At 45.5% G+C, this 144,179-nt stretch overlaps 1 protein-coding gene across 3 annotated transcripts; it reads left to right on the plus strand.

Moving 5' to 3' along the window:
• Positions 1–30,379: 30,379 nt before the first annotated feature.
• RAB9B (RAB9B, member RAS oncogene family) lies at positions 30,380–81,973 on the plus strand. 3 transcript variants are annotated; one of them, XR_013610637.1, is made up of 4 exons: positions 30,380–30,617; positions 43,682–43,750; positions 74,945–75,764; positions 81,582–81,973. XR_013610637.1 is itself a non-coding variant. In XM_078688395.1 (3 exons), the coding sequence occupies exon 3, from the start codon at positions 74,971–74,973 to the stop codon at positions 75,574–75,576; it is 606 nt and encodes a 201-aa protein (XP_078544521.1). In that variant the 5' UTR covers positions 30,380–30,617; positions 43,682–43,750; positions 74,945–74,970; the 3' UTR covers positions 75,577–77,347. The 3 variants fall into 3 exon arrangements, 2 of the variants coding, with proteins under 2 accessions (XP_078544521.1, XP_078544522.1); XM_078688395.1 differs by lacking the exon at positions 81,582–81,973 and having other exon boundaries at positions 74,945–77,347; XM_078688396.1 differs by lacking the exons at positions 43,682–43,750; positions 81,582–81,973 and having other exon boundaries at positions 74,945–77,347.
• Positions 81,974–144,179: the final 62,206 nt, after the last annotated feature.

Here is a 144,179-nt window from a genome sequence, read left to right on the forward strand (position 1 = left end):
CTCACTCTGTCTATCTATCTATCGCCGTCACTATGTCTATCTATTTATCGCCGTCCCTCTGTCTATCTATCTCCGTCCCTCAGTCTATCTATCTATCGCCGTCACTCTGTCTATCTATCTATCACCGTCACTCTGTCTATCTATCTATCGCCGTCCCTCTGTCTATCTATCGCCGTCCCTCTGTCTATCTACCTATCGCCATCACTCTGTCTATCCATCTATCGCCGTCACTCTGTTTATTTATCTATCGCCCTCACTCTATCTTTCGCCCTCCTTCTAGCTATCTGTCGCCCTCACTCTACCTATCTATCGCACCACCACAGCATCACTCCGGGGCACCAAAGCATCACTCAGGGGCACCACAACATCACTATGCACTACCACAGCATCACTGAACGCCACAGCATCACTCGTCAACATCTCTCCGCGTCACCACAGCATCAATCTGTGCAACCATTCAACAACAACTGGTTCAAATATGTTCTCTCAATGTTTCAAGCTTAATTACAAATGTCACAAAAAGATGTTAATATTTCACTTCTGTTCTTGGATTTTCGTCACAATAAAATACACTGAACATAATCTTCACAAAAGGTATTTACAAAAATTTAAGCTATTGCCATTATAAATTACAATAACTTTTATTTAAGTATTAATTATTTAAAAAAATTAAAAGCCATTGGTATTTGTAATATCAATAAATCTAAGTCACGTAAATACAAAACATGTTGCATTACAAATGCCATAAGTGTCACATATGCAAACGTTAAAAGTATTGGCATTGTAAATGGCAAAGGGCCAGATGTAGGTAGCCAAATACCGGTCGGTAACGGCCGATTTCGGCCGTTACCGACCGGTATTTGGCTTTGGACATGCAGGTGGGTCAGAATTTACAGAATCGGTATATTTACCGATTCGGTAAATTTACCACTTCGGTATTTTTCCGAATCGGTAAATATACCGATTCTGTAAATCCATATGTAGGTGGCACAGTTTGCAGTGCCACAGGCCCTTAGGAATTCTTATTTTACCACCCAATCCCATTGGGTGGTAAAATACCGAATTCCAGTGTACATGCACATCTGTGCATGTACACCTATGCCATGTGACACACAGACATGCCCCTAGGGCATGTATGTGTGCCACATGGCACACACACCTGAAATTGGGGTGCTACCGGGTGTCAAAGTGACAGCCCGTTCCCCCTGCCAGGACATGGTATTTACCGATTCTGTAAATACCGAATCGGTATTTCTCATTGATTCCTATGGGCTTCAAGGCCCATAGGAATCAATGTGAAATACCGATTCGGTATTTACCGAATCGGTAAATACCGAATCTTACCGAATCAGTAATTGAAAAATTAGAATTACCTACATATGCCTCCTTCCTGTTTACCTACTCTTAAATACCGAATCGGAATGATTCGGTATTTAAGAGTCGGTAAATAGGAATTACCTACATCTGGCCCAAAGCTATTAATTTCGCTATTTTCAAAACCAGCACATAAATATAAAATGTGTCATTTACAAGACTAATAGCTCAAACTTTCCTAATGCAAGACCTATTGCATTGCAAATGCTTGTTATCGAGGTATTCATATTTCACACTTTCCCACTGTCTGATTCAATATCTGATTCAGGGCCATAGTCACAGTGAGGCGTTTAAGGGTCAGACCAACCCATATTAACCTTCCCTCCTCCCCCAAATAACCTCAGCAACTGGCATAGCTTTTGCCGAAAAAACAGTTGAACTAAAACTGCATTCACATTTGAATGCATACAATGTAAATCGAATCAAACCCATAAGTGCTGGAAGTAGAGGTGCGGGGTCGGGGTTCTGAAGTACCCCTAATACAACCATGCTGGAGTTCAGAAGGTGAATGAGCAAAAAAAGTGCCTGTACATATTGTCTTTATCTTATCACATTTAGTATGTGTTCAAAGGTCAAATGTCAAGCTATGTCTGTTGAAAAATTGCTGTTTATGCTTGTAACATGGAGATTAGTGTTTTCCTTCCTTTCTCTCACTACAAAGTGAGAGAAATGTGTAAAGTGAACTATCTGACAATCTAAGTGGAGTACAGGGAGTAAAGAAATGACTGTAGCATGTCAATGCTTATCTAATACCCAACAAAATGTAAATACCTGTATAGTAACTGTACAAATATTTCAAAGTATATCCTCTTCGATGCGTCGGACGGCCGTCACAGTGGGCGTGTGCGGAAGACAGCCCGGGGCAGTCCAAACCGCGCACGAGTCATTTATTCAGCACCGCAGCGGAATGTCCGCCGCGGCAAAGTGGATATTAGCAGCTATGAAAATGCAAATGAAGCCCATTTTGTTTTGTAAATCTGAAGTGTGATGGAAACAATGAATTTAATTGGATCAAAACTTATGTTGGTGATGCACAAATAATAAATGTTGTATTGCATAATTTGTATAGCACTTACTACCTTTAAGTAGGGCACTGAAGTGCTTACCTACATGGGCAGCAAGCTACACCATATAGGGTGTGTGGTTGGAAGTGTGTTGAATTTGTTTTGTGATCCTCTGTCATGAATGTTTCCATATAATGTGTGAAGACTACAGTGGTGCAGTTATCGTGTTATGGAAAACACAAAATAACGATTTCCCTTGTGGCTTTCATGTTTTAACCTTGTATCTTAGTTCACAGTGAATATGACATGACCTTCAACATATGCTAACAACAAGTGTTCTTATATTTATCAAATGTTATTTTCTTTTTTTCATAGAAGGTGCATATATATCACAAAAACTTTTTTACTCTTTTTTCTTTCTTATATACTATCATTTCTTTGTTCACAAATACATAGTACTTATTTTAGACAGTTAGGACAAGTATAAAAACATATATTTCATCATCATAATACATTTTTTCACTATTTTATACTATACAAAAATTTAATAAAAAACCTTGATATCCACACCTAAATCACATTCACCAGTCACTCATCCATACACTTGCATACAATACATTTAACAACCAGCTACTCCTTCTGTGCATAAGGTTTGACAGAGAACAACTCTGACTGAGTAACCACAGAATATTATATGGGATCACACGCCAGGTCGACGCGCGTTTCGGTGGGCTTGTACCATCTTCCTCAGGACCTTCACAGAATCCCTTTCTGCTTATTGGGTGGATACAGGATATTCCTCAGTTAATGTGACTGAAGGTCACGTGGTCTATCCCAGGGAGCTTTATGTTACGTTAGGCTCCACATAACATGGACATAATCTTTAATCAAGGCTATTTTCGAAGCGACCCCACTTTTCCAGCTTTTAAGCAGATCTCCTCTTCCAACCGTATTTCCCGTAATCTTCGTAATGGGTTGTATATTTCAATCCGCTCGAAAACCGCCAGTACTATTGTGTTATGGGACACAGCTCATAGCAGTGTGGTGGATGATGAGGTGTGAGAGACAGACACACAGTATACGGTTTTTCAGACCACTGGGAGATTTGAACAGCTCTGCAGGTACCTTCATGGTATTGCTTATAATTATAGCCTGCCTAGCTGATTACTGTACTGGGTTGTCCAATTAGAAATTGTGTGTACAGTTGTTAGTCTGAGCTGGAATGGTTGGAGGTAGAGAGAAGTGGAAAGACCTGCTGGGATGGACATTGTTATTATCATCCCATATCTGAGTGTCACTGTGAGATGAAAAGGAGCAGCAACGTGTATAGATATTTGGGATCCAGAGTAGTGGACTCGAATAATGTCCACCGATTGACCGGCAGTGAGAGTTAGTTCTCGTCAATTAGTCCATGCCTGATCATTTGGTGGTTGCTGGATTTTTGACTGCATCGAATTGGTGATGGAGAACCCTTGTAGCAGATTTGTTTTATGTGAATGTAAGATGTGTAAGCTACAGCTGGCTGCAGTGTGTTATGGTATTAGTTATGGGCCAGAATTGTTATATATTAAATATATGAAATTACGGAACTATATAATACTACTGGGAACCAAATGCAGCTCTTCTTAACTTAGATGCCTATCAAGAGTAGTTGCTGGGTGGGGTGTTTCCAATGTGCACATTGTAAGCTGAAGATTCGGTCTAAGGGCATGACTATCTTTCCAGCTGCTGTTGTTGGGATGTGGGGTTGTGTAGATGTCTAGGAAATTATAATGTTTTCAACTGTGTTCTGAAGTGTATATGCTGCTGAATGCTTCAAATGCTGTCTGGAAATTTTAAGTGTAATTTATAGTTTATCATTTTTTGCCAATACAGCTGGCCCAATGTGATTATAGTGAACACATTTTCACTTATTTCCTGAACAAGGATCTTAGTGTAAGATTAAAAAATTACCTTGCACTGTGGTCCTGTTAAGGTCTAACCATTGCTACATGATCCAGTGTTTTTTAAAAATTGCTTAATATTGGCACTGCTTTATTATTTGTAACTAAATGTTCTTGGTGAGAAGTGCTAACGCCTTTCCTTTTAATGCAGATCAGCCTTTTCTACATTTGCTGGTATAGTTGTTGGAAAGTACAACATAGTTGCTGAGCAGTCAACGTTCTATTATGGGGGTGATTTGACTTTCTAGTGCACATATAAATATGGCAGTCACTTAACTGTTTCATAACATGGAGCTTGACTTTTTTCCGCACAGTGAGGGTTTGAGCATTCGCTCCTCTTTAAATACTAAAAGTGATTTCGAACATGCAGAAGGTTCCCTTTTTTAATTCTGATTTTTTTGGAGAAAAGCAAATGTTGTGTTTTGTCTTTAAAGAGTTCTTTATTAGTTACATCCTTTTTATTCCAAAAGAGATTTTTTATTGTGCTCTGGAGATGCAACAGCCAACACGTGTTTCGCCCTAGGTGATCAATGAGACCAGGGCTTTCTCAAGGCTGTAAAAGATGTAATGTGGAAATATAAATAGAATGAAATTCAAGACCCCATTCATAAAACATCAACAGGTGCATGGTGTGTGAATTTGAAATAAGTGCCTATATTAAAGTGAATGGAATATTTAATTAAAAAGTGAATGAATCCTGAGACCATCCTATGTCAATCAAGTGATAATGTGCTCACTAGGTTGGTGATCCATACAACAGTGGACTAAGACAGACAAGACATAATTAACTAATGAGGTGCTGGCCACAGAATATTAGAGGTAATAGTAGTTATCGTGTATGCAACATCTAGGTGCACAATTGAAAATATCTTTCCCAAGTAACTTTACATAAGCATAAATCTAAAACTGAGACTGTCAAACAAGTAAAAGAGTTCAAGAGAATTAGAAATGTATACAATTTTTTAAAATAAAAATTCATTATCATAAATCAAAAACACATTTCAATATTAAAAACATTTCATTTTCGTTCAGAATTACATAGGTGGCAATGAGTAAATCAACACACGTTTCGACACACAACGGTGTCTTCTTCAGGAAAAGCCAACAGATTTCCTAAAAATTCAAATTACAAAACATTAAAAACAATTGAGCTCATACTTGAAATCTTTTTACAGTCTCACATGAATAAAATACCTATTACATATGCAGAGGCTTCGTTATCGCTTAGTTATAAACCATTGCACAGTCAGATCCTAATTAATCGATCAATTTTAGACCAAAGCAACAAACAATCATGATAAAACAGTTTGTGTCATATTATATTTAGACTAATCAAAACATTGAAAGTGCCAAATGTATTCTAGTAAAATACACATTCGTTCATTCCTTCATTTGAAGGAATGGATATGATTTATTCTAAGAAAAATACAATCTAAAAGAATAATAGTAAACCTGGGAAGAATAAGCTCTCTCTTTGAAAAAAATCCATTTTTTCTTCTCCTTCTTTGCTTTGAACGAATGTGTTTTTTACTAGAATACATTTCGCACTTTCAAGATTTATGCTTCTGTAAAGTTACTTGGGAAAGATATTTTCAACTGTGTTTATTATCCCTGTCCCAAGAACTAATTCAGTTTTCAGGAGTCCTTGTTGTTAACATGAGAACATCTAGGTGCACAATACATGATTGTACTAGGAGTCATGCAGAGACATGAGTGGTTTGTGTCCAATTATATAGACAGAAATACTAATAGTCGTTTGTAGCCCGCAAGAGATGATCATGCATTTGAATATTTTTTGATAGTGCTTGATCAGGTGATAACATAGTATGTCATTGCCATATTATACATTTCCATTGTACCATAGTGATTATTTTGAAGAGCAGAGAACAATTCTCTTCCAGGACAAAACAAAGGTCCTCAAAGCAGAATACAATAAACACTAATATCTGCGAGAAAGAGGGAAGGGATAGAAAAAAAACAACGGACTGTCAACAGGAGAGGAAAAACTTGCCACTGCTTAAGTAACATCATTTACAAAAACAGAAGGGCAGAACCATAGGTATTTGAGGGAAAAAATGGCCCTTCTATTCAGAAAGTATACTGTTAATGCAACAAGTGAGAGGCATATTTCCCGTGCAGCAAAGCTATGGCGAGGGTCCTATTTTAACTCATGGGCTTACTTATTTTAGTTGAAATGTGGGCGGCAATATCAGAGTGGTTAGAAAAAAATTAATATTTATAGTTGTATGCCTCAGCCTCATAATGGGCATTCAAGGGATCTGATATGTTGTTTTGCAATCTCTTGTTTGCAGTATGCTAGAAAAGTAAGTAGTTCTATTTGATTACGTATTTTTCTTTTTTAAAATTTTTGTATAATATGGAAGATTAGACATCGCTGAGTCGAGGATTCATATTTGTCTCGAAGTGCAAACTGGCAACAGATTATGAAAAGGCATGCGAGTACAGCAGGTCTTCATGTATACACAATCAACCAATATTCGTAACTACGGGAGTAGAAGAATCCAATATCGAGTAGTTCCAATAAGTCTTAGACCGGAATCTAAAAGACAAACCGGTCTCTGAGAGCAGCTACCATAACATCCCTAAGGGTAACGCACACCAGCCAGTCTCATATATTTAACAAGCATTTACAATGCAATGGTCTCGTCTTTGTTAAAGTTAGAGCTATTGGCATTGCTCATGACATTATTTTTGTTTTTAAAACATATAAATAAATGGCATTGTCATTTACAATGTCAATAGCTTAATCTCTCGCAAATGCGAGACCTATTGCATTTGCACCCACACACACACACACACAAAGCCACACACAGAGCCACACACACACACAGAGCCACACACACAGAGCCACACACACAGATAGAGCCACACACGCACACAGAGCCACCTATTGCATTTTTACCCACACACACCCACAGAGCCACACACAGAGCCACACGCACCCACACACACAGAGCCACACGCACACACACACACACACAGCCACACACACACATACACAGAGCCACACACACACAGAGCCACACACACACACAGAGCCACACACACACAGAGCCACACACACAGAGCTACAAACACAGACAGAGCCACACACACACAGAGATCCACACACACACACAGAGCCACACACACAGAGCCACACACAGAGCCACACACAGCCACACAAAGCCACAGACACACACACACCCTCACCCCGGGGACTCTCCTTCTTTACAAATGGGTTATTCGAGGCCCCCACCAACTCCCAGAGCTCACCCGTTGCGTCCAGGTCAGCCACACGCACATCTCTGCCCAGTAACACCCCAAGGAACAGAGGCAAGAAAAGCGATCACAACCAGGGAACAGAGGCAAGAAAAAACGATCACAACCAGGGAACAGAGGCAATAAAAACGATCACAAGCAGGGAACAGAGGCAATAAAAACTATCACAACCAGGGAACAGAGGCAAGAAAAGCGAGCACAACCAGGGAACAGAGGCAAGAAAAGCGAGCACAACCAGGGTCAGAGGCACAAAAAGCGATCACAACCAGGGAACAGATGCAAGAAAAGCAAGCTCAACCAGGGAACAGAGGCAAGAAAAGCGAGCACAACCAGGGAACAGAGGCAAGAAAAAATAAGCACAACCAGGGAACAGAGGCAAGAAAAAACGTTCAGAACCAGGGAACAGAGGCAAGAAAAGCGATCACAAACAGGGAACAGAGACAAGAAAAGCGAGCACAACCAGGGAACAGAGGCAAGAAAAGCGATCACAACCAGGGAACAGAGGCACTAAAAACGATCACAAGCAGGGAACAAAGGCAAGGAAATGATCACAAGCAGGGAACAGAGGCACTAAAAACGATCACAAGCAGGGAACAGAGGCACTAAAGACGACCGTAAGCAGGGAAAAGAGGCACTAAAAACGATCACAACCAGGGAACAGAGGCACTAAAAACTGCTTAAGTCTAGAAGCATCTTTGAAAGTGTAAGCTAGCATTTAAGTTCAACCACATGGAAGAGCTCCCATTCAGTATCTATGTCCTGGCATGGCAATTGTGTGTATGGCATGTGTTTGCCTCCCCTGCTACATGCTAATTTATAGTCATTAGCAAATAACTTTCTCAACTTGTGTTTTTAAGGAGGTATTTCGGCGCACAGTTTTTGGTACTCAAATGCGCATTTAGTGGTATTTTTTAGATTCATTTTTACAGCATGTACATTTTACCGGATTTTACATGCCATCTCACGTGATCTCTACGTCAGTAGCAGAAGGCTTCCAGGCTGGGGGCAACTTGCTATTATGCCCAAACTAGTTGTGCTTCATGCGTGTACCTCATTAACAAGCATAACACGAATACAAGAGACCAGAACACGGCTTCAGATGCGCAGTGTGTGTGGATGAGAGGTTATGCATAGCTTAGAAGTGTGCACAGAGTATCACTGAGGAGTGTGCACAGAGTAACACAGAGGACTGCGCACAGCAAAGCTCAGTGTGTACAGATCAAGGTTTAAATGTAGAGAATTAGGAGGGGTGCTCTGCAGTGCATAGCTGAAGTTGTAAGGCAAGTGGAGGGCATGACTGTGGCCAGCACACCCCCAAGTGTGGCTAGCATGGCTCAGGGACTGCATAGCAGGGACTATGTAAGGAGAAGGGAGTGCAGAATGAGTGTGTGGCAAAGTATGCAGAGCGTGTCAAAATCCAGGGGGCGATTTCAGTTTTTTTTAGTTAGTAGCAATATTATAGACCATTTTTGATAGAGGCAAACACGTACCAATGTAGGGACCCGCCTACTGGACCCAACTACAAACACACACACACACGTGCACTGAGGACGCACCTTGGAGATCTGGTCCAGGGCGAACTCCACGTTGCAGTATCTCGCCGCTGCAGGTACTCCAGGGGCGGCCGGACAACGGCGGTGGCGGCTCCTCTCTGGCGGCCGCCCCGGTTCCTCTGGTGGCTGCTCAGCCCCAGAGGCGGACCTTCTGCTCTCCCACTCGAGAAGCACCACCATAGTGGGAGCGCGGGACTGCTCTTTAGAGCCTGGGCGGCGTGCAGGCGGCTCAGGCTGGGCTGGCGGCAGTGGCTGGGCTGGCGCTGCTGGTCCTCATGCTGCTTTCGGCCAGGGAAGTGGGGAGGAGGAGCCGGCGGAAGGCGGGCGCATGCAGCGGGGGAAGCCTTCTCTGTCTCGGCCGGGGAAGGGAGGAGGAGCCGGCGGAAGACGGGAGCCTGCAGCGCGGGATGCCTTCCCTGTCTCGGCCGGGGAAGGGGGGAGGAGGAGCCGGCAGAAGTCGGGCGCATGCAGCGGGGGAAGCCTTACGACCGTCTCGATCTAACCAGCGCAGAGGCAGTACAAACAAGCGCTAAGCCCTGTCCTTTTCAGTCTGGGGGGGGGGGGGGGGGTTCCTGAAGACACCACAGAGAGAAAGGACAGGAAAAAACACGCCCCTCAATCCGAAACGGACGGGGTTTAAAGTGACAGACAAAGCTCTTCTCCATTGGCTAGCCGCCATTTAGGAAGCCAGCCAGTGGAGAAGAGCTGGCTTGTTTAAGCCCCATACTAGAAAACATACAATCTCGCCAGCGAGACTGCGCAAGCACAGCCTACGCTAGCCGAGACCTAAAAAGCGGGCTATTGTTAATTGACTAGAATAGAGTGTTTGCTGCTGCGTAAAGGGGACACAAGTGTCAAAGTAAAGATTGCCTCTAGAAGCAAGTACATATTATCCTTTATAGAGCAACGTCCATTGGAGGACATGTCAAATACTATAACAGCAGAATGGTTGTCCCAGGTCAATCCCTTATAATGGTCTTCATGGCGAGCTATCAGCTTCATCGATAGCTGCCATCTTTAAATAGGTATGACTTTCGATAATACTTGGGAGTTCGGTAGATAAGCGATAGTCGCCATTACTAAGTGGTAAAAAAGTAAGGGGGGAAGTTTGTTCTACATAGAGTGTGTTAACGATGCCTAGAGATAATGACTATTCAAAACATGTACATATTACTTAATACCTTTTCAGACAAAGGCGGGCATTTCACATACTGTAACAGCAGGATGTCTGTCCCCGGACAGACCCGCGTAACAATTGTTAAGGCGTTCTATCGGCATTCTCTGTAACCGCCATCCTTGAATGGGTATTGTTGGACTTTTTGGCTAAAGTTTCCTCAACTTTTTGCCGTCCCCCTAGACCTTTATTCTGACACGTTGTTGCAAACTTAGATGCTTTGGGCACTTTGCCACTGCTGATCAGTAACAAAGTGCAAGTTCTCCCTGTATAAAGTGTAATGGTAATTGGTTGTCCATGATTGGTATATTTGCCTTACTAAAAAAGTCCCTAGTTAAGTGCACTATGTGTGCCAGGCTGGTAATGCAAATGCTATTGGGGGCCTGCAGCACTAATTGTGCCACCCACACCAGTAGCCTTAAAGAGGAAACTCAGGCCTGCCACTGCAGTGCCTGCGCACAGTTTGCTAACAGCCATATTGTCCTGACAAGTGCACCCACTTGCCAGACCTTACCCTTCCATTTCTATGCACATAAGATACCTCTATGGTAGATCCAAGGAATCCCCCTGGGCAGGGTGCAGCGTATCTGAAAGGTAGGACATGTACTCAGGTGTGTACCATGTCCCGATAGTGAAATACTCTCCATTTTGTTTTTCACTGTTGAAAAGCCATCTTGCCCATAGGAAAGAATGGGGAGGCAATGTAATATGTTTTCAGCCTAACTTTTAATCACATAAAGTACTCCCCTGATTCCTCAATCGTATTCCACGAATATTGTTTTAGATGGATCCTGATCAAACAGTGATGGGAAGTCCCTATGTGAAGCTATGAATAGTATGTCACTAGGAAGCCGGGAAGGAAGCACATCCTTTTGTTTTATATACCCTCACACACCCTAGTGGTGTGATGCTTCATCATTGGGACACCCTGATGCCTAGAAGTCAGGGTGGGCTAGACCATATTTCAGGGAGCTCTTAGAGAAGTATTTGGCCAGGGGGAATAAAGATTAAAAATCCACAGGCAGATCCCGGTTTCCTTTTTATTTTTAGATCTGCCAGGGATATTAAAATAGAGAAAAATAGGGTTGTTTGGGATATTATGGTCCTAGGACCCTAGTGCCAACATATATTCTCATAGGCTTAAGATGGAGAGGTGAAGTTTAGTGTGCCTGAACTCACAATTTAATAACACATCTTTTCGTAAAGGTGGTTTTTGCATTGTGTGTTTAGAAAACACACTTTTAGTGGCTGGGTTTTTGTGTTTTAACATTTCAGTGTGTCTCTGCCTGGTTGTGGATTGACTGTCTGGATTTGAATGTGATAGGCTCTGGGGAATGTCTTGACCCAGGAGATCTATTGACCACTCCAAATGGGTCATTAACAGGTGAGGGCAATGAGCCATTATGAGATTGTCGTCCATATCAATTTTCAGACGAACACCACGGGCCCTCAGATATTCTACGGCAGGCCGCAGGAGTTTCGTGAAGCACCAAGGTGCTGACGAGAGGCCGAAAAGGAGAACCACACTCCCTGCCACTGGAACTGCAGAAACCGACTGTTGGACCTGGCCCTTTTGGCAGGTTCACCCCGAAACGTTTTGCTTTTTCCTAGCCTGTTTCTGTAACCTGGTGTTGGTGATTTTGGGTCTCTGCGCACTATTTCACTGTGGTCCTGTGTAAAGTGCGTGCGCTCTCTGTGTAGGTGTGGTGAGATTGACCTGCCCTCCCATAGGAATGCATGGGGAATCTGTGTGACCATGGTAGTTCCTGATGTGTGGGGAGTGCAGGGTCGAATTCGGTACGTGGGAACTCGTGAGATTGAAGGCTGTGCGATGATGTGTGTGGCTTTAATGTGTCCAGTGTGGAAGTGCCACTTCTAGAAGTTGGTGTGTCTGTGCAGTGAATGTGCTGGCTTGTGATTGGCTGGAGCTGGATGGTGTGCCTGGCTCCAGAAGTCAGGATGAGTCTGCCCCGGTGGTGAACGGGAGCTATACATGTTGATGGCTGGGGAGGAGTGCACCTGGGACCTGAATAGGGCTGGGCTTTCCCTCCACAATGCTGGCTCCGCCCCCTGTGGTGCGACTGCTGACCCTAGCCTGGCAAGTGAGTAGTGAGAGGGGCTGAGCATAGCAGAGTGCTCCAAAACCAGCTCCGTCTGGTTTTTCCCCCGCCCTACACCCTAGAGACAAAGGGATTTTTGTGTATAAAATGAGGCTGTGACCTCATGTTCAATGTTCTTGTTTCCTGAATCTACCAGGGGTGTGCTGCTGCTGGGGCCCAGGGGAAGGCTTGCCTCCCTGGGCCCTGCCCAGCTCCTGGGTGCCTGGAGTATTTTCCTTGCTGGGAGCTGTGTTGCTCCATCCTTTGATCTCCAGGATTTCTGGGACCTTACTGGCTGCTTTTGTCCTTGCAAGGACCTTCAGCAGCCTTCATGTGCCTTATTTTTGGACTGGGCGCACTTTTTATGTACTTTCCCTAGAGAAGGGAGAGCTGGGGGCTGAGCAGCGCGGTGCTGCAGCCCATATCAAGGGAATCCCCCTTGTAGGGATTCCCCCTGTGGCCCCTTCATCGAAGGAGCCCACCATGCATTATGCCCGATTCTTGTTAATGTTAAATTAAGGGTGCCACCCCTTTTTATAGGCGCCTTAACGGGTCCCCACCCCGTTTCTACATTTTTCTTGTACTTCGAGTGTGCCCACCCCTTGTTATGGCTCCCGAGTATCACCGCCGCGGCCCTCGCGCCGCAAAGAGGAAGTCAGGAACCGGGGTGCCTGACGATGGGCGGGACTTCCTGTTTGCGAAGGAATTCCCGCCCGCTGCCACGCTGTAATTGGTTGCCTGGCCGGGAGAAGAGACATGCTGCCTGAGGAGCCACGAAGGCTCCACATGAAGTCCCGGTGCTGAGATGGGGGACCGGGTGAAGAGCAGGGCGAAGCGGCGCACTTTGAAGGCGGGGCTCCCATGAGGAGAGAGAGCCCTGCCGAGCGCTACCGCCGCACAGGAGAGAGGAGTCCCCCACGAGCAGCCCGGTGAGTACAAAAGGGCTGGGGGGCTCCGTGGGGACTATCGGTGCTGCCAGATCCAGGCACAGCACCATGGGAGGCAGTATTCGAGCGGCCCTGTTTGGCAGCGGGTCGCTCCTCCGTTTTGCTCCTTGTCTAGCTTAGAGCCACGAAGGCTTAAACGATGGCCCATATTTGTTTTAAAAGTCCCTGTGAGGGGCTGGGGGGCCATGTTTGTCTGAAAGGCCCCCCAGTGGGGCCTGTGCTGAGCCCCGTGGTTCCTACCTTTTCATGTTTGGAGAGCCAGATGGCTCTCTGGAGCAAATCAGTTCTCTCAGAGCCAGAGGGCTCCAACGTTTTTGCGCAACATGTATTCCTAGAGCCTAGAAGGCTCCCGTGTTTGGCGCAGTTCTGTTCTGGAGGGCTAGCGAGAGCCCCTGTCGCAGTTTTGTCCTACAGCTGCCCAGCAAGTAGTGGGCAGCTGCACCGTTTAGGCACAACTTGGAGTGAGAGTCCCTGAGAGGGACAGAAGTGGCACAGAGGTGCCAGGCCTTCTACAGCTGCGCAGCACTTAGTGCCAGCTGCAACGTTTAGGCCCTGTTGTTGTTCCCAGCTGCCCAGCAATTAGTGGGCAGCTGCAACGTTTAGGTTTGTGCCGGTGGCGCACCCCAGACTGGTGCTGCGATGGCATTGCGCCCTGACATTCTGGACACAGGGCATTTGAGCCCTCCTTGAGATGGCCAGTTGGCCAGGGGGGGCTGGTATATGGATAGGGTGCAAGGCCCTAATGTGATTTTTGCGCAATGTAATTTTACTTACTATGTTTGTGATGATAATTGCCTAATGTGATTTATGGGCTAGAGTGATGTGGTGCTAGGAAATGTAATGCATTTAGTATGTTTTACGCACCCTGGGTTGATACCTCTAGAGATGGTTTTACCTGTGGAGGTTGATGCTATTGCGATGTTTTCACTCTGTGAGTTACGCCCCTAAATGTGATTTATTCTTAGGAGGCAGAGTCTAATGTGTTTAGACTAGTGAGGAGATTGCCTACTGTATTTATACTGTTTAGGCCTAAATGTGATTGCTGCGTAATGTGCTTTGCCTTTATGCTTGTGTTATACTTCTAAAGGTGCTCATGCTTAGAAGTTTGCTTTGCCTAGTATGTTATACTAGTGAGTTTGTGTCCCTGCGTGATCTAGGCCTATGGTTATTAGTATTGGGTAGTGTGTACCTACCTTTAACAGTGGTTACTGGTGGTGTTCTACAATTGTCAGTTTGTACTACAACTGTTCTAAGTACTAGTTCTAACAAGTGCTTGTTCCTGACAGTGGCCCACGTGGCACTGTCCTATGTAAATAATCCCGTGTGAATATGGCCCGTGCCAGTTGGCACAATGCATATTGTGTGATACTATCTGATGTGTTTTTGATAATACAAAAGTTATTTTTATATAACCTTGTGTGGAGTTCCTTTTGTAGTGTGCCTGGGATGTTGTTGCTGTGTGCGTGCGCAAATGCTTTACACATCGCCTCCGGGATAAGCCTGTCTGCTCGTGCCAAGCTACCAAGGAGGTGAGCAGGGGTTATCTTGGCGTGTGACTCCCTTGCCCTGACTAGAATGGTGGTTTCTGCCTGGCTTTGGCACAAGCCTTAGCCAACCAGAAATCCCAGTTGTAACATTGGTGATCAGCGGTGAGGATTAGGACTTGTGTTTGCGCAGTACCACAGCTACAACTGGCTACATTACAAAACTCTGCATGTTAGATAGTCGCATGTTGGGGATTATTGTTTGTGATTTTGTTTTTTCTCAAGAGTGTCATTTTTCAAATGGTGTTCCTGCGCTTTATGTTTAGTGGCAGAAGAGAGAAAATAACAGGGCGGGACGCCGGTAGATAGAGAGTTCCTTCCTGGGTCCAGTGTCCAATCCCCGTTCCTGTCCCCAGAGGTGTGGATAGAGGGGAGAGAGGGGGTGTGGAGGAGAAATGGCTAGCTCAGGAGGGCGGTTATCCCTGAGTGTATTATGTGTGTCAGGATTCCCCAGTAAGGGTGGGATCTAGTGGTGGCAGCTAAAAAAATATATATATACGTCCAGTGCATGTGTTCCCCGCCCCGTTCCCGGAGTAATGGTACCTGTGTCACGTGGTGGTCAGGTTGAGAGATCAGGGGCGGTAAAAACTGTCTTACCAGCCTGGAGGGGGAGTGTGTGGATGAGTGGTGTGTTACACTGTAGGAGTTGGTGTGAGTACGTTTTCTGAAAAGGAGCTTGCACGGGAGGTGAACCTCCAGTGTGGTGTGGTAGGTCGTGCAGAGGCCTTGGAGGAGTAGGTGTGAGCTGGTTGCTTGACAATAGGCTTGCACGGGAGGTGTACCTCTGGCGTGCTCGAGGTCCAGCAGAGGCACTGGACAAGAGGGTGGGCTTCTGGCGGTGTGCTAGAGGTCTTGCAGAGGCATTGGAAAGTGATTCCAACAGGAGTGGCTTGTGTATCTTCTAGTCCTGATGGGAGGAAGAGGTTCATGTGTATCCAGCTAGTTCCCAGTAGAATGGGAAGAGTTGTAGGGGCCCACGTCCTATCTCTGAAGGAGAAGGAGTGGGAGGGACTGCGTGTCTCCCTGAGCGCCGAAACCCTGTCGCAGGGCCTGGAGGGTTCCCTAAGGGAGCGCCAGGTCGGGGGCCTAGGTTGTACTAGCAGATCATTTGAGGAGGATCTTCCTGTGTCTAGAGGATGGGGAGTTTCTGTAACCAGCCTAGTATTGGGCAGTACCGCTCCTAAGTGGAGGGTGCATAAGGCCTGGTTGAGGTCAGGGAGGGGGAAAAAAGCCCCAGTGGAAAAGCAAGTGGGTCAGGGGCCAGCCAGAAGTGCTGAGCCATCCGTGAGTGACCATGGTGACGCCATTTCTGTTCTGAGTCAGGCAGACTTTCGCCGACGCATTTGTGATGTGTCACACTCAGGGGGGGGGGGCATGCGTGCTCCCTGTGAAGTCCTGGTTCGCTGGGCCTTCCCCGAGGAGGGGAAGACCAGGTTCTGGTTGTAGCCTGACCTGGAAGGCAGGGCATCTGTAACCAGTGTCCTGGCTGGGTTGCCTTCAAAGGGTACCCCTGTGAACACAGGTGGGGCTCATCTTAAGTGAAGAGACCCTGTGTTGCCCAGAAGTGGTGGTGCAGGCCTCGCTGGGATCCTTAGGGTCCCTGGCTGACTAGGGTAGTACTGCCCTGAGAGCAGGGAGGGCCCATCTTAAAGGAAAGGGACCCTGCTCTACAGTGGGAGGGTGCAGAACTCTGGAAGGGGGTGCAGAGGGAGGGAGTCCTCGCCTCTGACCGCGGTGCATCCGATGAATGTGGATCCCAGGTGGTAGACCAGTTGATGGAGAGAGGTCCTGATCTGGTGGGAGAGTTGTGTTCTGGTGGGTGCTTCCCTGGGAGGGTGCGGAACCCCAGAAGTAGAGGTAGGATAGGGCATGCTGGCCCGTGACCTCTGGTCAGCCTGAGGGTGCGGACCCTAGGTTGAAGTATCAGTGGTAGTTTGGAGCTATACTGAGAGGGAGAGTGGAGAATGGCTATTGTGTGCCAGGGGTTACTGCCCCCCACTCTGTGGATTGGTCAGGACCTGTGACATCTGGATGGCCTAGGGCCTGGTCCTGGCCATGGACGACTAGAGAGTGCCAGTGGGGTATCCTAGTTGGCCCAGAGAGCTCTTGTTGAGAGGAAATTATGTGGGTTCAGAATGGCGTAGAACCGGAGGGTGTTCCTGCCGTGCAGGCCCGCGTCCGTGTTCTATCGCCCAAAGCAGGGAAGCCCATCAAGGGAGTGAATGGTCTACCCTGCGTTTTGGCTGGAAGGGGGTTGTGTTGGACCTGGCCTTTTTGGCAGGTTCACCCCGAAACTTTTTGCTTTTTCCTAGCCTGTTTCTGTAACCTGGTGTTGGTGATTTTGGGTCTCTGCGCACTTTTTCACTGTGGTTCAGTGTAAAGTGCGTGCGCTCTCTGTGTAGGTGTGGTGAGAGTGACCTGCCCTCCCATAGGAATGCATGGGGAATATGTGTGACCATGGTAGTTCCTGATGTGTGGGGAGTGCATGGTCGAGTTTGGTATGTGCGAACTCGTGAGATTGAAGGCTGGGCGATTATGTGTGTGGCTTTAATGTGTCCAGTGTGGAAGTGCCACTTCTAGAAGTTGGTGTGTCTGTGCAGTGAATGTGCTGGCTTGTGATTGGCTGGAGCTGGCTGGTGTGCCTGGCTCCAGAAGTCAGGATGAGTCTGCCCCGGTGGTGAATGGGAGCTATGCATGTTGATGGCTGGGGAGGAGTGCACCTGGGACCTGAATAGGGCAGGGCTTTCCCTCCACAATGCTGGCTCCGCCCCCTGAGGTGTGACTGATGACCCTAGCCGGCCAGTAAATAGTGAGAGGGGCTGAGCATAGCAGGGTGCTCCAAAACCAGCTGTGTCTGATTTTTCCCCCACCCTGCACCCTAGAGACAAAGGGATTTTTGTGTATAAAATGAGGCTGTGACCTCATGTTCAATGTTCTTGTTTCCTGACTTGTCAATGTCAATGTCAATGTCAATGTCAAAAGTTCTTATATAGTGCAGCTTATCACCGTGAGGTCTCAAGGCGCTTGATTCTACCAGGGGTTGCGGCTGCTGGGGCCCAGGGGAAGGCTTGCCTCCCTGGGCCCTGCCCAGCCCCTGGGTGCCTGGAGGATTTTCCTTGCTGGGAGCTGTGTTGCTCCATCCTTTGATCTCCAGGATTTCTGGGACCTTACTGGCTGCTTTTGCCCTTGCAAGGACCTTCAGCAGCCTTCCTGCGCCTTATTTTTGGACTGGGCGTGCTTTTTATGTACTTTCCCTGGAGAAGGGAGAGCCTGGGGGCTGAGCAGCGCGGCGCTGCAGCCCATATCGAGGGAATCCCCCTCGTAGGGATTCCCCCTGTGGCCCCTTCATCGCAGGAGCCCACCCTGCATTATGCCCGATTCTTGTTAATGGTAAATTAAGGGTGCCACCCCTTTTTATAGGCGCCTTAACGGGTGCCCACCCCGTTTTTACATTTTTCTTGTACTTCGAGGGTGCCCACCCCTCGTTATGGCTCCCGATTATCACCGCTGCGGCCCTCGCGCCCCAAAAAGAAAGTCAGGCACCGGGGTGCCTGACGATGGGCGGAACTTCCTGTTTGCGAAGGAAGTCCCGCCCGCTGCCGCGCTGTAATTGGTTGCCCGGCCGGGAGAAGAGACATGCTGCCTGAGGAGCCACGAAGGCTCCACATGAAGCCCCGGTCCCAAGATGGGGGACCGGGTGAAGAGCAGAGCGAAGCGGCGCACTTTGAAGGCGGGCTCCCATAAGGAGAGAGAGCCCAGCCGAGCGCTACTGCCGCACAGGAGAGAGGAGTCCCCTGCGAGCAGCCCGGTGAGTACAAAAGGGCTGGGGGGCTCCGTGGGGACTAACGGTGCTGCCAGATCCAGGCACAAAACACAGTTGATGGACAGAATGTAGAACAATGTCATACATTCACCCCAGTACAAGGATCTGGGCCTAACTCCATCGTTTTTTTGCACTCCACACCACCCTGGGTTAGACACTGGCTATATGCAAATCAGCTCTGACCCTGTGCCTCATGGGAACAGTCCAGTCCGAACTACCAAGCCATGTCTTTCCCAGACCGGAATCAAGCATCCAAGGACCGGTTTCTGGCTATCAGCCTTCATCAGCCTGGATAGCTTGACTCCAGTGGTGTGGAGAGCCTGGGACTCACGTCTGAGCATCCCCAGCACACTCGGGGTGAAAATTGCAAAAAACACAGTTGATGGACAGAATGTAGAACAATGTCATACATTCACCCCAGTACAAGGATCTGGGCCTAAATTCATCCTTTTTTTGCACTCCACACCACCCTGGGTTAGACACTGGCTATATGCAAATCAGCTCTGACCCTGTGCCTCATGGGAACAGTCCAGTCCGAACTACCAAGCCATGTCTTTCCCAGACCGGAATCAAGCATCCAAGGACCGGTTTCTGGCTATCAGCCTTCATCAGCCTGGATAGCTTGACTCCAGTGGTGTGGAGAGCCTGGGACTCACGTCTGAGCATCCCCAGCACACTCGGGGTGAAAATTGCAAAAAACATAGTTGATGGACAGAATGTAGAACAATGTCATACATTCACCCCAGTACAAGGATCTGGGCCTAAATCCATCGTTTTTTGCACTCCACACCACCCTGGGTTAGACACTGGCTATATGCAAATCAGCTCTGACCCTGAGCCTCATGGGAACAGTCCAGTCCGAACTACCAAGCCATGTCTTTCCCAGACCTAATCAAGCATCCAAGGACCGGTTTCTGGCTATCAGCCTTCATCAGCCTGGATAGCTTGACTCCAGTGGTGTGGAGAGCCTGGGACTCACGTCTGAGCATCCCCAGCACACTCGGGGTAAAAATTGCAAAAAACACAGTTGATGGACAGAATGTAGAACAATGTCATACATTCACCCCAGTACAAGGATCTGGGCCTAAATCCTGGCACAGCACCATGGGAGGCAGTTTTCGAGCGGCCCCGTTTGGCAGCGGGCTGCTCCTCCGTTTTGCTCCTTGTCTAGCCTAGAGCCACGAAGGCTCCAACGATGGCCCGTATTTGTTTTAAAAGTCCCTGTGAGGGGCTTGGAGGGCCATGTTTGTTTGAAAGGCCCTCCAGAGGGGCCTGTGCTGAACCCCGTGGCTCCTACCTTTTCATGTTTGGAGAGCCAGATGGCTCTCTGGGGCAAATCAGTTCTCTCAGAGCCAGAGGGCTCCAATATTTTTGCGCAACATGTATTCCTAGAGCCTAGAAGGCTCCAGTGTTTGGCGCAGTTCTGTTCTGGAGGGCTAGCGAGAGCCCCTGTCGCAGTTTTGTCCTACAGCTGCCCAGCAAGTAGTGGGCAGCTGCACCGTTTAGGCACAACTTGGAGTGAGAGTCCCTGAGAGGGACAGAAGTGGCACAGAGGTGCCAGGCCTTCTACAGCTGCGCAGCACTTAGTGCCAGCTGCAACGTTTAGGCCCTGTTGTTGTTCCCAGCTGCCCAGCAATTAGTGGGCAGCTGCAACGTTTAGGTTTGTGCCGGTGGCGCACCACTGACTGGCGCTGCGATGGCATCGCGCCCTGACATTCTGGACACAGGGCATTTGAGCCCTCCTTGAGATGGCCAGTTGGCCAGGGGGGGCTGGTATATGGATAGGGTGCAAGGCCCTGATGTGATTTTTGTGCAATGGTGCTTAGTGACTCAGAACAGTTGGGTCTCACATACAGTAAAAGGTTACAAAATAGAATTTTTAGGCATCCCCTTTCAAAACACGATGCCCTCGCGAGATCACATTCTCACTCAAAGACAGGGATCTGGTCTCCAAAGAAGTACAGGAATTATTAAAAAATGGGGCAATAGTCGAGGTGGAAACAATGGGATTCCACAGCAATGTTTTTCTAGTGGAAAAGAAGAACAAAGAACAGAGACCCATAATAAACCTGAAAGACTTAAACCGTTGGGTAATCTACCAACACTTGAAGATGGAGGGTATACGCCTCCTACGAGACATTTTGAGGAAAGGGGACTGGCTCACGAGACTAGACTTGAAAGACGTTTACCTAACAATACCCATCTGGGAACCCCATCAAAAATTCCTCCAGTTCACTTGGCTAGGAAAACTCTACCAATTTTGCAGTCTCCCCTTCGGACTATCGTCCGCCCCTTGGTGCTTCACCAAGGTATTACGCCCTGTAACCGCTTGGCTCAGGGAAAGAGGGGTAAGATTGATCATATACCTCGACGATATTCTTATAATGGCCCAATCGAAAAAGACTGCATCTCTTCACACAAACCTTGCAATCCGACTCCTAGAACATCTAGGTTTCATCATAAATACAAAGAAATCTTGTACAATACCCAGCCAACAATCACAGTTTCCGGGCTTTACGGTAGATACTCTGAAAGCAGAATTGAAATTACCTGCGGAAAAGGTCAGGAAAGTGAGGAAAGAATTGAGGAAGGCTCTCGCGTAGAGGACCTTCCCTCTAAGAATACTAGCAAGAATAGTGGGCCTCTTACCGTCAATGATCCAAGCAATCTTCCCGGGACCCCTCCATTATCGAGCACTCCAAAGACTAAAGGCGAGTGCTCTGAGATCAAATCATTCATATTCTCAAATGATATCCCTAGACCAAGAGTCGAGGACATAACTCCTCGCGTGGCTAAAGAACGCAGAGGCATGGAATGGCAGAGCCATTTTCGGGGAGAAACCAGATCTGGTAATAGAATCCGATGTGAGCTTGGAAGGATGGGGGGCGAGATGTGGGAACTACTCAACAGGTGGACGTTGGACCACCCAAGAGAAGTTGTTGCATATCAACTGCTTGGAATTACTAGCAGGTTCCTTTGCAATTCGCTCTTTTACTCCCAAAGCAGCGAAATGCTGCGTGACATTACGGATGGACAATGTGTCAGCAGTCCGTTATGAGAACAAACAGGGCGGACCACACTCCATTTTGGGAATATTGCTTGAACAGAGGGATTTCAGTTACAGCAGAACATATTCCAGGGTTAAGCAATGGTTTAGCAGACTGGTTCTCGAGGAATTTCAGGGACTCGAGCAATTGGAGACTAGACAGACAAACTTTTTTAGCCATCCAATCAATATGGGGTCCTTTCAAGACAGACCTCTTTGCAGACCGCCTGAACACCCAATTAAAGGAATTCTTCAGTTAGAGGCCGGACCCTCAAGCTCGGGGAGTGGATGCCTTCCACCAAGATTGGAAGGGCTTGAGGCCGTATGCCTTCCCGCCCTTTGCATTGCTTCCCCAACTTCTTCTTCACGCTTGGCGATACAACGAGAGCATAACTGTAGTAACCCCCCTTTGCAGATCACAAGCATGGTTCCCGGTCATTCTAGAAATTAGAATAGACTTTCCAATCCTAATACCCTCGTTCAGGGAAATACTCCTCGGTCCGGAAGGAGACACCCATCCCCTCGTAGATCATGGTCTTATAATTCTGACGGCATGGAGGATTTCCGGAGACAATGGCGAATCCCAGGACTTTCGTCAAATGCTTTCAGACTCATCTCTGAATCATGGGCCCCAGGTACTAGGAAGGCATATCGAGTGGCATGGAACAAATGGGTTCACTGGTGTTTTCAACGAGGTTATGATCCCGTTTCAGCTGATTTAGTCCATGCTATTAATTTTCTATCTGAACTTTTTACTTCAGGTCTCTCTTTTAGGACCGTTAATGTCTACAGATCTGCAATTTCTGCAGGACACTGTCTTATTGATGGTCTTTCCATTGGACAGAGCCTACTAACTAAAAAAATGATGAGAAGCATGAGAGTTCTTAACCCTCCAACCTCTAAATATTCCGCACTTTGGGATGTTACACTGGTACTCCAAACCTTATCTTCGTGGGGGAAGAATTCTTCTCTTTCCTTGCAACGTAGCTCTTTTAAACTCACCGTTTTATTATGTCTGGTCTCTATCAGAAGAACCTCTGATGTCAAAGCTTTAGATATCTCTAACAGATCCATTCAACCAGAGGGTGTATGTTTCTATCTTAAGAAAAGAACCCAAACCATGTACTCTTCTATCTTTTACCCCTTCTTTCCACAGAATGAAAGACTCTGCGTGGTTAAATGTCTGAAACAATATGAAAAGAGATCTGTTAATCTGAGAATGAGAGAGACTCAATTATTGATTTCCTATAGATTTCCACATAAGGGAGTTTCATCCCCAACCCTGGCAAGGTGGGTGAAGGGAGTTATGTGTGAAAGCGGTGTGGATACCTCTATCTTTGGAGCTCATTCTATGAGAGGCACTTCAGCTTCTAAAGCCAATTCCTTGGTGGAGGATTACAAGAAATTCTTAAGGCTGCAGATTGGTCTAGTAATAGTATGTTTAAGACTTGTTATTTTAAGCCAATCTCTAATGTGATTAATAATGTTCTTAATGCACTTTGAACATGCATAATATGGCCTCCGTGTAGTGCCATAAAATTTTGATTTTTCACAGCCTGCTGGGCAGAAAATCTGGATTTTATTAAGGACACGGAGGCGAATATTATCCCACCACTGTTTATCTTTTAAAAAAAAAAAAAAAAAAAACACCCTTTTATTTGAACGAATGTTTCGGAAATGTATTCTTCTTCTTCGTTCAGAATAAGAATTTACTTCCCTCTGGACTAGGAGTTGAAAAAATTGTTAGTTGGATTACTGACTTCTACATGTTGAACCTATTTCTTCGCAGCCTGACAAAGAAGGAATATATCTGGTCAGAGAGGGACTAGTCATCTCTTCAGAATGTTCACTAAGTTCTATTCTATTGTTGCTGCTGAGCTGTGGCAATAAAGGAGATTTGCATAATATTAGCCTCCGTGTCCTTAATAAAATCCAGATTTTCTGCCCAGCAGGCTGTGAAAAATCTAAATTTTACTTACTATGTTTGTGATGATAATTGCCTAATGTGATTTATGGGCTAGAGTGATGTGGTGCTAGGAAATGTAATGCATTTAGTATGTTTCACGCACCCTGGGTTGATACCTCTAGAGATGGTTTTACCTGTGGATGTTGATGCTATTGAGATGTTTTCACTCTGTGAGTTACGCCCCTAAATGTGATTTATTCTTAGGAGACAGAGACTAATGTGTTTAGACTAGTGAGGAGATTGCCTACTGTATTTATACTGTTTAGGCCTAAATATGATTGCTGCGTAATGTGCTTTGCCTTTATGCTTGTGTTATACTTCTAAAGGTGCTCATGCTTAGAAGTTTGCTTTGCCTACTATGTTATACTAGTGAGTTTGTGTCCCTGCGTGATCTAGGCCTATGGTTATTAGTATTGCGTAGTGTGTACCTACCTTTAACAGTGGTTACTGGTGGTGTTCTTCAATTGTCAGTTTGTACTACAACTGTTCTAAGTACTAGTACTAACAAGTGCTTGTTCCTGACAGTGGCCCATGTGGCACTGTCCTATGTAAATAATCCCGTGTGAATATGGCCCGTGCCAGTTGGCACAATGTATATTGTGTGATACTATCTGATGTGTTTTTGATAATACAAAAGTTATTTTTATATAACCTTGTGTGGAGTTCCGTTTTTAGTGTGCCTGGGATGTTGTTGCTGTGTGCGTGCGCAAATGCTTTACACATCACCTCCGGGATAAGCCTGTCTGCTTGTGCCAAGCTACCAAGGGGGTGAGCAGGGGTTATCTTGGCGAGTGACTCCCTTGCCCTGACTAGAATGGTGGTTTCTGCCTGGCTTTGGCGCAAGCCTTAGCCAACCAGAAATCCCAGTTCTAACACCGACGATGAGGACCGTAAATGGGAATTGACAGATACGCATCCTTCAGATCTAAACAGACCATCCAGTCCCCTTCCTGAATAAGATCCTGAAGAAGATGGATGCCCTCCATCTTGAAGTGTCGATAAATGACCCAGCCATTAAAGTCCTTGAGGTTGAGCACTAGACTGGAACCACCCCCTTTCTTTTGAACCAGAAAGATGTTTCTGGAGAATCCCTGAGGATGACGGGTGGTCCGCACTATGGCCCCTTTTTCAGAAGAGAGTCTATTTCTGTGGAAATGACAACTTGATATTAAAGGGAAAAGACTAGGGGCAAGGGAGGAAGAGCCTGAATGGGAAAACTGAAGAACTCTATCTTGTAACCCTTCACCGTGTCCAACACCCATGCATCGCTTGAGATCCGCTGCCAATTGGGGAGAAAAAAATTAATTCTGCCCCCTCAACAGAACTTCTGAAGCTGTGATCAAGCTCATCTGCAGCTGAGGAATCGTGATGTTGTCCTTGATTTCCATCATAACGTCCCTTCCTGAACTTGTTGCGGGCTCTGCGAGTGGGATGGAAGGAGGAATTGTTCTTATAACCGGAGTCTTGATAACCTCCATGATGGAACTGAGAACCACGCTGGGTGCCCTGGTTATGTCCGCGGCTGAACGATCGCCCCCTATATCGTCCGGCCCGTCCAAAAAACGGGCGAAAAGCACGTCGAAGGGAGGACTGAGCCTTAACTTGACCGCTGAAAGTGGCAACAAATTTGGTGAATTCTTTGACAAAAGGTTCCCCAAATAATAAACCCTGAGCCAACGGCCAAGACTCAGTAGAGGACAATTCTGCAATTTCGGATCCAATTTCAAAAGAATAGAACGTCTGTTTTCGCAGGACATGGCACAATTGGCGCTACCCAGATGACAGATGGCTCTCTGAGCCCAACCAATCAACTCATCTGTATCAATGGCGGAAGCAGACTCCTTAGCCCGAAAACCCAGCTCCAACATTTTTGTGAGGGGACCAAGCAAGTGTAACAACTTGTCTTGACAAGAACGCCATGCTCTATCAATTCCCTTTTTTGGGATCTTTAGCGTACTTCTTGAGATAAGTCATCATGGAGGGGTCTACCTCAGGAGTGTCCGTCAATTTATTAGCCAATCAGGCCGAGGACATTCAGAACCCAGACGCGACCGCACATCCTTTTAAAAAGGTTGGCTAATAATATTAGCCTAATATGGGATTGGACATAATCCGCTACCTCTGCAGATGAGAGTCAAGAAGACGAATTAGGATGCACAATGTCATTAGGGTCAAAAGTAAGGAGTTGTGGGTGAGTAGGTGCATCACCAAAATGCTCTTTACAAGCAATTTTAGCAGGAGGAGGAGAAACGTCATGGTCTGAAGACGTGTCAGAAGAAGTGTCCCCACCGTCTCGCTGGCGAGAATGTGAAACCGGAATATCTTTGGAGGAATGAACATAGGAATGATCATTAGATAGAGCCTTGGTCAACTTAGCAAAATCTGATTTATGAGGATTCGCAGCCTTTGTAGAGGACGAGGAAGAACGACCAGAAGAAGAAGGTAGTCAGCCCTGTTGTAAAGCATACAAACATTGATGGCGCTTTAAAGGCTCAATAGCGCAGACCAGCGCTGTATTAACTGAATGTTGGACACCCACATCAAGTGCCTCAAACAATTCCTGCTCCATGGACACAGAGGCCCCTTCATCATAGAAATATTCTTTCTCATCATAATATTCATCCATGGTAACACTGAAAGTGTAAATATTGGCCACTGGAGGAAGAGAAACCCGGAAAAAAATGGATTACCACAGGCAGAAATAAGGGGGAGTGGATAAACCCCAGGCAAGCCAACAACACAGACACAAAGGAACTGTGAATATACAAATTAAACGTGGAGGAAGGGCTTGCCAACAACCACTCTAGGCAATGCCTATGCACTATTATACAGCCCAAAGCCATAATTTAGGTCCTTTGGACGTAGGGTAGGGCTGAGACAGGCTTGTGGGCGATAGAGCAAATCCAGTGCTTCTCCTGTGCCTTTGAAATGTGCAATACCGGCAAATACGCCGGAAAAACAAAGAAAATGGCCGCCTGCTCGCAATAGAAAGAGGGCAGCGGGTTAATAGTACGCGTGTCCTCTAGCCCCGCACTCCCGCTCCAAAATCAGAAAACAACGCCGACGCAAAGCGCCCGAGCCAGGGAGGTGAACACACGCCCCCAAAACGAAACCACAAGCGGAGACGACGGAGCGCCGAATCAAAGAAGCACAAAGAGCTACAGATGTCACGCGGCGACAAGAGCAACAAGGCATACAAAGCAATCAAGAATGCAATGGTTAGAAAACACAATAATGTAAGTAATAATGGGAAAGGACTTAACTGGCTAGGCCAGCAGCAAAGAAAGAGGATATGGTATTCTCTTATGGACCTTTTATAGGGGCTTCTCTATGGTTGTTAGGTGATACACAATGTGCTCATGGGTATTGTATGTTTATTTTTCTTTCACTGTAATCTGATTGGCTGCTGAGTTTTTTCTTTGTAAAGAAATAAGAAGCATAATTGGAGCCTCTGGTCCTGACATAGAATTTAAGACCAGCGGCTGCTTTTAATGGAAGTCGAAATGGAAGTGTGTGAAGATTACTGAGACACTGTCGTTCATGTTGTTTTCTTTTTTTGTCATTAAGATGGAATTTCTCTCCAAAATGAGCTGATTAACAAGTATCTCGGAGTAGTTATTTCTCAGATACATTTTATCTCTTCCACCCATAGGTATTCATGGTTATCTGAAAACTGCATTTTCGCGTGAGCACACCACCACAGTGCATCTGCTTATTACTATAACGACTTCCTGTTGCCATTATTCATCATACAGCTTTTTTTTCTAAAACCTTTATGTGTTCATAGTGTGTCAGTGTTTTACAAATATGATTGCACATTGAAAAATGTATTAAAAAGCATTACATCTTTTTTAAACAGACGGCCATCCTGAACTGGCACTGCGCGGGGTGCAGGGTAGTCCGTTATCACCTAGTATGACACCCTTTAATGAAATCTGATATCGATAAATTAATAAGAAAGCAAGGGATGAAAACATTAAGCATGAACCCAATAACAAACTAAGAGGTGGACCCATGATTGAAGGATGGCTCAACTAGACAGGCTTTGTTTTAAGTGTTGCGCCCCGCAGCAGGTCCTGCGAGCAGCAGTCACTGGAACGGAACTACATCTTGTGATTAGAGGGCGGAGCTACGATGGAGTGAGCAGCAAGCTCACGAGCTCCTGTCGGTCGGCCACCATCCGAGGTCATCCGGACGCCCTGAGCAAATCGGGGATCCTACAGTGCAACCTCGCAGCTGCACAAGGTAGTGCTGTACCACGCAGACTTAGAAATCCCGGATGAGAGGCTGAAATCGGCAAAGTTCGGGGAGCCGATCGCAGCCGCGAGGCGAGCAAAGATGGCGGCGCCCAGGGTGGAGCAACACGGCTGGGATGATGGCCAGGACGGAGCTGGGACGGATCAAAGCGGTGGGTGTCCCCCCTTCCTTTGCCAACCGCAAGCCCTGAAATAAGCCCAGAGACACCCCCCCAGCAATCACACCGGAGGGGCAGAGCGGGAGCTGGTGCGGGCTGCACTGCAATCCCGCGCGGCAAGCGCTTCGGAGACAGAGCACCATGAACAGCCAGCTGCAGGAGAGGCAATGCCCCCCCCACGGATGCGCTCGTGGAGAGTGAGCACATCAGAAACGGATGCAGAGGTGACGGCTCCTACCGCGCTCAGTATGGAGGCAACATTGAGGAGATCACCATGCAGCCCCTGCCGAGAAAGGTGAGCCCTGGCTGCGCTGTAGAAAAATGCCATTCTACCCCGGTGATCACCAGGCCCGTCTGATATTACAAAACAAGGGAAGATGCTGAAAAACAAGAGTGAGCCCGGGGTCGTCCCCCTTGTTTAACTATCTTTTTCTGACTTAGTTGCCTCCCGTTCTGCGAACAGCTGCCTTGGCACCTGAGGTCTTCCTTCCCTGATCCCTGGTCTCCAGATCGAACTCCTCAGCCCCAGCTCCTCATGGACGATGAGGCTGTGACTTTGCTGCGGACTGCCTTTCTCCCCCCGGACTTCCTGGCTTTGGCAGCCCTCTTCCTGGACTTTCGGACTTGGACCTTTGCACTCCCCACCATTTTCTTTTCTTTTTATGACTCGCTTCTTCTGCTACCTCTCTCCTCTGCCATTTTAGCGTTCTCTGACCTCTCCCCTCTCTGTCCTAGAGACCTTTCTATTGTCTCTCCTGTTGCCTCTGACACACTCCTCACTGTCTTAATCGTTACTATCTGCTGCCCTCTCTCGTTTGTCTCACTTTCCTGCCCTTCTCTGTCCCTCCCCATGTGCTGTGACTGCATCCCCCCTCCGACTGCATTCCCCCTCCAACCACACTTAATGGAACTCTTAAGAGATAACTCTAATCACTAGTATATGCAGTAGACCGTTGTGCTCTCTACCATTCCTATGTGACTCGAGTATATCCAGTCATATCCCTTCCCTATGTATATAGAGATAACTCTAATCACTAGTATATGCAGTAGTCCGCTGTGCTCTCTACCATTCCTATGTGACTCTTAGAGTATATCCATGTGTATCCCTTCCCTATGTATATAGAGATAACTCTAACCACTAGTATATGCAGTTGTCCGCTGTGCTCTCTAACATTCCTATGTGACTCTTAGAGTATATCCATGTGTATCCCTTCCCTAAGTATATAGAGATAACTCTAATCACTAGTATATGCTGTGCTCTCCACCATTCCTATGTGACTCTTAGAGTATATCCAGTCATATCCCCTCCCTATGTATATAGAGATAACTCTAATCACTAGTATATGCAGTAGTCTGCTGTGCTCTCTACCATTCCTATGTGACTCTTAGAGTATATCCAGTCATATCCCTTCCCTGTGTATATAGAGATAACTCTAATCACTAGTATATGCAGTAGACCATTGTGCTCTCTACCATTCCTATGTGACCCTTAGAGTATATCCAGTCATATCCCTTCCCTATGTATATAGAGATAACTCTAATCACTAGTATATGCAGTAGTCCGCTGTGCTCTCTACCATTCCTATGTGACTCTTAGAGTATATCCATGTGTATCCCTTCCCTATGTATATAGAGATAACTCTAACCACTAGTGTATGCAGTAGTCCGCTGTGCTCTCTAACATAGTTACTCTTAGATTATATCCATGTGTATCCCTTCCCTATGTATATAGAGATAACTCTAACCACTAGTATATGCAGTAGTCCGCTGTGCTCTCTAACATTCCTATGTTACTCTTAGATTATATCCATGTGTATCCCTTCCCTATGTATATAGAGATAACTCTAATCACTAGTATATGCAGTAGACCTTTGTACTATCTACCATGCCTATGGGACTCTTAGAGTATATCCATTTGTATCTCCTCCTTGTTTGACTTTACATCTTGTACATTTGCAATTTCTTTCTGTTTGTATCCTTTATGTAACGCATGTAATCCTAAATTCTTATGTTTTTCAACTGGTTCTTATGTAAAGCGCTCTTACACCTTCGGGTAAAGTTCGCGCTATATAAAATCGCATAAATAAAATGAAAAAAAATAAAATAAAAAAAAATAATAAATCTTTCAGCACTGTGGAAAGGCATCTGGGCAGGGTCTTTCCACCCTTTTCCCTACCCCCGCCTTTTCTCGTCTCGCCCGTTCTCCAGCGCGCAGGCGCACGCCGAAGAGTGCAAATCCGGGAGCGCGCGAGCGTCCCTTCTGTCTACCGCTGGTGCGCGCGCTGCTGAAGTCTTCACGTTTGTCCCGGCTGCTGCTAGTGATGTAATCGTGCCACCTGCACCTTTAACGCTCAGAACAGAGGAGCCGGGGGTGGCGCGTGGTACCCGAGCGTGCAGTCAGAAGGCCGGTTCCGAGATTTTCACGGGGCCGGAGAGAAGCCCTCGCAGGTAAGTGAGGCTGCGACGCCTGCGGTGGGAGCACTGAATGAGACGCCCAGAATCGTGCTGAGTAATGGAATAGCCGGTGGTGTGAGGCTGCACACCGGCGTCCCAGCTCAGTGCGCCTGCGTGCTCGTCTCTACAGGGTTGCTGGCTCAGTACTTGGGAGGTGGGCGTGAGAGGAGAATCAATGCTCTGCATCTCCGATGGAAGAGAGGCACACTGACAGCATCGCCTAACAAGGAAAATCCCCCATACCACACATAACTAGCCATAAAATCCAGATACTAAATCAAACACGCATTCTGCACAGCTGAACCAGCTAGTGGGGATTTTAGAATTAATCATGCCACTCCTTACGTACAACGTATACAACGAGGTTGATTTTTGTCAGATTAAGAGATATAATTATTTTAAGTGAAAATAATTCTTGTATCTAGTAAGGTCTTTCTATTTTAATGCAGTTCTATAGAGTATAAAAAGAGGAACAGGTGCTGCTTCGTTAAGAGATTGTTGCGAAATGGAGTGGTCTAAAGCCTGAGTCATTATTTTCAAGGACAGATGACGTCCAAATTCTGATAAGTTGTGTCTGCTGCAAATGCATTTTGGGAACAAAGCTACCAAACCTTTCCAGACATGTTGACGCAGCATAGCTGAATCTATTTTAGGATTCATTGGACAGAATCACTCCTTTTTTCCAATGAAAATATTTTTACCAAGTGCTGAAAGTCCCATTTTCACATCGATCTCGTGAAAACTAGTCACTGTTCTCAGGCAGGACATTTATCTAACCACAAAAAAAACCATTCAATCAGTGATCGATGTAGAAACTCCAATGCTACCACTATCAGACGTGAATTTAAAGAATAAATATGGAGGCTACTTGAAAATGCTACCACCCACCTAAGACATGCTAGTCTAAAACAAATGACATCTGAGAACAGCAGACGTTAATAGAGTGCTTGAAACAACATATTAAGTCCCTCTGTTTCTGAAGTGTCAGGTGTCATTTTGACCTTGAAGTAAGTGATAAAACCAGATTACTTTATTATTTTTTCCTCAACATTTTTATACTTGTGCCTGTTGTAAAATATAAATTAATTCTTACTATTCCTCAACTGCCATAAAAAACACGTAAATCAACCTTTTAGAACTGTTTTAAAGACAGCGGTGATCGCTAAGAGCGATAATTGTATCATTGCAGAGCATTACAACTGCATTACGTCTACAACAGAAACACATAGAATAACTTTGTGTAGGAAAGTTACTACTGTAACTTTTGATTCACTTTTAACACATATTCTTTTGGTGCTAATTCGTGGCAGAATGAGTCAAAAGAAAGATGATAAGACTCGATAGAGAAAAGATAGTTAATTGCATAACAGTAGATCACTAGACGCGATTTTTTTATTTTTATTTATTTATTTATTTCTTTATTTCGGCCAACGGCCATAAAAGACACACATATATACATTCATTAGCTCATATATTAGAATTAAATACGTGCATCAAATCATTTAAGACAATAATTTCAATAATACATCGCAAAATTAATTTTCACCAGTTAAATCAAGAACATCATTTCATTCAGCGAGGGAGTACAATTTTTAGCAGCAAGGTTCACTGTTTAAAATCAATCATCTTCAAAGCACCTGTCCCAATTTCTTTCGGACAATAAAAACTGAGTGAAGAAACCTACTGATACTAAATACAATGAACTGTGCAGTATTTGTTTTTAGGATCCTGTATGCTGTAGAACATGATCTGGTTCCTAAAAGAACACACATAGGTTTGAGCCATCTTTTTCGAGCTTTCAGGTATGCTTTGCATATAAACAACATATGGACCTCATTCTCCTTACATAAATCTGAACACATAGGGCATCTCTCATTTGTACTCTTAGGACAATCCAGTTTTTTATTTTTCAGAATAGTCAGTAGTTCCTGACAAAATATTTATATGGACAATACACAATAAAGAATATTCACTCAGTGAAAACATATATGATGGTAACCTGAACTTCTATTTTGCATTCTACTCTGAAAATTAGAGAAAGGCTGTCAACTGATTTCACGGACCAAATGACGCACAAGTTCCTTCTTCAGTCTTATGCTCTTGCCTACAGAACACTTTGCAGAAAATGAACAGGGCAAACTGATTTAACTTCAATGTAGCCCCATTACTCACATTTGAAAAGTTGGCAAGAATCTGTTTATTTATTGCATCATCAGGAAACGATTATGTAAAATGTATATCCTACAGTTTTTTGCCTTTTTACATATGTACACATATACACTAATCTGAGTTAAGTGATGTGTATGAACCAATGCATGAAATCTGCTAGCCAACCACATTGATTTTACACAAGGAAGCGCTGTTCCTGAGTGCTGCTGCCCGACCTTTCTGCCACGCCTCGCGGCCCCCGCTTCGCGGGAGCCGCTCGTAGGCAAGGACTTCTCTTGGAGAAATAATTTTCTGCTTCCCTACACGTGCATTGTGCACCAACGCGTCCTTTGGAGTTTGTCAGCTTGCTAACAAGGGTAGAGGCGGGACTGCGAGGACCAGCGTTCCGAGCGGCGCGGATCGGCCGCAGCTGGTCCTCTTCCCGCCCCCTCCTCCTCCTCTTAAAATCTCCGTGGAGTGAGTGAGCCCTGTGAGCCTTTACACAAGGAAGCGCTGTTCCTGAGTGCTGCTGCCCGACCTTTCTGCCACGCCTCGCGGCCCCCGCTTCGCGGGAGCCGCTCGTAGGCAAGGACTTCTCTTGGAGAAATAATTTTCTGCTTCCCTACACGTGCATTGTGCACCAACGCGTCCTTTGGAGTTTGTCAGCTTGCTAACAAGGGTAGAGGCGGGACTGCGAGGACCAGCGTTCCGAGCGGCGCGGATCGGCCGCAGCTGGTCCTCTTCCCGCCCCCTCCTCCTCCTCTTAAAATCTCCGTGGAGTGAGTGAGCCCTGTGAGCCTTTACACAAGGAAGCGCTGTTCCTGAGTGCTGCTGCCCGACCTTTCTGCCACGCCTCGTGGCCCCCGCTTCGCGGGTGCCGCTCGTAGGCAAGGACTTCTCTTGGAGAAATAATTTTCTGCTTCCCTACACGTGCATTGTGCACCAACGCGACCTTTGGAGTTTGTCAGCTTGCTAACAAGGGTAGAGGCGGGACTGCGAGGACCAGCGTTCCAAGCGGCGCGGATCGGCCGCAGCTGGTCCTCTTCCCGCCCCCTCCTCCTCCTCTTAAAATCTCCGTGGAGTGAGTGAGCCCTGTGAGCCTTTACACAAGGAAGCGCTGTTCCTGAGTGCTGCTGCCCGACCTTTCTGCCACGCCTCGCGGCCCCCGCTTCGCGGGAGCCGCTCGTAGGCAAGGACTTCTCTTGGAGAAATAATGTTCTGCTTCCCTACACGTGCATTGTGCACCAACGCGTCCTTTGGAGTTTGTCAGCTTGCTAACAAGGGTAGAGGCGGGACTGCGAGGACCAGCGTTCCGAGCGGCGCGGATCGGCCGCAGCTGGTCCTCTTCCCGCCCCCTCCTCCTCCTCTTAAAATCTCCGTGGAGTGAGTGAGCCCTGTGAGCCTTTACACAAGGAAGCGCTGTTCCTGAGTGCTGCTGCCCGACCTTTCTGCCACGCCTCGCGGCCCCCGCTTCGCGGGTGCCGCTCGTAGGCAAGGACTTCTCTTGGAGAAATAATTTTCTGTTTCCCTACACGTGCATTGTGCACCAACGCGTCCTTTGGAGTTTGTCAGCTTGCTAACAAGGGTAGAGGCGGGACTGCGAGGACCAGCGTTCCGAGCGGCGCGGATCGGCCGCAGCTGGTCCTCTTCCCGCCCCCTCCTCCTGTCCTGCCTTCATAACTTGCGTGGGCAACGCGCACGCGGGACGCGCGCGGGGCAAAGGCCGGGGCGAAGACCGGGCAAAGAGCGGGCCGTTTAAGGCCGTTCAAGGACGGCAGAGGACGGCCCAGGCCCTGACCCCCTGTATCATCGCCCTGCAACCATTACCAAGGTACTGTCATCTCATTGCTTACATTCATAAGGCCCCATTTGGCATCTGGTCCTGTCGTGCAGATGTCAACTATGCGCCACAAAACTAGAAGTTGCACTAAAAAAGCCATGGGGGTAACCCAAGTGACTGGCCCTATTGACCTTTTTATCTCACGGGTAAATGAGACTATTGATAAGAGCATTGTTTTGTTGGAGAAAAGAGTCTCCTTGGACCTTATGCATGCCAAGCGTTCTTCCCTGGGCTCCCTTGCAAATGCAAACTCGCCTTCTCACCAATCCCTGACCAACTGTTCCCTACCTCTACCCTTGTCCACCACTGGCACAGTTACGGTGCCGAGTGCTGTTGACTTGTCGGTCACTCGTTCGGACACGGATCCGTCCTTTGTGGACCTGGAGGCGACCCCAGATCTAGTAGCCTGCCAGACACCAGAGGAGATGGAGCCGGGTCTAGATGAGTTGACTGCTAAGTCGACTCGCTCCGTACCTAGTGACTCTATGGGCAAGGTTGCCAATATATCATCAAAGGCTGTGCCTAAAACTAAGCCCAAGGAAAAACCTAAAACCAAAACTAGAAACCACAATTTGGTATCACCGACTCCACACCTGGCATCAGGTATCCCCTGCTGGGTCGAAAATATGGTTACAGACCTTAAGCAGGACCTTGAGTCTACAATAGCTGCCCAAATAAAACCTTTGATCTCTAAACTTGACAGGCTCACGTCGCTTATCAACACGAAATGGCCCAATAAGATGAACGAGCCTGGGTCTGTCCAGTTACAAGGGTCTAAAGAATCACTCCCTAACCCCCAACTGTCTGTTAAGCTCCCTAAAAATGCACCCAATAAGGCGAAAACACCCTCAACTACCAAGGACCCACCTGTATCACACCTGTCCCGTTCAGGGAACAATTCCGCCCAACCTCCACTTCTCTTCACCCCAAAGGTGGTGAGTGATACCTTAACCCTGCAGCAACCAGCAGCTGGTAACAAATCCACCATCTCCCAAGCGAAGGATTCCACAGGGAAACCTACGAATCCCTCAGTGTCTAACCCCACAGATGACTCAGAAGCCCCCAAGTCCAAGCAGGCACGCTACAAATCAATCAGCCTGCCCCCAGAAGTCTCTCCTTTTGTGGTTGTGCTGACTGCCGTTCCCCCGCTAAAGGAGGGCGTCAAAGAGTCATTTGTGGAGCTAAGAAACAAATGCGCCCAGTGGCTCCAATTACACAGACCCCTACCCAATAATGTGAGCGGGGAAATTCTCACTGTGCGTAGAGGGGACTGGGTGGGTAGGAGCAAGAAAACAATACCAGGGGATGTCATTACAGTTAATTTTAGGGATATAGGGGCAGTGAGTTACATCTGTAATGCACCCAATAGTGGCCCTGCCACCCAAATTAACCCACTCCCCTTGTCTTATTTCCTCCCTAGCCAGTCAAGACTAAATTCTCTTCGGCCTTCTTTTGCAAATAATAGAGGGTCTGTATATCCCCTGCAGCATGCCACCAAACACTGGCATCAGCCACTAAATTTTCCATCCCTATTTTCGCAACACGCTGGCTTCCAGTGGCGACAACCCTTCCACCCCCCACCACCCTTATATCAACCGGCTCAGCAGTGGCAGCAATTCCATCAGCCTCAACTATCTGCTAACAACCAATGGCAACAGCCATGGCAGGATCTGCCATCTTCCTATGACCCTTCATACTCACAGTTTGCTCACCCAAATAGGTACTGTGTATTGGACAAGGTAGATTGACTCGCCCCTATGGGAGGTTTAGATAACCACTCCCCTTCTATCACTAATGACTTGGAGGATGTATTGACAACTACATCCTTCTCCACCTGTCCTGTCGCGTCATCACCTACACTGCATCCCAATATACCCATTAGCGACAGTGTAGTTCTACTTAATCCACAAACATCTGACACTTTACATGGTGACCTAATAGACGGTGAGCTTAAAATCCTTAGCTGGAATCTCGCAGGGATTTCTAGGAAATTAGGCCTCCCGGAGTGGAATGCCTTGGTTGACGCCCACAAGATCTGTATATTCCAAGAGACATGGGCTATGGAACCACTGCACCGTGTTGGGTTTGCTACTTTCTTTACACCAGCCGTAAAACCCAAGGCAGGGAAGGGGCGGCCATCAGGGGGGCTTATTATCTGGGTAAGCGTTCTGCTTAACTGCCGGATATCTACAAAGAAGGCAGGTACCCCAGATATTCTTGGTCTCTCCTTATCTGGCCCACGTGGGGGAATATCTATTGATCTCTACAATGTTTATGTTAGAGGTACCAAAAATGGGTGCATTTCACCAACAGTGACGGAGCTCGAGACCCAACTGGGGGTGAATAGTGGCCTTGGTCACACTATAATAGCAGGGGACTTCAACTGTACATATGAACCACTCCCCCTAGAAGGGATACCTGACCTAGGTGAAGAGGATAGCAGGTGGGGTATTCCTACCCTTTCTATCCCACCTATCAAGCGCTGGACTCGCAGTGCAATACACCTAAATGCACTCACCTTTGAGTTCGGATTAAGAGCAGCAAACGGACGCACGCGTTCGGATCTGCTGGGTGCCCCTACCTTCAACAGAGTTGGTCACTCTACAAGAATTGACTATATTTTGTTGGATATGGGACTATGGAGCTCGGTAGTTGATATGGTTGTTACTCCCACTATAGAGAGTGATCACAATTCACTTTCTTTAACTCTAAAAAATCCTTGGTTCCCTGAAGCGTCGTCAGCCCCACTGACCTGTCCACAGGAAATTACTGTCTCGTCCTGCGGCAGGCGCCTTAAGTGGAGCAAGATTATATGTAACACTGATAAACTATCCACTATAAATGAAGTGGTCAAGGGCACGCAGGATGAAATTGGCACCATTGATCTAACCAAGGCAGCAGATAAGGTTACTACTATCTTTGAAGCAGCCATGAAAACCATAGGGGACCTTTTTTGGGTGCAAGGGTTTGTTGGGAAACCTAAACCCACATCCAAACCTAAAGGCAGGCATGATTGGTACTCGGCAGCGGCAGCCTGCAGGAAGGCCAAATCATGCTTAATAGAGGCAGTTAAAGGGAAGTCCCTTCAAACAATCCAAACAGCCAGAAGTAAACACAAAAAAACCCTGTGCCTAGCTAAAAGGGAGTGGGATGACGCCTATTGGCTAACCCTCAAGGAAGCAAGTATGAAAAAAGACTCCAAATGCTTCTGGGATACTATAAGGGCACGCAATAGACCAGATAGTGACCTTATAACGTGCAATATCCCGGGTCAGGCGTGGGAGGCTCACTTTTCCAAACTTTATTCTTGCCACAAAGGACCTAATGATGGAGGGCTTGCTTTGTCTTCTCCTTATATAAATTATCTACTTCTCCCCAGTGACCCTGACTTTACATTAAAGGAAGTGGAATATGCTATAAACTCTATTATTCCACAAAAAGCTGCTGGACCAGATGGCATCCCGGGGGACCTGTTAAAATCTGATAGTACTAAATGGGGGAAATTGATCCACTCCCTCCTCGTTGCCATCTGTAGGGGTGCCCCCATTCCTTTATCATGGAAGGGGGCGGAGGTGGTCCCCATTCATAAGAAAGGTCCAAGGGATGATCCATCTAACTACAGGCCGATCAGCTTGCTTGATATCAGCCAAAAAGTGGTCGGTAAAGTTCTCTTACTCAGAATCCTCAACTGGGTAGAAGAAAACAAAATCCTCACCGACTTCCAGGCTGGTTTCAGGGTAGGCACTGGAACGATTGAGCAAGCATTTAGGCTCATGATGGTATACTGGAAGGTCGTAGTTATAGGCAAGGGCAGTCTTTATCTCGCATTTATCGATCTAAAGACTGCCTTTGACCTTGTCCCTAGGGACTTGTTGTGGAAGGTTTTGGCTGACATGGGGCTGCCACAGTACTTATTGTCCCTTCTGGTTAGGTTACATCAGGACAGCTTTGCCCAAGTTAGGTGGGGCCCTGGAGGGGAGAAAACGGGCAGTATTCCAGTCGAGAGAGGGGTCCGCCAGGGATGCGTTCTGGCTCCCACCCTTTTATCTCTGTACATCAATGGGGTGGTCGAGCATCTTCTTAAATCTCCATCTGACGAACCATCCCTGGCGGGTGAACGTATACCAACCCTCCTCTTCGCGGACGATACGCTTTTAATCTCCAAAACCCCTATGGGACTCCAGCGACTCTTGGACAATTTCCAATCATTCTGTACCGACCGAGGCCTGGTAATAAACACCAACAAAACAAAGTACCTCGTCCTCAATCCTCCAAAACAACACGTGCGTTCCCCTACCCTAAACACCGAATTCTTGGAAAGGGTAAAAGTGTTCGATTACCTTGGGATACGCCTTTCAGACAGAATGGATTGGTCGCCCCACTTGGACAAAATGCTGCTGAACCACAAAAGGATCTCCGGTGCCCTTTTAAGAGAGCAACGCTCCAGTTCAACAAAACCAATAGGAACAGTTCTTGAGATCTATGCAGCCAAAGGTGTCAGCTCTGCCCTTTATGGTGCGGAACTTTGGGGCTTTTCATCTATCGAAGCCCTGCAAAAATCTGAGAACAATTTTTGCAGACAACTAATGTCCCTTCCACAAAGTACCCCACTACTCCCTTTATTTATGGACCTTGGCTGCACCCAGATTGGCGAAATTGCGACATTCCGTCCACTACTATTATGGGCCCGCATTTGGCGCGTAGAAGAACTTAGCGGATACGCCAGAGGTCTTAAAGAAATTATGGCATCCCCGAATTGGCATAAAATCAAGTGGTTAAAAGACATGCAAATTCTACTGACCAATTTGGGTTTACATGAATCTTGGGCAAGTAGAACCTCACCCCCTAAGCAAACGCTCAAAAAGCTCTACCGGGACTGGATTTGCTCCCAAAGACATTTCAGCACGTCTCTTGGCAAATTAACTGAGGCCTTCTTGCTGTTTAAAGACTGCCCCAGGCGGGAACCCTATCTGGACATAATTGAGAAACCCTTCGCCCGGGCCTTGTATTTTAGATTCAGAACGGGTACTCTGCCATTGAACACTTTTACTAAGAAATGGAAAACCTGTATCGGTAATACCGACTTATGCCCATCGTGCCTTGCCAACCCAGAGACTTTGGCGCATTTTTTGTTTGTTTGCAAAGAATATGCTGATCCTAGAAGGGCGTGGCTGAAAAACCTATGCTGACAGCTGGGTACCAGGAGCCATGATGTGGCAATCAGGATACTTGTTTCGGACACTTATGTACCCTATGCCTGTGCCCTAACCACATTTTTATCTTGGGCTTGGGCTATCCGAGCCAAAAAGCTAAAACAACCTGTTTAATTCTGTTTTTTAACTTTCCTCTTCTTTTATGTATTGCTGACCCAAAAAGTTCTGAAATTATCGCTTGGTCCAAAGATATAGAATTCTTCTTTTTATTATATATTTATTGTTCTGCTTTTATGGTAAATAATTCTTATCGAAATAAAGCTTTTTGACTTTGACTTTGACTTTGACTTTGAATTTAATCAGTTGTATATTGCTTATGCTAGAGGCCCTGTGCTGTGAACGTGAAGCTTCCAATCTCAAGCAGTCTTTGATATGTAAGCACTTTCTCCTACTAACCTGCAGAGCTGCATGAAGATGCGAGTTACAAAGTTATTGTAATTTAGGGAAAAAAACAACAGAAGGAAAGCAAAATGTCTATGGGGAATTTTAATTTAGGATAAAAAATATAACAGACGATAAGAGAGAGCAAAGGGAGAGTTTTCAGTTCAAACCAATGCTGCCAGTATTTCTACCAGTGGAGACGGAGAGGCGCATTGTTATTTAAAAAAATCTAAATATTTGAACTCTGGTCCATTTATTTACTTGTATTTACGTGTTTTTGTTTCATGTCAGTTTTCCACTTATATTTGTTTATGTCATCCTGTATTCACTTTGGAATGCGCCTACAAAATGATACGGATAGTTGCATAAAAGGCTTTTTATCTTTTTTTTTTTTTTTTTTTACTTTAGCCACATTGCGCAGCTTTGCGGATTCTCTGCAGGGTGACTAAAAAACATTGGCAAAGCCCATAGTTCACAAAGGCGAGACCTATTGGCTTTGCCAATGCTTATGTTTGAATGTAATGATCTTGGTCAGTATGGTGAAGGAAAAGCTGGCAAAGAAATAATAATTTTGGGCTATTCTTAATATTTCCATTTTAAATTTGGATATCACTAGAGGTACTTGAAGTGCTGCTGGGTTTCAGTGTAGGTGTTTTTATTGGTCTTTGGGTCTTATGGTTCATTATGACTGTCTAGCTAAATCCTGTGCACACATACATAATAAAACAAGTAAATACAAGTGTTGACGTAAGCAATATGTACAGAGTTCTTGAGTATTGCTGAATGTTCTTTATTGTGGTGAAAACGCAACCAGCCGACATGTGTTTGGTCAGGGAAAAGTAGTCCCACTACTCTTCAGGGCTGTAGGAAGTTGCGTGAACTCGGTAAAGTCCCAAGGCCGGTGATAATTTTAACCCGGCTGGGCACGCTTATTGCAAAGTAGGAATTCAAAGCAGAAAAAATTGAAGCGTCTGTAAAGATTCTTAGTGATGCATTGTATGCGGAAAGCCAGGGATAATTCCAACCCGGCCGTCCTAATGCGTGTTCAGGGATAGATTGTGAGTCAATATTGGTAATCTTTGTTTAAAATACCACAATCAACAGGTGCAGCGAGTTGGGGATAAGTTAAGTCCAATCTTGAAATCGATTATAATGTTGTGAGGTGCTTGAATCCAATGTATGAGGTCTGTGTCAAAATGAAGGTATAGTCGGGGCATAACGTGTGCGTGTTGCCCATGTACTTAGGTGGAAGTCAATTCACGCGTCCTTGCGGCACCGATTCTGTCGTAGGTGTGTACCTTCATTTTTGACTCGTAATCTAGTTGTGGGACTACTTTTCCCTGACGAAACACGTGTCAGCTGGTTGCGTTTTCACCACAATAAAGAACATTCAGCAATACTCAAGAACTCTGTACATATTGCTTACGTCAACACTTGTATTTACTTGTTTTATTATGTATGTGTGCACAGAATTCAGCTATACAGTTTTGCTGTTGGGCCTTCCCTACACACATTGAGGGGTTATAAGGGTCTCCCGACCCTGGTCAGGACCATACCCTCTGGTTTACCCTGACGCACAGAACGAAAATTTGCTGAGCGCTTAGACTTCCTACGCACTAAAACCCTCATCTTAGTTGTCTTCCTTATGACTGTCTACTTTGGTTCTGTGCCTCTTTGATGTATTTGATCTGATCTAAAGCGACTTTTTTTACATTCTTTATGACCTTGTGATAACCTCTCCTGCGGATTATGCATCGGGTGTTTTTCGACTGTAACATAATGTGAGCCCCTGTCGTTCTAAGTTACTGCTCAGTCTTTTTAGGCCTCTTTTGTATATCTTTTAGGTCAGCCGCTCGCTGTTGTCCTACTTGGGGCGGAAATTGGTTTACATGTTCGATATCTTTTCATTTCGACACTTTTTTGTTTGTAAATTAGCTATGTTCAGATGAAGATTTTATAGACAGGTCTCTTAGCTTTGCTGAGGCTCTTATGTATGTTGGGCCTAATTCATGAAAAAGAATGAATCTGAACTCGTAAAAGTAAACCCCTACATTCAGTGCAGATTTTTACAAATCACGAATATTGCAGGAGTACACCTGGAAACCTGCACCAGGCAGAACTTTACTATAATCCTACATTGTCGCATAACAGCTACCTCTGGTTTCAATTCTTGCTGTAAATAATTCTAGCTCAGAATTACAAACAGGAGGACTGAAGCTTGTTGTTTTTCTCCACAGGTAACATTTTACCCTGTGGAAAAATACCTTCCTTAACACCCTAACCAAATCTGGGGATGATCTATTCTCCTTCCCATCTTGGAAGTGGAGTTACTACTGTCATAGGTTGTAGTAAATCTCTAACCGTTTCCAGGGTGGGAAAGCACTCAATGGGATTATCTGCAGGATAATCACACCTTCTACCCAACTCTTGTGTCAGATTTACTTTTGCAGTTTTCTGTGCACTCGTTGGCGACAAATCTGAAGTATTAACATTATTTATCCGTGCCAGGAATCCTTTTGTGAATCCTCGACGGTCATAAATGGAAGTACGTTTACAGCTTGAACTACCTTTAGAATTTGTCCCATTTTGTCAAAATCGGGCATGCTTATTTTGTTTGTGTCTCATTGGATGTGGTCTGGTTTGAACAGTGTATGGCTCAGCATGTTAGCTTGGAAGATGATTATTGAGTGGACTGTCAAGAATGAAGGTTGCATCCTCGAGAACAAACTCCATGATGAGTACGAGTGATTTCTCGCATTCATCAAGGTTGTCGACGATTTCTTCTCCGCTGTGTGCCCAAGTGGTGTCAGTTCTCTTTCTGCATCCGAGGCCATAAGGCTGATCACCGAAAACAGTGATTTGTGCTGAGGATATGGTTGGTTGGAAGTCATTCGTAAAGTTGTTAATAAACATGTGGGTCTACCCATGGCTTATTCAAATGGCGTGGGTTGATGGTTTCAGTGGACAGGGAAGTGTTGAGGCAGTAGTTGAGTTGGTAGGAAATAATTCATGTACGCCACTGGTTTTGCCAGCTTGGTTACCTCGCCTTTCATGGCTTTGAAGGTAATGAGCTTGACTTTTTGTGGTACAAGAGGACGAAAAGTGCGGAGAGTCATACATGCTAATCCCTTATATACAGCAGTAGCCACTGGTGAGCATGTAGTGTAACATGTCTTATTGATAGGAGAAGTTTTGGTCATACTTGGTGCTATTTTCTGAAAAAACAGGATTGGCTGAGTTTGTTTTCATTAAATATGATCAGCTGACAACTCTCAGCAGACTTTGTAATTTCTTGATAGTCCTGGTTTTACTTTTTTTTTTTTAAGGCGCTACTGAAGAGCCACAATTCTCCCGTTTATTAACAATTGATGTTCAATGTTACCAGGATAAAAAGTACCACATAAAAAAAAACAATTGTGTCTTGCCGAAGTGTACCTCTATTAAGCTAACTCTTATTTCATTTTTTTCGTTGTTAGCTCTCAAGACCACATGGGTACCTTTCTCAGGCAGTTACAGAACAACTGAAGGTTATCCTTTCATTACAGGCAAGAACAATATAATTACATTTTTCTGGGGGAAAGATGCATGGATGTTTGGTAATCACGGGAGCGAAAGAAATATGCACTGTTTTTTATTCACTTTAACTACATTTTACAGTGAGCAAAAGTGTAAGCAGCTTTTGATAAAAACATAGCTATATATATATATATATATATATATATATATATATATATATATATATATATCTATATCATTATCCGAGTGTTGTGTTCAACTGTTATTTAGACTAGTAACGTGCACGAGGGAGTGCATGATCTGCAAACTTTCCCTCCGTATGCACCCTTCCATACTACTATTATGAAGAGAGAGCCCAAACCTTTGAGGCGGGTAAGCTCAGGAACTACAGCACCAATCACAACACTCAATACAGCATTGGAAAGGACAGTTGCAGCAGATGGACATAGGCTATACAGCTGCCCACCATATACATTACAAGGGTAAAAGAACCTTAGGGGCAAAGTAGTCCCTTGTGGGAGTTGTGTTGTGGGCGTGTGCACACAGCGATGGCCGCGGCATTCACGAAAACCAACCCTTCACAGTACTCCCTTGTGGGGCGTGTGCGGTGTGCTAGGGGCGTGGCCAAACAGCGATGGGCGCTGCATTCACGCGGCATTACTGCAGAATGGGGCGCGGCAATCCTTAAAAAAAAACAAAACCTTCACAGTACTCCCTTTTGGCCGTGTGCGTTGTGTTACACACGCTCACACCTTCACATATTGCTCCGGTGCTCAGGCGGGGGCACAGGCGACTCAGCGTAGCAGCGGACATCACACACTTACCAATTTGCAGTGCCCTGAACTACAGCGGAAATACACGCTCACGCCTTAACATATTACTCCGGTGCTCAGGCGGGGGCTGAGGCGAGTCAGCGTACCAGTGGGGATCACACACTTCGCATTTACCACTGCCCTGAACTACAACGGACGGACATGCTCGTGGATGGAGACGCCACACGCTTTAACATATTGCTCAGGCGGGGCTTAAGGCGAGTCATCCTAGCAGCGGAGATTAAAAACATTTAACAGAGTGCTATTTCACACACTCGCAGCGTCGCGTGCATGCTGTCACGCACTAAACTCTCAGTGTAAAGGACTTAACACCTGCCACACATCGCCCACGACGCTGTCGGGGACTGGCACACCAACGGACTACACAGCACCCACAAGCTCCACACGTTACCGCTGAGGAGGCACATATCACAAAGCCGGTTCCTAACAATGCCTGCACAAGCGGACGCACATGTTGCACAGCAATGGACAAACACCGTTACCGTATATACACAACTTAACTAAACAGGTAAGAGGCGACGTGCAAGCTCATTGTAAAATGTCGAAAGCCAATTTATTCTCCGTCCACATTCAAATGAAACAAAAAATGTTGTATACTGTGAAATTTTACAATAAAGTTCGCTTGCCTACAACAACCTTTGCACACATTCTACTTCATCACCGGACAACGTCGGGACGGGCTGCTAGTGCCTAATAAATGAAGAACGCCTCTTGGCAGGAAAATAAATCGGTGAAGATTTCTGCACCTTGAAAACCAGTTCAGTTTTTACGTGGGAACAAAGGAAAGGAGTTTTCGTGTCTCCCTGTTTTTCTTCCTGAATGTTTGAATGTTTGGGAATGAGTGTTTCAGAGGTTTTTATTTGTAGAATTTTAACTTTAGATGTTCTCCTGTCTCTGGTTTTTAGGTACTTCCCAAGCCAGGCACTGTTTATATAGACTCAGGCTCCGCTTATTACGAGCAAGTGAAGGAATAGTGTTTTCTCAAACTCAAGTCCGTATTGCTTTGTGCTGTGTTGGTTTTATGTTACTCGATTTTGTGCATTTGCTTTGGATGGTTTTTGTGGTAATAAATAGGAAACACTAGCCAATAGGTTTGTTCACAGTCGAGGCAAAACTAGAACAGCAAAACTGCCACCTCCGAGTTGTCTCACCCTCTCAATTGTCACCAAATGCGTCACTCCAGCAGAGGAGGATCATACCAGAGGTAATAGATGGGAGTAGAAGAATAGTGAGGATCAAATCAGAGTGTAAGATCTTAACACAGACATAGGTACCATCACATGAGGGGAAAATACAGCCGTATTGGTTAGCAGGGGTATATCCCAGGTACTGTTGCTTTGACAATCATGTCTTTCAAATTTGTAGGCTATCTGAAGTCAAGCTGTGCAGTCTGTTGTAAAAAAATCTATCAGTCTTTGGTCTTGCAGAATTAGCCAAAGGTTTTTAGCAATCTTGCCCATGACTTTCAATGAGGCACAGGTGATGACCAAAAGAGAGAGACTAATATTGCCCCTTAGGTGTGTATTTAAGTAGTTTAGTTTATTTTCTTAACCCCTTCCGTGCTCATGATGAGCTCGGCTCGTCATGAGGCACGGTGCTCCGGTGTTCATGACGAGCTGAGCTCGTCATGAGCCGTGGAACGCTCGCATGCGGGGATAATTCCCCTGCTGTGCTGAGCGTTCCACGGAAATGGGTGTGGTCATGACGTCATGAGCACACGAGCACTGTGCCTCATGATGAGCTGAGCTCGTCATGAGCACTGGGGCGCTGTGCGCACCTCACCCGCCCCGCCGCACATCAGGGGAATTACCCCCGCACGGAAGGGGTTAAGGTACTCAGTACGTTTTGTCATTTGTGTTTGTTTCCATATATTACTAATTCAACTCTGGGGGTTTCTGGCTGTCCTAATTTTGTGCATCTGAGCATATTCGATTGTAATGTATTGCTAGGCAAGAATGATGGTAATATGTGTGTAATTTGGGTCTTAGCAGTGTGTTTATCAATAGTGCAAAGGCACTCTCAGTAAGTGTATACTCGTTTAACAAATTGCCAATTAATGGTTCATAATAGTAACGTGGTTTTCTTGATCCCGTTGCTCGGTTCCTATTAAGTTTATCTTCCTTACGTTGATTTGGAGTTTTTAGTCTATCTTTACATTTGTTTGGTTAATGCACTAACTGTTCATTTGTATTCCTTTACCAGTTGTCCATAATGGTGGTGATCTGTTCCTGGATCTTCCTATGTGGTTGCAGCTAATTTCAGAGAAATAATTTCATATTCTGCCCTTGTCTTAATACGGCATTATAGCGCATGCTGGTGGTGTAGCTATAGATGATAGGGCTCTGACAGAGTTACTCTTTTTGGGATGAGGTTCTCTTCCTTGTGATCACTGACAAAAATATATAATTAAGTGTTACAAATGGTTTCTTTCAGTCACAGCTAATACCAAATGGCTTTGAGTCCGAAAATTCCAGAGTGGGGTGACATCTAGGAAGATGCCATTGTGGTAGCTTCTTTGCCTGTGATTACAAGTTGCGTTGAGTGGAATTCCTATGTTTATTTCTGATCCGCTCAATCATAAGTTCCGGGTCCGCAGTAGTGTCCTGTACCCGAATTTGCAGGGTGCTGGAACACCGGACCCAATTTTACTAACCAGAAATTCTGGCCGGGTAAATTGCTTGTGGTTCTGGCTGTAAGCGCAGCAAACCTTGGTCCACAACCCCCACTCAACCCCCAGCAACAGCCATAAGGGCGCATGCAATGCTCCCCCTTGCCAGCCTGCTTCCTCTTCTACAACCTGCCCCTATCCCCCAACCTGCCCCTTTCCCCCCACCTCCAGCGTCGCCATATCTTGGGCTATTTTCCACAGTCCTGGAGCTTTCATCAGCAAGAGCAGGTCTGATGGCAAATAATCAAGATAGCTAAACTGCGAAAGAATTTGTGGTGGCACAATCTTGGCACTGTCTGGTCTAAACTGTCTATCTGATTGGTCACAATTTCAAGCCCAACATAGCCAGTCGTACGACCTAAGTTTGAAGGTTTGTCAGGACAGGTTAGGATCTTCAATTTTTTTCGGGAAAAAACCCATTACAAGTTTATGTTATGAGGTATTTAGGAAGTTCGGCTGATGCCGACTGATACAGACCAGATGCATATGACGAGACATCCTTTCAATTTCTAATATCCCTCTATTTGCAGCGTGTAACACAGGACAAAATAAGGTCCTGTGCATATTTTAACGCCCTGAGGAAGCCCCAGACAGGACGGCCGCCTAAAGAGGGCGAAACATGTGTAGGCTGTAACGTTCACACTTCTGATTTATGGAACATTGATTCTGTACTCACCTTTGTACCCAAATCTGAGTTCTAGAAAGAGTCAAAGTTCATAAATACCGTATAACTTAAACTTGTATTGGATTTTTCCGAAAACAAGTGAGGATCCTAACCTGTTTTGACAAACCTACAATCATATTGTCTCTAATGCTCTAATGTGGAAGGGGTCTCCCATTGTCAAGGACAAGTAAAATACCAGCATCTGACTCCATTGATTACAGATTGCAAGGGATCGGGACCCAATACCCCTCGTTCCGAATGACTCTTTACTGCAATCTGGAGGTGCTTGATTTAACACATAACTTTCCTGGTAATGTTCTGGGTTGCCAAAGTGGCTTCTGCAATTATTCCTTGGAAGCCTTTTTTGTCAGTGAGTTTGACCTTCAGGTTACAATAAAAGCCAGTTTGACCTTCCGTTGGTGACCACAAACGCTATTGCATCAGTGAATCTGCTCTTTCCCTGAGTGCAAAGGCCCTGCATACCAAACGAAAAGACCTTCTGTTGTCCTCCGGTCAATAGATTACATCCCTGTGGTTATTTTACAGCAATAACCTTCATCGAAGAGGCCAGACTCTGAATTATAGATGCACAATTTTCTTAGTACTGATAATAACTTCTCAATAGGCATTCCAATAGCCCTGTCAACAATAAACTTGGCTAAAATGATAATGTTATAGAAAAATGTAACAGTCTTATGCTTGAATTAAAAGAAAAAATATTTTCACTCGAAAATATATAATATATGCACAACATCTATGTCTGCCAATAGCGCCATGCATATATTATGGTGTAGAGTTAAGGACCCATGAAAGTGGTTATTGAACTAAAAATCAGTAAAATATGTTTACCAGAGTTCACAAGCAAATTGTGTAATGCAGGCGGCTTTGCTCAAGGCTGCCGACGTGACAGAAAAAAGTTAATTAGGCATTATGGCATCTCTGATGCTATTTTGATCAGAGCAGTAGCCAGTTTGTATGAAGGGCCTTATAGTGGCCATATTGTGCTCACAGTCACAGCTGTCCAGACATATTAAGTGAGTGAGGCCTACTAGTCTTTGCAGGCCTTTGCCATAACAGTTTCCTGACTTGCCATTGAAAAGACGAAGGCCTTCGTTTGGTCCGCACCCTGGGTCAAGATTAAAAGGGTAATGATTTAGGAAAAAAGTTTCTAGGGGCCCACAGGAGGGATGGATACCATTTAGTATTACGTGCTCTCTGATAGAAGTGACTCCACAGAATGAACGTATTCCTCTGTTGATTAGAGGAATAATTCCAAAGGTAAAACTGCAATTGAATGTTCTTCTCTCATATTCTCGAAATATTGGCATCATGCTGTTTGCTTTTTAGCCTCTTGGCTAAGATCACCCCTTGGACAGGAGCCAAAGGTTCTGACACTTACCATGGGTTGACAACCATTTTGATGAGGTTGAGGAATGTACTTAGGATGTATATGACTCTACTGAGACAGCTGTCCTAGACCAAAGTTTAACAGACTTTTACACTATGGCCTGAGACAGAATGGGTACATATAAGGGTATAACAAGTTCTGATGTTACTATGATGACTACGTTTGACAAGACTCACGTTTCATGCCGTCACACACTAGTTAGTTGTTACACTCAACAAGACTTAAACATGTCTGGGGCTGCTTGTGTTCCTATACTAAATGAATATGGCCTACTAAGTTAACCTGGATTGTCCCTTATAGGCAGTACCCAGACTAATTTGGATGTTTTATCCTTGATTGTAGTGGAACAGTGACCAAAATGATGGCCCAGTATAACTATCAATGAATAACACTAATTAAAGCATTTCCTCAATTACTTTTTGTTTTTAAATCGATTTTCAGACTTTCATTCAGATGACTGCATCTGACTATTATTATCATTATTATTTTTCAGTCTTTGTAGTTCCTTCCGCACTCTTGTGATCTGTTTCCTTATTGATTACATTGCGTCCAGTAACTCTACTTGTTACGTAAGATGTACTACTATAAATTCCTTCTCTTAAGAACTTTTAAACACAGTGACTACAGCTTGTTTTCCACTATGCTCTTGGTATAACTGGAGCCTCAAATGTAGATTTGGAGAGGTGAATGATTTGCTTCATTTACTGTTTCAGTTAGTGTAGCATGTTTTTCTACATTAGATGGATGTGGTTCTGACTTACGAACTAGTGACTGCATTATTTTGCTTTTCCTTTGTGTCTCATGTGTTGATTGCTCCGGAGTCCAAGTAACACGCAACTTTGGCTGTATCACACGGCCGGCATGCAGACTTCACCATACCTTGTGCTCTCAGAAACATGGGTATCCCACTTAGCATCCCTATATAAGAAACCACCTTTCGTAGATTTGATGAAAATGATCAAGTTTCTAAAATTGAGTCTATCTTGGGGTCTTGACTGGGTCCCTAGTGTTGTCATAAACTATCTTCAGCATGGAGATTACATTTTGTTTTTTAAACCAGTGTACCACTTCATCCTGCGAACCATTGTGATATCTGCTAGGTGGTGGGAATTAAAAATAAAACTCCTCTTTAACAAGGGTAGCCAAACACACCCGGGTGTCAATACAGTACTCGCCCTTTTGGAAACCGATGTGCAAATATTGCATGTATGTTGTCAGCTCATTTAGAATCCTGAGTTTTGATGAACCAGCTGATTTCTTTGAAAAGGCAGGGTTTTGCTTGCGTGTGAAAACCTTTCACCAGGCTTTTTCCCTTTGGTATTTTCCACAGAAGTTTACATTAGAGTTCAATGGGTGACAGGGTGTCTGCTTCAGTGGTGCAGAATATAATAAAACATTTACTTGTCCATGAGGCCTGTTGCTTCATGAATCTACTTGTCCTGTAACACAATCCAGTTGTCCCATTCATGCCATGTAGTGCAGTGGCAAATTATGGAAGCAGTCTCATTATATAGGAGCATTTTATTTTGACAGCAAAGAATCATCCTTCTTGCTTGCAAGCGTCTGCGAACATTTGCATCTAATCAGAGAGCATTCTGGGAAGCATTCTACATAGCCTCATACTGCTAATCTTTGAAAACCTGTGTATACTGGAACCGCTGTCAGTATTGCAGTCCGAGTTTACAACATTTCCTTAGAACGCTCGCCCGAATAATAAAGGCGAGCAGCATTACCATATGAACACAAAAATAACCTTAACTGCAGTCGATGCCATTCCATTATCCATAATAAAGTACAGTAAATTGGCAGTCAAAGGGTTTGTACTGCACGTGGTTAGGCCCACTTGTCCCAAGGACAAAATACACATGCAACTGGAAGGGCGAGATTTTGATCGATACCTCATCACTATTGATCCAAACCTCGATCTGGTCGACTGAACCTTTGTTGCCTGTCTTGGAGGAAAAAAAAAGTGCCCCTCTCTGCAAGTTAGTTCACCCAATAAAGGACTCTGCTCCCAAAGATCACAAACAACTTCTAGCTTTCAAAAGTTTATTGTAAGGATATGATAAGCTGCAAATACAGGCATCTCAGAATGAGATTCACGAGATACACAGGTCCAATTACATACATGTGCTCTCGGAAAGCCCTCAGACGAGCAACGGAAATCACTAACACAAGTTCTAAGAATAATAAAGCTATCAGCATTGACGCATATCTCTCCTTCATTTAAGTTGGAGGAAAACACACAGGTTAGGCTGTCCCTACCCTGCTCTAGATGGTATCCCTACTTAACCAAGTCCCAACCTAACAAAGGTGTCAGCAGTGAATGACCCCCAAGGGAAGTCACTCACTCTAAGTCTCTTGGTGAAAACCTATAGTTCTCCAGTCATGACCCCTCTCTGCCTACCCATCCGCTCTCTAAAGGGTCCTCAGGTATCTGCTCTAACTCCACCCAGGGGTGCTGTCCCTAATACAAAACAGTCAACAACATTTGAGACGCCCCTTGCGAGACGCCCCTCACGTGGTGTAGCTTCTGGCTTTTTCCATGATGCTTTGTATTGGGCCTCATACGTTAGAGTTGACCTTGCTTCTCAGACTCTTCTCCGGCCCGCTGATACCCCTTAAACATTCCGGAACCCTCCTCCATGTCTGGGCCGTCTACTGAACAGACCTCTATTCATTCATTTATAATTGGATCCCCCCTTTTCCTTTGCAGACAGATATCTGCAGCCAAGAACCCAACTCTCATAGACTTCCAAAAAAGGCTTGCAACATTTCTCAGCCCAGACATGTACGTGTAAATCAATGTTAAAACATTTCAGGCCTACAATATTTCTCATCATGATTATAGCATTCAACTTCTTCATTAATTAAAGCATGTTAATACTCTTATTCTATTATTCAGTAAACATCTCTAAAAATCATGGCCCATTTAATGCAATGACCAAACATTAATACAATCTATGTCGTGAAAAGAAACACCTTCCCTTTTAGCTCTGGCCCTGAGGCCTACCACATTCTGCGTTTAACCACATACCATCTTACATTTTAACAGCTACACGACATGAATTCAGAAATAATCACATCTACTAAAATCATATAGTGTCACACATTTCTGTATTAGTTCCACTTCTACTTAAATCTCTACATTAGCTATACATTCAGAAGATAATTACAGATACTATTAGCACTCATGGCATTTCTCCTCATGATTTGTGCTTACTACAGGTAAGTGTGATGTACTCATACATTTAGGTCAGTTTGCGCTCTCTCAGTTCCCCCCTTTGATGACCTCTCGGGGTCATCACTAACATTTAAACTGCAGTTATTGCTGGCATGATTTGTCTCTGCGCTTCCAGAGCCCTCAGGCTCCTGTACTGATTATCTTGTATGGCAGCCAATCTCTGCAGCTGTTCTCTTTGGGCCCTTTCTGACCTTCTTGCTCTGTACCATTTGAATACCCTCACCAATCCCCACAATATAATCCCACAGATCAATATTATGATGATAGGTTTTAGTATATACCACACAAAGCTTTTGCCTAAGGTGGAAATCCACCCTCCAACTTCACTCATTCCATGGCCCACCTTTTCCCAGACATTTTCTCTACTCAAGTCTTCGATCTCCTTGTGAATATTAGTTATGTTCCTAATAACTTTCTCAAGGGGCTTCGAATTGTCTGGAATGTAAGTACAACATTCCTGGACCTTCAAAGCCTTACAGACTCCGCCCTCTTTTGCTAGTAGGACATCTAACGCAAGACGGTTCTGAAGAACCATAGCCCTTATCGATTGCATCTCTCCTTCTACCAGCATTAAGGACTGAGCAGTGCTGGCAGACAACCTGTCGACAACTGTTGCCAGTCGTCTAATTTTAACATCATTAAGGATTACTCCCAAAAGAGGGAACATAGCTCCAAAGACATCTCCAACCATTTCTGCATCTCCTACATCTCTCCTTCCCCTCGAAGATGTCTTGCCCTCAATGATCACTAAGTCTTGTGCATGATATATTTTGGGGAAGACAATTGCTAAGTAACATGATCCATACCAGTTGTCAGGTAGTCTCACGTAGGCATTTCTTCCACATACAAAATACACATTTGGAATTACTTGCATTCCCTTCAGGAAATCTTTAGTATAGTACTCTATATTGAAAGCATGTTCACAGTCGACTTCTCCCACGTATACATTTTCATAATACGTTTTGGCTCGGTGAAGACATAGCTTTCCTCTCTGCGTCTTATCTAAAGCTATTGGACCACTACTACCCTTTCTCTTGTGTGCCTTCTCTTCCTCGGTCCAATCTGTTTTCCATTGTCCTGATTTTTTCAAAATCTTTTGTCTCCTGTAACGATCATCCACCTGCCCTATGAACTTCTTCTCGACTTCTGACACCTTGCATGTCAGGTTATTTCTACGGGCATGTGAAGTATCTAAGGTAATCCAAGGAATGAAGAACTTGGCCAATCTGTCTTCACTCTTCCAGTAGTCCCATTTGTTCATCTGCTTATAATTTGGGACTTCTGGCAACACTGAATCATAATTGGAGAAATAGTATTCGAAACTATCTCTCTCATAAAATATACTAAGCAATAAGCTACATGTAATGCCATATGTCAGCGGGAGGTGATGGTATCTAATGCCTTCATCTACAGACGCCGGCAACTGCATGCAGACGTAACAATCCTTAACCTCCATGGCATCCACGTATTCATATAAAAGTTTAGCATAAGCATTTGACCTAAAGTCTCCTTGGGACTCATCTACGTGTAACCTGCGGGCTTCTGCAGCTAATAACGCTTTCTCTTGAGTGTTTTCCCTTTTCTCACCAGCAACAGTAGGTGTAAGCGTTTCTTCAGAATTCACATCAGTTACCTTTGCCTCTTCCTCATGTCCCTTTACATAAGAAATTGTTACCACTAAAGCTATTAATATTATCACTCCTACTATTAGTGTACCTATTATACATTTAGCTCTGCGGTTCTGGGTGCCGGCCTCCATTTCGTCAGACAATATGGCTCTCTCTTATCTTAGCAAAAAGTTCTTTTCCTCTCGTTCCTTTACAGTCTCTTTTTAATCCTTTTGTCTTTAGAATCCACACAACTGGAAGCTGACAACCTTCTTCGCAAAAGTCCTTTAACAGTTCAATAAAGACAACCCTAGCCCTTCTCCATCAACTCAAGGGAAGTTCCCTAAAATTCTCTGCTTCCTGGGCGCTAGGTAATCTTCTTTTTCTGCTTGCTTTATTTACAAAGTCCTTTAACAGTCTACTATCAGGTTTGTGCCTGTAGCTTCAATAGCATAGTTCAGTATTTCCAAACGAAGATTGTGCTCTTCATGTGCTGTTATCGTTGTACCAAAGTCGGGGAATTGCAATTCTGAAAGAAACATGTTTTAACTTGCTGAGGCGGGGAGGTCTGGGGAGCATGAATGTTAATGACCCTTCTTGTTCGACTCCGGGTACCAACAGTCGTATTTCCACGGTGACAATGGGCTCAGAACTGGACACCACCACCGCTCGGATCCTCCCTGTCTCTGGTTTCACAGACATTTGTCGCCAGATATGTCCACTCAGGTGTGGAGTATCTTCTGTTAGGCACACGCACTCTTCTTGACCTTCTTCGGTCGGGTGCTTCAGCGCCCTGAGCACCTTCTTCCGGGTCTGAGTCTTCTGATATCGGAGGAAGGGTTACCTCTGGAGTTGACCTCAGGCTAGAGCTCCTTCTTTGCGGCCAATTAGCTTCTCCACGTGCCCTTCTACTCCTTCTCCTTCTTGTCTGTTCTCGCTCTCTGTCAGACCTGTCAGTGTCTGACTCGTACTCCCAGCTACTTTCTCCTTCTGTAGCGTCTTCCGTTTCGCTGTTGTACTGACCGTCCTCAGCTTGGTCAGACTCGTTCCCTGCTTCCGCTGGCACCTCTACAGCTTGGCTAGCCCCCTCTATGGCTTCTCGGTCCTCTTCTGGACGTCTATCCGAGAGAGAAGCTGTTTCTTCCCGAGGTGCTGGAACCCTTCGCGTATGTGACGCGTGGATCCAATTGGGCAGGCCTCCCACCTTCACAGCTGTGTTCGTGATCAGGATGATCTGGAAGGGCCCACGCCAACGAATATCCAAGCAGCTTCTTCTCACATGTTTTTTCACCAGGACCCAGTCCCCAGGGTACAGGTCATGGCACGGGCCCTGGCACGATGGAACCTCGGCAGCCTGCACCTGAAGGGACACAGAACGAATGGCGTCAGACAGCCCCTTACAATAGTCCAGGATCATATCATCTGTGATATTTAACAGTGCAGTAGTTGGGACAGATGGCAGCCTCATTGCTCTCCCCATTAACACCTCATGTGGTGATAACCCCGTTCTTCTGTCTGGGGTACTACGAAGGCTCATGAGAACCAATGGCAGGGCATCAGGCCAACTCAGGGTCGTTGAGGAACAAACTTTGGCTATTCTGGCCTTGATCGTGCCATTGATCTGCTCCACAATTCCTGAGGCTTCTGGTCGGTAACTGCAATGCAACTTCTGATCGATATTCAGAGCTGCACAAATCATTTTCACAAGCTCGCTGTTAAAATGTGTTCCCCTATCTGATTCCAAAAAGGCCGGCACCCCGAAGCGCGGAATGAGTTCCCTAAGCAGTAACTTGGCCACTGTGAGGGTGTCGCACCTACGTGTAGGGTATGCCTCAACCCATCTGGAGAACACACAAACAACCACCAGGACATAGCGGAGGCGGTTGCACCTTGGCATTTCAATGAAATCTATCTGCATTCTATTGAATGGACCTCCAGACCTTCCTATGTGGCTCAGTGCAACTGGTGTTCTTTTTCCTACGTTCAGCTGCTGGCAGGTCACACAACGCTGGCACACTGCTTCTGCTGCTATTCTAAACTTAGGATTGTACCAAGTCTGTCTAAACACTCTCAGCATAGCATCTCTCCCTAAGTGTACGGGACCATGTATGAGTCTAGCCATTGGACTCACCATCTCATTGGGCAACACTGCTCTGCCGTCTGCTGAGACCCAAAAATGGGACTCACCCATTACACATCCTGCCTTTTCCCATGTTTCTTTTTCAATATCAGGAGCATTTTCTTGCATGTTTGACAGTTCATCCCAAGTATCAACAGTTTCCAGTATCATGGCTAATTCAGTCCTTACATTTATTCCACCCACTTCCACCTCTGTGAAAGAGTACCCTTGTTCCGCGCAATACCGCGCAACTTCATCAGCATATCTATTGCCTTTCGAAACGAAGTCCTCATTTCTGGTATGTGCGGTGCACTTTACAACTGCGATACCTGCTGGGCATTGCAACGCCTCTAACAACAGGCGCACAAACTCTCCATTGCGAATGGGAGAGCCTGAAGAGGTCATGAAGCCTCTTTGAGACCATAACTGCCCGTAATCATGAACTACCCCATAACCATATTGGCTGTCGGTGTATATGGTGACTCGAATTTGATTGCTGGCCAAGCACGCACGTGTCAAGGCAACAATCTCGGCTACCTGAGCGGAGTGTACTCCTTCCAGGCACCCAGCTTCCACAACTCCAGCAATTGTACAAACAGCATAAGCTGCTCTCAACTGCCCAACTTCGTCTCTTACACATGAGCCATCGACAAAGAAAATTTCGTCTGGGTCGGTCAGTGGCTCATCTACGATGTCGGGTCTGGGTTTGGTGCATAGTTCAGTCACATCGAGGCAGTCATGGTCTGTACATTCATCATCATCCTCTATATCATTTGGGAGTGGCATCAAGGTAGCAGGGTTCAAAACAGAGCATCTCTTGAGGGTCACATTCTCTGCAGCAAGAATAACTTGCTCATATCGCGTGAGCCTGCTGTTGGTCAGATGCTGTGTTTTGGTCCTGGTCATCAACAGTTCAACAGAATGGGGCACGCACACCTCTAACGGGTGCCCCATGACGATATTTTCACATCTCTCAATGCTGACACCCGTTGCAGCAACGGATTTGAGACATCCGGGCAACGCTGCGGCTACTGGGTCTAAAGTAGCCGAGAAATAAGCAACTGGTCTACGGGCATTCCCATGGATTTGGACTAACACAGACAACGCGCAACCTTCTCTCTCACAACAGTAAAGAAAAAATGGTTTATTGTAATCAGGCATTCCCAATGCCGGAGCACGACACAGGTCCTCTCGCAGCTGTAGGAATGCCATCAAACAGTCTTTGTCCCATGGTACCGGATCGCTCACCTCCTTGTGCGTCAGTTTTTGCAAGGGCTTTGCTTTCAGTGAAAAGTTCACGATCCACTGTCGGCAATAACCCACCATCCCTAGGAACATCCTGACCTCTCTCTGTGTCTTCGGCGCATTCATTTTCATGATCGCCTCTATCCTGTCTGGTGACACCTTTCGTTTGCCTTTCTCTATTCTGTGTCCCAAGTACTGCACTTCTGTCAGGCAGTACTGCAATTTTCCCGGGGACACCTTGTGCCCATTGGCAGCTAGGTGATTTAACAAAGCAATGGAGTCCTCCCTGCAAGCTTCTTCTGTTTCTGACGCCACGAGGAGGTCGTCTATGTATTGGACCAGAACTGACTTCTGGGGCAGCACTAGACTTTCAAGATTTTTCTTCAAAAGCTGGTTAAAGATCGATGGGCTCTCTGTATACCCCTGAGGGATACGACACCATGTTAGGACGCGATTTTCCAGCTTAAATGCGAAAAGAAAATGGCTTTCTTCGTCCAGAGGGATCGAAAAGAAAGCCTGACAAAGATCGATCACAGTGAACCACTCAGCTTGGAATGGAATCTGAAACAGTATCACTGATGGATTCGGTACCACTGGACAACACGAAACGACTATGTTATTAATCTTTCGAAGGTCCTGTACTATCCGAAATTTCCCATTTGGTTTCTGCAGACCCATAATCGGGGAGTTGCATGGACTACCCACGATTTCTTTCAGTATTCCCTGTTTAATCATGGACTCGATCACGGGTTTTATGCCTGCAATCGTTTCTGGAGTCAATTTATATTGGGGTGTTCTTGGGAACTCAGCATGCGGTTTCACTACAATTTTCACTGGGTCCACCCCTTTGACCAATCCTATCTCTTCCCCAGTGAAATCCCATACTTCTGGTGCCACTGTCTCTCTCAAGTCCCAGGGGAGCTCATCTACTGTTAAAGTAGGGTACAGCTCCACGCATATTCTTGAGTTTGCAACTTTGAAGTCTGCATCATCATCATTGGTCAATACCTCCACTCCCTGAGGTGTACAATATATAGTACAATTCAATTTACACAACAGGTCTCTTCCTAGCAGACACACAGGACTTGAATCGCAAACCACAAACTGGTGCTCATCGCTGTACTTCCCTATTTTCACCTGTACCGGTTCTGTCAATTGGCTGGTTATTCTCCTGTTTGCGACCCCCACCACCTGTATGGTCTCTCCAGACATGGGCAGGTCTGGAACTGCAGCTGATCTGATCGTGGATCTAGTGGCTCCTGTGTCCACCAGAAATGTCGTAGGGCACCCTGCTACTTCTGCTTCCACATAGGGTCCCCTCTGGTCCACCTCCAAGGCTGCCCCGAGGGTGCAGTCTTCTCTTTCCACTCTCTGTCCGGTTAATGGGTCCACATAATAGCACTCTTCCCCTTCTACAAACAGGGGCATTTGTCTATAGGTCTTACCCATAGTCCCTACTCGAGGAGGTTGCGGGAACTGGGCTCGGGGAGGAGCCCCCCCTTTGAGCACCTTTCCTTGGTATGGCGTCACCCCTCTTGTAGGCGCGCTCTGGACCTCTTCCTCCTCTATCTCTTGCTCTCCTATCTCTACATTGTAGGGGCACTCGCGTTTCCAATGCCCCACCTCGTTACACTGGTGGCACCTAGTCGTTTTCTTCAAGGCAGCTATGTCTGTTCTGGGTCTAAAGGTGGAACTCTCCTCATTACCCTTGTTCTGACTGTACTGCTTCTTTCCTCCTGTACCTGTCCCTTGCTGCTGTTGCTGCTGTCCCCCCTTTCCTGCTGCCTGCATCTGTACCACCATCAACTTTTCTTTTAGTTTCTTAGCCTTGGAGTCTATCTCATCACAGCAGTACCTGGCATATCTCAGTATTTCGTCTAGGGGTTTACTTTGCCAACAAATCGAGTGTTGCTGAATCATTAAACTAATATCCGGTCTCAGTCCCAGGACGAACTTGGACACAAATTGCCCTATGTCTTTTGGATCCATTACATCCAAGCCGCTATACTGTTTAAACGCCTTCAGCAATCTCTCGTAATATTCGTGGACTGTCTCTTTGGGTTCCTGTCTTGTTCGGTCTATTCTGACCCAATCTATGTCTTGCATTGGCACTTTCTCTTTCAGCCAAGTCATCACTCTCTCGAATTTTGCCATCACAATCTCGGACGGCCCATTAGTCTTAGCATCTCTCTCTGGCTCCGTTGTGGGCCACTCAGCGCTAACCTTGCATGCTGTCCACAGATCTCCTGGTACTACAATGTCAAACAGCGTGTTCAGATCTATCCATAGGACCTTTGAGATTTTTACAAATCTCTCCACTTGCTTGTACCACTCCACTGGGTTTTCCCGTAATTTGGGGAAGGAGGTGGTAAAAGCAGCTAAATCTCCCCTACTCCAAGGGACATGTACATAGTTCCCATTTGCGACTTCACGCAAAGGGTAAGCTTCTATTCCCTGCTGTCCTCCTGGTGTCATACCAAGCGTGCTTCTCCTGCCGGTCCCTTTCTTGGACCACCTCTCTTCCCACTTATCTAGTGCCCTCCATGTCCTTATTCCAGCGATCAGTTCCCTTATGTGCGTTTTCAGCCCAATCGTTCTCCTCTCATCTAGGTCTCGATCTGTATAATGTAGCCTGTGGTTACCCTGTAATGCTTTGGTTCTTGACAAGTCCACCATATATTTGCCTGCTAGTTCGACTAACTTCTCATGGACTGCTCTCGCTTTTCGAGTAATGTCCTTTGCCATATACAGTATTTCATCCTGTTCATACATTTCCATTCTTTCTAAAGGCAGGGTACCATCTACCATATCATCCAGGTCTGACCTTAAACTGGCGACATCGAGTCTCTTGGCTCTTATCTCAGCTCGCAATATGTCTTTCGAAGGGGGCTCACTGGTCTCCCTACCATCCCAACTTCGAGCTCTACGTTTGGGCTCGGGAGAGTTAATGGGTGCCCTCCCTTGCTCCCATCTCTCCAGGTCCCATGCTCGGCCATCCGATCTTGGAAGGTGATGGAACACGGGCCTGTTACCCCTACTCTTGCTCTGCCCACTCTCTTCTTCTTCTCTCCTCTCACCGCACACCTCTCTGTTATTTTCCCTCTGGTCTCTACTCTCTCTTTGCCTAGTATCGCTCAGTATCTGATACGATCCTTCCTGGTTCCCCATATTCCCTGGGCTGCGCTCATTTCCGTCATCACAGGGACTATGGTGCGACCTCTCACAACTCCCATTCAGTTCTCTGGTGCCGGGCACACAGTGTGGACACTTAAAGCTGTTTCTGTACTCTTGCGCTCTCCTCTCCCCTTCACTGAGTATTGGGCGCGCCACCCCTCCACTCCCGGGGCCCCCGTTTTCCAAATCTATTCTATTCCCACTCCGGGCCCAATGGGTGATTCCCCTACTATCTCTCTCTCTACAGTCCCACTCCGGGCTGCTCTCCCCAGCCCCGCAGTGAGTCCGAGCTCGGCTGTCCTGACTTTCCCTTTCAGCTTCCGCAGCTATGATGCTCTTTTGAGCCTTCACTGCCTCATCCCACTGCTTCATGTACTCATTTAGCTCTTGAAAGGATTTTCGTCCAGATCCCCTCAGATCCACTGGCCATCTAGGGCCCCCAGGATCTCCTCCTGGGTCCCCTGCTGTGTGCATCGGGGTGCTCCACTCTCTCGGTATCGGCATCTGACTTGGGGAATTGATCGTATCGTTCCTTCTTGCCTTCTCTGCTCTTTCTCTGTCCTTCCGTACCCGTTCTTCCCCTCTTGCTCTCTCTTGGTCATATATCGATATTATAGGACCTATGGTAACAGGTACCTGTAGTGCATCTGGTAATGCGTAGGATGTGGCGCTTTCCGTTTCCGGCGCTCTTTGTACCACAAACCTCCCGACTACCTGTTGCACCTGACTAGGCTGGGACAGCTCTTTCTTTGCCTCAGGATCCCACTCTGAACTGGGAAGCGGTCTATGCTCTCCTGCATTGCCCCCCTTTTCTCCTTCTGTATGCTCGACCTCTCCCCCTGCTCTATTATACGGGGGTGGCCTGTCTGTCAGTAATCTGTTTATCAGGCTGTCCTCTGTTTCGCTCTCATCATCTTCTTCTAGGGGGCTTTTATTTACGGGCACCTCTAACACTGGGTACAGTTTATTTACTTCCATGTTATGCACTCTCCATCTTTTAGCATCCGCATCCCACCTGGCATCCTGTACTGCCCTTACCGATCGTTTCACCCTTTCTTGTCGTCTGTTCATATTCTTTTCATGCGCTGCCCTAATCCATGCATCAAGAGCTTCAAACTGGGTCGGTCTAGGCAAGGGTCTCATTGAGGTCATGACTGATTTTAATCGATGTAACACCTCTAATCTGAACGTCCCGTACTTCGGGAACGTCAGTTCCTCATTTCCTTCAGTAATCTTACTCCACTCTGATATCCAAAGGATCGTATGCAGCCCAACATTCACTGCCATGTAACGAGCTGGCGTACCCTCCGGCGGGGCTTCTTCCCCTTCATACGATCCCCGCTTCTCTTTTTTAAACACCGCTCTCAGCCATTTAAAACACTTCATAATTATGCGCACAATATCCAGCCTCGCTACTCTGTTTACTTCCTGATGACAATCCACCAATCCTGTCGCGGCTTTGCTAGCTTGGCCTATCGCAGCGCGGTCTTTCTCCGGTCGGCCAATCACGTCGCGACACTTTCTGACGTCACTTTTCTCCGCTTCGCAGCAGCACCCCTCCTTTCTCAACTCGTTTCCCGGTTATGCATGCGTCCCATTCATACACCGAAAAATGACTACTTCCGACCAAGCGGTCACTTCTCTCGACTGTACGTCCACAGTCTATATGTAATTGTCAACACAACTGACGAAATGTCTATCGTCTCTCTGATAGGTTGCTTACACACACAGTAACTTCCGACCAGCGTCCGTTACTCACGCACTCACTCTTACGGTCCCCCTATCTCGGTCTTTCGGGTGATCAATGGTACCTCATGACCCCCTTCACACTAGTTGACGATTACTCTGGGTGTCCGATACACCCGAACCACTTAAGCTCTCCTTGAACTTAAGATTTCCACCGGTTGCGCGCGCTCACAACCTGTTCCACAGTCACTCTACAGGCATTCAACTCCGCCAGACATTACAACATAGATACAATACAAAACACCGCAATCTAACACGCATAACCCTTTATACTCACTCTCGACCGATACTGCTGCCTTTTCTGTCTCACGTCATCCGGATCTTCTTCAGCGGGCTGTTCTTCCGATCATCGATCTCTAGGGGCCTTGGGGTAAGCTAACCTGGCCTAGGTCACCGTCCTCAAGAAGGCAACCATCCTCTATAGCTACCAACTGGAAGGGCGAGATTTTGATCGATACCTCATCACTATTGATCCAAACCTCGATCTGGTCGACTGAACCTTTGTTGCCTGTCTTGGAGGAAAAAAAAAGTGCCCCTCTCTGCAAGTTAGTTCACCCAATAAAGGACTCTGCTCCCAAAGATCACAAACAACTTCTAGCTTTCAAAAGTTTATTGTAAGGATATGATAAGCTGCAAATACAGGCATCTCAGAATGAGATTCACGAGATACACAGGTCCAATTACATACATGTGCTCTCGGAAAGCCCTCAGACGAGCAACGGAAATCACTAACACAAGTTCTAAGAATAATAAAGCTATCAGCATTGACGCATATCTCTCCTTCATTTAAGTTGGAGGAAAACACACAGGTTAGGCTGTCCCTACCCTGCTCTAGATGGTATCCCTACTTAACCAAGTCCCAACCTAACAAAGGTGTCAGCAGTGAATGACCCCCAAGGGAAGTCACTCACTCTAAGTCTCTTGGTGAAAACCTATAGTTCTCCAGTCATGACCCCTCTCTGCCTACCCATCCGCTCTCTAAAGGGTCCTCAGGTATCTGCTCTAACTCCACCCAGGGGTGCTGTCCCTAATACAAAACAGTCAACAACATTTGAGACGCCCCTTGCGAGACGCCCCTCACGTGGTGTAGCTTCTGGCTTTTTCCATGATGCTTTGTATTGGGCCTCATACGTTAGAGTTGACCTTGCTTCTCAGACTCTTCTCCGGCCCGCTGATACCCCTTAAACATTCCGGAACCCTCCTCCATGTCTGGGCCGTCTACTGAACAGACCTCTATTCATTCATTTATAATTGGATCCCCCCTTTTCCTTTGCAGACAGATATCTGCAGCCAAGAACCCAACTCTCATAGACTTCCAAAAAAGGCTTGCAACATTTCTCAGCCCAGACATGTACGTGTAAATCAATGTTAAAACATTTCAGGCCTACAATATTTCTCATCATGATTATAGCATTCAACTTCTTCATTAATTAAAGCATGTTAATACTCTTATTCTATTATTCAGTAAACATCTCTAAAAATCATGGCCCATTTAATGCAATGACCAAACATTAATACAATCTATGTCGTGAAAAGAAACACCTTCCCTTTTAGCTCTGGCCCTGAGGCCTACCACATTCTGCGTTTAACCACATACCATCTTACATTTTAACAGCTACACGACATGAATTCAGAAATAATCACATCTACTAAAATCATATAGTGTCACACATTTCTGTATTAGTTCCACTTCTACTTAAATCTCTACATTAGCTATACATTCAGAAGATAATTACAGATACTATTAGCACTCATGGCATTTCTCCTCATGATTTGTGCTTACTACAGGTAAGTGTGATGTACTCATACATTTAGGTCAGTTTGCGCTCTCTCACAACCTTGTTGTTCTTTATCCCAAAGAATGTGTCCCAGGCGTTGGGCTATAGGAATCCCTTGCTGCTTTGGAATCCCTTGCTCGCTGGCTGCTTAGGCAGACGTCTGTGCAGCCTTTGACACCACTTAAGGTTTTCCTTTGCGGGGTAAAAACAAGATTGTGGTGAATACTATCAGCCATCTTGGGCCTGATACAGTGAGTACCCTGGCCTTCCTTATTGTTTTCCCTAATTGTGTCCATCCTCCCGTCCACTTTGAAAGCAGTCAGAGGTTTTCCTCCGAAGGCTTGTAAATGTCCTACTCTGTGCCTACTATTACATTTTCTTTGGACGCCCCCCACTAGGTCTCCAAAAGCAGCGGGTTGCATTTTGTACGTATTGTTGATGAATGCTCTGACAAACACACAAACGCCCCAGAGTTTGGTGTTTGGGGCAAAAGAGGGTTTCCTCATCTTGGTAACACAAGAATACTGTTATCTACTTATGTTCGTCTTGAGAAGCAAACTGGAAAATTGCAAGCTATAAGGCTTAAGCAACTATGGGGGCTATCACACATTTTTCATAATTTTTAGCATTCCCTTTAATAGCCAATATCGCCTTTGCCACAACTCAAACTATCCACCTCTTTTGTCTATGGAGAACCTTTATTGTATGCTATTTGTCTTTATACACAAATGAAGATGTGATTGATTAACAATCCAATTTGGCAAAGAGCTAGTTGCTTGAAATGATTCAACATCATATGGAGACTTGTTCAGCCTCCCAATAGATTCAAAGTGTTACAACAAGAGTTCCTTTGGATCTACTTATTTATGTAGCATAAAGGCATCTCAGCAGCCTACTTTGTGTACTCCGTACTTCCTAGGATGTTATTTTTCATGGCTGTAGTTTCATCAGTTTGTTTGTCAGAATTAATAGTATTATAAATATTGCAGACAAAATATAGACTACTAAATTATTTTTGATGTGAGTATATATCGGTTAGTATAGATTCACTTTTTTTTAACTCTGCACCTATTTATATTGAAAATACAAATTGTCAAGTTCCAAATATGCTTTTGGTTTTGTGTGCATATGACAGTTGCCTCTTATTTACCCCACTTCCAAAAGGATGGATACAAATCTAAGACCTGTGCATATTGACAAATGTGTACCTAAGCACTGAAAATTTATATTTTATGTACCAAATAGTAAATAGCAGTTGTGCAAAAAAATTACAGTAATGGGAAAGAGGTGACACCTGAGGTTCCTGAAAGGACGTGGGTAGTAAGTGTATTCGGGGACAAGAGAGAGCTCCAATTGTTTTTTGTTTTTTTAAAAAAAAATTATTTAAATCGGGAAACAGCAAGAGACATTGTAAGAGAACAAACAAAGACATACCAGAATGGCAACACCATGGAGGAATAATTATAAATACAGCACAAACACTGAAGAGATACTTAGCTAGATAAAAATGAATAAAAAGAAAAAAAAACAGAAACAGCAGGGCAATAAAAGAAATATGAGAAGGTATTAGCTGGGGCAAGATTTGATCAATTTTCATCCAGCAGAACTATTAACAATATTTGTTGGGATCAGCCAAATCAAATACTCCCAGAGGCAGGGGTTAGGCCTGCTTTCCAGTTGGTGACCAGTCGCCAAATTGCACCCCCGCTTCCTTGATTTATATCCCCTGGTATCATAAATGGCCACTTCATAGCTATAAACTGCTAAAAAGCGGGCTAGCCACATCTGACAGCTGGGGGGGTTGGGGTCTTTCCAGCGAGCAGACAGAATTAACCTTAATACTGCTGTGCCAATAAAAAGCAATCTTTCTTCGGTTTTTGAGAGTTTTAAAGAGTGATCATGTCCCAGTAAAAAGAGGGTTTCCGACTCTGGCAATTTATGGCCAAATAACTCTTCCCAAAATGCTGAGATCATACTTTTAATTGGGACCAGCTCGGAGCAGTTACTAAACATGTGGATAAGAGTCGCGGGTCCTTGTGAACATCTGGGACATAGTCATTCTCTCGTTTACCCCAAGCAAACGTCTTGTCCGGGGTATAATAGAGATCAAATAGGGTTTTAAAAAGCTGTGCTTTCGGATTGCTAGCCATAAACAGATTGTGGCTCAGCTCCAAAACTCTATCTACATCAACATTAGGATTATTTAATTTAGTCGCCCATTTTGTTTCGGTTTTTTCTAGATCATCATGGGTTTAAGTCAAAAGAATATTGTAGAATCTTCCTATTCTAGTATATTCTCCAAGCATAACATCAATAATTTCAATTCTTGACAAACAAATCATAGACTCTTTAGCTTTAAGTTTAGCAAATACTTGCGCAAACTTGAGAAAATCTCCGTTGGACAAATCATATTTGATTTTCAGATCAGAAAAGGTTGTATCAAAGTCATTTAACAAAAAATCATTGACAGTTTTAATACCCAGCCTTTCCCACTTCCTCGCGATTAGATCAAACTCAAGACCGTGTGTGAGATTTGAGTGCCATAGAGGTGTATACAGATTTATTTTCCCAAATTGCATATGCTTAGTAACCTTATTCCAAATTTTCCAGGCACTGATTATGATTTCTCCCTTAAATTTCTTGTAATACTTTGCCTCGGTTTGTTTTAAAAATAAGCCTTTAGCTTCTTGACCAAGTAGGAGCTCATAAATTGAAGGTATTAGATCAATGTCCATCATACTTTCTTCAGTTGGGAAGTTAATTAAGGGGGTGAGTTGTTTAAGAAATGCTGCCCAATGATAAAAAATAATATTAGGTGTTGTGAGCCCACCTCTATGGAGTGGAAGCGACATGAGACTATGGGATCTCCGGATCTTGTCATGCTGCCAGACAAATTTGGACATAAGAGAATTAATCAATATTAACAATTTACGCTCTACAGCTAGAGGAATCGCTCGAAATAAATATAAACATCTAGGTAACACATTCATTTTTAAGAAATTGGCTCTGCCTATAATTGAAAGGTGAAGACTGTTTATCCTGTCCAGATCCGTCTTTATCTTAACAAGGAGAGGATCAAAATTAAGCTTCACTAATTGTTTAGTGTTAGAGCAGATGGTTACACCAAGATAGATAGCCTTCTCGGCTCTCCTTTGATCCAAACATACAATGTTGTCGGTGCACAAGATAACTGTTTTTTCTCTATTAAGGGAGTATCCCGAGCAATTACCGTATTCTGTTGTCAGCTTCTCAATTTCACGGATAGCCTCAATCGGGTCCGGTGTGATGACCGCGATTTCATCGGCATAAGCCAATACTTTTGTCTCAAAATGACCACTGAGCACTGGTTTAATAATATTACTCCAAAAGTTTCAAAATTAGCGGATTGATATACAGAGCAAAGAGCAGGGGTGAACATGGACACCCCTGCCTAGTGCCTCTTGCAATGTTGATACATCCAGATTCTAATCCTAACATTTGGAGTTTAGCTTTGGGGCGTAGATACGTAGACTTGATTGATTTCACAAATTTGGGGCCGAAATTTTTACGATACAAGGCTGTCTACAGAAAGTTCCATGAGACGCGTTCGAAGTCTTTCTCGGCGTCCAGTAGGATCATTGACATTGGACTCCCCGCGGCAGACATGGCATCGAACAGGGCTATAGCACGGCGTGTATGGTCAGTAGTCCCCTTACCCGGGACGAAATCATGCTGCCACGGAGAGACAAGGTGTTCAATGACCCCACTGAGCCTGACAGCCATCACCATTGCATATAATTTGGAGTCCGAATTGATTAAGGATATAGGGCGGTACGAGGTTAGTTGCTCGGGAGGTTTCCCTTTCTTCAGAAAAACAATTATATTAGCCTCATCCCAGGACTTTGGGGGAACCCCATTCCACTGTACCCCTAGAAATAAATCATGGAGAAGGGGACATAATTGATGACCTAGAATTTTATAGAGGTCGATTGGCAGTTTGTCTGGGCCAGCCGCTTTACCGGGCGCTAGTGAAGATAGTGCAGCTATCACCTCGGCAAGTGTGATTTCAGTTTATTGCTCTTCCCTGGTAATGTCATCTAGCAATCTCTCAGCTTCAGGATTATTAAGAAGATTATTGAGATATCCTTCTATGTCATTCCCGGTTATAGTCATTTCCTCCGAATACAATTTTTGATAAAATTGTTGAAACCGATAGATAATGTCGGCCGCTTGGGTATAAGTCTGCCCGCTATCTGTTATTGAGGGGATGTAATTTATTACATTCTTTTGACGGGTTCGGGGTGCCAGCTGCCTGCCAACCTTTTCACCGCTCTCAAACTTTTTTCCTGTGGGTTCTATACGTTTGGGCGGCTTTTTGGCTGAGACTGGAGTTTAAATTCAGACTTCAGTACTGCTACTTGATACATCAAGCAGCTAGTATCTTGTCCCTGCGAGATCATTAGGGTGTGTTCTTCTTCGGCTTTAACCAGGGCTGAGACCTTTACCTCATATTCATTTCTTAATTTCTTTCTGGCCTTTTTTTTAAAGCTTATGGTTTCCCCCCTAAGTGCGGATTTAAAGCAATCCCACACGATATTTCTTGAGGCACTAAACCGGTTGATATTAAAAAATTCTTCCGTCCATTTTTTAATAAACGTAATGTATTCGTTGTTAGACAGAAGCTTTCTATCAAACGACCAGGGCCGGTGTTGTGTAATTGAGGCACCATATGTAGTCAAGAGAACAAGTGAGTTGTGATCTGAGAGAATTTTCGGAGGTCTATTTATTAATGATTGAGGTGCTAAAATTAATGGGCCCTGTCAGGTGGCAAGTTCAGATTCTAGGACCTCAAACACTGCGGGATCGTCGAGGTTGGAAGCATAAATGGTGCAAATAGTGATACCAATTGCAAGTTTAAAAATAACTCATCTACCGTGGGGATCTGAAAGATGACGTACCCCCAAACCAAGACGTGTTTTCGCTAGGATTGCTACACCCCTTATATTTGATGATTGGGTAGATGTTATCAACAAATTATACCCATTGAAGTTCAGTGAGGATCTCTTTGCCCAAGGAAAATATGTCTCTTGGAGACAGAGTATGTCTACAGGGTATAAGTTTATTAGTTCGCCCAATCGACGTCGTTTATCACCGGACAAGAGTCCCCCTATATTCCATGTTTGGACACTTAACCTACCCATTGTTTATAGGAACAGTTAGCTGTATAACTTTCAACAAGTATCGCTTAGCGTGTTGCTCTGGCTCCTTACTAATTACTTTTGATTTATTTAAATAAATGCGGCAGTATCGACAACACTGACAACATTGACAAAAATTCTTACACAAAAAGTCTCTTGCTAGTAAACCTGATTCTCTTTTGATTTTTTTTTTCTGTAACTCCCAGCCCACCCCCCGACACCCTCCCGTAACCACCCTCCCCAACAGTAAGCATTCAGACTCGACCAGAGTCTGGGTGATGAAACTGCAGCACAACATCTTGAACTACCGCCTTCTAATATGTAAGATATGTAAGAAAGGAAAATATAACCAGAGGAGAGAAAGAAAAGAGGAAAAAAGGTGAATACGTTCTAACAGAGTGCTACTGAATATTAACCCAAGCCCAAACCCAGTAAGTCATATCCAGTGTACCCACAAAAAAATTCTGCACTGGTCGACGATTCTCTGTACTGTAGTCTTTTCAAACACAGAAGTAGCTGTACAATATAATGGAATCATCTATCTAATCAACCCTTTTTATGTCAATTCATCAAGATAGGCCTTTGCTTTGATCTCAGACTGGAAGAATTTTTTCTGACCACCTCGCACAATTTTCAGCCTAGCCGGGTTGTTCAAGTAAGCTTGGGCTCCTTTGTCTTGAAAAGGCTTAATCATTGATCGCAACCGCCAGCGTCTTTCAACCGTTGCTTGGCAAAAGTCAGGTCTTGTAAAATATGAAAGGTCATTATATATCAGCTTATGTTCGGGTCTCGCTTTCTCGGCAACTGTCTGCCTTAGCAAAAAGTTTCCAAAGTAAACTAGAACTGCTCTAGGGTATACCCCGAGTTTGAGAGGCATATTAAACGGCATCCTGTGGGCACGTTGGATTTCAACATCCCAGTTCCAGTTTTTTAATTCGGGCATAGACTCCTTGAATAGTTTTATTACAAACGCCCGTGCATTTTCCCCCTCCATTTTCTCCGGAATTCCTAAGATGCGAAGGTTATTACGGCGCTGCCGATTCTCAAAATCTTCAAGCTTCCATTTTATGTCGGATAATTCTGCTTCTTGAAGTCTTATTTTTTCGGAGTTCGCAGTCGCCTCATTTTCATTCGAGAGAACCCTGGCCTCCATCTCAGTAACTCTCTCGCCTACAAGATTGCAGGCTTTGGAAAGCTTCTTGACCACCCCTTGCATTTTACGCAGTGCTGCTCGGGATCTTTTACTATCTAGGGCTGTCTCTTCCCTGTGAGCAGCAATAGCCTGTAATATGGTCTCGACAGCTGTTTGTGGAATCTCGGGAGTACCAGAGTTGTCATGACTCATACGCAACGTTGGCCAGGGTAAAGGGTGACCGTCAACTGGGCCACGCTGTTTGACTCTGGGTATTGACTTTGTTTTAGCTCTAACAGTGTTCGCATTCAAGCTCTCTTCACCATAGCTGTCCTCTGAGGTGCTGGGCAGGAAGCAGACGCAACATCATCCTCCGAACCCCCTGTAGACTCATAATCTTTTGACCATTCCTCCACAGCCTCGACACCGGTCTCATAGGAAAAAGAGTAAAACTCGCTTTGTTCCTTATCCCCCTCAGTGGGTAAATTAACCTTTGAGGTTGAGGGGCTTACATCCGGTGGGGGGACATGCGCAGAAACATGTGTAGCCCTATTCACAATAGCGGAGTCAATGACCCTTGGGGGCATATCAGTAGAAATAGTGTGGATTGTGTCCGGGCTATACTCTGCCGTCATAGTGATTGTTCCAGTGATTGTTCCAGTTTGTACCCCCAATACATTTCCACCTTCTCCGGAAAACGACATGCAATGCCCTTCCAAACCCTGCTCCTCATTAATTTGGAAATCAACAGTTCCATCAGGGTGAATGCACTGCTCAGGGTCAACTATAGCAGAAGTACTTACAGTTTTTTCGGCTGTAGCGAGCTGAGAGCTGGTAGATTTAATTGCGGTGGATATAATTCCAGTTGCGGAATTCGTAGTAATGTTCAATTGTTGCTCCAAGGGCTCAGACATCCCCACACTGCACCCGGGATTAACTGCATTCGGTGTGCTATCAATGTTAGAAAAGCTATTCAATACTTCCTGGGGTGTCAATTTCCCTAAATCAGTCTCTGATTTACTCTGCGCCCCCTTTTTTTTCAAGAATAGATCCATCACTGACGCCCCCGTGGTATTCAACTTTCTTCTAGAGGCAAGTGCATCCTGCCTCGGAGAGTGCCTTGGGTAATGCTGTTTGGGCGTTCACTGACTCCAGGTTTTGGATTTCCCCTTGTTAAGAGATGTACTGGCTGGCCCTCCCTCGTCCAGCGTTGCATCTAGATTCTGCCGTTCTGCTTCCTTGCGGAGGACTCTGGCAGCCTTCGCCATTCTCACTCGGGATGCAGCAGCTGATGCTGCAGACGCGGTCTTCGGGGGGCATAGTTAAATGCTTGAGCGACTCCACCAAAAGAATCCGGACGGAAAAAAACAAGATTGTAATACAGCGCCTCTGTGGTGAGAGCAGGGGTTGCTGTAGAACGGCTACGCTGTAGCCGCGGCTTTGATGCTAGGCGGAAACCCCGAGAACACCCCGTCGGAGCGACCACAATCCTACAGGCGATGGCGCTGTGAGAAGAAGTCGGAGGTCACACAGCAAGCAGGGGTAAGTGCGAACTTGGGAGTCTTTGTATCGGCTCTGGAACCATTACGCCTCAATATGCGTGGAAAAGCAGCCGCTCGGCAGAAAGGCATATACGTTTTCACTCGTCCTAAAAGATGTAGAAACGAGCATTCCCCGCTCCAGATTCGGTCTATGCGCTGGAAACAGGGTACAGGATGAAGCCGTGGTCTTTCCTCTGATCCGGGCGGAGCTCAGGCAGAGCTCAAGCGTAGTGCTGCATTACGGTCTACGGCCAGACCGCCATCTTGCCTCTACCTCCACCGAGCAGAGAGCTCCAATTGTATAGTCCTTTCCAAACCCTGGGCATTGGGGATGAGACGGGAGGGCATGGAGGAATGCAAAAAGGATATCAAAAGGTTGGGCATGATGTGATTGTAAGACCATGCCGCAGTATTTAGTAATAATCTAGGGCGGAATAATTTACTATTCAAACTCTGATGCTAAAATTTTTTTGACGTTGTGGTTTTGGTTGTCTTTTCGTTGCACCTCAATTCAGTTTGAGAGTAGTCCGCCATAGGACCATGCAGGAATGGGATTAGGTGCACACAGACTCAAGTAGGAATTTTAAGAAACGTTATGCAAAGTTGATGAAAAAACATTAAATGTATAATTAAAAAATCAAATATTTGGTGTTATTTATTTTGTGGGTCGATAGATGTGTGTGAGTTGTTTGTGCTTTAGAAGCACTTGTTCTACAACCCAAATGTTATAGGCTTTGTTTGGCAGAGTTGTTTGTTCTGATGGAGACTTTGATTCTTTTAAATTCTTTGTCACTTGGGTCAAATAACCCCTCCCCCGTATTGTGCTGAATATAGTAAATAAAATGACTGTAATGAAATATCAGTACTAACTTTAAAAATGCTTTCTGAAGTACACAAATGCAGTTGCTATTCTGTATCTCTGGAGTTTTAGCCTTTTGGAGACTTACTTACGACTGACTTGAACACAGCAATCTGTAGAGCCTAATGGAGCCCCAACATCATGTAAAACACACTCCTGTTTGTTTCCACTCTTGTCCCACCATCTTTTGTTCTACCATTTGTACGCTTTGTTCACTAATATGTTCCTTTCTGTCTACTGGGTGGTTCTCTCCACTAAGTTGCTCTGGGGGTCCAAATGTTAAAAGAAATATGGTAGTAACTTGATGTTGATCCTCGGCATTAAACAGTGACCTTCATCCATCCCTGAAAGAGATGAAAATTGACCTTTCTATTTTGTGCTTTCCAATTGATAACATTATTACCACAAGCCTAACAGTAATGGTAAGAGGCAGAATTGCTCCAGTTAGGATCAACATAATGTACAGAATCAGAAACATGCAATGGCAATAGCATTAACACAAGTAAATGCTGTGGAAATAGTGTAAACTGTGGGAAAGCTTACCGAGACATATAATTGGAACACTAAATAACATGAGCCACTCAAAGCCCTTCTTTAATATTAGTGAGAATAAAGAAATCCGCACAATAGCGAATGTCCAAGTGATACAAATATTGCATCATCCCTAACATTTAACCTTTATCATAATGCAGCCTTAATTCTAATGCGAACCGCTACCCGTAGACTAACCTCTCACGTTTATAGCACCTATCTGAACTATCACGTTTGTTTTAAAAAAGTTTGAAAAAATGTATTGTTTCAGAGCACTTTATTTTTCACTTTTCCTTACTTAAAAATGTAAATACATTTTTCACTTTCACCTTTTTCATTTTGGATTCGTCATTGTTATTAAAATAATAAAGTGTACTTATTTGAATTTATTGCCAGTCTGAATACTGCACATTTGTCATGTTTAGCTTAGTGACAACGAAATACGATGTTTTTGCATTCATCAGTGCAAGTTACCAACAAGAATTATGTACACATTCATGAGTCGGGAAAGGTAGATGTAAACGTGGTTACCAGCAGTTATTCCCAATTTATGTACATAAATACACATATCGGCAACAATAACGCTGCTTCTGAATGCAGTAACAACATTTCTATATTAGAATATTATCCCTTTTTTCATTTAGTTCCAAAAGATGGCCAGAGTGTTTGAAATAGAAATAGTGGGAATAAATGGTTGAAAACTGGGTGTGAAAGTATCAGAGCCGTAAAGTATTAAGTTTGCAGTGAGTTTTAACTGTAAGTAGTTGTATTGTATAGTTAGGTCTTGTTTCTCATAGCCTAACCTTCCATGTTATTGCATTCTATGCAATCTAAGCACTAGTCTGTAGTTTAGCAGTACCCATAGAAATGAGTTCTAAAATGGTAGAAGAAGGCAATTTATAAAAGTAGATTGAAGTTTTTAATGGGCTCTAAGCAGTACACTCAAAAGTACTTTGACGTTCAAGCAGAAATACAGAATGGTGAGTTAAATAAAAATGGTGAGCCCAATTGATGAATCTAATATCACTATCTTGGCACCTTTAAAATGAAAGAATGACTATTGACAAAACTTAGTTGTTGAGATACAGAAGTAAGGATAGTATGCTAGTGCTTGCTAACCTGTTACAAACAAACAGAAGAATGAAAGACTTAGTAACAGGCCATGTGAACACCAATGTAGCAATAGTCTTCAAAGGGTCAGAGCAAGTATTCCAGATGTATTTACCCAGCATATTTTATTACATGTTATGAAGCCTTTATTTCATACGTTGTAATCCTTATCCATTCAAGGTGGACAACACAAGTTAAATTAATGTGGACAAAGTTACCATTTTTGTTTTATCATTGTTGTGATTAAATTCTTGTGATTAAATTGTTCTCATTCTGTTTCTATGTCATATTCAATTAATACTTTAGTCTTATCATAATAGGTTATTACTGTGGCTCATTTCTGATTAGTCATATTCTTATCCATTCTATTTATTGTACCCTCTGCAGATATTTTGAGTTCTACTGGTGCAACAATGAGTGGAAAGTCTCTGCTTCTCAAGGTTATTCTTCTCGGGGATGGTGGAGTTGGAAAAAGTTCACTCATGAATCGATATGTGACCAACAAGTTTGATTCCCAAGCCTTTCACACAATAGGCGTTGAATTCTTAAACCGTGATCTGGAGGTAGATGGAAGATTTGTGACTCTTCAAATCTGGGACACCGCAGGGCAGGAACGTTTCAAAAGTCTACGAACCCCTTTCTATCGAGGAGCAGACTGTTGCTTGTTGACTTTCAGTGTGGATGACCGTCAGAGCTTTGAGAATTTGGGAAACTGGCGGAAAGAATTTATTTTCTATGCAGATGTGAAGGACCCTGACAATTTCCCATTTGTAGTCCTTGGTAACAAGGTAGACAAAAGTGACAGAGAGGTCACCACAGAGGTGGCACAAGCTTGGTGTATTGAAAATGGAAACTATCCTTATCTAGAAACTAGTGCTAAGGATGCTACAAATGTGGATGTTGCCTTTGAGGAATCAGTAAGGCAGGTACTTGCTGTAGAAGAGCATATGGAGCATTCTATGCTTGGGAACACTATTGATTTGCACAGCGAGTACAAATCTGGTTCTTCATGCTGCTGAGAGTAGAGTGCTGCTAATTGGCTGTGAAACAGGATGCTGTCCATTGGCTTTTGGGTACCAATCAAGGTTGCTCAAAGAATGGCAAAGGAAGGGATATTTCCTGGTGAAGGCTTTTCCTTTCTGTTCAAACGGAGGATGCCGTTTGCGTACCTGCTATATGGGAAAAAAAGATTGAGCAGGGTTTGCAGGTGATTGTCTAATTTTGATTGCTGGCACAATTAATGAGAAATAATGTGAGCATTTTCTTTATTGAAGTAAAAATGAAATAATCAGCCAGCACTAGGAGTTAGCGTAAAGACCAATGCATATTTGCCGTGTGAAGGTTTTGGAGTATGAATAAATGGATATGTATTCTCTTCAGCATTTATTCCTCAAGAATTTTAACATCAGAAGATATAAAATCAGTAAATTACTGCTGAGAAATAAATGTTTCTTAAACTTATGCAGTGGCTAATTGACTGCAAAAGTTGTCTCATCTTCAAACAGTCTATTCAACCTCAACGCACTTCTCCCATTTGATGTCTACTGTGTTGGCCAGTGTCTTTACCTGTGAGGTGTTAATTGATAATTACATATTTAAGTAACACCACAGCATAAGAGTTTCCCAATTTTACACCTGAGCAATTCTTACATTCTAGCAATATATATGTGTATTTTTATTAACTAGGAATGTTATTGTCTGTTTTGGTATTGTGAAACGTAATGGTTTGTTCATAAGAAGGTGGGCAAAACTGTAGGCAGCAGTATGACAAACGGACTTGTTTGCTTTTGTTAATTTGTAAACTACTATTTGTTCAATCAAGTGAATCAACAATGTAATAATGTACATGTATACAAAGAATGTACATGAAATATCTTGACAAATTCTCTTTGAGAAACACTTGTTCCCAAACTTGAATAGAATTGAACAGGAATAGGTAGGAAATGTATATTGCCAATTCCGCAGTACTAATGTCGTGTGAGGCAAATTTGGAACCTTTGGGGATACATAAGGCATTTGAAGAAGTACACAGCTATTAACTGCGAAAGTGCTTAGCTAATTTACACGAGTGTCTTGTTTTTATGTTGCCTGGTACAATCCCTGCTTCTATAAGCCCTCCATTGTATTTGAGACAATTCCACATAGAGCATCCCTTTATTCCGTAAAGAAAACCTGCTTGAAAAAGCACTCAAATTGCACAACCACTCGTTCATTTTTTTTACCCACAAGCAGAGAGCAGGCCTTTTTTTAAAAATTTTTTGCTCTAGTTTTTTTTTTATATAGAAAAATTTGCTTCTATTTCTAGAATGAGGTCAAGGGGCAGAATGCTTAATAAGTGATGCTCCTCTTGCAGAAGAAGACTAGTGATAAAAACGAATTATTTGTCAATAATTGAATGCTTAACATTGACCCTTTTGTAATTTGAAAAGGAAAACAGAAATGAATCAGGGTGCATTTTTTTAATTTAGAGAAATACGATAATAAACTCAGGCTAGGTATTTAATAGATTTATGTATGTATTAAAACATGTTTGTATTATATGTTGTGCCAGTGATTCCATCATGCATCTCAATTCTTTTCCCTTTAAGCTGAGCACGAGTTTTCTAGTGGTTTACCAAAAGCGATCAATGAAGACCTTATTGGCTCAAAGCACATATGCTAAAGCCCCTCCTAATTATCTGCTATTTGAGGGAATAAAGCCTAAGAACAGAAGTAGTGGAAGTTGATAGTATTTCAGTGCTTTGAAAGTACACATGTCCTCAAAAACATAAAGGAATATTTGCCATTATGGGTGAGCATGGGGGCTCTGTAAAGTGTGTTTTCGCTCAAGAAATATAACTAGTGTGGTGCTACTCACAGAAACCATAACCTCTTTCACAAGTATTAAGTAGGAAATGGCTCGAACTGTATTCTGTCCGCCTCTAAATTGTAAGTACTTTCTGGCTACCACAAGCATGGACTTGAGTAAACTGACTGCAACCTCATTTTAAGCAGGTCACTCCTGGCAAACTAGTTCATTGTCCCATATATTTCTTTGAGCACCAGCCACATGGGATGAAGATCGCTACAGCCTAACTTGCTGCACACCCAGATATGTTCCCGTCCTTCCAATGGCGCGTCTCTTTATTCATGCCACTGATCTCAATCCCTTAAAAACTTTAGGATAGCACTCCTTCTTGGACACAAGTGAACTGGATGAGTCACTAGCACCGATTCACTCCAAAAATATGCTATGTTAGTGGGCCCATACCTTAGCACCCACCTGCACTAGATCTGGCATCCTTTGCTTCTGTCCCTGTCTTTGGTCCTCAGTGGCTCATGAGTGGAACTTGCCCACAAACGGAAGATGACAAAGTGATCACTCAGCTGGTGGCAGGCATAACTCAGGCTGTATGAGATCTTTGAAATGTTCACTTCTTGATTTGTAAACCAGAACTGCCCTTTAAGTAGATAACCCAGAGCTCTGTCTGTTGAGGTCTGTGAAACAAAAGGTTATCTTCTAGAACAGACTCAGAAACGTGATGATGGGTGTAGTTAAATTTGTCTTTCCCAAAATTTGCCTTTTTGCTATAGTCCAGGAAATAACTTCTTTTCAACTGGTTGTAGGTTCAAGGATAGAAGTAAATTCAATATGTGAGTCATATCTACATGTCCTTGACCATTTTTGTAGATTATGTAGTGCTAGCATTTAAAATGGTAAAGATGAAGACTCAACTAGCTAGACATAAGTATTCACATAAACCTATAGGAAGTATTCAACAACAAGGATGGAATTTTGAAGAACAGTTTCCCACCTATTCGTCACAGTGGGCAGCTGAGCATAAGACATTCATACTTGGTGGCAAACCATGTGTATAGCAGAAAACTCTTTTTTTGACATGGTGATTGTGTTTCGACCTGTTCCGACTGAAGAAGACCAGAGAATCTCAGATTATTTTTGTTCTTTTGCACTTTACCATTCTCATATGTATCACATTATTGTGGACAGCTGCTATACTGTTTGATAGATGCGAATACAGAATCTCAGGCAAGATTGCCATTCCCAGGGTCAAAAGGTCAAGTGCAGTATCAAGACAATTCTAAATCATGCTAGATCTTCAAAATTTATTTTGCATATACATGACAGATTCTATCGGATCAAAGACAAAGCGTTTACAGTCAAGTGTGTCACATCATTGTCTCTGCAGCAGGCAGAGTAGACCTATTTATTCCTTTACAGTTTTTCATACATCACACGTTTGCAAATGAAACCTGCTAAAGAGCTAAAAGTTAATTCACTAATATACACCTGCCTTAAGATTTTCAGATACTAAACTTCTAACCTGAACTGCACACTGAAACTATGAAAAGTAAGGTATGGCAGAATTAAAACTGCTCATAAATCTATTTCTTCTGAAAGGTTTTATGTTTTTTATTTTGGGTATGTGTTTAGTACTAACCTTGCCACAGGAGAGGCAAAAGGATGACTCTAGTAAGTACAGTACAAAGGCAAGGGGTGGGTCACATACATTAGCATCCGTTAGATGGTTTACATAGGCATGCTGTGAAGACCTACTTAGCATTTGTATCAGAATGACATGGCACAAGACATGATTAGGGTTTCTGGGAATTTTGGTTGCCTCTAGGTATTCCACATGCGGTGCAACAGGGGTGTGGTCATCGTAAAGGCATTGGTTGCCTCCCAAGTCTTTACTTTTTGAGTTTGAGCATTAAAAGAACTGAAATGTTGTGTGTGACCTTAGCAAGACGCTTACTCAAAGTCTTGTTTTCTGGCTAACTATGCATTAGTATGGACTAGACCTGTCAAAACACGTGTGCCAATATCTTGTGAAGTCAAGAAATTGATATAAAGAAAAACATATGGAAATATTTTAAGCTCGAGCAAGAGCAAGGGAAATCATCTTGTTCTTTTCATCCAAGCTGAATTGTTGCCCATTCCTCGTTCCTGGTTAAATGTAATTCAACTGCAGTTGCATTTGTAAATGAAGTCTGGACAATTGGATCTATGAAAAACTTAATTTTGAAATATTTGTAAAATTTGTAGAACATTCTGATCTTGCGAAAGCCTGTGGTTCCATGGGAAATACATATGAACCTTTACCAGTGATCACTCCCTTACTTTTACTGCGAAGACTTTTATTCTTACCATCACTTTTTGTGTAGAAAGTTATTTTTCACTAGAACACACCACACTCTCCTGCTTTGGAAAGTGTCTCTGATGTTTACCATTATAAATCCATTGTTTGTATTGTATTTTTCCCCTCGTCCACCTACTTTCAATGGACACAGGATCTTGAATTTCATGAATTATAGAAGGGTGATGCATCAAATGAAAACTTACAAATACGGCTGCGCAAGCAGAGTGTGCGTGACTTTCGCGTAGCTCATGGGATGTTAAAAAAATAAAATAACCTTAATAAGAGACGTCACATCTGCATTACAATGTGCAGGGTACAGGCATGGAAAGATGCTTCTGTGCAACCAAGTCTAATTCTACCTCTTACTAAGTAATACTGATAACGAATTTAACTTTGTTAGCACCAAATAAATCTTGGATAACTCTCTCCCACATTTGAAGCCTGCATTTTGAATTTCAGTGAACTCCTTGTTTTAACTCCGATTCAAGAGCAGTAGTTTAAGGTCGCCCAAAAAATCTAAGATTTTGCAAAGTTCATTTTAGATTCCGCTTCATGCAGTATTTGTACTTTAACTGAATGAGCACAGCTAGGCATTACTTTACAAGGGTTTTAATGTTGTGAAGAGTATCAGTAATCAAAGTGTTTTACCCAATCCAGCAACTTACAGCAATGCAGCTTCATAAGTTAATGCTGACCTAACAACCTCCATACCGCAGTTGATGAAAGGTAAGGTTGACCTTTTCTGGATAAGTAGACTTTTTCATGTTATGGTCATTGGTGCTGGTAGGTGCTTTATACAGATAAGTCCATTAGTGTAGGTAGACATTTTATAGTCGTCTGTGTCTTTGTTTCTGGCACTAAGCAAGAGTGGATCTATAAAGATAATGTGAAATGAAGGTAACAGGAGTTGAGAAAGCAGCCTTTTGTATATATTTCCTGCAACAGAGCTTGATCAATGTGGTTGAAGTCAATTAAGGACTATATTGATCTCTTGTACTCCATCCAGCTTATATGCCTAGTGCAACAAGCATTTCAGCTTCTCCTGCAGTTTGGAACAGGATAAGGCCCTGATTCTGAGTCATGCTGAGAATTTTGCTCCGCCTTATTCTGAGTTGGTAGGTGTTTCTATATGTAGTAGAACCACTTCAAAAACACAGGGAATGAGGCTTGGCTTTTCTATGACATTTGTCCCCCAGCCAGAAGTGTCCTTCCCCCTTCCCTCCCCTCCTCCTTGCTACCCCACTAAACTCCACCCACAGGTCCTAGCATACATTTAGCACTGGCTCAGGTTAGATGGTACCTATATCTGCTAAACTGCACAGAACTGGGAATTCCCTCTGGTTTTAGGACCAGAGAAATCAGTCCCTTACAGTAACCCCCCCCCCCCCCCCCCCCCCCACAGGGTTCAGCTTATAATTGGAAAAATAATTTTGCGGACAACTGCACAGTACTAGTAAGTTCATGTGCCAATCTACCATTCCCCCCGGTACCATCCAACTCGGGCCTTAGTGGTCTATTGACTGCAGCATTGGACCTGGAATCAAGAACCTGGTGTCCTTAATTCAAGTCCTATTCCACTCTGAAAAAACTTCACATTTTGGATGCATGTACCTACTCTAGTGGATTCCATTTAACTTTGTTGTATATCTGTACGGCTTTGAAATGTTTTTTTCCCCACAGGAAGCGTATGCTATTGATTTTTTTTCTTCTTTTTATGTAATAAACACCCGATGGGCAGGCATAAACCCTTTGGAGTGCCCAATGGTGTGTTGACGATTATTTCATCTCCTATGAGCCCATTTTCACGTCTTGTTCATGTCAATATCACATATTCTTGGTGAACAAAAGGCTGCTCATTCACATAAAATCACGCTTTTTTTAATTAGGGGTCTTCTCCTTGATAAAGTTCCGGAACCACAACTGCCAGAAACCAAGCACCTGAAGCAACCTTTGCACTGCACATTCTGTCTTTTGCATTTGTTTTCAACACTTTTAATTACCTGGCTATACAAGTCAAAGTTATTCTGGAAAATCACAGGTCTTGTTTGTATTTAAAAAGTCAGGTAAGAAGTACATTGCAACCAAAAGTAAGTTCTGTGTATTCATCACCATTACCAGTTCATATCCAAGCCAAGTAAACAAACTTATGTGCAAATGTGTGAGGATTTGTGACACTGTTAAATGACCTTCGAAGTGCTAAGAATTAAAATAAAACATAGGTATCATTGGTTAACTTGTAATAAATATTTTATTAATCAAACTATTTTTGAGTGTCAGATTGAATTTAACAATGGATCAATTCATATTTGAAAGTTTACCATAAACTAAAGGCACACAGACATTTAACATAAAGATGGCTCCCAGGTTTCTGTTTCTCCTGATTTCTTCTGATCCATGCAGACAGAAAAACCTTTCCATTCCATTTCCAAGCCGTATTTTTTTTTACTTCAATAAGGATAAAAAGAAAAAATCGGTCGTTTTTTAAGGATTCTCCGTGCTAATGACTGTCTGGCCAATATCTGTGCTTATTGACGGAGATAATACACTAGTTGCAGCTTTTCTTTTTCAGAAAACCCAAAATGTGGATAAATTCAGATAAAATGAGCAACAAATAAATATGGCTAAATATAGACTCAAATTAGAACAAATGCAATAAAAAAGGGAATGCTAAATATAATTAGTAATTTGACTCCACACATCTCTTTTTATGACTATGCAAATAACATTCAGCGACCTCTAAAAAAATGGGTGCGTATTGGAACTTGTGAGTTTCTTTTTTTTGGGGGGATACACTTTGAGGTGGTTTGTGTTTCTAAACAAATGTTCTCTTGTTTAAATAGTATCTGCTAGTAATCTCTCAGAAACTACCAAATGACTGCCAGAGACTCTCGAAGTTGTCAACCTAACATATTTTGGGCACTCTACTATGGAATGCAAGTATGGAAAATGCATCATATGACACAATAGATTTGGTATTTTTAAAATGATTTCTGTTCAGCTGTGAGCAGATTTTGCAATGACAGAATGGTTATCTGTAAGTTTACATTTTGACAGTTATCTTTTATTATTGTATTTGGTGGTGTGTATATATTCTTCAGCTCACAAGTTCACATGAGTATGTTTCTGACATATCTAACAAGACGCCTAGTAGAAACTTTTGCTATGAAAGCACATTGCACTAGACCGTCTGGTGCATGAGCGACGAAGCTTGATTATATGTTATGTTTCATTTATGCTGACTCCTGCAGACATTTTCTTTCTGATATCTCCGCAAATCCAACTAACCAAATGAGGAGTTAAGCAGACGTGGGTGGCCTATATTTCCAAATTACATTGCTTGCGCATTGACATTTTTTTTTTCTTCAGAATTGCACAAATTTAGTCCCTAAACATTTTTTCAGATTGTTTTGCAATTCATTCAGAGAATAAAGGAACCATAACAATCGGTTCATTATGTGAGATGTTCCACATTCTGAGTGTCTGAAAATTACTTTCCTACATTTGTTGGAACTATTGCAAAATATGTTTGGCTAATCTTCATGCCCGTTGGCATCCAGTTTAGGAAAATAGCCAAAGCTATCTATTGCTCTTTTAATTCTGTATGTGAGGTTCATGAATTGGCAAGTGCAAAATTGGATCTTGGCTGCGATTGCTCTCATTTGTTTATTGAAATGATTGTGAGTACAAGTAACTTCATAAAGTTCTGTCTCAAGCACCATCTGCTAGAAGAAAGGCTGCGAGAATTCCATCTGTTTTGCTGATGCCCGACTTCTTTTTTTTTTCCTAGTGGAGTACTTTAACTCATGATGTCACATAACCACTTTAGCACTGTGGGCAGGTACCCTCTGGTGTTCTGTAATTCGTCCTTAAAATATATCGGAACATTTTTGACATTTTAACTTCTATTGATTATATTTGTGATCCATTTTCCTAATAGCTGTGTATTTTTTTATAATTAATGCAAATTTGTTTCTGGTTTCTGTGAGAGGTAGGAGTTTAACCTGATAGAATAGATGCCTTTTTATTTGACTTCCCCTCTATTCCTTCAATTTCCTATTGTCTTTAATATATTGAGGTGAATCCAGATGGCTGATTGTAGCTGTACTACCTTCTTAGACACCTAAAAAAGATGCTCTCTTTACAGTCTCCCAAAATGTCTGTTAATGTTCCAAGGCAGAAGTATAAAACTGGAATTTTGCGTTTTTCCCCCCAGTTAATTCCAAATGGCATTTTTTGGTATTAGATAAAAGGATTTAAACTCTCTCTTGCATCCCTGAAGGCCTCTTTTGGTAAATGGGCATGCCAGACGTTCTGATTCAGAGAACAGGAACTCTATGACCATAGGTTTGTGAAGGGCTGCAGTCCTGGGGTCATTAGACCAAGGTGTGTTTTCTATGCCGAGATCAACAAGAACCTCACCTGCAAACTCCAGAATGCCGCCGCAAGACTAGTCCTTAACCTACTTATCAACAGCCATATCAGCCAACACCTACTTACCCTGCACTGGCTCCCTGTTGAGAACAGAATCACCTTCAAGCTCTCTCACCCACGCACACCAGGCCGGCCACAACACCGGACACGCCAAGTTGAACCACACCCTCGCCTTCCACTCTCCCCAATGCTCTCTCCGCTTGACCCAGCTCTCCCTCGTGACGGTTCCTCGGATCAAGAAAAGCAGAACAGGAGGGCGCTCTTTCTCCCACCTTGCGGCCAGAGCATGGAACTCCCTACCTCTCCACCTCTGACAGACTGCATTGCCCCCTAAAGGACCTCAAGACCTGGCTCTTCCATGGAACTCGGTGAGCCACCAGGATCTACAGAACCCCCAGCCCCTTTCCCTCAGTGCCTTGAGACCCATTCCGGGTGAGTAACTTGTGCTCCATAAACCCATGAATTGATTGATTGATTGGTTTCTGAATGCTGGCTGTTTGCTCCTTTAGTCAGAGTGATAGTAGTAGTGGAGGTCTTTTTATGAAAAAAGGTGAAGCATCATCGCATACTCTGCGAGTGGGGTATAGTGGTGCTGCAGCAATCAGGATGAGCCAGTTTGAAATGATCTTTTAACATGGTTTTGGTGGAATATATACCTGAATCATTTTGGTTAGAAAAATAGTCTCCACTGGCTACTCAAAGTTGCTGTTTATATTTTCACACGGTCTGTTGATAGCTCATGCGTTTTTACAGGGAGTAGTTGAAGGATAATGCGGGGCAAAAGATGATGCAGAAAGACTGAGTAAAGGATTTAGGATGAACCCTGTAGTACTCCAAAGGTCAGCTCTTTAAAGATGATCTAAAAATAGGAGGTGAAAGTACTTGAGATTGCTGTAAAAAAGTATTGAAACTGATCCATAGCTATGCCATACATTTCTACAGATGCCAGCTCAGTCATCTGAATGGAATGTATGATGGGCTTGTGTGCGCTATCAAAAGAGCTGACCTGGTGCAAGGAATAGGAAGCTGTAAGGAGCCAAATCCAAGACATTGTTACTTTCTAAAAATAAAGATGGTAGTTGATATGTTTTTCCAAAAATGTGGCAGAAAAAGGGCCAGCGAGATGAGACAATAATTTTAGACCGCCAGGACAACTGCAATTATGCGGCAGGAGATGGCCAAATTATGCGGCAGGTGTTAGTAAATTATGCAGCAAGAAAAGGCAAATTATGCTGTACAATGTGCCACATTTGGTAATAGTGTTGCTTCATAATTTATTTAAATTTTTTTATTTTTTTTTGTATTTTATGGAAGAAACAAGGAGAAAAAGCATACAGCGACAGCCCCGCAATTCTTCCCACACAGGGGGTACGTTGAAGAGGCACATATCATAGAAGGGGTGTGCTAGAGAGTTACCACAGTGCTTCTTGCAAAGCAGTCTCGGAGGTCACTTGGACGGGTACTCAAAGTCAATCCCCCTCCAGTATCCCGGAGGGGGTAGAAGCCCTGCGAAGAAGGAATAGCAAAACCAAGGCAAATGCTACCGGGCAGAAGGATACTGAAGCCTCCAAGCGCTTGGTGGGCATCGCAACCAATAACCTAACAACAAAACCAAAACCCTACCCAACCACCCTCCCTACCCACCCCCCGGATGATGGCGACAATCACAAGCATTCATTCATACAGTCATACGAGCATGGTTATAACTGAAAGAGGTGGAGCGCGCGTACTGAGGATGGGCCGACTGCCGATGGTTAGCCCCGTGAAAGAAAGCGGGCCAGGGGACCCCATCGAAATATGAAATTCTTGAAGTTGCCTAGAAAGATGTCCGCCACTCGTTCCACGCTCAGTAATCTCCACAGTCGAGCGTGCCATAGGGAAATTGCCGGAGCGTCAGGTTTCTTCCAGGCCGCTGCCAGGGTGAGCTTGGCCGCTCCAAGACAAAGCCATAAGATCTATTTGTCAGCTCTTGTTTGGTGTTCGAGAGCAGGGTCCCGAAGACCCAGCAGAACGTAGTCTATTGAGTCAGCTACCGGGTAGCCGAGAATTTCCTTGAGATGGGACAGAATCTCTTCCAAGTAAGGTCGGATAACCGGGCAGTCCCACCAGATGTGGCGGAAGTCCCCCAGCAGTCCACAGCCCCTCCAACAGCGGTCCGAGGAGGCCGGGAATATGCGATGTAATTTGGATGGGTACAAGTACCAATCCATAAGGGTCTTAATGTGGGCCTCCCGCAAGTCCACCGAGCGGTTGTGCGCAGTAATGTCTCGCCAAAGGCCTGACCATTCCGCCTCCGTAATGTCCCTCCCGAGCAGTTCCTCCCAGTGCCCCATATAGCGGGGACGGGGTGTCGCAGCCGTCGTAAGTAGCAGATTATAGAGGAAGGAGATAGCCCCTTTCATAGTGTTAGTTCGTAGGATGAAGGCCTCAAATGTGGATGGAGGTCTCGTGACTGCGTCGCCAACCCCAGCTGAAGTAGCCCAGTGGAGGAGCTGGATGTGGTGAAACCGCTCAGAGGCCGGGACTCCATAGTCCCTCATACAGTTGGCAAAAGTGAGCGGGGTGGAACCGTGGAACAAGTGTGTAAGGGCCCTACAACCCCACTCTCTCCACAGCCGAAAGGGGCCCTCCTGCATCGCCGGCGGGAAGGCCGGGTTGAAGTGTATTGGCGTGAAGGGAGACGGGAACGTAGTCCAGCGATCATCGCTAGAGACTGTGTCCCATATTTTCAGGACCGTGCTAGTGGGAGTACTGATGTAAGCGTTCTTGGGCCTATCTACCTTAGGTTTCCAGGCCAGATCCCAAACGGACCGTCCTGCGACACTCCTATCCATGTGCAGCCAGTGTTTTTCCGATAGTTGCTGGGACCATTCCACGAGGACCCTTAGTTGTGCTGCTTTATAGTACAGGTGCATATCGGGGAAGCCCACCCCCCCCTCCTTCCGCGGTCGGCGCAGTGTGAAGAAGGAAAAACGCGCCCGCCCGCCCTACCAGAAGAAGCGGAGAATCAAGGTCTTGAGGCGCCGAAAGAAGTCCAGATCCACCGGGATAGGAAGAGCCTGGAAAAGGTATAGAAATTTGGGGAGGAGGACCATCTTAAGAGCGTGGATTCTACCCAGCCACGAGATATACTTATGCTTCCACCGGTCCGAATCCACCCGAATGGATGCCAGAAGCGGGGGGAAGTTCACAGAGAACTAGTCCCTTATGTAAGGCGTCAGCCGAACCCCCAGGTATAGTAGAGAGGTGGTCGCCCAGCACCGAGGTGTTAATAGCCGCACCCGTTCCTTCTCAGCAGGGGAAAGTGTGAGATTGAGGATATATGATTTATCAAAGTTGACTTTGAAACCGGCCACCTTCCCAAAGCCGGACAGGACTGCATGGACGTGTGGGAGTGAGTGAGACGGATCTCCAACGGATAACAAAACGTCGTCCGCAAAAAGAGAAATTTTGTGCTGTTCACCAGTGAAGGAAAGACCCCAGATCTCCTCGTGCCCCCTCACCGCCAGCGCCAACGGCTCAATGCTCAGCGCGAAGAGTAGGGGGGAAAGAGGACAGCCCTGTCTGGTACCGCGAGAGTGGGAGAAAAAGGCGGAAAGGTGACCGTTAATTGTCACCCTAGAGCGGGGATCGCTATAGTTTGCCCGTATCATTGTGATAAACTTGTCCGAGAACCCAAAGGCGACCAGGGTGTGGAACAAAAATCCCCAATCCACGCAGTCGAAGGCCTCCGCGTCAAGGCCCACCAGCCCCGCTGGTATGCGAAATCTATTGGCCTTTTCTATCAGGTGGATCACTCGTCTCATATTATCGTGGGTCTGTCTTCCCGTGAAAAAGCCAGATTGGTCTGGGTGTATGAGGACCGGCATTAAGTCCTGGAGTCGACGGGCAATGATAGAAGAGTACAATTTAGCATCGATGTTGAGGAGGGCGATCGGGCGGCACGAGGAGCAGCTAGACGGGTCCTTCCCTAGTTTAGGAATAACGAAGATCACCGCCTCGGCCATAGAGCCGGAAGTTCTGCCAGTCTCCACCATCGCGTTAAAGAGGGAGACCAAATAATCACACACCTCTGCTGCGAACGTCTGATAAAAAACGGCGGTATATCCATCTGGCCCCAAAGCTTTATGTGGCTTCAGGGCTTTGATAGCAGCTAGTACCTCCGTTCCGGAGATGGGGACGGCTAGGAGGTCATTCCGTTCTTTAGAAACCTGGGGTAAAGGAAGATCCGCCAGGTATCTCTTCTGAGCTTCATGATCGCGGTCGTCTCCCGAGTTAAGGGCAGCATAAAAGCGGCCAAAAAGGGCCGCCTTATCCTCATCCCGGTGTTGCAGATCTCCCGCCGTCTCCCGGATGCCCCCGATGTAGTCCCTCTCCCTTTTGTCTCGGAGTTGGCGGGCCAAATGTCTTCCCACCTTGTTCCCCTGCGAGTACGAAAGTTGCAGTAGCCGCAATAGGGTGAACTCTGCTCGATTATTGTAGTGGGCCCTCAGTTTCCCCCTAACCGCTGTCAGCGGGCGGAGGGTCAGTCTAGAGGGATTCAATTTGTGCGCCTGCTCCAGAGTGGCGAGCTCCGCCTCCAAGCCCTCCCTTTCCTTCCTCCGCAATTTATTAAGATTAGCGTTAAGAGCGAGGCAGGTGCCCCGCAGGGGTGCCTTGCAGGCGTCCCAAGTATTGAAGATGGATGTATCTGAAACGGGATTAAGGGTCAGGAAGTCCCAAATGGCCGTCCGCAGTTCCTTACAGGAAGTGTTGTCTCGAACTAGCGCGGCTGGAAAGTACCATTTGCGCAGACCATCACCTTTCGCTGACCAGTGTATCCCAAGGACCAGCAAGCTGTGATCAGACACGGACAGCGGAAAAATGCTGGAGTCGCGGACATCGCCCCTGAGGGCTTGGCTCAAAAAGATGTGATCTAGGCGGGAATAGGAGTGGTGGACAGGAGAAAAGAAGGTGTAGTCCCGGGACTGGGGGTGCAAAGAACGCCAGCTGTCAATCAAGCCCAATTCACCCACCCTGCGCTGTGTCTCAGTAGAGAACACACCGGCATCAGATCTCTGAGCACCAGAGCTATCCAGGTCTTTGTCCCAAAGCAAATTAAAGTCACCCAGAAGGAATAAGTGTCCCTCAACAAACCCCTCAACTCTACGCAGCAGGTCCTGGAGGAAGCCATTTTGTCCCGAGTTGGGAACATTACCCACCACAAAAGTGCAGAGCCTATTATGCATCAACCCCTTAACCATCAACCAGCGGCCTTCCTTATCGCAGCTCACCCCCAGAGGTTGAAAGTGAAGGGTCGCACGGAACAGAAGGGCAACCCCCCTGTGTTTAGTGGAGGCAGAGGACCTATAAATGAGGGGGAAGTGTCTGTGCCTAAGGCGGAGCTCATCCCTGCGCGCTAAGTGGGTCTCCTGCAGGCCCACCACATCCAGTTGATGATCATTCAGGTATTTCCAAATTTTCTGACGCTTTTGTGGGGAGTTCAGACCTTTCGCATTCCAAGTACCAATACTAAGTGGCATTGCAACACATTGGGTTCACTCTCGCTACTCTCACCTTGTCAATGCGCCCCATCATTCCACCCAGCACCCCAGACTGAGCCCCCCGCCCCCCAGTCCCGCATCCTCTCCCGCCGGCACGCCCCCTCCCGAGCAACCTCCAGATCCACTCTCCAAGCACGACCGTGGGCCTTGCCGACAGCATCTCCAGATCAGCACTATCAGAGCCAAAAGCATAGCTAACCCCCCGGTCTAAGCAACAGAACGTGTACATACCCTCCATTCAAAAGCAACAGTCACATCAAACCACGCAGTCCGGTCACCACCATCCCCTAGTGTAGCCCCACCACCTTCCCCAGAACCCACCCTCCCCACACCCTCAACATACCATCCCGGATCCCACCCCCCAAAACTGAAAACAGTCCCCATGTGTGGACAAATGCAGTCGCCCCCCCAGGGTGAGGGAAGGTGCACCAGTAAGTGTGCCGTACTGGGGTGTCTTCCCAAGAGTACAAATTACCCACAGTACCTGACGAAGAAAGGCCCCTCCGGTGCCAAGCAAGTTCGATGTAGGGCTCAAGCTGTCCCAGAGCTCTCCTGTGATGATGGCACCGTCACAGATGCGACAGACACCACCGCTGCTCCCCTCTCCTGCAAGCTGGTTGTGCGGTCAGGCCTTCTCAAATTCGTCTCTCTCCCCACTCTCTGCCAGGATGGTGATTGCTGCCTCCGCCTCGATGGGGAGACCCCGGCATTTGGAGCGGGGGCCGCATCCGCAAGCCCCAAGAGGTCTGTAGCCGCCTGAAGAGACCGGATCTGCACTAGTCTGTTCTGCCACCTGAAGATGAGGCGAAAGGGGTGGCCCCAGGAGTAAGATATATTCTGCTCTCGTAAGTAGGTGGTCACTGGTCGAAAGTCGCGTCTCTTCTGGAGTGTCGAAGCAGCCAAGTCCTGATAAAGCTGGGGGCAGTAGCCTCGGAATTGTAAAGATGTGATCTCCCGAGCCTTCCGGAGGATGCGCTCCTTTAGTTGAAAATCGTGGACGAAGACCAGAATATCGGGGGGAGGGCCCCGCGTCGAGGCAGGCCAACCCTGTGGACCCTGTCCATCCTGATGGCGCCCACATCCTCGTCATTTAGGATCTGTAAGAAAAGCGCTTCCACATACTCCCTTAGATCACCAGCTTCCCCTTCCCACGGCACAGCTCGGATGCGGATGTTGTTCTGGCGGGAACGGTTCTCCAAGTCCTCCGCATTCCGCCTGGAGGTCTAGATTCTGTTCCGTGAGGCGGATCACATCTTGCTGTAGCTGGTGCACATCGCTCGCCACGCTCAGGTCATGATCCTCCAGGGTGGCCACTCGTTCCCCGACACTATCCACATCTCTCCTCACCTCGCGAAGGTCCGAAGCTAGCTGAGAGCGGAGTTCCGAGATGTCCTCTTTAATGGCGGCGAAGAGTTCCATCATAAAAGCCTTGGTTTCAGGTGCCTCATCGTCCTTAGGTTTAGGTGATACGCTGGGACCAGGAGACGCTGGTTGCTGGGTTCCCTTCTGAGGGCCGTCCTTACCAGGCTTCCCCTTGCGCTGCGACGTGGACATTGCGGCGTCGTTGGTCTCCCACTCACTGATGCGAAAGGCAGCTCCGGCTTGTCAGGGGGGAAGCGTCCTGGGCCTCCTGCAGCGATCAAGACCGGTTCAGGTCCAGTATTACCAAGGTGTAAACCACTCGAGGAGTGCGGGCAGGCGGCGCAGCAGTCGGTACCCCGGTGGCCCCTAGTAGATACTCCAGGCCCCACAGAAGCAAGGGTCCCCAGTCCCCGCGCAGGAGCGAATCTCCCACGGTTCCAGCAGCGACCCCACCGGGTCCAGCGTCAATGGCGCGGCCAAGACCCACCTCGCAGGTAGCAGGCCGGGGGGGTCACCGATCGCTATCTCCGCCGCGCCGTGGGTCCAACCGTCACCTCAGCACTGTCCAAGCCCCGGGCTAAACGCTAGGCAAGGACTCCCACTGACCTTCGGGAGTAACCATGCACCCCACGTGGCCGATGGGGCCGGCTATCACTCACAGCACACAGGTGTCCCCGCCGGGCTATTGCGCTTCCCGCGCAGGTAGGTTCCCACAGCGGTGCTGGTCCAAAATGCTCCTGCAGCTACCCTCCGTAGGCTCTGAAACACCAACGTCGGGATGGGCAGTCCAGCGCTACCACACGTCAGGCAGTGCAGCCGAGGTACACCACGTGGTCGCCCTTGTGAATGGGCCCAGACCCTGTACACACCAGCTATGAGACGTCGGCAGGTCAAGCCCGAGGAGCCGATCCAGGCGGTGACGGGCTGGGCATGGGGCTAACTGCACACATACCCACTGCCACCAGTACTCGTGCCCGCCAGAGCCCCTCAGCGGGCGCCTTGCAGCAGCTCACTCCGCTCCTCCTCTCTGCCTCTTCCGGCCCATGCAGGCCCAAAAGCCGGGGCCTCGAGTAGGGTGCCTGGCCGGAGGTCGCACCCCCCCCAGCGCCGAGCATCCGCCTCCTCGCCCTCACTCGATCGCCGCCACAGACCGCTGGTCAGAACAGCCCAGGCTTCCGCCGCACCGCTCTCAGCGCCTGGGGCTCAGATGGTCACTCGAGCCGCGGGCACACACAGCAACGTCCGCCGCGGCTCAACGTTCAGGCCGATGACTGCCGCGGTGCAGCAGCGTCGCTCACCTCCCTCGAAACTGATCCAGCGGCCTATAGAAAATATATCATAAACAACGCTACCCAACTTTATAACCTATAAACAAATTTCTACACTAATTCATGGACCCATTTATAAACATGACATATTTGGGCCTACTGAATCAGGTGGTCAGATTAAATCTATATACACCTTATTTACAAACTATATATAATTTTATACATCTGTGGAAAGAATGTTATCATTATAACAAATCCTAACTATTTAAACGACCACCATTGGCGATGGGATCTAGCTTATAGTAACCTGCACTTCTGAATATTCAAGACCAGCTTGTTTGTCAAAAGTAAGATTTTATTTACTAAATTATGGTATTTCAATTGTAATTTTATAAATGCAATTTTATTAGCATTAAAGTAAGCATAGTTGAAAAGAATCATGAGAAAAATACAGTTTAAGTAAGTGAATCAAAGTTTAAGTAAATATCTACAAGTTAAGCATTTCTAAAGCCTAAGTCCCTAGCTAAGCTAGATAAATGGAAATTAAAATAAAGTTCTTTGAGGATTCTTACGTGCTCCAAGCAAAGTCCAGCAGCACTTCACCCTCATCGGAAAGTCAGAAAGCAGCAGCCAGCCCATCCCTAAGGGCATGACTTTTTATACTTTTCTAAGCTAACTAATCTAAGTAAAGGAAAGTTTTTCAGAAAACCACGAAGTCCCATTGGTTGAGAGTGACAAGTGACATGTCACCCACATTTCAAAACTTCCATTAGGTCACATTTCTTAAGGACCATTGTCTTTTCCAAACGTGACTAGGAGCTTCCTTGGTTTGCAACAAATGTAAATCAATGTTCTCGTAGCGTTCATTTCACTTCCGCGGATGCCAAGTTAGAACTGACAAAATTATTCTTTTCCTTCTGTTTATGACCTTGGCCACGTCCGACAAAATGATGACAACACGTCAGATTCGTTCAGTGAATGCAGCTTTGACGAATACTTTTTCAGAATGGGCTTCTCGTGACTTTTGCAGAAGTAAAATTCAGCTTTTTAGCAAACTCGAGTAAACTAGGCCCAAAAGCAGGCAACTTATGCTTTCTAGTATAAAACAAACACAAGAAAAGTATTAATGTAAGAAATAATATTGATTCTGTAACCACCCTATGTTTTCTAAATGATTAACCCTCCCAATTAGTCTAATGTTATCTAGCAATTGCAACAATTAAAGCAGCGTTTTATATCTACCAGTCTTCATGAACTCCATGAAACCTTATGTGCACCTAGAATAGTGGAAATGACACCACATAAACAAGGAAAGCAAAAATAAGCACATGTCTCTTTTAGGTTTGCTGCAGTTAGTAATGACAAAAACGAAAACGACAAATTATTTTATTTATTTTGCACGAACAAAAAGATGCAACACTTATGCACGTTTATGAGCACACATGTTAGTCCCCCCATGTGTAAAGTTTAATCTAGGTTGTATTAGCACAACACATCACAAATCATTAATTTTATTATTCATGTTATGGGAAATGTGACTTTGCGAGTTTAAACAGAATTCTGTTTTCTATCTCGCTCCATCAAAACCTCAGCGGCAGGGCAGCGGAGCACCGGCAGAAGGGCACAGATACGTAGGGAGAGGTAAGGGCTTCCAAACAGCGGCTACTGGGGCCCGGGAAGAACGCTATACAACGCTAGTGAAGGCCAGGCGCCGGAGGGACACAGAAGAACGTCCTACTCCGCTGCCATCTTGGCCACGCCCCCGTTGCTTCATAATTTATTCATTTGTAAATTTAGTACCACTGGCTGAAGATTAGTTACACCTCATTGGTACCAGTTTAACACCAAATATAGCCTTAAGCAACAGAAAGGTGACTAGCCTGTTTTGCAAATGGCCTTCCAGCGCGCTGCAACACTTCTTGCTGGATTTTTTAAGTAACTGTTGAACCGTTTGATCTAGAAACACTTTGTTTTGTTAAAATCTGCAGATTATGTGGCAGATGATAGATTATGTGGCAAATGCAGCAAATCTATAATTGCGAAATTCTCAGTGGCTGCACAATCACATAATGCCAGTGTTCCGGGCCATAGACATAGACGTATACAATTATACAGCTCTGTACTCATAGGTAAGTCCCTGTAAGCAATTGGGCAGGAAAAAGATTCAAAGGGGATCTGGATTTGATGGTTAAATTGATCATTCTTATTATGTTTGCTACATTGAATATTTGTATGTTCTTCTTCCCATTTTTTCCCCTCTTGAATTGTTTCGTGGGGACTCTTCTCTTCTGAAACAGGCACTTTGGGTTATTTTAATTATTTATGGAGTTTTGTGACTGGAGGAATGGAATCAGTGATCCTATGAGCAAGAGTGTTATTTGTGTGTTCTACTACTCTCACGCTATGGTTATGTCTTGGCTCCTACTCCCCAAAGATGGTTCTTCCTTTATCCATTTCTGGTGGAAAGGGACTAACCTAGGTAGGGTATTGGTGTCCCTCTTCCTGTACCCAACACCCATCCTTTCATCAGTATTGGCACTTCCCTCTAGGAGTGCCCCAGTTATGCACTGGCATTGCTTGACAGAATCTCTCTGATTGCTGTATATGAGTTGGTAGACCAGATGTGAAGATGTTTTTTTTTTTTCCAGAGTTGTCAGGCCACTTAACTCCTGGGTCCATTTAGTATAAGTGATGCACAGGGATTGGTTTCATGTTTAAATTTGTTTTTATGGTTATCTGCATTAAGGCAATCATCAAAGCAGCTGTAAGAGCGTCAACATTTGGCCCTTTCCAGCCCAACATTTTAAATCAAAAGGAGAGTAGAAAGTAAAACAATCTGAGTGATTTGGGAAAAAGAACAACCCTCTCCATTTCCCACCCAACCCCTTCCCTAGGGTGCCAGAGTTAACAAAAGGAGAAGTCTGGTAGGGTCTAATCATTTGTATCCCACATGTGCTGGGGGGCAGTATTGTGCTGAGTCGGTTTAGTTAATCTTATGAGTTTTTGATATCTTGGACATGTTAGTTCTGTGAACTCTTGTGACGAGTGCAATGAAAGGCTTCCAGTTTTCGCTATGAGTCACCTTGTTGGGTTAGTGTGAGAGAGATGACCTTTCTATACCCAGGAGGTGCTACAGGCAGTGCAACCAATTCAGTCTTGTAGAGACTCTGTCCGTGCCCCCGTGTGCCAGCATGGATTGATGTGCTGCCCCTAGAGCTTATGCTATGTGTCGGCCTCTTCTAGATTTGAGCGGAAATGTTAGTGGATTAGGAAGGCCTAGCAGAACATACACAGGAAACCTAGGCAGTTGTGTCAAAATGCGTAGCTATGTCTGTCAGGGCGGCAGTCCAACACTGTGCCAAATTAGGCCAGTCCCAGAGGATATGAACCAGTGTCCCAAGGTTATTGAAGCCTCTCTAGCAGTGTTAGATACCAGTATGTGACAATTGTTGTTGCTGTTTCCATACTGGCCACGGTCGAAGCTCTGTGTCTTGCTCGATAAAATATATCTTCCCATTCCTTGGTAGTGAGTTGCCTGCCTATCTCTCTCTCCCATCACTTTTATGCTGGATTACCTAGGTCAAGCGGGGTCTCTGAGAACATGGTGTACAGTTCTGAGACAAGACACCTACCTGTCTCTTTAGTCAGGAGCCATTTCGCAAACATAGGGGCCGATTACGATTGCGGAAGGCCCGTCACTGCCAGCCATGCGGTGGCGGTCCTTCCGCAATCGTACCATGATTTTTTGCCCGCCACATTACGTATGCGGAGGGAATCGCGCTCGGACCATGACAGATTGCCTGGCGGACGGTCCCTCTAGGCAGAAATGGTGGTGGTTACTTACAGGCACCGTCCACCAAATCATGATGCTGGCTACAGCTTCATTTCTATGACGGCGATGCTGCCATGGAAAGACTGGTTGAGACTGGGCCCGTTGCGGGCCCCCCTTGTGTTGGGGGAGGTGAGAATTCACTGGGGGGGTACTCAACGTACCCCCCTACATTTCACAGCACTATGCGGCTGGCACCGTGTGGTGCCTGCAATGTAGTGCAGTGAAATGCACAACATGGCATTTTAACATTGTGGCGGGTGTTGCTGTCCGCAGCACCCACCGCAATGTTATAATGCAGGATCCATCTGCCACGGTGGCGATTGAATCCTGATTGGGTGTGCTGGACTGCTGCATGCATGGCAGATGTCCCGGTTTACACCAGGATGGGTTTACACCAGGATGGCGGACAGACTCCAGTTGCTCTGCCATCCAAATGAGCCCCTTAGTGTGGTGTCGCTGCCCTGCCTCCCTCGTTGCTGATTGCATCACCCAATTACGTATTTGTGTATACCTAAATCGTTCCATCTCTGCGACCCCCCTTTCAGTGAGTAAAACATCAAATGGAATAGGGCCCTCTTCGTCAAAAAAGTGGCCTATTGATTGTTGTTCTTCTCTTAGCCACTTTCTATAAGCAGCGATATCCAAACCTGATGTGAAATCCCAGTTCTCCACCACTGGAGTTAGAGGAGATGGGAACGTAGAAAATCTCTTCAGAGTCACCACTGTGTCCCATACTCCGGTTGGGCAAGGTGACCGCCGACAGATAGAGGTTCTTGGGGTGCTGAGGCTTATGCAGGAAGGGAATTTTCCACATGGATGTTTTGGAAAGGGCCCATTCCATGAACAGCCAACCCTTTTCAGTCTTGGGGTGTCTCCACTCCCCTATATATTGGAGTTGAGCGGCTTGGAAGTAGTGGAGAATGCATGGGGGGCACAAGCTTCCCTCCTTTGGCGATCACCAACTTCTGTCTCTCTTCATCCGAGGGCGCCGGCCAGCTCCAAAATGAGCTCAGAAGAGTCTGGAGTGGCCCAGGCGGGGGTTAGGTGGTCTTGCCTGTCTTGGGAAACAGTAAGGCTTAGCACCTGTGATTTAGAGAGGTTAACCTGGAACCCTGACATAGACCCAAATAATCTCACTTCTGCTAAGAACTTGCGGAAGGTCTCTCTGGGACTATCAAGCGAGGCGATGATGTCTGCATATAGCCTTATTACATGTTCTTTGTCCCCAAATTGAATTCCCCTAATCCCGGGGTTATACCGAATCCTTTGGGTGAATGGCTCCATATAGAGCGCAAACAGTAGGAATGACAAGGGACATCTGTGGCGAGTGCCCCATCTGATGGGGGAAACGTGGAGATGTTCTGCCGTTTACACAAACCGAAGCACACAGGCTGCCATAGCTGCTTAGAACCCAAGCAAAAAACAACTCTCCCAACCCAAAGACTTTAAGGACAGCAGACCGATAGGGCCAGTGGACGCAGTAAAATTTTTCTGCATCCCTAAAAAGCTTAGCATCTATGCTATACGTCTATATGACCCGCACTGTCTTCTATCCTTTTCTAGATTGGGTATAACCACAACAGATGCCTCTGTCATGGAAGGAGGGAGCGTCGACAGGTTAGAGATTGAATTAAACAGTTGAGAGGAATGTCGCTAACGTGGTGCATAATGTTTTATAAAAAGATGCTGTGTATCTGTGATGGCCTGGGGATTTGTAGGGTTTCAATCTGGCTATCGCGGAGATTACCTCATCTAATCTAATGGGTACATCGAGGGTCGTTGCTTGATCATCAGTTAGGCGAGTAACCCTCGCCCCTTTCAAATACGACTCGATTCCATGAGAAGGACGGTTTTGAGCGGCGTAATGCTTACTGTAGAACGTTGTAGAGCAAGATACTATCACTCTGTCTCCCTTGATCGTAGCTCCCTCGTCAGATAAGAGCATCTCAACGGTGTTAGCTTGACGCTGACCCTTGAGTTTGTTAGCGAGCTTTCTTCCACATTTATTGCTACCAGGGCAGATGGCGGGCTTAAGTCGGAGTATAGAATACTCTGCGTTTTTCAAACCCAACCCAGCTAACTCTTTCATGGCAGTTTCCAATTGTCGCCAGCCTCTAGGGGCACCTGTGCGGCGGTGTATTTGTTCCTTCCTCAACTTATCTGCCACCAAGTAAGCCAGGAACTCTCCCCTTATCACTGCCTTTAGGTCATCCCAGATTGTAGATATGGGTGTCTTAGCATTATCGTTAATTTCTAGGTAATTTCTAATTTCCTTATCTATCTGTGAGATGACTACTGGCCAACGAAGCAGAGACTCTCTCAGCCGCCACAAGTGGGAAACCCGGACCCCTACTGGAATATCTAAGTCAGTTCAGACCACCGAGTGATCGGAAAGAGAACGGGGCTCTATCTCTATAGACTTAGTTGTGATTTCGACTTCCCGAGAACCTAAAAAGTGGTCAAGCAACGCACAGAACTTGTAGGCATGTGAGTAAAAGGTATATCCCCTAGTTGTGAGATGAGATGTGCCGTAGGTCCTTTAAACCCATCTCTTGTAGCCATCGGGTCCCCCCTGATCCAAGTCCCTTCGCTGTCCCATGTCTGTGTTGACGTATCAAGGTCATTGTGGAATACTACATTGAGTTCCCCGCCCATGACCACCCAACGTTCCGGAGTCGACATAATTTCCGCTGCTGATCCCCTTAGAAATTGTTTCTGGGCATCATTTGCTGGCACCCCCTAACAAACCCCAACACTTAACGGAATAACATCAAAGTCCCTGGACTGGGAGAAAGGCAAGAGTCCAATCCCTTACCAGCGGTGATTTCCTTTACCAGGGTAGTGGGCAACCTTGAAAAATCAGTCTACCGCCCCCTCCCTGCACCCCCACAAACCCAAAGCTTCTTCATTATTTCTTGGGAGGGCTCATTGGATGTAGTACCCACCATCAGTGTATCCAGAAATGCCTTCCTCTCTGAGGCCATTGTGGCCGAATCGGACCTGTAAATCTGCGTTCAGTTGGGACCTGCTGCCATCACTGACGGTCCCCCATCTTGCGGGTGTGAGGTTGTAATGCTGTCTGGTCCTCATCTTGTGGCTCTATATGTAGCACGTCGCGTGCTTCCTTTGCGAGCATATTTGGTAGAGTCGATCTTGCCAACAGAAAATTAGCCTGAAGGGGTGGCCCTAAGAGTAGATGATATTCTTGTCTCTTAAATGGTTCATGACGGGGTGGAATTCCCACAGTTTCTGCAGGGTCGAGACTGCCAGGTCCTGGTATAGGTGGAGTGTGTGCCCTCAAAAGACCACCGGAGCTGAGGAACAAGCCATCCTTCAAATCTTTTCTTTGAGAGGGAAACTGTTGAGACAGGTTGAAATGTCCAAAGAGTGGGGAACTTCCGAAGACCATCTGCCTACTCTGTGTGCTTTCTAAGTGAATATCCACCGCTGGAGTATCCCCTAGAATTTGTGCCAAAAGGTTCTGGGCAAAAGCTTCAATGTCTCTTCCGTCTGCGTCCTAGGGGGGCCCCCGAATGCTAATATTGTTCCGCCTAGAGTGGTTTTCAAGGTCTTCTGCGTGAGCCTGAAGATCCAGATGCTGCTCTGAGAGGTGAATAATCTCTTATTACATCTGCTCTATTTCCTCATCATTTGGGGACTCTCGACATTTCAGTCAGTCCACTCTATCTCCAATATCAGTTGCGTCCTTCCGGACTAATTGATGAGGGATCTTTCTTCACTGACATGAGGTCTTCTATCAAGGTGGAAAACAAGACTTCCAAGTAACCATAGCCTCTGTGTCTTCCGATGGTGATGCAGCGGGGCTTATAGGCCCTTTACTATCCCCTTCAGGGAGGCGTCAGCATATCTTTAATTGAACTCCCCTCTCTTTGTTCTTCCAGACACCATTGTACTAGGCTTCGGGTGTACTAAGAGCGTGGAAGGTGGTGGCCTTGCGGGGGTCGCTGCTGTCATCTTTGCCGAGTCACTAATGTGCTATGTGGGTCCTCGTGCCTTTCAGGTGCAGGTGCCTGGCCCCTAGGGAATCTAGTGAATGCTTTCTTTGGTTCAGCATCTCCAAATAGGTATAGAAAACAGCTTGATGAGTCCAGGACAATAATTAGCTGCCGCTTATTGGGGAAGTCTCTAGGCCCAACGAGGCCCTGGAGATTGCTGAGTTGCAAGAGAGGTCCCACCAAGGCCTCTAGTTTAAGTTAAAGTGTTACAGGAGGGAAGCCTCGCAGTTACGGAGTAGAGCCCCCCTTAGCACACTATGCTTCTTCAGCCGGGTCCACTCTCTCCCGGTGCCACGGGCGAAATGCTAGTCCCTGACAACCCAATCAACTCCGGGCCTGCATCAAAATTGAGGAGATTATATGCCAAACGATCCAGCCAATTAAAACCAGGCGCTCCAGAGAGGCATCTCCCAGTATAGTAATTTCTCTCTACCTCTCAGCCTGAAATATGAGCCCGGCCTGCCCTGCCCTCCATGGTCGCGAAACTCTGGGGTTGCAGAGCCTCTAGGGCTGTGAAGCCGAAGTGGATGAACGAGCCCTGTCTCAGCGCGTGTTGCCGGAGAAACTTCTCCCGGTCTCTGTACCCCCGCTGCCCCAACACCGCGAGTGGTGCTTAAATCAACAGCTGACTGGTGCAGGGATCCCGGGCTTCCTCCACCTCGAGCCACCGTCACAGACACTACACTAGGCTCATCGCTGACACGCAGTTCCATACATCCCCCAAATGTATGCAAACATATCTAGCAGTAGATGGGGCTGGGCACCGCTGGGCCCTCGGGCCTATGAAAACCTGGGTAGCCCAAACAATCAGAGAGGCCCTCACAGCCAGAGACCCTCTCCATTATGCAGGGTACTGGGTGGAAGCCGTTTCCTCTGACAGCAGCCGCTGTGCGTGTGGTGCTCTATGTAGTAACTCACAGGGATCTGGAGCTTCCTTAATTTTGAGCCGCTGCCACCATTAGTAGATTCGGCTCATCACCGACACCCAGCCCTGGGGTGCCTCTTTGATCTGTGCAACTCAGTAGGCAGTGGATAGGGCCTGGCGCTGATGGTGCCTTCGTGCTACTGAGGACCCCGGGAGCCCAAACAACCAGGTAGGCCCTCTCTCTTCACAGGGTGGCGGGCGGCATCCTCTCCAACGATAGCTGCTCCGCGACCCCCTTGCTGCCACTCGCTCCCTCAGCCTTTTCAATCTAGCGTGGCTTCGGAGCCCCTCCTCCGCCGGCTGCCTCGCTGGCCGACTGGTGCGGATGGCCTATGCCGGTAACTGCAGGAACGAGGAGCCGCCTATCACCGTGGCAGGGCAAGGGTCCCGGTCGCCCCGCTCAATGATACCCCTAATGGAGGCTCTTAGCTGCTGTGTGGGGGTTCACGGTGAGGCCGAGGGCACTGGGGCAAGAGGGACAGAAAACACGTTTCACACCTCGGCCATGTTGGCCAAGCCCCCACAGGGATTGTTTTTGAGCAAACCATGCTCCTCCTCTCTGGTTTAAGGCACGTCCTGGCACTTGATCCAATTTATTTTACTCCTGATATTGTCCTACCCTCTTTTTTTTAATCTTAGAAGACTTTAACATTAGGTTAGATGACATTTCAGATGCTTTTTCTAAAGACTTTATTGATTCGATGAAGGTGGTTTGTTTGACACAACTGGTCACTGGGCACACTCACAAGGACAGTCATACTATTCACCATATTTTTGTCTCTAATAACTTGATTACTAACAGCAAAATACTTTTCCCAGATATGAACTTTCTCATCCTTTTGTGTCTTCGAATTTGTGATTCTTCACAGTCCACACCCCCTGCCACCAAAACTTTGTGGCACATCCTTGGGCGAAACTGTCAACTGTAACTTTGTTGTGCACACTTTCTACTACCTTTCCTAGGCCAAATAATTATCTAGTTGAAGTTGACAATGTTTTTTCAGCCTCCGCAGGGACACATTAGTGCCTGAGTCTGCACCTTTTTCTATCATCTGAGTGTCCTGTGGAGGAAACTGCAGTTTTATGTCTAAATTGGATTAAGCAGGCCTTGGACTTTTGTATTCTGGTTAAGAAAATGAATCCTCATCAATGTCTTTCTGCACCATGTTACAATGACTACCTCAGATTAGCTAAACTTGAGTGCAAAGCTATTGAAAAGTGCTTGTGAGCGGATTGGTGTCACTACAACGCGGTTTTTTACAACGCATTCCGTTACATCGGAATTTTTACAACGCAGGATCCATTACATCGGATGCCATTACAACGCATGGCATTACATAGCATATGCTATTACAACGCATGGCATTACATCGTAAGTATAGGTAAGTATATCTTTTTAAAAAAAATGTAATTAAGTTAATTTAATTAATTTAATTTAATTTAATTAATTTAATTAAAATACATTTTAAAATAGTAATTAATTTAATTTAATAAATTTAAATCTATTTATTTAATTTTAATAAAAATTGTAATTAATTTTAATTAATTAATATAATGAAATTAATTTAATTTAAATATTTTTAAACATTATAATTAAAATAAATTAATTTAAATATTTTATTTAATTTAATTAATTTAATTAAAAAATGTAATTAATATAATATAATTAATTTAATTTAATAAATATATTTTAATTAATTTATAAATGGTAAATATAATTTAATTAGCCCTAAGCACAAACCCAACCCTGAACCCTAAAAACACCCCTGTACCCCAAAACCCAAACCCTACCCTGAAACCTAAAAACACCCCTGTACCCCAAAACCCAAACCCTGCCCTGAAACCTAAAAACACCCCTGTATCCCAAAACCCAAACCCTACCCTGAAACCTAAAAACACCCCTGTACCCCAAAACCCAAACCCTACCCTGAAACCTAAAAACACCCCTGTACCCCAAAACCCAAACCCTACCCTGAAACCTAAAAACACCCCTGTACCCCAAAACCCAAACCCTACCCTGAAACCTAAAAACACCCCTGTACACCTGTACTTATTTTAAAAATTACTTTAATTAATATAATAAATAATAAATTAATAATATTAAAAAACATAAATAAATATATTTAATTATAATTAATATTAATAAAATTAAAAAAAATTAAATACTTACCTATACTTACGATGTAATGCCATGCGTTGTAATAGCAACTGCTATGTAATGCCATGCGTTGTAATGGCATCCGATGTAATGGATCCTGCGTTGTTAAAGTTCCGTTGTAAAAGCCTCCCGTTGTAAAAGTTGCGATGTAACGGTGCATCACCTTGTGAGCATATTACTCCCTCATAAGCCCGAAGAAAGAAGAGTTAAAAAAAGTTCTAATTCACGCATGCATGCTGCTAAAGCGGAGAATATATACTAGAACACTACTCAATGTATCCAATAACTCTAAGCAATTTTTCCTGTAGTCCAGGCTCTAGCAAAACCATCTTGAACCTCCAATACAGTTGAACATTCCCAGTAACTCTGTAACTCCCTCTCATGTTATTTTGAGGAAAAAGTTGCAAATATAGTTATTTCTCTCACTGTCCCCGTAAATCTAGATAATTTAGATTTACAATCGGACCCCATTCAACAGGGAGTTGAGATTGACTGTTCATCTAACATGATTATGAATTCTGGCTCTGTCAGTGCCAATGAGTTTTGTAGCCTGGCCAATTATTTATTCTCAGGGTCATTCTTGCATCCTTTGACCCTCAAGTTCCAGAAACTGATATCAAACCCCCTAGTGCCTCTCATCCAATCTATTTGTAATCTTTAACTGTCTACTGGTGTTGTGCCATCTAACTGGAAATAAACCCTGGTGGTTCCTGTTTTGAAACAACCTTCAGCTGGCCCTTAGGTGTCGTGTAGTTTTAGTCCTATTTCCTTCCTCCCTTTTCCAGTGCAAACTATGGAAAAACAATTCAAAAAGCTTCTTTCCAATTTTCATGAAGATCATGATCTACTTGATCCGGTACAGTTTGGCTTTTGGCCGGCTCACGGAACAGCAACAGCTTTGATAGACATGTTAGATGATCTTAGAATGGCAGCGGATAATGGTCATTTTGTAGCTGTGATGCTACTAGACTTGTTAGCTGCATTTTATATAGTAAGTAATATCTTGATCTCTAGGTTGAGATTTTGGAAATTGAAGGCGTGGCCCCAAGTGTTTTTCGTCCTCCTTTGCTTACAAAACACCCCCTCCTTTTGTATCGAGGTTCAGAGAAATTTGGCAGGGAGTCTCTCATGGCTCTTCCCTTATTCCTTTGTTGTTTAACATCTATCTGAAAACTCTGGCGAAATTAATTCAAAGCCATAGATTTAATTTTATAACCTACACTGATGCCACACATACTTTTTTTTCCAGTAGATCAATCTAGTGCTTTGTCTCCTTTTACAACTGGCTTAGGGATATTTTCTGGCTAGTAATGAATTCGCTTAAATTCAATGGGGACAAAACAGAAATTCTCCACTGCTCCATTAGCAATCTCCTTCTTACTTTACAGGACAATTATTAGCCTCTACATACCAACTCTACTCTGGTTGCACACATGCCGGGCATATGCTTGGGAACACCTCGATTTGGCCCAGACGTATATCCCCTCCAGATACGACACTGGAACGTATCCTACTCACTCTGCCTTGCTACATACCCCTCCAGTACTCCTCTTATCGAGATCCATATTCTATCCCTGGTTCCTTCCCCCAGTTCTGTTTGGCAGATACTTAGCTTAGTACTCCCGCACATGTCAGTTATTAGGATTGAATGCTTCTCCCCCACGAGAATAGTCTAACCTTGAATATGTACTTTACCTATACGATGTATATATGTCATGCTTTTCAAAAATGCCAATAAAAAGATGTTAAAAAAACAAAACAAACAAAAAAAAAAACTCTACTCTGGTTGCCTCCCCAGTGGTACATAAACTGGGGGTTTATATGGATGCAGATTTTTCTCATTTCTACTCAAGTGAATAAACTCTTTTACGTGTCTTTGTCTGTTAAGAACACTATACAAATCTTGCAATTTCTCCAGTAACTTGTCTGGACTATTGTAGTCAGTAGCAGCTGGTGACATTTGAAAGAGGTGGGGCATAAACGTTCTGGATTCGTGGCCTGTGGCTAGCAAGCAAGCCTTACTGTCATAAAAAGGGTTCAGGGGGGATTCTCCCTCTAGGAACATTTTGACAACAGATTGGACAAATGGTGCATTTTCAAGCTAGTTTGAGATAGCAAGAAGGTTAATAACGCAACTGTGAATGTGTAGTTATGACATCATTAAAGAGGTTTCATATGATAATGATGTAGGTGGGGATAATTTGCCTCCTAAAGGGAGGTATTTGCTTCTGTGAAAACTTTTGTGCCTGATTTTGACACGAAAGCACAGTTGGTTGAAGTCGTAAAAACGTTATAACCTTTGGGAGTTAAATGTCATTTACCATGACCACTACAAGACAAAAAGTGGAACACCTACTGGAATACCTATGATATGACTTTCTATCATCCTCCATCAGTTTACTGATGAGTATAGATATATTCCCTGTCAAGTATCAAGAATCACTGGACATTCATGCATATGCAATGGGCAACAGAGATGCAACTGGTGCTGGAGAGCTGAATGTACTTAAGGTCAAGTAAGAGTTCTGATACTAGAATTAGGAGTAATGGCGTTAAGGAAAACTTGGAGAACCAGTACTGGGTACGCTTAGCGATGCTGGGCAACGGTGTCACTATGGGCGTTTGATGCACTGAGGAACGTTTGAAAGCAATGCCACTGGGTGCAGTGGAGGACACTGGATGCACCGATAGACACAGGCCAGCACAGGCTGTAGCTTCATTAAGAAAGACTGCAGATCACTGCCACTGGACATCAGTGGGTATCAGTGGATGCTCATCAGACATTAGAAGATCTTGCCCTGAGAAGCAGTGGAAATCAATGACACCATATGCACTGTAGGATAGTGAACACGACAAAACCTGTGTTTCACTGGCACTGGAGACACATAAGATTGGATGTATCATGGTTGGAGAGTTGTCTCTTAGGGACCTTGGGGGTGCATATGTAGTGGATGCACTGACATTAGATGTACTGGCATACTAGAAAGAAATACTGCTGGTGCATATTACGAAACAATAGCACTAGATTCACCGAGGGGCACTGGAGAGCACTAGCACTAGATATTTATGTGAGGACAAGGAGGATCCCAGTGCACTGGGGAACATCATACCTTAAAGCCTCATGCGATAAATTAGATATTTTATAAGGGCTGAAAGAAGGGTGTTCTCCTTCCCAGTTACTGTCCATGTACCTCTGTGATCTGCTGGGCTCACTAACTGAGGAGAGAGCTTTCCTTCCCAAAGTGAAGCTGGAGTAAGTAAGCATCATCTTCTGCATGGAAGACCTGGCCATTATTTATGCTGCTGTTTTCGGTCTCTAGCAGAAAGGAGACTGCCTGTAAAATAAGTAAGCTGACTATCAAGTGCACAGAAGCACAGGCAGCCTTTGTGAACATGTTGTGATTCACAGGAAACCCTTACACCATTACAAACACACGGGTGTATTTTATTTTAACAATTTCATTGGTCCTGTGACCACTGAGAGGTGTGTAGTGCTACACAAGCCTCAATAGGCATTGCAACATTGTTTAACCATACCGGTGATGGCCTACCATTATTTAAAGGCAAGGGTCCCCCCATTGCTTTATATGCACAATTATAATTCGGCTGGAGTCACCATTACTTTTTAATAAGCCTGAGGGTAACAACTGCCTTGCTACATTGTGCTATATAAGCCCTCAATTTGGAATTGGGTTTATACTTAAACTCAGTTTAGAGGTTGAGCAGTTGACTGTAAACTAGAAATTCATTCAATGGGAATAACTTCAAACTGCTCAATTTGCTGATCTTAACGTAGCATTACGGAAATATCTCTCATAGTTGCTTTAACTAGAACATAGCAGTAAATACATCATGGGGAAGCACTCCTGATGTTGTCTGCTCAAGGCCATTTGTCTAAAATCAGTGTGTGCGCATATAGTACATTGAGAATCTAACCTAAAACCACTTCAGAAGACCACTAACCTAAGACCACTTCAGAAGATGCACTGTAAATGGGTGCATTGAAATTGGACATTGTTAGAAATTGGATTACTGGTCGACTGGGGTGTGAGCCAATCAGCAACTACAATCCTAGTCAGGGTAACGCACCAGCAACCCCCACATCTACAGACACTAAGCAGCAAGTCACATACTCCCCAGCAGACTTTTTGCCATTCTGAAGAGTTAAAACTAACAAAACAATGATGTCAAGGGCTACTCACTACTAACCGTGCTTCAACACGCTCAAGTGCCTACAACAAAAGTTGCGAATTATCAACTACTTTGAATTGCATTTAGCAGAAAGAACTGGAGAGGACTATGACAGACCTGTGGCAGTGTGCAACCCTGACCTCTAATAATGAATACAGTGTAGCAGTATGACACAATATAATCAAAATTGACAAATTCAATGTCCTCCAGGTCTACTTAAACAATGTACATATTTTAAAGTGACTAACTAAGAGCATAATTAAGTTCTCTCCCCCAAATAAACAGCTTGTGTTGGCCCCTCGTGGGCAATATTTTCTTATGCATTCAAGTGTTTTCCCTGTGGGAATTGCCCTTTAGAGAGATAATGGAAAGTGGGAAATCATGACACGTTGACATATGTAACAAGTCAATAAACAGTGTGAGACACATCAAAAAACAAAAAGGAGCATGAATAATTGGGTGATTCTGGCATGAAGCAGAAGATACAGTGTTGCTGATGTTGTGGTCTTCTGACACCATCTTAACCTTGCACCTGTGAATGGTGAAAAGGCAAGTTTGCAAGATGAAAGATATGACCACCACTTCTGTTCGGTGAGCAATAGGATTAAAGCTGTTGAGCTGCAGGTGCCTGAAGAGAGATCAAGTGCAAACAAAGGGCATCACGTCTCGCAGCCTTGAGAGGAAGTTTGTATGTATGGCGGGTACACAAATTGGACATAATGTGTCATGTCAAATGTGGTCTGTGTCTTAGTAACATAACAACTGTGAAACACATCAGATCGGTGTGTGTTGGCAGAGTAGTTTTTTTTTTGAAGCGATGACAGAGTTGTTATATCACTGGCTTTCTGACATCTATCTATCATGCATCAGTGGGCAACGAGAAGGAACTCAAATAACAGCAACAGATGGCCAGCCTCCTTGAAAGCAAGGTCATGGAGGTCAGGAAGGTAATGTACAGGTGATGTAAGAAAACCACCCTTTTCTGCAGCATCGAAGCAAAATAGTTCACGTGGGGACACACATTGGACTTTGTGAGACAAGACATATGGTAAAGAGTGTCAGACACCCACATGCTGTGAGACTCACAAGAATAAAATATGTGTATAAAGTGAGTCAATGATCCATCAGGGATACTGTGTTGCTGATGTTGTAACATTCAGATACCTACCTACCTATCCTTTCTGCAGGGGATGAGGGCAATTCCTTCCATGGGCAAAGTGAATCCACTGTCACTGGTTCAGGGCCAACCCAGATGCAAAGTAAAGCCACTCCAACTGGCATAGAGGTCATGTTATAACCCCGTGGGAGTAGAAAAGTGCTTCAATTTGATATCCTTAATGGGTTACTGTATTTACTACAAGTGTGTTGTTCTACTTGGGGTTGGTAGTACAGGTGTTTGGATACATGGAGAACAGTGCAGGAAGGAGAGGCTAATAAGAGCTCTTAGGGAGCATTAATGTCTCAGAAAAAAAGAAAATAGAACTGTAGGCCAAACTGATGGGGAATATAGGATCTCTTTACAGTAAGGCTTTCATCACTGCACTCCCCAAGCAAGGGAAAGCCCTCCTCCTGTCTCCTCTTCGCCAGCTACCAGCCCCTCTCCCTTCCCAATGGCCCCACTCTTTGTGGCTAGCCAACGGCCTACCGGAGGAGGCGTTGGGCATTTCTCTCAACGCCAAGAAAGGGTTTGACCGTATAGAATGGAACTTCCTTTTTGAAGTGCTGCAGCAATTCAGAATTGGTGCCAATTACATCGACAAGGTTCACAGGCTTTAAGACTCTTCCTCAGCACAGGTTACTAGCGGCAGCTTCCTGTAAGACCCCTTCCCAATCAACAGGGGGACATTACAGGGATGCCCGCTGCCCCCCCTTCTTTTTCTTCTGTCCCTAGAAGCCTTGGTGGCAGCCCTGCACCAATAACAAGGGATTGTGGATATCCCCACCACATGAGGCCCTTCCACCATCTACGTAAATGCAGATGATATATTCCTCACATTTACTGCTCTCACCACATCCCCCTCGGCCTTTCTAGGTCACATTTCACACTTTACTGAAATTGCCAGCTTCAATGTCAACTGGGCAAAGAGTGAAGCCCTCCCAATATCCCAGATTACAACTAGGGCTGTCATTGATGGCTTGGCTATTAATTCCAGTGGAAGCCATCACACCTCAAATATCTGGGAGACTACATCAGTAGAAGGTTAGAACGCATGGTGCTAGGCCGAATTGGTCTATGCCAAATCGACCTGGTTGAGCACTGATATTGCTGTGGGGTAGGGCACAGGCAGTAGAGATTGAGGTGCTCCCAAGATTTACAATAGGGCATGCTCACCCTGCTGGGGCCCTTAAAGCTGCTGAGATTGGCTGATAAAAGTATTAAAGACTTTATCTGGGCGACACACGATCTAGACTGGCTATAACTAATCCTATTGCCCACAGAGCCTGAACAGGCTCATGAAAAAGACCCCCCACAGTGGTTCATGATCAAGAGGGCAATTATGGGCAGGCCACCAGGGCATCGGGTGCACTATAAGTATGATACACCTACACTTATGAATATGAACCCCATTATTCAAGCCATGATAAAAAAAGTGGGTGTGGGCACACAAGCCCCTATCGCTGGACATCCATCGCCATGACAGAGTGCTTCTAAATGCTAAAATATGCATTGGAAGTGATTCCCTCAACTGGGACACATGGCAAAAGGTAGGGATCCTATCCTTGCTCCAGGTCATAACATAACGGACTCTCAAATCTTCCTGGTGACTCGACCCACTTTCTGCTATGGTACCTTAACCCCCAATTTATGGATTCCTGGCGAAATGTATTTTTCAATTCTAGCAATGATGAGAAGCATTCACTCAGTAGCTAGTCCGGGAGTCCAGCCAGCTACCTTAAATATTTGTGCCGTATTAATCCCTATATTTCCTTATATGTAACTGCTACATTATTGCTGTACTTCGTCTAGCACCTAAAAGCAATTCAGTTGTGCAGTGTGCACTATACAAATAAACATAAACAGCATTTACATAGTTTGTTTCTGTATGATCTTTGTGAAATTGCAATAACCAGTTGTAATTTATAAAGCACATTCTTGAAGAGAACAGAATTGTCTTTGTTTTTTAAAAACTTTGCCTCATGCAATTTAATTTTACATAACCGGAATGTGTGCTTTTCGCACAATAAAAATATTTTTAACAACGCAGTTTTTAATTCCCAAGTTCCACTACTCATCAGAAAGCAGGTCCTGTTTGCCCAGAATAGTAGTCAACAACTGACATATTGTTTGCTGATTTACAACTGGAAAAAGAACCTTCTGTTCTGCGAAAACATGTTGACCGCTTCATGCCCTGCAGTATGCAAATCACCTAAACTATTTATCATATTTTTGTAATTCTGGAGCACCACAGAAGCTATCTAATCTTAGCCAGACCTGGATGGATTAAAATTTACATTATGTTATAATTTTCAAATTCAATTTGCAGAGTTGATTAAAATACAGGCAAACAATGTGAGTAAGCAGTTCTTGCACAAGAATAACAGACCAAACCATCAACACACAGACAAACTAGATCTAAACATTATGTGGCATATACACTGGTGGGTCAATCTGAAATGCAAATACATTATTGAAAAGCATTGAAAATGAATGTGAATAAAGAAAGTTACAACTATGTACTTACTTCTCACGTAGTGCATTTTTCGGACTGCTTGCTTGACCTTCTCCTGAGTAGGCTTACATTTACTCATGTATGTACCATTGTAAGAAGATGTGAAAAGATACATACCCAAAGAATATTGAGCCAGCCCAGCAGAAGGAGCCTAGTGGTCGGTAGAGTGGCTCCGGACAGGTGAAAAGGGAATCCCCATCAGAAAGCGGTATTTTGGCCCAGTAAAGAGATGGGAATAACTGCAACACAATCTCAGAGCAACATGCAGGGCATAGATATGGAAGGCTGCATTTGTGTTATTTCTTACCTGCTAGAAAGGCAGATATCCAACCACGAAGGCAGAATAGCAAACACACCAAGAAAATCAGCCATGTGAATATGCTTCATAGCAGCAGTACCAATCCTTACCTAGGTAACCTCTATGTTTCAGGCAAATGTGGGAAAGGAGAGTGGGGCCAAAAGTATTATAGGGGTCTAATTGAACAGTTTGAAGGTAGAACAAACAGTGAAATGGAGAATACGAAACATTAAGGGCTGGTGTAACCTTTAAGATAGGACTGTATTCTCAATACATAGAATTTAAATGTGAGTATGTTTGTAAGTGTTGGGTTACTCTGAGAAGAGACTTAGATACATACTTACATGAAATATTGAATGAAAGCATAATCAGTTAGAAAAGATACGCTCAAGGGGCGTGGCCAGCGACATGGCGGAGTAGGACGTGCCTCTCCTCGGCTCCTGGTGTCCTGCATGAATCCGACGTCCTAACTGTATCACATACTTCCAAAACCCTAACAATTTATAGCCTGGGAGACTCCGACACCTTTACAGCCCGACCCACCTGGAAATCCTGCCGGTGGAGGGCTGAAATTGGAGCCGAGGGGAGAGCTTGGACTGACGCGGCGGACCTGCTGCGAGATGGCGACCGGGCCAGCTCCTTCGGCCTGAGAGTGACTCTACCCAGCCCCCGGCGCCCACGGCCCTAGGGCCTTCCATACCCGCGAGACCTGCACCGGAGCCCGACCAACAGAGAAAGGACCCCTCTCCTCCTCCCCCTCCTGGCGGCTGCTGTGCGGGGAGCTGGGTCTATGAGCGCCTGCGGAGGCTGACGGAGGCCCGACCGGGGGACCTGCGGCCTGGCCGGAGCCGGGGACCAAGGTGTATGGAGGCTGCGGGGAAACAACCGTGAAGGAGCCCTGCGAGACCGGCGGTCCGGGTAAGGAGGGGGGCCGATACTGTCTGGAGGTCTCGACTGTGGACGCCCCCCCCCCTGAGACCGGAGATTGAATCGCCGGAGCTGCTGCCGCTGGTCCTGCTACGCCTGCGGCGGGTTGGCCGAGCTCCCGCCCGTGCAGATGACCATCCTCGACCAAGAACCCTCACGGTGCACCGCGGCCGGACATTGCATTGTCCCTACCGGTTGGTGAGTGGAGTGGTGCCCCCGCTCTCCCCCCCCATACGCCTCCTCCATTACAGCACAGGGTGGGTTGAGACCCCGGGCCACGTCACATAGGGCCCGCACCCTGAACCGCGGCTGGGGGAGAGACGGCCTAGACCATCCAGGGGGCTCCTGGAGTGCGCCATACGTGGAGCTGGACCGCGCCGGCACCTGCTACCCCGAGGCCTGGCCTTGATTGACTGTTTCCCTTCTGAAGAGGCAGGTACCAGGAGCTACGGCTGTGGGCGCCCGGGATCCCCGCTGGGCCAGCCATCCGCCTTGGGAATGTAACGTGGGGACCACCCGCCGCCTCCGCCTACACGAAGCAAGCCCCACCGCGGGCGGCGAATCCAGGAGAGGGGAGGGACCCTTGCCCGGTGCAACAGAGACTCGCTGATACGATCCTGAGTACCTCTCCCCCACCACCCCTTCCCGCGCTTCCCGGACCGCGACTCGCCTACGGAGCCGACTGATTCGGAGTGATCGGGCCAGCTTATCCCTCCCTCCGCCCCCTCCTCTAACCATCTGGCCACACCGGGCGGCTCCTGCTCAGGACCGAGATTCGACATGGGGAAAAGGGACCCGGCGCTGAGGCCGGCCAGACAGGAAACCATAGACAGCTATGCCACAACGCGGTCGCAGAAAGAGGCGACCCCGGTGACACCTGGCACATGCACGGACACAGCAATAATAATGGAGGCGATCCAGGCCGCGAGGGCAGACATTCCAAACTCTAGAACGGCATTTGAGACAAAAATAGGTGAGGTGAGTTCAGAGGTCCTCTTGCTGCGCCAGGACTTCCGAAATCTAACGGAGAGGGTGACTGCCACTTAGACCAGAATTGGCGAGGCGGAGGATTCTCATACCACGCTCCGGAAAGATGTGGCGGAGTTGCAAGCATCGCACAGACAGCTACTGCGGAGGGTGGACGATGCCGAAAACAGGGCGAGGCGCAACAACCTCCGCTTCGTGGGCTTTAGAGAGGGCATCGAGAAGATCGACGTAGCGGCCTTCCTCCGTGACTGGTTGACATCGGCATTTCCACAGGCCCAATTCTGGAACTGTTTTATCATAGAAAGAGCACACAGGGCCCTGCTCATGAAACCTCCGGAGGGGGCAAGGCCGCGACCGATCATTGCACGCTTCCTTAATTTTGCGGACAGGGACCTCATCTTGAGGGAGGCAAGGAAAAAAGGAGAACTTAGACTGGAAAATACCAATATCATGATCTTCCCGGATTACAGCCAGGATGTGCAGAAACAACGCCGTTCTTATGACTCATTCAAGGCAAAACTACGGGACCTGCATATATCCTACATGTTGCTCTTTCCAGCGAAATTGAAGGTGCTATACAAAGGCAGATCCCACTTCTTCAATCACCCTGAGGATTCCTGGCAGTGGTTAGAGGAACGGCCTCTGCTCCGTGGGGCAGAGGAAGAGGGTCGCAGGATCCGCTCCGAAATGGCGGGCAGCCAACTTCCGCAGAAGCCCGCCTAAGACGCAAAGGTCCCATATTCCGAGAATGAAACGCTACACACACTACACACACTCGCCACCTGATTCGGACAGTCAGGGGTGAACAGAGCCGCAATGCGTCTGTGGAGGAGAGTCCGATGCAGGGGTCCAGGTTCAGTAGCCTGGCACACCATACTGTTGGAGAGATGGAGAACGCCGAAAATGAACATTTGTCGGACTTGGAGGATTCGACAAACCACTCACTACACCCTCTAGTCGCGGCGATCCGAGAGATGGAACAGGGAGCGACTGGAGGAACGGACGACCGCGACATGGAAACACAAGACTCCCATTCATGAGGAAGTATGGAACTGATATCCGTACCGGCAGTACACCGCTGCTGAGGACACGCAAGTCACAACCACTACTCTTTGAGTATTGGCTAACACTATTGTTATTTGATTGCTTAGTTGCCACCTCTAGTGGCCCACGTGGCAAGGGAACCCCGTCCTGTCATTGGCTGGACAATTGAGCCGGTGGCGGCAGCGGCTGGAGCCCTAGTGCCAACCTAGTTGGGGTGGTTCGTGGGAGGGCGACAGACCTTTACCACCCGGAAGTCCTCTGCTTTCTTGGTTATAAGTATGGGATGGACGGGAGGAGAGGGTGGGGAGGGGTTGGGGGGGATCGGGGAAGTTCGAACAGTTTGGTGGTGGGGCAGTTGGGAGGGGGAGGGAGGGAAACAGTTGGTTGATTACAGTCATGTATATGGTTGCGACATGCTACACTCCTACACTAGGGAACACCCACAATATCTTGTTGACACCTCAGAATGGCAAGTGCACTAGAAACTCAACACGCGAACCATTGCAGTCTCAGCGTCCTGACCTGGAATGTGAATGGTCTGGGTAGTAAGGTTAAGAGGGGACTGGTAAATGCCTATCTTAAAAGAGTAGGACCAGATGTAACTTTCCTACAAGAAACACACCTTAAGGGTTCTAATTGCTCCCTCATAGCCAGGGGACGTTATAAAGTTCTGGCGCATGCGGGATACACCACTGACTCCAGGGGGGTAGCCATTATTCTAAAGAACACTTCCCCATTTTGCATCACACGCACGTGGGTGGACCCACAGGGGACCTGAGTAGGAGTTCAGGGGACATGGCATAGACGCACCTACACGCTGATATCGGTATATGCACCCTCCAAACTACAAGCCAATGCACTCAAGACACTGGCCAACATACTTCTCGAATCAGCTGACACCATTCAATTAGTAGGGGGAGACTTCAATGATGTTATGGATAGGAAGATGGACCGATCGGGGGCGCCACCCACTAGAGATACCCAGACCCCACTCGCCCAGATGGTTACCACCATAGGCCTTACTGATGTCTGGAGGTGGTTGCACCCGGACCAATTGACTTACTCCTTTTACTCTGCCTCACATAGGGTATTCTCACGGCTAGACTACATTTTTATGTCCAGACAGGACTTGACCATGGATACTACTGCAGAGTACAGGGCAAGAGGAATCTCTGACCACTCGCCGCTGCTGGTGAGGGTGGATCAGAACCGTGGAGCGACGGGGGCTACCTGGCGACTGGATGCGTGGGACCTTAAGAATCCAGCTGTCCTGAAGGGTGTACGGGTTGATGTGCGTGTGTACATGGCTGAGAATGAGGGATCGGTTGACTCAGGGGTAACCCTCTGGGAAGCCTTGAAACCTGTCATGAGAGAGGATTATGAATAGACTAGGAGAGGAAAGGAAAAAGCTCCAAGGGGTGGTAGCTGCAGCTGAATAGGCCATATTAGACCTAGAGAGGGATCACCTGACTACAAAATCCCCCACTACCTTGCAGAAATTAATAGATGTGCAACGCCACTACAGGGAGCTAGTGACTGACGAGGCTAAGACTCAAAACTTGGCCACCCTCCATCGCTTATACGACGTAGGGGACACATCAGGCAGGCTCCTGGCGTGGCTCAGCAGAAAGGAACGGGCAGCGCGCTGGGTAGAACACGTTAGGGATGCCGATGGCAGGCTCGCCTGCACAGATTCACACATCGCTGAGACTTTTGCTGCCCACTATGAGCGCTTCTACACTGCCAGGGACCTGGGCTCCTGCGATGCGGCTCTCCAATACATGAGCCAGACCGAGACTCCCTAGTTGGACCCTGAGGCCGCTTAGACACTTGAGGCCGACATCACGGTTGAGGATGTCTCGTTAGCTATTGCTAGACTGAGGTCTGGGAAGACCCCGGGACCAAATGGTTTCCCGGCAGAATTTTTCAAGTACACGGCGGACATCCTGGATCCACACTTGAGAAACCTTTTCTTAGGAGCGTACCAGGAAGGGAGGCTACCCAATGACCTTTCCGCGACGACCATCGTCCCAATTTACAAAGAGGGTAAACCACGAGAGGACTGCGCGTCCTACAGACCCATATTCCTACTGAATACCGAGGTGAAACTCCTTGCGACAGTCTTGGCACTCCGACTACGGTCGGTGATCCCGGACCTGATACACTTGGATCAGACCGGCTTCCTACCTGACAGGGCCACTAAGTTCAATCTTAGGCGCACACACAACTGGCTGCAGGAGGTGAGGGACAGAGAGTCGCCGCACTGGTTTCTCTCCCTCGACGCAGAGAAAGCCTTTGATTCGGTTCATTGGCCTTTTTTAGAGGGGGTACTGAAAAAATTTGGCTTTGGCCCCAAATTTCAGGCTTGGGTTCGGCTCCTCTACACTGCACCGCGAGCCAGAGTACGGGTTAATGGAAGTCTATCGCGGGAATTCCAGATCCAAAGAGGGACTCGACATGGCTGCCCTCTGTCGCCCCTCCTCTTCACACTCACCATCGAGATCCTGGCTACCCGGGTTCGACAGAACCCGACGATCAGCGGATTTAAAATAACAAACGCGGAAACGTCCCAGGAGAAGTTGTCCCACTATGCGTACGATGTCCTCCTGTACATCACTGACCCGAAAACCACTATCCCGGAGCTCTTCATGGAATTGGAATCATATGGTAAACATTCTGGTTATACAATTAACTGGCATAAATCAATCCTATACGATCCTGGGGGCGGTAACCGCTGGACGACGTTGCCCCAACAATTAATCACTACTTCAGAGGGCTTCCAATACCTGGGGATTTACATCACCCTTGATAAGAAACTCTCCCTTCAGAAAAATATAGAAAGGGTCTCGCTGAACTCCGCCGCGGACATGGAGAGATGGAAACGCCTGCCACTTACACTCTTAGGTCGAGCGGCCATGTATAAAATGATTATTCTTCCCAAATACTTGTACGCCCTACAAAACGAATACTATTCCCTCCCGGAGGCGCTACTGCTTAGATCCATTCGGATCTTCGGACTTTTCTCTTCCTGGGAAAACAACCCAGAATAGCATTGACCACACTTCAAAGACACCAATACAGCGGTGGAATCTCACTCCCTAACCTGGAAGCCTACTACTGGGCGGAACACTTGACCCCAATTAATGAATGGTTACACACACCGGCAGACCATCCCACATATGCACTAGAGCGACATAAATTGTCCTCGCACAATTTACTGCAATACCTATATGGAGGCCCCGCAAACCGATCACTGCTTCCAGCGACTCTTATAACACTACGGGCCCAGAATAAGGCCACAAAACGCATGGGCTGGGACAGGACCCCCCCCGGCAAACGCCACTGTGGCACTGCGTGTGGCTACCTGAACTACATAAACAAAAGGGTTTTAAACGGTGGGATGACATCGGGATCTCCACTATCGGCGATGTGATTGCTAAGGGGGAGCTAAAATCCTTTCAGGCTCTGAGAGCCGAATTTGGGCTCCAACATTCACAAATTTTCAGGTGTACCCAGCTCCGCCATGCCTGGAAGGCACAAAACATACACCTGTCAGGGCTACCAGAGTATACACCATTGGAGGGGAGGCTTTTACAAGAACAGATTCAGGGGAAAGCAGTCTCACTCACTTACAAAACATTAACCAACAATATGCTCGGAGACATGGCGAAGCTTAGAAGTACTTGGGAGAGTGATGTGGGAGCACTAGATGACCTAGATTGGGACATGGTGTTAATGCATCTCCGAGAGGTAGCGATTAAGTCCAGACTCCGCCTCATTTAATACAATGTGTTACACAGAACCTATTATGACAGGGCACGACTCTTTAAAATGGGGAAAATAGAGAACGACAGATGTCTTCGATGCCATAGGGCAGAAGGGGATTTTTATCACATACTATGGCCATGTAGGGTAATTCAAACCTACTGGACTCATATCTTTCTGGAACTACAAGAGATATTAGAGTTACCACTTGCGCAGGAGCCCAGGTTGGCTTTATTGGGGATGTCCAACGATGTTGATCTGCCACGCCCTCTCCTAACCTTCCTGGTTCTAGCCTTGGTGGTGGCCAAAAGAGATATAGCGAGACGATGGGGGTCTCCGATTCCCCCGGACTTGGAGGAGTGGAGAAAAGGGCTGGACCTCTACATGGCGGCTGAGAGGGTGACCTAAAAATCTAGAGGGTGCCCTAGGAAGTTTCGAAAGATTTGGTCCAGGTGGAGAGACTATCATGGCCTCGATGGAGGGTTGGGGGACTGTTGAGCCCATTATTACTCTACTAGTTTATACGGGTGACGGCGGGAGGGACTGGGAAGGGGAGTTGAGAGCTGCCTGTTCATCGACCAGAGTTCTTTCGCAACTATACGATGTGACGCTCACCAACAGCTTGCGATTGTGGGGGTGCGGGAATGGGGATAGAGGGGCGAATGTTGCTAATTGCATGACTGTACTGTTGAGTTCTAAACAAAATGCAAATAAAAATGTTTTAAAAAAAAAGATACGCTCAAATCAGTTTAAGCTTAATCCTGACAAATCCAAGCTGGTTCTTACTGGGGCCTCAGCCAACCCTTGGAACTCCAATTTTCGGCCTCAATCACTGGGATGTCCACCCTCCCCAGTCAGCTCGGTCAAAAGCCTAGGGATTACAATCAGTAGTGACCTCACCATGAAAGCTCAGATAAATTCAGTGGTCCCCCCGTCTTCTTCCACTTGCATAGAATTCGGAAAATCAGTAGATTTCTATCCATAGAGGCGCTGATCCAAGTCACTCTTGCCCTATAATGTCGCGTATTGACTACGTCAACTCTGTACACTGGAATCCCTGCTTACCAATCACGCCGGTAACAAATGTTGCAGAACCAAGCCGCAAGACTTGTTTATGGCCAGCCAAAATCCCACCATGTGAAACCAGTGCTCAAGAGTCTTCACTGGCTCCCCGTGACCCAACGCTGTCTTTTCAAACTCGGCTGTTTGATCCACAAAGCCCTTTCGTCCCATGGTACTTTTTTTATCGCTACTAAAATACAGCGATATGCCCCTTCCCGTGAGCTACGCTCGTCTAACTTGAACCTATTGACCCCTGCCTATTCAAACGCAAAGAACATTGTGGTCTAAGATTCTCGACTTTAGCGCCACAATTCTGGAACACCCTTCCCCCTGAATTGCGCCTATTCTAAGTTTAGGAAATCTCTTATTACATGGCTCTTTGCCTAGGCCCACCACAAATTAATTCTCACTGTGCCTGTCTAAGCATTCGCCTCTGCTCCGTGCCAAGAAACCGTTGGTGAACGTGCGCTTAAGAAGTAATTTTATCATATCATATCATATCAAGCATAGCTTTACATGAGAATTGTGCAAGGGTTTCGTGAATACCCATAATTTTACAACTATATTGGTCCTGCTTTGTATTTTCCTCACCACATTCTGTGATGCTCCTCATTAATGTCTACTATATTCTTTCTGGAGTTGCTCGCATATATGAAACTATTAAGATAATGCCTTTGTGAACCTGTAAAAAGTTGCTCATGCAGAGTATGTGTTAATCAGACTGATTCAGAAAAACCTCTAGTGAATTGGGTCCCTTGTGTATTATGTCTTATGGAGGTGAATTTTACTCTCAGGCATTATTTAAGCGAATGACAGAAACATTACCTAAGCTGATCAGTTATTGGTTCCTAACGTAATTTCAGTACAGCATTACATAAACAACATTTGTAAGGTAATTGTTAGAAATTGGGTTGTTGGTTGAGTGAGGTGTTCACCCTTCTCAAGCAGCAGACTCAATCCCTGTCAGGGTGAACCACCAAAGTCACAGAATGAATCTGTGCTTAAACCTCTGGTAGCTTGGCACAAAAGCAGTCAGGCTTAACTTAAAGGCACTGTGTAAAGTATTTATGCAGTACACAGACAGTAATAAAGTGAAGAAACAACACAAGAAAACCCCCACACCAGTTTAGAAAAACAGAGTACCTTTTAATAAATTATTTGACACTAAAACGACAAAAATCCATTTAGTTGAACCAGAGTTATGCTATTTTTTAAATTTAAAATAGGAACTAGCACCTAAAACATTAAAGCACCAACCACGGTCATCTAGTCCTGTAAGATTGGGTCAAAGTCAAAAAATATGGCAGACCGTGATGAGAGCAAGTAAGACACAAGAAGTCGATTGAGCCCAGTCACCTCTTACCTTCAGATTTATAAGACATTTCAACAAAAATGATATGAGAAGGTAGCAAACCAGCAGGGCAAGCCTACAGGCGGTGTCTGAGGAGGAGGTGTCATCGCCGGGGAGCCGCTGGACTGAGTCATGGTGAAGATGTCCCTGTTCATACTTATACTGAAAGTAAAAAATCTTGTGCAGGACGAGGCTGGGGACTGTAGCTGACAAGGGCTACAAGTGGCCAGATATCCCTTCTGCAAAGTACCACTGAACAGGATTTGCTGATGCAGATAAGAATGTAGGAGGAGCTGTCTCAAATTCAGATCGACACGTGATGCATCTTGGAATGATAGATGAGCAGATTAGTCCTGGTCTCCTCTCAGTTGTCAGAGCAATTGTTAGCCAAAAATGAAGTCCAAAGCTTTGAATTTTGGCCATCTGGGCACCTTTGCCACCACTTCCAAGGGTCCAGGACTGGAGGGACACCATTTGGGGGGGGGGGGGGGGGTCAGGACTCACTCAGCTGGGTCCAGGTGTAGATTCCAGATGGTTGGAGCCTTTTCTATCTCAGAGGCTCTGTTGAGAAGGCCAGACAACTAATCCTTGGAGTCGCTCTGGTAGTCCTGGGTTCAAGAAGTGAAACCGGGCTCAAGCAGCAGGGCAGCCCTCTGAGGGCTCAAAGCAGGCTTCAAGCATCAGAGCAGTCCTTCTATGTGCAGCAATGTAGTCTTCTGAAGTACACAGCTGGCCTCTGAAAGTCCTTCTGCATTTCTAGAAAGTGAACTGAAGTGTGGGTCTGAGGGTCCTATTTGTATACCTGATACCTTCTTTGGAGTCAATTTGAAGTGCTTGAAGTATCTTGTCTCCCCCTGGCTCCATACCTACTGCATGAACAATGCAGTGGTGACATGTCCTTTGTGTGAAGGCAGGGCACAACCTATTGAGTTGAAAATGGGCTGTGCCCAGCTCTGCTCCCCCATCCAGCTAGAGATGGCCCATCCAGACACACCTAATATTTATATTGTGTGGCTGTCTGGGAGGAATATACAAAGTCTAACTGCCAACTACATCCAGTTGTGTGACCCAGCAACGGGCTGCAGGCACCAAATAGTTAGGACAGAAAAATTTCAACTTTCTAAATGTAGCATTTTTATAATTGTAACTTAAACTCTGACTTTACCATTAAAGAGGATTTTAAATTACATTTCTCAGACACCAGACATGAAATCTTTACCTTTTCCCAATATAACGTTAGCAGTTATTAAATGTACTAAGACAACTCAATGGTAGCCTATGAGAGAGGTAGGCCTAACAGTCGTGAAAAACGAATTTAGGAGTTCTTTACTACCAGCACATGGAAAATTTGAAAGTACATGCCTAACCTTTTAATTACAATGCACCCTGCTACCTACGACCTACCTTAGAGGCGATTTAAATGGCAAGCTGAATTGGCAGTTTAAAACTGTAAGCAGGCTTCAATGGCTGGGACATGTTTTAAGGGGTTGGACCACATACACTGCGGCCTGGTGAGCAGAGTCCAAAAACTAACAGCATTAGTCCAAAAAGAATGGGGGTGAGCATGCAAAATTAGGCAATTTCCTCAGTTAATATACAGAGTGAACTTAGCCCTAAGGTAACAGAGTATGTCAAATATAAAACGCTCATAAAAAAACATAATCGAGAGAAATATATGTAGAAAATATCAGTCAATACAGTTTATCGTGGAGAAGTAGGAACACCTTATATAAGTACAACAATCATACACATTTCTCCCAAATTTGGAAAAAGTTAAGCACTATTTTCATCATTAAAATCATCAGCCCTTTAAACCTGAAACATATATTTCAATCTGTTCAGTGTTAAAAGAAACATTCAAAACAAACTACCACAAGATAGCCATATAATGCACAGCCATATTTAATAATCAGAAACAGTTGCTTTAAAAAGAGGCAGTAAATTAACATTTCAATTCTTTATGGGGTTTATACAGTTTTCCATAAGCAATTCTCAAAGTGAAGAACAGGTCTGGAGAAGCTCTGATTTAAAGTATTGTTTTTCTGTGTGTGCAGAATATTTAGCTATGACACTGACATGATTTAGTAGCTCAAGCACCCCCAGGCAATGTGACATTTGCCACATAAGTAGGAAAGTGCAAGAGTCAACTAGGCAAGGAAAAATTTCAGTCAGCCTAAGATGGCCCCTAGACATAGATTTGAGTGTCAGTGGTGTACTGGTGGATGGGGAGAACTCACACAACCAGTAGATCTCCTAGAGCACCATGCGAAGATTGCAGATAATAAGAACCATGTTGCACCCTGAGGCTCTTTGCATCCAAGGATGAGAGGAGGTTCCCTGCAGCCACTATTAGAATAAGCTTAGTTCTTCTTCTAACCAAACATGTCAAAATGTTCCAGTACACGCGTAATGATACCCAGGCTGGTACCCATGATAAGCAGCAGAGTCCCATGGTCCACTGTGTTATAAAGTTATTGTGAAATACAAAAGCACAAGCAAACCGGCACATTTCGATTCCTGTGCATCTTAGGGTCAATCCCCACCTGAAAATGATTTGACATGTTGATATGACGTGGCCTCTGCGACCTTTCACATTACCATTTATAATGGTAGTTCAGTGCTGCTCCAAGACCTTGATCCATAAAGCAAAGAAGAAAAGTTCTATGGCTCACATTGTGAAAACGTCAACATCATCCAGGAAAATGTTTTGGTTGTTCTCCATTTGCAGTGTGGTTTTTCTACCATTTCGACATTTTACTTGTAAGTAAGACCAAAAAGATGCACTTATAATTATTTGGAGGCTATACACATTGAAGATTGGGCGGGACTTGTGAATCATGACACTGAACATCCATGCAACTGGAGGCTAAGCAACATTTATTATGATGAATATTTACCAGAAGAGGCCAGTGATAGTGCAATGTTACTGGCAGGGACATCTTTAGGATTTTGGGGTCCCTGGGCCAAACGTATTATGGGAGCTCCTGTTTGGAACAGTTTTGAATTCATGATCCACTTTCAGCTTTCATGCCCTCTTTGGCGAGGGCACTGGCAGTGCACAGGCACACTCCTCCAAATTCGAAATGTGTTCACATCTACTATTCAGGGATAATTATGTGCTTTTAATATTGTAACACAGCAGCAGCTCACTAATATTACTGCAAATCTGAGACAAAATCCTAACTTTATGACTTTCGATATTCGCAAAAGGCATTTAGGAGAAGTAAAGTTAGGAAATCCTAACTTTACTACTCCTAAGAGGCATTTACGAGTAGTAAAGTTAGTAATCCTAACTTTACTACTTCTAAATGCCTTTTGTGAATACCGAAAGTCGTAAAGTTAGGATTTTGTCTCAGTTTAGGAGTAATAAAGTTAGGAATCTTAACTTTGCTACTCCTATATGCCTTTTGTGAATACCGAAAGTCGTAAAGTTAGGATTTTTTCTCAGATTACTATTGTGAATCGGGCCCAACTCCAGCATGTGCCCAAAGCTATGCCCAAAGGAAGAAAGTTTCTGCCATGTTGTATTTTGGCAGAGCAGTGCACTTTGGGATTGTTTGGGGACAACCCCCAGGAAGTGTTGTCAAAGTGAGTAGGGTGGTCCCTGGGATCTTTCTCTGTATCCGTCACGAAGTTTCCCCAACCAATACACTTGTGGCAGGCATTAATGTGGCATCCCTCTGTACCTTCTTCAGAACACATCTGGAGCTGTGGGAGTCAGAAGAATGACTGGATCTACAGTTGAACTTGTGGAAAGAAACCCCAATGGTTGGACTGCCCCCACTTGTACCTGTTGCAGAGATTCTGCACATACACAAAACTATGCGCAGGATTATGGGCCCTCAGTATAATGGGGCTTAGCCTTCCTACCACTGTAGTGCCCACGATCCCAGGTCCGACTAGCTATAGTGTCTAACTTGCTCTCCTACTCACAAATGGAGAAACCAATGATTAGACACCCCCAGACCACAACACTCTCAGATCTCTCAGGATTCGCGGTACAAGACAAACCTTTTCGCACACACTCTCATATTTGTCCACAATAAGATCTGACAGAGACACGAAGATAGTTTAAATATTTATAACTAACGTGCTATAAAATTAAGTGTACGTGTCACACCAAGCATAAAGATGCATAACAGCAATATCGTTAGCATTCCAGTAAGGCCATATATCATGAAGGGAGATGGCATTATATAAAGACGATGGAGAAAGGACTACAGTGCCTATTCTCCCTCTACTTGGTAAGAAAACATATTATTATGTAATAGAAGATCTCTAGGCTTTATCAGCAGCCCCATACCTCAGGCCTTAGATCATATTTCTACATCACAGATGCATGTCGCTCCTCTACTTCGAAAGGTCGCTCTCCAAGTGTCCGTTACCTAAGCATCCTCCCCATAATATCAAAGTACGAGTTTCCAGCAAAAACAGGTGTATTGGTATTTTTTGTCCAGGTGCTGGCCCTGACCAGAACAGAATGAAAAGGGGCAGTGTTTATCAACCTTGCTCACAATGTTCAGACAAAACTCCAGGAACAGGCAGAGAGTTCTCATATGAAAGGCATAAACAGAGCCTTGCAAAAATAAAGACATATAGTAACGTGCGCAAAAGCAGCATCATCACTACCGGGCTCATGTTAACTTAAAGATGTTGACAATGATCCTAGTGACCACGTGACACCCTCCCCTTACCCAGGTTGTTGTGCATAGGCAAATAGGTGTCAATGATAAGCAGAGCCAAATCATATTATGTTCCACACAAATAAAGTTAATCGAAAAGGATGAAAAATATATACTCCGGTATTTGGCCCCCTGTCAGCTATCAAAGTTGGCTGACAAAGACGGAACTTGCAGCACTATGAAGCAGAAGAAAAATAATGCCCACTGGAGGGTTTTAAAAATTGAACACTCGCTGGTGAAACTACAGGTCCCACAAGGCAAGGAAAGGAAGAGATTCCAAACTGGGCGGAGCCTCCGGAGGGAGGCACGATAAACATTATAAACTCACCTGTGGCAAACCGGACGTTTAAATTGAAGAGGCATACCCTGGAAGAAGTTTCATGTAGAAACGAAACATGTTGGTGAAAATGCCGCCTCTGCTTGCAATAAATCAACAAGGCTAGTTCGTGTGCGACTCATTTATTCCCTGATGGGGATGTTTTGTTGGAATATATATATATATATATATATATTTTTTTTTTTTACTGCTGGGATACGGCGGACGAACCAAGACACCCGCTCTTTACCCAGGTGAGTGAAGCGACGACGAAAAGTACGTCTATTGATGAATGCGCTTCTGTCCCGAATACACATACCCATGCGAACACTTCAAAGCCCCGCAAGCGTGTATAGAATTGCAAACACCGCCTCCGAGGAAAGATTGGAGTAAAGTGCATGCTGAGAGTCCATTTGAAAAATAACACGTAATGTCAAACACAGGGGACTTAATGCTTGAGAGACAATCTGCGGCTAATTTAATGTTTAAAACAAATAAAGAAAAACAAGCCAAAGCTGGGAAGGAAACCATAACTCCAGCACCAATGAGCAACCTTAAAATACTATTTCAAAGACTGGAGAAACTAATGGAACGAGAAGTCAGAAGGTGGTGGGAAGGCACTTCTCTGCAACGTTATGTGGACTGCGACCGTGTTCCAAGGGGTCTCCGCATATTCACAGTGCCATCTTATGAGAAGGTAAATCCAGCATTACTAAAAGAATGGGCAGAATATACAGCAGAAAGCGCCAAAGGGATAGTGAAAATGCTAGCCAAATATGCTTGGATTGATAGAGATGACATCCTGAAAGAGATAGCGGACCTGGAAATAATAATCGCAAATGAAAAAGACACCAAAACGAGTGAAGATCTAAGAGCCACAATGATGAAAAGAGTTAAAGAGTATGAACTAGGAATCAGAAAAAGAAAACAAAGCAAATTTTTAAGGGACGAACAAGACTATCTGTCTGGCAGAATTCTGACTTTTGCACGCAAGTTTGATGCAACTAGGAAACGCTTGGCACAAGGGGGTCCTGTGGCCAATGATGGAGACACTTCGGAATCCGACATCTCTGATGAAGAACGACCAGGGGCCCAGGGCAGCAGTATGAGAGCCAGAGAAGCACAAGACGAGAATGTTTTTTTCGACGAGTTTCAAATAATAAAAGAAACCAGACAGAGGCCACAACAACGCAATCACCCTCCAAATCAAAGAGGAAAACGAGGAGGGGCAAGAGGGGGAAATGCGGCTACCGCCTCACCAAGGGTAACGAGGAGTGCGTCCAGGAGCACGAACTGGTAGAAGACAAAACCATCATTAATCTTTCTTCAAAAACACTATCAAGAGATGAGGAAAAAATACTGAAGAAAGGTTTGAACTTCTGCCCTACCAATGATTTCAATCTGGTGGATACCAAAATTGACCTCTTCAAATTTATCAGAAAACTGAAATTTCAGAAAATTTTCGCCTTGCATCCCACAGACCCAAATAATGGAGGTGACCAATTCCGAAATGATGTGGAAGATGATGTCACATTAACACAATTTGTGGAGATACTGAATGATGCTACCCCTAATAAGGAGAATGGCCAAGATACAGACACACTAACATCATCCGATGCAGCAAAACAAACAAGAGATCCAAGCAAAATGGAAAAGAAATCGAGGAAACTTCCTAAAACACAATACGATGCAATTGATGTATTTAATGATGCAGTGCTTTTGGACCTTGAAAAATTGGCAAAAGAAAAAATGGATGTAAGTAAATCAAATATAACTAGAAAAGAATGGGAAGCAATCAAGGCGTTAAGCAGCGATGAAACTATTGAAATCAAGCCCTCCGACAAGGGTGGAAATATTGTTATTTTTTCCAAAGAGAACTATCAGGAGGAGGCCCTGAAACAACTAAGGGATAAAGACTGCTACATAACAATTAACAGACAGGAATATAACAAAAGCATGTCGGACTTCAACAAATTATTGGCAATCTGGAGAGAGAAAGGGATGCTGAGTATGGATGAATTGCTATACTTACAATGTGACTCACCTGTGCTTCCAACATTCTATCACTTGCCGAAAATTCATAAGGACCCAAAGAGACCCCCAGGAAGACCGATTGTCTCGGCAATCAACAGCCTGCTGGAGAATGCCTCAAGATTTATCGATGGCTACCTTGCACCAATTGTTAAAGAACTTCCTTCCTATGTGAGGGATACACAGGATTTCCTACGATTAATAGACAATATTGCTTGGGAACCTGGTTTTCTACTAATAACTCTGGACATCGTCAACCTATACACTTGCATTGCCCATGAGAACGGCATTGCTGCAGTTAAATGGTTCCTTGATCGGAAACATGGACAATATCGGGACCACAATGAAATGCTAGTACAATTAACAACTTTCTGTCTTAACAATAACATGTTTTTGTTTGCAGGCCAGCTATATAGACAGGTCAGAGGGACATCCATGGGCTCGTGCTTCTCTCCCAGCTACGCTAATCTCTTTGTTGGCTGGTGGGAGAGGCACGAGGCTTGGGGTGAGGCCAACGACCAGTGGACTGATAACATTCTTCTATGGACAAGATACATAGACGATTTGTTTGTGGTGTGGCGCGGCAGTAGATCCTCGGCTGAGGAATATATTGCCGAGCTTAACAACAATATTTGGAAGCTAAAATTCACCAATGTAATCAGCAACACCAGTGTATGTTACCTGGACCTTGAGGTTTATGTAGACAATGGGAAGATACAGACCAAACTATATAGAAAACCGACGGCAGGAAACGCGGTTTTACATGCAGCGAGCCAGCATCCCAAATGTCTCATAGGTAGCATACCTTATGGTGAATTCCTTCGCCTGAAAAGAAACTGCTCGGACGAGGAGGAGTACGTTCGGGCAAAGGAAGAAGCCAAAACAAGGTTCCAGATCAGAGGATACTCCCGGAACATCCTTACTAGTGCAGAGGAGAAATCCAAAAAGATCCAAAGGGATCAACTCCTGATGACCAAACAGGGGTTGAAAAATGAGAAAAATCCCAGAATGATCACTACCTTTAACTCACAATCAGGGAGGATAATGCACATTTTTCAAAAGAACTGGCATATCCTGAAAACAGACCAAGTAATGACCAAAGTCCTTCCAGAAAGACCCACTTTAACATACAAAAGGAGTCAATCCCTGGGGGACCACCTTGTCCACAGCCACTTTATGCCAATTAAAAGCAAGCCGGCCCAAATATCAAAATCCAAAGGTTTCTTTCCATGCCGAGCCTGCAAGGCCTGTAAAAACAGTAAGATAATGAAAACTTACCCAGGCAAAACTGATGAAAATGAACCCGATAGATGTATCAAAAAACTACTCAACTGTAATTCAGAGTACACCATATACTGCCTTACATGTCCCTGTGGGAAACGCTATATAGGCAGCACCATCAAGCCTACAAAGATGCGGATTCTTGAACACCAACGGTGTTAGACTTGGGCCTTAGGGCAGGTTCACCCCTAATCTTTTTGCCTTTATTTGTGACCCTGTGTAGTGATTTTTGGGTCTTGGCGCACTTTTTCCCTGTGTCCCAGAGTGAAAGTGCGTGCGTGTAGTATGGCTGGCCTGCTCTCCCATAGGAATGCATGGGGAATGTGCGTGCCCTGTTAGTTCCTGATGTGTGGGGAGTGCAGGCTCGAGTTTAGTATGTATGAACTCGTGAGAGTGAATGCTGCGCAATGGTATGTGCGGCTTGTGTGTGTCTAGAAGGGAAGTGCTACTTCTGGACATTGATGTATGTGTGCAGTGAGGATAGTGGAGCGTGATTGGCTGGAGCTGGCTGGCATGCCAGGCTCCAGGAAGTCTGGATGGGTCTCCCCGGTGGTGAGTGTGAGATCAGCATGAGTGATGTGTGGGAGGAGTAGATCTGTGTCCTGGATGGGCTGGGTTTTTCCCCACACAATGCTGGCTCCGCCCCCCTGTGGTTTGTCTAATGACCCTAGCCTCCCCAGTGAATGAAAGGGGTGGTTGGGCCATCAAGGGTACTCCCAAGCCAGCTGCAACTGGTTTCCCCCCACCCTGCACCTCCTAACAAAGGATTTCTCTGTATAAATATGGGGCTGTGTCCCCACAGAAATGGTTCTACTTGTGGATCCTTGCCAGAGGGGGCTGCTGCTGCTGCTGGGGCCAAGAGGACCGCCACTTGGCTTGTCTCCCTGCCTGGAGACCCAGTGTGCTGGCTCTGGCCCTGCCCTGCCCCCCTGTCTGCCTCCAGACCTTGCTGGAGCTTGTGCTGTGCCTGGAAGCGCTTTTATTGGATTCATAGCGCTAGGAGCGCTTTCCTGGTGCCCCAGCGCTCAATGGCGCTTTGCTTGTCTTTCCAGCGCTGAGCGCGCTGATCCTGTGCTCCCAGAGCGCTTGGGAGCGCTTTGTCGATATTGCCGGTTTTTGGAGCGAGCGAGTGCCCACCTCGCTTTCTATTTTTATTTGAGGCCGGTGCCCACCCGGCATTGCCCCGTGGTCTGTATTTATTTTCGAGCCGGTGCCACCCGGCATTGCCCAGGACATCACCGCCGCAGCCCGGGCGCACTGGAAGCTTGCCGGGCCGCCGCGCTGCCTGCAGCGACCCGGAAGTCCCGCCTCCTGACCCCCAGGGCCGCGCTGCCATTGGCGGCCCCGGCGGAAGTCAGGCGGCGTGTGGAGGAGACAAGGCCAGGCGGGAGACGAGGGAGGCAGCCGGTCGTGTCCCCGAGGCTCCCCGAGTGGAGAGAGGAGCCCCGGGACGAGAGGAGCCCCGCCCGCCCTGAGACTGCCGGTGAGTGCCGAGGAGGGAGAGGGGCCGCGGGACACGTTGTCGGTGTCCGCCCCTCCCCCGTAGCGCGATCGTGCGCGCATTGCTTTAGGAAGCCTGAGGGCTTCAGGGGGCATTCTTCGTGGAGGTAGAGTCCCCCGTGAGGGACTCCAACGCCCCCATTGGTCCTTTGTAAGCCCCGAGAGGCTCCAGAGGCCACAGTCGTTTTAAGAGCCCACGAGGCTCCAAGCACCTGCATTTGTTCACGAGTCCCGAGAGGCTCGAGTGCCGGCACCCTGGCCCATTGAGCCCTGAGAGAGGCTCTTGAGCGCCCGTCATTGGTCTAGAGCGCAGAAGCTCTTTGGTGCCAGCACCTTTGTTTTGCGAGCCACAGAGGCTCTAGGGGGACACAGGCAGCTAGTTGGTTGTAGCCCCGAGGCTCCCACGCTGTGTCTCCCCACCTGTGTTCTTGAGCCCACGCGGCTCCAACGTTTGCCTACTTGCTATTCACAACTGTCCAGCACTTAGTGGACAGTTGCTACGTTTAGGCTTTTGTGTCTGTGCTGCCTGCGCAGACCTCCCTGACACTGAGACTCAGGGCATTCAGCCCCTTTCGAGGCCAGTTGGCCTGAGGGACATTTTGAGTGTTGTGCTACATGCACCCTGCGCATTGTGATTTCTTTGCTATATGATTCTTGCGCAAATGTTCTACCTGCACCTCTGAATGTGTTTTAATGTTACATGTGCAATTCTTGTTTGTTATTACCTTTGCTAAAAGTGACCTGCTTAGGTGATTCTTTGTTCTTTTATTCCCCTTTGCTAAAAGTGACCTGCTTAGAGGAATGTTTGTTTTTACCTTTGCTAAAAGTGACCTGCTTAGGTAATGCCTTGTTCTTTTATTTCCCTTTGCTAAAAGTAACCTGCTTAGAGGAATGTTGATGTTTGATTGCCTTTGCTAAATGTTACTTGCCTAGGTGATTATTTTAGGTTTCCTTCCCCCTGCGTGATTTCCCTACAGAGACTAGGGTGGCGTAGGAGGTGATAGGTTTTCCTTCCATAGGTCCTGATGATAAGGTCCTAGCTCCCTGCGTGATTTCCCTACAGAGACTAGGGTGGCGTAGGAGGTGATAGGTTTTCCTTCCATAGGTCCTGATGATAAGGTCCTAGCTCCCTGCGTGATTTCCCTACAGAGACTAGGGTGGCGTAGGAGGTGATAGGTTTTCCTTCCATAGGTCCTGCTGATAAGGTCCTAGCTCCCTGCGTGATTTCCCTACAGAGACTAGGGTGGCGTAGGAGGTATTTTCCCTTTACCAGTTGTTACTGGTTGTATGCTACATTTTCTATTTCTGTGTTACAGTCATTATATGTTTATGTGCTAAAGTGTTATACCTACAAGTATTATTTCTAACAAGTGCATACCCCTGACAGTGGTCCAGGTGGCCCTGTCCTGTACATAATCCCTTGTAAATCTTGCCCGTGCCTGTTGGCACATTGTAAAGTGTGTGTGTTATCTAATGTGTTCTTATTATTATAATACAAAGGCTATTTTTGATATAACCTTGTGTGGAGTTTCCTTTGTGGTGGGCCTTTGGTTGTTGTCGCTGGGGTGCGCGCGCAAACGCTTTACACATCGCCTCTGAGATTAGCCTTGCTGCTCGCGCCACGTTACCTAGAGGGTGAGCGGGGGTTATCTTGGTGTGTGACTCCCTTGCCCTGACCTTAGAAATGGTGATCCCTGACTGACCTCGGCGCGAGTCTTGGCCGGCCAGGGTCCCGTTTCTAACATTGGTGGCTAGCGGTGCGGATTGGACTTGCGTTTGCGTTGTACCACAGTGGCGACAGGCCACACTTCAAAACTCTGCAATTTTAGATAACCACATTTTTGGGATTATTGTTTTTTAGGGAAGATAAGTATTGCTTCTCCTGAAAGGTGTCATTTGTATTTTGTCCAGTACCTTGTTCCCCGCCCTGCTCCCAGAGTTTGGTACCTGTGTCGCTAGTGGTCAGGTTGAGATAATCAGGGGTGGTAGAAACTGCCTTACCAGTCCGAGGGGAGGGTTGTGTGTGAATGAGTGTGTGTTACGCTGGACAGTGGAGTGCAAGTTCTGAGATAGGAATCTTGCTGAATTGTAATTGTGTACTCCTGTGTAAGCTCAGACCCCCAGGTTCCCTGTGTCAAACTCTTCTTGAGAACGTCCGCCAAAATGGAGCCTGTTTTTGATCTCTGTTGTCTTTTTAGGTACAGTAGGTCAGAGCTGGTCAGATTCTGTGAAGAGGGAGGCATGGAGGTGAGTGTGTCGGATACTCAGTCCCAGCTTAGGGACAGCCTGATCCAATGGCAAAAGGGTCAGTGGGATCTTGAGTACAGTGAGAGAGAGAGGACCCGGGCCGCACGTCATGAGGATGGTGAGTCTGTTGGGAGCCCTGAAGATTCTGATGGAGAATGTGAGTTGTATGAGGATGACAGTGGATGGATGTCAGCAGATAGTGAGGACCCCATAGATAGGGAGTCCCTTGCTGAGTCCAGTGTCAGTACCAGCGCCCCATCCCTTTCCCTGTCCCCAGAGGAGTGGTTGGATAGGAGGGAAGAGAGGGCCTTGTTCAGGGAGAGTAGGTTATCCCCTGAGTGTAATTGTAATTGTCTGGATTCCCCAGGGAGGGTGGAGTCCAGTGGTGGCAGCTTTTTAAATATTAGTGTGGACAGTCCCACTCCCAGTTCCCCGAGTATGGTTCCTGTTTCCCCAGAGGAGGAGAATAGGTTGAGGTTTAGGAACCTTAGGAAACCGTCTCATCAGTCTTGGGAAGATTTTGTGGATGACTGTTGTGGAGCCCTGTGTGATTGGGTACGGGAGCCCACGAAATGTGATTGGGACATATTGTTCGATATGTTTCTCAGAGAGCAGTTGCTCAGTGTTGTTTATCCAGGGTTGCGCCAGCACCTGTTAGGGTGTGGATTGTCTGAGCCATATGAACTGGCAGAGGAAGCAGACCGTTGGGAAAGTGCGAGAGGTTCTTTTGAGTCACTAGTGAGTGATTCCAACAATAGTGGGTCAGGTGTCTTCCAGCCCAGTGTGGTGGAAGAGGGTGAGAGTAGCCCAGCTAGGTCCTTGGTTAGTGAGAAGGGTGTAGGGGCTGACTGCCTGTCTCAGTGGAGCGGTAGTGAGTGTGTGACCGAGAGTCCCCAGATGCCCGAAGCCCTGTCACAGAGCCTGGATGGTTTCTTTAGGGAACACCAGGAAAGGAACCTAGACTTGCCTGTTAGTTCACTTGAGGGAGATCTCCTAGTGTGTAGAGAACCTGGAGCATCTGTAAGCGGAGCTTCCACGGTTCCAGAGTCTGGCGGTACCGCTCCAGTAGGGAGAGTACAGAAGTCCAGTGAAAGGAGTGATTTAGGGATCGGATGTGAGTCCCCAGAAGTCCTGGAGTGCCAGGCATTGGTTCCACCGAAGGTTTTAGACCGGAGGTTGGAAGGCCAGGTTCAGGATCCGCCTGACCTGAAGGGTGGGACTACTGTAATCAGTGTCCTGACCAGTTCTTTCTCCAGAAGTACCGCCCCGGTTGGGAGGGAGCAGGACTCTGGAAGGGGGTGCAGAGGGTGGGAGAGCCCACCTCTGACCCCGGTACCACCTGAGGGGTTAAACCCTAGGTTGGGAGAATGTTGTTTAGAGGGAACCCCTCACAGGAGGAGGAGGAACCCTAGGAGAAGAGGTAAGGGGAGGAGAGCCTTCCCTGAGACTCCTGGTCCGCCTGAGGTTGTAGACCTTAGGCTGGAGAACCAGTGGCAGTCTAGCCCTGTCTTGCAGACAGGAAGAGTGGAGCATGGCTATAATGTGCCAGGGGTTACTACCCCCCACTTTGTGAGTAGGCAGGATCCAGTGGTACCTGGATGGCCTAGGGCCTGGTCCTGGCCGAGGGCAGCTGGAGAGTATCAGAGGGGTACCCCAGTTAGTCCCTACAGTAGTTTTAGAAGGAACCCTAGGGGTTCACCGTGGCGTAAAACAGGAGGGTGTCCCTGCAGTTGTGGGCCCGCGTCCTTGTTTTATCGCCCCAAGCAGGGAAGCCCATCACGGTGGTGATCGGTCTGCCCTGCGTTTTGGCTGGAAGGGGGTCGTGTTAGACTTGGGCCTTAGGGCAGGTTCACCCCTAATCTTTTTGCCTTTATTTGTGACCCTGTGTAGTGATTTTTGGGTCTTGGCGCACTTTTTCCCTGTGTCCCAGAGTGAAAGTGCGTGCGTGTAGTATGGCTGGCCTGCTCTCCCATAGGAATGCATGGGGAATGTGCGTGCCCTGTTAGTTCCTGATGTGTGGGGAGTGCAGGCTCGAGTTTAGTATGTATGAACTCGTGAGAGTGAATGCTGCGCAATGGTATGTGCGGCTTGTGTGTGTCTAGAAGGGAAGTGCTACTTCTGGACATTGATGTATGTGTGCAGTGAGGATAGTGGAGCGTGATTGGCTGGAGCTGGCTGGCATGCCAGGCTCCAGGAAGTCTGGATGGGTCTCCCCGGTGGTGAGTGTGAGATCAGCATGAGTGATGTGTGGGAGGAGTAGATCTGTGTCCTGGATGGGCTGGGTTTTTCCCCACACAATGCTGGCTCCGCCCCCCTGTGGTTTGTCTAATGACCCTAGCCTCCCCAGTGAATGAAAGGGGTGGTTGGGCCATCAAGGGTACTCCCAAGCCAGCTGCAACTGGTTTCCCCCCACCCTGCACCTCCTAACAAAGGATTTCTCTGTATAAATATGGGGCTGTGTCCCCACAGAAATGGTTCTACTTGTGGATCCTTGCCAGAGGGGGCTGCTGCTGCTGCTGGGGCCAAGAGGACCGCCACTTGGCTTGTCTCCCTGCCTGGAGACCCAGTGTGCTGGCTCTGGCCCTGCCCTGCCCCCCTGTCTGCCTCCAGACCTTGCTGGAGCTTGTGCTGTGCCTGGAAGCGCTTTTATTGGATTCATAGCGCTAGGAGCGCTTTCCTGGTGCCCCAGCGCTCAATGGCGCTTTGCTTGTCTTTCCAGCGCTGAGCGCGCTGATCCTGTGCTCCCAGAGCGCTTGGGAGCGCTTTGTCGATATTGCCGGTTTTTGGAGCGAGCGAGTGCCCACCTCGCTTTCTATTTTTATTTGAGGCCGGTGCCCACCCGGCATTGCCCCGTGGTCTGTATTTATTTTCGAGCCGGTGCCACCCGGCATTGCCCAGGACATCACCGCCGCAGCCCGGGCGCACTGGAAGCTTGCCGGGCCGCCGCGCTGCCTGCAGCGACCCGGAAGTCCCGCCTCCTGACCCCCAGGGCCGCGCTGCCATTGGCGGCCCCGGCGGAAGTCAGGCGGCGTGTGGAGGAGACAAGGCCAGGCGGGAGACGAGGGAGGCAGCCGGTCGTGTCCCCGAGGCTCCCCGAGTGGAGAGAGGAGCCCCGGGACGAGAGGAGCCCCGCCCGCCCTGAGACTGCCGGTGAGTGCCGAGGAGGGAGAGGGGCCGCGGGACACGTTGTCGGTGTCCGCCCCTCCCCCGTAGCGCGATCGTGCGCGCATTGCTTTAGGAAGCCTGAGGGCTTCAGGGGGCATTCTTCGTGGAGGTAGAGTCCCCCGTGAGGGACTCCAACGCCCCCATTGGTCCTTTGTAAGCCCCGAGAGGCTCCAGAGGCCACAGTCGTTTTAAGAGCCCACGAGGCTCCAAGCACCTGCATTTGTTCACGAGTCCCGAGAGGCTCGAGTGCCGGCACCCTGGCCCATTGAGCCCTGAGAGAGGCTCTTGAGCGCCCGTCATTGGTCTAGAGCGCAGAAGCTCTTTGGTGCCAGCACCTTTGTTTTGCGAGCCACAGAGGCTCTAGGGGGACACAGGCAGCTAGTTGGTTGTAGCCCCGAGGCTCCCACGCTGTGTCTCCCCACCTGTGTTCTTGAGCCCACGCGGCTCCAACGTTTGCCTACTTGCTATTCACAACTGTCCAGCACTTAGTGGACAGTTGCTACGTTTAGGCTTTTGTGTCTGTGCTGCCTGCGCAGACCTCCCTGACACTGAGACTCAGGGCATTCAGCCCCTTTCGAGGCCAGTTGGCCTGAGGGACATTTTGAGTGTTGTGCTACATGCCCCCTGCGCATTGTGATTTCTTTGCTATATGATTCTTGCGCAAATGTTCTACCTGCACCTCTGAATGTGTTTTAATGTTACATGTGCAATTCTTGTTTGTTATTACCTTTGCTAAAAGTGACCTGCTTAGGTGATTCTTTGTTCTTTTATTCCCCTTTGCTAAAAGTGACCTGCTTAGAGGAATGTTTGTTTTTACCTTTGCTAAAAGTGACCTGCTTAGGTAATGCCTTGTTCTTTTATTTCCCTTTGCTAAAAGTAACCTGCTTAGAGGAATGTTGATGTTTGATTGCCTTTGCTAAATGTTACTTGCCTAGGTGATTATTTTAGGTTTCCTTCCCCCTGCGTGATTTCCCTACAGAGACTAGGGTGGCGTAGGAGGTGATAGGTTTTCCTTCCATAGGTCCTGATGATAAGGTCCTAGCTCCCTGCGTGATTTCCCTACAGAGACTAGGGTGGCATAGGAGGTGATAGGTTTTCCTTCCATAGGTCCTGATGATAAGGTCCTAGCTCCCTGCGTGATTTCCCTACAGAGACTAGGGTGGCGTAGGAGGTGATAGGTTTTCCTTCCATAGGTCCTGCTGATAAGGTCCTAGCTCCCTGCGTGATTTCCCTACAGAGACTAGGGTGGCGTAGGAGGTATTTTCCCTTTACCAGTTGTTACTGGTTGTATGCTACATTTTCTATTTCTGTGTTACAGTCATTATATGTTTATGTGCTAAAGTGTTATACCTACAAGTATTATTTCTAACAAGTGCATACCCCTGACAGTGGTCCAGGTGGCCCTGTCCTGTACATAATCCCTTGTAAATCTTGCCCGTGCCTGTTGGCACATTGTAAAGTGTGTGTGTTATCTAATGTGTTCTTATTATTATAATACAAAGGCTATTTTTGATATAACCTTGTGTGGAGTTTCCTTTGTGGTGGGCCTTTGGTTGTTGTCGCTGGGGTGCGCGCGCAAACGCTTTACACATCGCCTCTGAGATTAGCCTTGCTGCTCGCGCCACGTTACCTAGAGGGTGAGCGGGGGTTATCTTGGTGTGTGACTCCCTTGCCCTGACCTTAGAAATGGTGATCCCTGACTGACCTCGGCGCGAGTCTTGGCCGGCCAGGGTCCCGTTTCTAACAAACGGGCAATAGCAAACAGGGACAAGGCGTACCCTGTAGCAAGACACTTCGCCGAGTTCCACAAAAGCGACAGGGAACTGTTAAGCTTTTATTGCATAGATCAGGCTGAACGCAGCGAAAGGGGTGGTGACAGAGAAAAAAGACTCCGGACTTTGGAGTCCAAGTACATCATCGGGTTAAAAACAACAATTCCTTGGGGTCTTAACAACAATGAGGAAATGTGGGTACACCTGGAATAACATCTAGATACTGTATAACATCATACTATCTCCACATTTCAGAAACTGTCCTTGTTGTGACGCACTCTCACGCATACTCCCCTCTGTACATACTCTTCTTTAAGTTTATGCCCATCCAGGGCTGAATTAAATATATTAATGCAGTGGGATAGTATTTGCCTATTCAAGGCACAATCTCAACTCAAGTGATTGTCAGATGTATTAACATGGCTACTTTAATACTATGAGATCAGTACTATACCTATACTGTGATAAGAAGAGCACGGGAATGTTTGACAAAACTCAAAGATGCATGCACTTTAGAAATATTAATGTATTGCTTACCTTTTGTTTGTAATTTGCACTGAGCACTTTATGTATTTACAAAACGCCATGAAATGTAATTACTTCTGCGAATTTTGCACACTATAAGATGGCCGCCATGATGTACATTCGAAAAATGGTATACCGTCATTGATTTCCATGATGAGCCGGCTTTAAATGGCGTTTGGTATTTTTAACACTGGTGAACACTGACGAAGCCTGTTGGCGAAACGCGTCTGTTGTGGGGGTAGGGGCTTGAATTAAACCAACTTTGATAGAAGGTATGGTGTGCTGGTTTTCTGTTCAGCCAGATTGGAGTGGACTGTCCTTTTGATATATATATATATATATATATATATATATATATATATATATATATATATATATATATATATATATATATATATATATATATATATGAAAACCAAATCCTGGAATGAAAAAAGTGAACTCCTTCACCAGGAATGGACCACCACAAAAGGTTCTTTAGTTTAGTGCAATTTATTGAAGCCTTCTCACAACATGACGCGTTTCAGCCGAGTCACACCAGCCTAGATCACATGATGTGCCAGGTAAAAAATCACCCATAAATACTATGAGACATTTAAAACCCTCCCATTATTAGCATGGAAAGAGTAAATAGACTAAAATCGTTTTGAAAGTGCATACAACTTCGAGTCCTTAATTCATGTAAAAAACTATAGTTCAACGATTAAAATTATACATTGTTAAACATATTTTAAACATTTTTACAAATTTTTTAAAAAAGGGGAATTATAATATTGATTCGTTATATTAAAAAAAAATCCGGGGCGAGTGCCCGAATCCTATTTCATTGAAAGGACTACCCAGAGTGTGTTGCATAATTTATACATCATAAAAATGCTCATAGTAAAAATACCCAATGTGCAAATAGTGAAATGTGGCTGTATTAACAGCCATACATTAATAAAATAATTTAAAATCAAATCAGTGTGCGGATGCAAGTATCATCAAGCAAAATTTGCAGAACATAAGGAAAGATAAAGTTTACAGCTTATCCCTGATGACATAAATTCCATTTGAAAATTAAAAGGATCAAATCACAACGATGTATAAATAAATATATGAATAAATATAGGCAATTGCAGCGGAATCATAATTAAATACATTAAATTTCATCAAATATTTATAATGGATTATTAACCCTCTGCCAGAAAGTCCATCAGTCAAACTAGAACAAACTAGAAAAACCAATAAAATATCATAGAATAAAAGGTTTCATTTAAAATCCATTATTTTGAATAAATATAATACCCATAATTTAAAACCTAAATTCATATATATACACACAACCTATATTTAAAGACCACAGTTAATAATAAAAATACATGTCATAATTGTAGATCAGAATAAGATTTTCGTATAAGATTTTCGAGAAAGAGGACAGGTACCTGATATTAAGCCTAATATCCATTAAACATGTATCTAGACAGAACCAACACTATATGTATGTTATAAGAAATGGACCAAATCCTCCCCTGTGTTAAGACCATTAGGTATTTTGGTATTAAGTCTAACTATGTATTGACTCTCTAACTGGCGTAGTTTCTTCTCTCTATCCCCACCACGTATTGATTTTGGAACAGAGTCAATTAAATAGTACTTTAAATCCTCCAATTTATTCTGATGCACTAGTTTAAAATGCCGGGCAACCAGATATGATGGATCTGAATTCACGATTGCCCGCAAGTGCTGGAGGATCCTATTGAACACAGGGAGTTTGGTACTGCCGATATAAGAGAGACGACACGTACATTCCAAAACATATACCGCACAATCAGTTTTGCAGGTATAATAACCGTTTATTTTATTGGGCATGTCTGAGAAAGGATCCACAAAAGAATTTTTGTTGATTCCAAACTTACAAGCCCGACAAGAAAAGCATTTTACAAAACCCCTCTTATCAGTCAACCAATTCCTTTTGTCAATCACCTCAGGGCTTGTTTTAACTAAAACATCTCTCAATGACGGAGCTCTTCTGAAAGTGATAGTAGGCTGATTTAAAAGTTCCGGGGACAAAGTAATATCAGTATGTAAGATGGGCCAATGTCTGCTGACAATTTTCCTCACGGCCTGCTCCTGACTACTGAAAGTAGTAATCAATCTTACTGTTGGTGAGACAGTTATTTCGACAGGAGTCTCATCCATTTCCTCACTACCATCTGATGGGACACCTGTATTTAATTTGTCAAGCGCCCATTGTAGATCTTTAGCATTGTATCCTCTATTTAAAAATCTTTCTTTAGATTCTTTTAAACAGGTGTCTAAATCCTCTTTTCTAATACAGATCCTCTTAATACGTAAGAACTCCCCGTAAGGGATACTCTTTATGAGATGCCTAGGGTGAGCACTGCTGGCATGAAGGATGAAATTTCCCGCTGTAGCTTTGCGATGTAATTTTGTACAAATATTCTTCCATACATCCACTCATTCTTCAATATGTATAACATATTTAAACTTTACAAAAACACACAGACACTAGATGATGTCATCAGTGATGTCATTTGAGATGTCATCAGTGATGTCATCAGTGATGTCATTTGAGATGTCATCAGTGAGGTCATCAGTGATGTCACTGACCATGTCATGAATGATGTAATATGTGACATCATCAGCAGTGGATTGCGGGTGCGCGATATATAGTTAGTGCAACTAACTATATATGGAATTTCATTGGTTTTATGTCAATAAAATGTCCAGCTAACTATATATGGTCTCTAACCTATGTTTTTTTCAGTGAATTTTCAAGGTTTTGTAAATGCAAATTCCTAACTATATATGGTCTATAACCTATGGTTTTTTCAGTGAATTTCATTGGTTTTTTAAAAGCTAATATCTATAGCTGTAAAATATATTCTTTATTACGTGACGTATCACGTAGCCACGTGAGACGCCTCATGACGCGTCGCATAACCGTGACGTATTGGCTCTGCAGCGCAAACAAAACCCGTAACGTAAGCGTGCCGGAGCACGCTTACAGATATATATATTTTTTTTAACCTTAATTAGACAAAATCCACACGTGCACATATCTTGAGGCCTTGCAAAGGCACATCAAACAAACAGTCCCTACAATTTTGCCAAGTTTGCTGGAAATCTATTCCCTTAATTTTTTTTTTACTGTTTCTCTTGGTTTTCCCCTTGTTACGCTTACCAGGACGCTACCCGGTACGCGAACCGGACGCTCCAAAAACACAAGATGGCGGACTCCCGTTACGCTGCCGGTTAGCTGCCCGGTTCGCGTACCGGGAAGCGCCTCTACCGCGAAAAATCGCGGGGGACTTTAATATCCCCCTCATCAATCCTAGGGGGTCAGGAGGGGTTTACCTTGCCCCCTTTCCTTCATTTCCCCCTTCTTTTTTCACCACATCTTGTCTCTCGAACCTACCGAGAGACAAGATGGCGGCCGCTCCGGACTGTTTACAATGTTGACAGCTACGCTGCCGGTTAGCTGCCCGGTGAGCTGCCCGGTGAGCTGCCCGGTTCGCGTACCGGGACGCGCCTCTACGGCGTAAAATCGCAAAAAATGTTTATTTTTTATTTTTTGCCCCGCGGGGCACTTTAATATCCCCCTCATCAATCCTAGGGGGTCAGGAGTGGTCTACCTTGCCCCCTTTCCTTCATTTCCCCCTTTGTTTTTCACCACATCTTGTCTCTCGATCGTACCGAGAGACAAGATGGCGGCCGCTCCGGACTGTTTAGAATGTTGACAGACACCGGAGAGCCAATCAGCTTCGCTTCGCGAAGTTCCGTTACGCGTCAGGTACGCGAACCGGGGCGCTAACCGGAGCGCTGTCACAGATATATATATTTTTTTAAACGTTAATTTCTCAAAATCCACTGGAGCACATATATTGAGACATAGCAAAGGCACGTCGGGCAAACCATATCTACAATTTTGCCAAGTTTCATGTAAATCTATTCAGCCGTTCGAGCTAAAAGTGAGTCCAACCGCCCCATGGAAAAATGAATGGGAAAAACGCATTTTGGGACCCCCCTTTTTTCTCGGCCCCCCCTTGACGAAACCCCCCCAAATTTTCAGGGGCTGCTCAGAAACAAAATGTGCCATTTTCCTGAAAATTTCAGCCAATTCCGTCCACAAACGCCAAAGTTATTAGACATAGAATTTTCAGAAATCCAGAGAAAAAATCCTAACTATATATACCCACTGGCTATCGCCAGTAGGTAATATACATATATAAACATATATAATCTGCATATCTATATAAATATAAATGCATGCATACATATACATATATGCATACATATGCATGTTATTTACATGAAAGTTTTAAAAACACTAATAAAAGCAAAGCTAAAAAGCCACCTCATTACAAACAGAATGGCTTTAACTTAAACGAGGGCGAGATCTATTGCATTTTCAATGCTTGTTTACTTTGGTTCTATCAAGAAGGCATTCAGATGTGTCACACATTTGCCATAAATTCTGAATGTTAGCACTCTAGTTGCTCATTAGATCACTGTAGTAAAGCTAGTGCTCACCAGGGAAGTCTGCTGCTAATCATGGTTTGCAGCCATTTTCCCGCATTTTTTATCCTGCAGACTTTCAGTCCGCATACCATTATCCCGCAAGGTCATTGACCTCGCTTACCATTATCCCGCATTTTTTCAAAACGCATGTGCATTTATCGCGCATGCCTTTACAAAGAATTACGTTTTAAAGGCATGTATGGTAAATGCATTTGCGTTGTGAAAACCACGATGACGAGAGAGGTAAGTGGGTTTGTGTTAATTTTTTCGTGGGTTAGTGATTGTGTAGTGTAGTGTAGTGTTGTGTAGTGTAGTGTTGTGTTAGTGTAGTGTAGAGTTGTGGTGGTTGTTTAGTGTAGGGTCATGCTGGGGGTAGTGTTTTAGGGTTTAGGGTTGTGTTGTAGTGTTTGCGTAGTGTAGGGTCATGCTGGGGGTAGTGTTTTAGGGTTTAGGGTTGTGTTGTAGTGTTTGCGTAGTGTAGGGTCATGCTGGGGCTAGTGTTTTAGGGTTTAGGGTAGTGTTGTAGTGTTTGCGTAGTGTAGGGTCATGCTGGGCGTAGTGTTTTAGGGTTTAGGATAGTGTAGTAGTGTTTGCGTAGTGTAGGGTCATGCTGGGGGTAGTGTTTTAGGGTTTTGGGTAGTGTTGTAGTGTTTGCGTAGTGTAGGGTCATGCTGGGGGTAGTGTTTTAGGGTTTTGGGTAGTGTTGTAGTGTTTGCGTAGTGTAGGGTCATGCTGGGGTGTAGTGTTTTAGGGTTTTGGGTAGTGTTGTAGTGTTTGCGTAGTGTAGGGTCATGCTGGGGGTAGTGTTTTAGGGTTTTGGGTAGTGTTGTAGTGTTTGCGTAGTGTAGGGTCATGCTGGGGGTAGTGTTTTAGGGTTTTGGGTAGTGTTGTAGTGTTTGCGTAGTGTAGGGTCATGCTGGGGGGTAGTGTTTTAGGGTTTTGGGTAGTGTTGTAGTGTTTGCGTAGTGTAGGGTCATGCTGGGGGTAGTGTTTTAGGGTTTTGGGTAGTGTTGTAGTGTTTGCGTAGTGTAGGGTCATGCTGGGGGTAGTGTTTTAGGGTTTAGGGTAGTGTTGTAGTGTTTGCGTAGTGTAGGGTCATGCTGGGGGTAGTGTTTTAAGGTTTAGGGTAGTGTTGTAGTGTTTGCGTAGTGTAGGGTCATGCTGGGGGTAGTGTTTTAGGGTTTAGGGTAGTGTTGTAGTGTTTGCGTAGTGTAGGGTCATGCTGGGGGTAGTGTTTTAGGGTTTAGGGTAGTGTTGTAGTGTTTGCGTAGTGTAGGGTCATGCTGGGGGTAGTGTTTTAGGGTTTAGGGTAGTGTTGTAGTGTTTGCGTAGTGTAGGGTCATGCTGGGGTGTAGTGTTTTAGGGTTTTGGTAGTGTTGTAGTGTTTGCGTAGTGTAGGGTCATGCTGGGGGTAGTGGTTTAGGGTAGTGTTGTAGTGTTTGCGTAGTGTAGGGTCATGCTGGGGTGTAGTGTTTTAGGGTTTTGGGTAGTGTTGTAGTGTTTGCGTAGTGTAGGGTCATGCTGGGGGTAGGGGTTTAGGGTAGTGTTGTAGTGTTTGCGTAGTGTAGGGTCATGCTGGGGGTAGTGTTTTAGGGTTTAGGGTTGTGTTG

This window comes from Lissotriton helveticus, chromosome 4_1 (assembly GCF_964261635.1).
Source record: "Lissotriton helveticus chromosome 4_1, aLisHel1.1, whole genome shotgun sequence".
Classification (NCBI taxonomy): Eukaryota; Metazoa; Chordata; class Amphibia; order Caudata; family Salamandridae; genus Lissotriton; species Lissotriton helveticus.

Coding starts and splice junctions, on each gene's coding strand:
- RAB9B (XM_078688395.1), top strand. CDS start 74,971: ATGAGTGGAAAGTCTCTGCTTCTCAAGGTTATTCTTCTCGGGGATGGT.